Genomic DNA, 102676 nt, shown 5'->3' with positions numbered 1-102676 from the left:
TGTCAGGGACAAGTTTTGTGGACAAACAGCTACACTATTAACTGAAAAGACTTGGAAATGCCTGGTTTCCTCAACCTGGAGTACAGGGCAATACAGCAGGAGACAAGGGCGGTCAGTAACAGGCACCCACCTGCTGCCTGAGTCACATAGGAGCACAGACATTAGAGCAGAGTCTGAAAACTACTAAGTGCTTTAAAAGCAGCTGAGAGGGCACCAGACTCTGCAACTGCTTAAGCCAATGCTACTGAAATGTCTGGGACCGAAAGTTTCTCATTTTTCTATTTTACCTGATTCAAGTCAGGCAGTTTAGGGGAGGTGATAGTGGATGTAACTCTGAGAAGGCCGGCATCATCCAGCACTGCCTGGGTGGGTGCAGGGAGGGGGATTCTCCCTGGTTGTGGGCTCCGTTTAACAAGCGCATCTGGCTCTCATAGTAGTAAGCTTAACCTTTGTCGGCAATAAAGGTGACATTCTGGCTTCCAGCTGCCTATTTTACTTTTCAATTTCTTTCAGAACTCTGGTGAGGAAACTGGGAGCTATTTATTAGCCCCTGGAAAACTTTAACTGGTCAGGAACGCTGAGAAATAACAGAGAATGGACTACGTGGACCAAAGGAACTCGTGAGGTTCTGTGGGACCAGGTGCATGGACTCCAGAATGCAGCACTTCCCCTCCTTCTCTTCTTCCTTACCACTTGCTAGAGTATTGCGGAAAGTGCACAAGTACAGCCTAACAAATTTTCATGAAACCCATGTAACCAACACCAAGATCAAGAAATGTTCCGGGACCCCAGTGTCCCTTCAAGCCCCCTCCAGTTACCACTCCTTGCCTGGAATGACTGTGACTCAGACTTCTAGCTGCACCCATATGATATGGGTGGGTGTTGTGGCGTGGTGTCCTGTGGGGTATTTCTGGCTGTGCACTTGACTTTACACTTCTAGACTTGGAAGAATCTAAGGTTTACAGCACCTGCTGCTTTGACCTTGTGGGCAACAGCTACTTGGAGCTAAGAGAAGCAGGAATTTAAGTAAAGGTCAGAAGTCTCACTTGTATCTCCTTGGGCTAAAATCAAAGAATCAAAAAACAAGCAAACAAACAAAAAACAAAGAGCACAGCTGAGTTCCTTCTGGAGGCTCCAGCGGAGAATCGTTCCTCACCTTCTCCAGCTTCTGGAGGCCTGGGCGTTCCCTGGCTGTGGCCCCTTCCTCCATCATCAGAGCCAGCAGGGCTGTGTCCCTCGGATCCACTCTCTGCCTACAGCCAGGAAAGGCTCTCAGCTCTAAGAAACTGAGTGATCAGATGGGGCCACTGGCACAATGCAGGCCCTCAGTCTCTTACAGCAGAAGAGGGGACAGCTTCCCAGGTTCAGGACATCAGGGCACAGACATCTTCAGTGGTGGGGAGAGGGGAGCGCCATCCTACCTACCACAGGGGGAGTACTGAAAGAATGCCCGCCTCTTTAAATGTCTGGTACGAGTCTTAGGTGAAGCTATCTTGGCCTAAACTTTATGAGGATTTTAATTATGGATTATCTGTTACTATGAGACTTCCTATTAATTTTTGTTAAGTTATTTTTAAAATGAATTTATCATTTCTTCTGTATTTTCACATTTATTTATGACATTTTAATGTCTAACAGGATCTGTATAGTGACACTTACTTTTTTTTCATTCCCATTGTTCCTGCCTCTTTAGAGTTTTAAGAAGAAAAATCAGGCTTAGTTGAGGTCTGTGGAGTTTTTCCGCCACTCCGAGAGGTTTCCCTGTGTGCCTTTGAAGTCAGTCTGCTCCCTCCCCTTCACCAAGCCCAGGAACCACAGCTCAGTTCTGTCCTGATAGTTTTGCTCTGACAAAAATGTCACATAAATGGAGTCACACAGACATCTGAGTCTGGCTTAGCATAATACTTTTAGGTTTATTCACGTGTCTACATGTATCAGTGTGCTCCTTTTCATCGTACGATGAACCACAACTTGTTTATGCATTTACCAGTTGATGGACATTTGGGTTGTTATATGAGTTTGGCAGATTATGGGAAAAGCTGCTATGAACATTTCAGGATAGGTCTTTGTATGGATAAATGTTTTCATGTATCTTGAATACATTTTTTAGGACTGGAATTGCTGGCTTGTACGATATGGCAGGCAGACCTCAATCTGGGAGGGAGACATGCCCTCCCCCTACCGCCCCAGACCTCAATCCCTGTGAATGTTAGGTTACATGGCAAAGGGAAAAACTCAGGTTGCTAGCCAGCAGACCCATGCTGTCACCAGGGTCTCTGAAAGCTGAAGAGAGAGGAAGAAGAAGAGGTCACACTGAGGCCCTGTGAGGATTCAACTCACCACTGCTGACTCTGAAGACGGAGGAAGCTTCATGAACCAAGGAATATGGGCAGCTTCCAGAAGCAGGAAAAGGAAGAGGGTTCTCCACTAGGGCTTCCAGGAATACAGCCCTGGCCACACCTTGATTTTAGCCCTGTGAGATCCATATCAGCTTTCTGTCCTCCTAAACTGTGGTTTTTAAGCCACTAAGTTTGTGGCAATTTGTTACAGTAGCTGTAGAAAACACACACATATGGTGAGGGAACGGGAAACCGCAGACATCCCACAATGGCTGAACATTTTGCATTCCCACCAGCAATGCTCTTCACAACCTTTCTCCCTCTCTCTCTCTTTTTTGTAATGTCAGATTTGTTGTTTTTAATTTTAGCCATTCTATGCCTCTTTCTTTTCTTCTTGGTCATTCTTCCCATGGTATATCAATTTTAATCATCTTTAAAAAATATAAGAACTTTTGATTTTTTTCCTACTTTATTAATTCCTGTTTTCATCTTTATTGTTTTGTTTTGGGTTGAATTTACAATTTTTTCCCCAACTTCTTGAGATGAATTTAAACAGCACTGGTTTTCAGTCTTCTTCCTCTGCTAATACTAGCATTCAAGATTATGAATTGTGACTCTAAGAGTGGCATTAGCTGCTTCTCACAAGTTACGACGTATGGTATTTTCATTATCATTCAGCTCAAAATATTTTTCTAATTTCCTTTTTTACTTCCTCTCTGAAGTAAGTAAGTCCCATGAGGGACTTAGAAGTATATTTTTAGTTTCCAAACAGGAGAATTTCTGTTATTCTCTGTTATAATAATTTATATATATTATATTTATAATTTAATTTTAATTTAATTAAAATTATATTTATAATTTTCTGTTATTCTCTGTTATTCTGTTATAATATTCTGTTATTTAGTATACTTAGAAGTATATTTTTTAGTTTCCAAACAGGAGAATTTCTGTTATTACTGATTTCTATCTTAATTATATTATGATCAGGGAACACAGTCTACATGATATAATTCCTTTAGAAGGTACTCAGGCTCACTTTGTAGTCAAAATGTCCTAGTAAGTTTTCATAAATGTTCCCTGTGAGCCTGAAAGCAGTGTGTGTTCTGTGATTTCGGGTACACTGCTCTGTAATTGTTCACCAGGCCAATGTGCTTGAATGTTTTCTTCAAGGCTCCCATAGCTGTACCAATATTGGCCCACTTAGTCTATCATATACAAGAGGTGTCTGAAAATCTCTCAGAGTATGGATTTGCATACTTTTCCATGTATTCTCATAATTTCTGCTAAAATATGCTAAAGTTGTTACGTATGTACAAATTTGGAGTTGTTACATATCCTTGTATTTGAAGTATCTATCTCCATTTCTAACAATGCCTTTGCCTTAGAGTTTTTTTTAATATATAGAAAATACAGCTATACATTAGCTTTTGGTTAGAGTCTACATGATGTATCTTTTTCTATCTTTTGTCTATGAAGACAGAGAAAGTGTCAGACCAGTAAGATGGTTAGAGCTGATTTTTTAAAGACTTTTATCTTTAAAAAAATTACAGCATGTAATCTATGTAATTACTTATTTATTTGGATCTAAATCTACCCATATTACTAAATGCTTCCTGGTTGTCATATCTGCTTTATCTCCTTTGTTTTCTTTTGGATGAGCATATTTTGGACTAGTAGTGTTCCTTCTACTGGCTTCAGAGTCAGACACTTTACCATGTCTGTGTGCACTCCAAGCCTCATGTTACCAGGCTAACTGGGACTCTCAGTTAACACAAGAACCTGAGATTACATGATTTACCCCTCCCCAATTTATATGCCACTCTAGTTTTGTATTTTAGTTCTCTCTATATTTCCATCTCCACAAGACATTGTTTTGCAGTCACTATCCATTTAGATTTAACCATATGGTTACCACTTCCATTACCATATATACCTTTCTGCATCCGTATTTTTTTAAACACTACTTATCTATTCTACTACACACTTATTAAGAACTGCTTGTCTGGACTGCAGTCTCCCTGAGTCAGCCAGCCTGGGTCAGCTCTAGCTCCACCAGTACATCTTTCCTGCAAACCCTGGAGGAGTATTATGTGAGGCCAACTCTTTTCATGGCTCCTACTGCCTGTGACACTGGGTTTATAAAGCTCTTTCACATAGACTATGATTTCAGCTTCAGAACAACACAAAGGGAAAAAAGTGCATATGGGGGTGAATTCTTTTTTTAAATGATTTTATTTATTTGAGAGAGAGAGAGAGAGAGCAAGTGCAAGAGAAAGAGAGAGCAAGCATGGGAGGAGGCAGAGGGATGGTTCTCTCTCCCACTGAGCAGAGAACCTGATATGGGGCTTGGTCCCAGGACCCCATGATCACGGCCTGGGCTTAAGAGAGATGCCTAACTGACTGAGCCACCCAGGTACCCCTATCCCATACCTAATTCTAAAATCTCATCCTTATTTATGCCCCACAGTGCCCCTATACTCTCTACTCATAGTTAGAGATTCTCTGGATTACCCGGATTTTATAAAAAAACTGCTGTTTTGTAACCTGGATTGCTCCATTCATGTGTCTGAAATACTGCTTCCAATCTTTTAAGACCCAGTCACTTCCCAGGATGCTTTCTTGTGCTGTGTGGGTGGAGGCTGAAGCCCTTCTGAGAGCTCTATACATAAATCTACTCTCTTATCTTGTTACCACTCTGGTTGCTCCATGAGGGCATGGCTAGCCTTAACAATGTGTATCTCTATTTCCTAGCCCAGTAGGAAAATGGAGCCAATATTGAGTTCATCCTCAAAAAAGGGATAATAGTCCCTGTAACGCATTTTGCCCCTTTGTGTTCTGAAGCTGAAATCATAGTCTATGTGAAAGAGCTCTTAAAATCAGATAAGTAGGGATCCCTGGGTGGCGCAGCGGTTTAGCGCCTGTCTTTGGCCCAGGGCGCGATCCTGGAGACCCGGGATCGAATCCCACATCGGGCTCCCGGTGCATGGAGCCTGCTTCTCCCTCTGCCTGTGTCTCTGCCTCTCTCTCTCTCTCTCTGTGTGTGTGACAATCATAAAAAAAAAAAAAAAAAAAAAATTAAAAAAAAAAATCAGATAAGTATGTAGAGATTAATGGTTGGTAGTACGACAAAGTTGTTTCACATGCTTTATGCTTTATGAAAAAAAATCTAAATTAAATATGTCTAGATTTTGTTCCCAAGAAATTTATTAATTCCTGGATCATAATTACTTTGTAAACTTGTGCCTGAATAGTGAAGAATAAATCAGCTTTGTAAGGAGAATGTGAATGTTATACTTGTTCTGGAAATTTTTTTCCTTGCAGGATAACTCTTTTAAAATAAAATCTTACATGGAATCCCAAAAATATTAAGTAAATTAAAGATTCATGTTGTGACTGTGACTGAAGCACATGTGGTGAGTGTCTCTCACAGCAGAGTCACTAGTAGTACAAAATGATTACCCTTCTGGTAAGTTCAGAGTCATCTCTTCAACTAGAGAACTGAATAACTTTGTTTTAACATGCCAACAACCAATCTGGCATTTAAAAGTAACTTTATTAAAGTTGAGGATAGTTGTTGATACACAGTTTGATATAATAAATCTACAGATAACCACCATTCACATCACATAATTGAGCTTCTGAGATGACACTCTCCTCGGCTAACGCTCAGCGCTGTGGCAGTGGCTGGGCTCTGTACGACAGGCTACCTGCTCTCATGGACTCACGGGCTCTCCTGCTGCCAATTTCCAGAACTTGGACATTACTGATCCTGAGAAGAAAGTTCAGAGCTTTTTCTGTGATACTTATAACTTACTTTACTAAAGTTTTAAAAGGCTAGGAGACATTCATGAATTTCAAGTGTAAAGCTGGAATTTAAAGTGTTTGTCCAGATAAATTGTACTATGAAATGAAAGGTTTTATTTGCAACTTATACAACTTCATGAAAAACTACACTGCTCAGAATCTGACATAGGCTAAGTGAAACATTTTATTTTCTGAAAAATACTGGAAATATATATCTGTCTTAAAATAGTTCAAACACATGATTAAATGAACTAATTTTGATAAAATGTTTAAGATGACAGTTTGTAAAAAGAAAAATAATTTAACCACATATTAGTAAATATATTTTATTTGTCAAAAGTAAATGCCAAGTTTATTTAGGATATTCAAGTACAAAAAATGAAAAATTATATACCTATGACTGTTAAGAAAAAGTTAGAAGGCATTAAATTGTTATAAGAATACTACAAAGGCACTGAATTCAACTATAACTTAATATATGAATTATCTAAATTTTAATATCTTTAATGTTCAGTTGCTCACAGTTATTTTCTTAAGAAATATTTTTAATAAGATGATTCAACCTTATGATTTTTCCCCTGGAAGACAGAGTTTTAAACAACAAGTGTGTAAAACATCCTAATGAAATAGAGTGGGAATATCCCAGGCTCAAAGGTACTCATCACTAAAAAAAGGATTTATTATCCAGAAGCTTTTACTTTTAAACACATCTTTTTTTCATCACAATACATCTACCACAATAAGGCACTTCATTGTGCCTTATTGAATGCCTTATTGAATGCCTCAATGAAGTGCCTTATTGTGCCAATTTTACACAATTTGATAAAAAAAGTTTAGGATTGTGTTACCAACTGGATAATGATATCAAAAATTTTTAAAGTTTCATGAAACTATTAAGAGGTTAGAGCTTCAGATACACAGTACATTTTAAAACATATCCCCCAAATTTTACCTTTAGTATGTACAAAAAAGGAGTTCATCTTGGAATATAAATGCAATCAGATAGCCATAAAATGAATGACTTCTATATTTTCAATGGCACTGACACTTTGCTCTGTGGTACAATGCATATAAGTAATAATAACTGGGCAGCAGGAAAACAATCTAGATTCATCACAAACCAGCAACTTGGAAACTTCTAACAACAGTAAATATAAAAGTGGTATCATCCACTGTGGCTTATGTATTAACCTTATACTTAAAAATATTTTTCCATAAATGGCAGTAACTACAGCCATTTGCCAGATATAGAATAAGTGATACAGCAAATAAAAACAGCAAGAAAATCAAAGCATACTTCTAACATTTTAATAACTTTTGCTTGTGATGACCTTCTGTGATCTGGAACCTTTGTTTTACATAAAATTGGAGCTGGAAAGAGAAGAAAAAAACCTTTTGATTGATACAATTAAGAAACTATATAGGAAATAAAAATTACTAGAATCATTAGTTTTATAAAGCTTTTACAGAAAGAGTAAGTATATATCTAATATATAAAAGAATCTTTGGAAAATAAAAAACCATCAAACCCTATTTTCTTGTGTATGAATTTCTGAGCTCTCAATAAAACTATGGGCTTGGGCCTGACTTTATAAACGAGCATATGCTAATAATGGTCATGTTAAATGGAGTCAGGTGACCATTTTTACATAGCAAATGTAAACTGTCTTTCATATATGGAATAAACTTGAGGAATCCAATTTTAGTTAACACTGGATTAGGAGGAAAAGATAAGAATAGGTAAAAGGTCCCTCAGCTTTATAATTCAAAGCTTATCTTAAAGCAGTAATAAATTTTATTTATAGTTTATCTTTTAAAATTTAATGACTGAGTAAAACATAGCTATTAATAGTCATATTCATTCTTTTGACTAGTGGCTTGCCCACTACATAGCAAGCACTTTTGTAGGCTCTGGGGATAGATGCATCAATGAACAAAACAAAGATTGTAGAACTTATATTGAAAGATCATACATGAGAATTTATTCCTTCTTTCTTCCCCCAAACTATGAAATCCACAGGTCAGCTAAATCCACCAGAACCTTGTGGATTTACTTCTCCACAGTTCAAAAATGGAAAGCCGTCATGAACCAACATTATGTTTTCCTAATTATTTTGAAGTTAAATTATAGTATTCTGAAAATGCTGGGTTTGAAGGAAGATGTAATGATAAAACTGAACCAGAAATATTGCAGTGTGAGGAACAAAAGGAGAAGTGGATGCTGCCAAAGCAGAGATAGTTGGAGTAAACTAAGGCAGAGCCACCAAGAAGCACTGTCAACTGAACAAGTCAGTGATAAAGTTCAAGGACGGTCAAATAGGCAAAATGACAAGGACACTCTGAGTGGGAGAGATAAAGGACAGAAAGTATAGAAAAGGAAAAATAAAACTTATTTTCTAAAAATTTGGTAACTTTGATTTTTAACACATACCCCAAACCCTCAAGCCTCGAGATTATCATCCATATGCTACTCATGGCCGCCCCATTGTACCGAGGCCCTCTCTACCTTCCTCTGCATCTTTACGTCCACCATTGGTTTCACAAGCTCTGACATCAAAGCACAGGAGTTCGAATCGATAGCCTGGTTCCCTTATTAAAATAAAAATTCTCACAAAATTATCATCAGTAGAATTTATTTAAATAAAAGTAAACCTAAAAATTTGTTTTTTTATCAGATATTATTTTACTTCTAAGATTCCCCAACAAAGTATATAGCTTCTATTTAGACAAGAAATTCAGCATAGCTAATGGCAGGTCTGCAGTTACTAGTTATGCACTAGAAACAGGCTGGACAATGAAATAAGAGCAGTCATTTTTCCTCTCAGGTAACTGACCCTTTTTAAATTATGATGTATTTAGTTCATTCATTTATTTGCTCATTTGGCAAATATTCACTGAGCACCTAGTGTGTGCCCAGTGTTGTTCTAGATGCTGGGGAAACAGCAGTGAACAAGAGGGACAGGTCTCTGCTCTCAAGGAGCTGACATTTTAGTTGCAAGCAGCTGATAATAAACAAGGAAATAGACTGTTATAAGCACAAGATCAAACAGGGCAACAAGACAGACAGTAATGGGGAGGGGGCCACCAAAGTGGGGGCTTTGGGGGTAGCTTACTTCTTACGGTCCTTGTCTTTCCTCAGGTTGCTGCCTGATGCCATGTAGGACTGGCTTTGGTATATCTCTGAAGTAGCTTTCTTCTTTGAGAAAGCAATTATTTCTTCTTCCAAGAGTCTTCTCTTCTCTTCAAGCTTCATTCTCTCTTCTTGGTGAACTCTTTTAAGGTGCTCAAACTTGGCCTGTAGCTGTGAAACAAAGGTGCAATTCCCATCAACGACACAGTGTGGCAGCACATGCACAAGAATGTTCTCCAGTTTAGCAACCATTGCTGAGGCTAACCTACACAGTAATCTACAAATTATCTGGATGTTGCAAAAGTTCATGCTTAAAGTAAAAATGTACATATGAAATTGCCTTGGTAACGAGTTCCCATGCAAAAAGATGCATGAATAACAACAACAAAACAAACTATAGCCTCTAAAAATCTCCTTTTAAAACATTTGACCTTTTCTTAGTTTTTATTTTCTTGCTCTATATTTTCCTCACAAAGCCTCTTCAAATAAACTTTCTAAAATCCATGCTCAATAAAAGTGAGGGACACAAATACAAAATCAAGTTATCAAAAAAACACCTTATTTTTCAAATAAAGTTGCCAAGTATAGTGAAACAGTTAAAAGCTACATTGTAAACCTGGTTGGAAAGTGCCAGTTATCAATTTAAATCAAGAACCTGAAAAATCTATTAGATTTTTCCACATTCACCTTCTTGAAATCTAAACTAAATCAAGAAATCCTAAGTTAAATTTTATTCATAAAAATACTCACTGTAGTAGAATTTCACCATAGCCTGTGTCTAATGAAGTCAAAAAATAAATTTATGCGAAGTACACTCAATGCAGCCATTAAAATGAGTTTGTAAAAGGTGTTTTTTTTTTGTAAAAGGTTATAACACTATAAGATGAAATTTCCCTTTGTTGTTTGTTGTTTATTGGGGAAATAAATCTAGAGACTTGAGCAGATTCTACATGAATCAGCTGCAAGCCTTGCCTGCCAAGAACACAAACACAGCATCCAGAATCTAGATCAAAAAAGGCAACTTCTAAAATTCTCTAGTCTAGTCAGATTAACTTCAGTATTTTCAGTTCTGTGCAGCATTCATATAAAAAAACAGGACTTGGTTTCTAGAAAAGATGGCATAAAATAATTGAAGAAATACTTTGCTAAAAATTAGAGGTTGAGGGTGGAAAGTGAAGAGCTAAACTCTATCCTAATAAAAGTTAATGGTTTCAAATATGGAAGAGGTTGTCTTGTGTGCCAGTAAAGCTTGACAGATGTATTGAAATGGAGACAGAAAAGAATTGAAACAGATTAAGTAAGACCCTTCTACCCTAAGATTCTTTTATTCCTGAGGATGGAATTTCAGAGAAGTATCAGTTCCTTAGTATTTATTTCAATAATTCCTGCTTTTAAAAAAAGCTATGTGAGTGTGTATGTATGTAAAGGGTGGGGTTCATCTAGCTGTCATTCAAATCAGTGGTATAAATAAAGGGAGTCACAACTCTCTGAGTCTGTGTGCATCTCCTACAAATGTGGGAGAGGAACTGAGTAAAGCCAGGAAAGACAGGATCTAGGAGTGAATTTATATGATGTGAATGAAGACATCTCTGATTACTTAAATGGAGGCTGCATACTCTATGTGCATAGTTAAATACCTTGAAAGGTTATAGGGTACTTTATATGTCATTCATGAGGTTGGCTAAAAATTGCAGAAATACTATAAAGAGAAAAATATTTTAAAAGGGGAGGCAAGGGGCGCCTGGGTGGCTCAGTGGGTTAAGCATCTGCCTTTGGCTCAGTTCATGATCCTGGGGTCTTGATCTCCTGATGCAGCCCAGTGTTGGGCTCCCTGCTCAACGGTGAGTCTGCTTCTGCCTCTGTCCCTCTACTCTGCTTGCGCTCTCTCTCACGTTCTTTCTTTCTCTCAAATAGATAAAATCTTTAAGAGGGGAAACAGGGGTAGGTGTGACTATTATTCACATTATGTGGAGTTCACATATACATACTTGTGGTTCCATGATTCAGTATAATAGGCATTTAATTCAAACATATTTTCAAATACTCTGAAGTAATGTTTACAAAAGATACAGCAGTGTGCCATATTGTGATACTGTCTTAAGGGTGTGGTGAGAAGTTATCAACAGCACAGAGGTCTCCTGTTTTTCCGACTTTGACTCTTAAGTATTTAATGATACTGACTTTACAGTATAAAACCTGGTCATGAGGTTCCTGGTAATATTAATAAAAGAGGTCCGGAATCTACTGCCTCGAATGCTATATAACTAATATGTTTAGAACTCTTGTGAGAACTTTGGTTGTTGATGCCTCAGGCTTACATTAACTACATTTTTTGTGCTTCACAAAAAAGCACTTAACCATAAAAAAATAAAAGTCTACAAACGATCTGCTGACAAATAGTCTTTTTCTTTTTCTTTCAACCGTGTGGTCACTCTGAATTTTCTATATCCTTTTGAATACTACACATTTAAGAAAAATATTCTTATGTGGGATTTTAAAAATTAAAAACTCAACTATAAACCACTTCTACATCTTTTCTCCTCAGTGAAGAAACTAAAAATCATGATACGTGAGAGATAAACTCTTAAATAGTTTTACTCTACCATCTTAAAGATGAAATCTACTAATGAAAAAAATATCAGCAACCTTATTCCTTCTCATCACAACTCCTTCCTCAATATTCATAGAGACAAACAGAATACCCAAATGTGACATGAGAATTGCGACTGAATTCCAGTTCAAAAACGAAAACAAAATCACCAAATTAAAAACAAACAATAAAAGGCCATATTTGGACAAGTGGGAAATGTGAATGTGATCAGGCATTCCCATTAATTTTCTTAGATGTAATACTGATACAATGGTTATGGAGGAGAAGGTGCCTAAGCTTCAGAGATGCACACTGCAGGGCCTAGGGATAAAGTGTCATCATGTCTACAACCAGTTTTCAGATGACCAGGGAAAAATATATATCCTCCCCTTGGATATGTACATACACATATATATAATACAGAGGGCAAATTCCTTTTTGAGCTCATCCTTTTTGACCATCATCCTGAATGTGACCATTGACTTAAAAGTAGCCATTGTGGTTAGGTCTATAGAAAATAGCTTAACTCAATAAAAGTAAAATTATGACTTGAAGAACTAGAAGCAATCCAAAGGTCATGTGACCACCAGACTCCTCTGGAAAGCCTGACTTCAAACTCAAAGTTACTTAATTGCTTTCATAGTTAGCCACTAGGTAGCAAGCATCAATCCCAACAATCTCCAGAACTCTCAAGAAAGGCTTTATGAAGCCACAGCTAAAACATTTCTGGTTTAAACTTAAGGCATTTATTTTTAATTTTTTTAAAGATTTTATTTATTTATTCATGAGAGACACAGAGAGAGGCAAAGACATATGCAGAGGGAGAAGCAGGTTCCCTGTGGGGAGCCCAATGTGGGACTTGATTGCAGGACCCTGGGATCAAGCCCTGAGCTGAAGGCAGATGCTCAACTGCTGAGCCACCCAGGAATCCCCTAAAATTAAGGCATTTAAAACCTAGTTCACCTACCTCTGGGAAACGAACAAGGGGTGGTAGAAAGGGAGGTGGGTGGGGGATGGGGTTGACTGGGTGACGGGCACTGAGGGGGGCACTTGATGGGATGAGCACTGGGTGTTATTCTATATGTTGGCAAATTGAACACCAATAAAAAATAAATTAAAAAAAAAAAAAAAACCTAGTCCAACAAAACCTAGGTTAACTTAGTTAACCTAGTCCAATGTAAGTTGTTGGTGAACCACTTCAAATGGAAGACTAACATTTGCCAAAACGTTGACAAAAAGGCCAACGTTTTTATTTGAATTCAGATTTTTTAAAGTCTGTATGCAAAGACTGTATGTTAAAATAGCTACTTTTTAATGAACAAGTAGTCCCCAAAAGCATCTCAGCTAAATTCTTGAGATAAATCTCCCAAACAGGACACCTAAAAAACAAATGCAGATCACATTAAACCAGTGTACTTGCCTCTCTCTCAGCTTCTTTCAGTATGGCTTCTTTTTCCTTTACTCGCTGCACAAACATCTGCTTCATTTCTTCTTCCTTCCTCTGACGTTCACCATAAAATTCATGTCTTTTGGCTTCATAGGTCTCTTGAAGACTAAAAAGTTATTTGTGGTACTATCATGTTAAAAATGATGTAGGACACTTGCAAACACAAACTTCTCAGGTTAAGCCTCAGTGTTAACTATAACACCCTCTTACACAGAGCAAACATGACATTTCCATAACACAACATTTCCTACAGCACAAGACATAAAAAGCCACCAGTGCTGTAGTGCTATAATAAATAAAGAGTACTAGATTTCTGAAATCCCTGCTTTATCAAGTCCTTCACAAGAAGTATTCTCACTTTACTCCAGATAAATTCTTTCAGCCTTGGTTAATTAGCATCACTGTGTCTGGAAACCTTTGAGGTCTTGAAGTCATCCTTGACTCTTCCCTTACCTTCTCTCTGTATTTGATCACCAAGGTCTGGGAGTTCAGTTTGTGACCCTGACATCATTTTATTTTATTTTTTTAAAAGATTTTATTTATTTATGCTTGAGAGACAGAGAGAGAGAGAGAGAGGCAGAGACACAGGCAGAGGGAGAAGCAGGCTCCGCTCCATGCAGGGAGCCTGACATGGGACTCGATCCCGGGTCTCCAGGATCCCACCTTGGGCTGAAGGCGGCACTAAACCACTGAGCCACCAGGGCTGCCCTTCCCTTCCCTTCCCTTCTTTTTCTTTTCTTTTTTCTTTTCTTTTCTTTTCTTTTCTTTTCTTTTCTTTTCTTTCTTTTTTCTTTTCTTCCCTTCCTTTCCCTTCCCTTCCCTTCTTTCTTTCTTTCTTTTTTTTTTTTTTTTAGATTTTACCCTGACATCATTTTAATCCAGTCTTCTGATTTCTACAGATATCCTGATACAGCCCAATCCAATCTTCGTGATTTTCTGCCCTCACTACTACAATAATAACCTAACTCATCTCTGGGCTTTTAGTTCCTCTCTCTCTCACTCTTACTTCTTGCCACTCCAAAGATTTTCTAAAATCCCCCACAGGTCTCATTATCTTTTTTCTACTGCATTAGTTATGTTCTACAAAATAAGGTCCCACCTCCTGTAAGAAGCAATTATGAAACTTCACAATCTGGCCTAATTCTACCTTTCCAGATTCATCTCTTACCAAGCATATCCAATCCTCCTAAGGTTTCAGCCATATCAACCTATTCAGTGTTCCTAAAACTACACATTTCATGTGTTAGCTTGTGTATCTCCTGCGCTTCCAAAGCCACTGCCCACATGCCAACCCTCATTCTAACCAGCTGATCCTCTAATTCAAATGCAACTTCCTTTATAAAGCCTTCTCTGGTCTCCCCAGTTGGAACTAACTATGCCTTCTAAGTACTTTCGTGGCACTTTGTACCTCTTCTTTGGCATTTATATCCTACTTGTCTTACTCTTCTAATAGATCATTATCTTTGTAACCCAACTATCCAACAAAGCTCGCTAGCTTTTCAGGCTCTTCATAAATGTTTATTTAATGACAGAAATTCCCAGGAAATAGAGCCAGATTTAACCAAGCAGAGCAAGTACTGTCCTCAAGCACTGTGTCTAGCTGCCCTTTCTTATTTATTGCATTTCAGAGGTATAACAGACCTTATTCGGCAGAATTACCAAGCCCTTCCATTTCATCTTACTATGAGAGTATCCCAAAGATTTAACAAGGAACACAAATATACTTTCCAGCTATGTTGCAGTTAGGAATTTCTACTGCTTACAAAAGTACTTTATATTAAAATAGATACAAATGTGATGAATTAAGGAATTTTACAGTCTTAAATATTACAACTGGAGAAATAAACCTGGTAAGTATAGAATTCTAGAAGTTCACGGAGAATTAGAGTAAGAAATGTTGTGCAACAGCTATTACGGCTGATTGTGTAGGGTAGGTGTAGCAGGTTTTCTGAGGAGGAACAGATCCTAAACATTGTCTTAAGAGAAAAATGTACAAACTGCCATAGATAACCACATAAATGCCCTAAATCTCAAGGAAAAATTTCACTTTCTATCAGGCTTTGTTTTTCTGTGTTTGTTTTGATCTTAAAGAAGCCTCTATATCTATCAGGCTTTTTTCATCATTTTCAGAAACCTCACTGCATTTTGCTGGTCCTATAGTGGATTGAAAGTCTTTATAAACAAACTTGATTTAATTAAAGTTTTGAATTCATATCAAATGTAAGTTTAAAGAAGTTCTCATTATCTGTTTACATAAGCACTTGAGTTGCTTAAGAGGAAAATAAATCTAACTGGCAAAGAAAAGACCTAACATTTGTTGAATAGCTGCTACCAGCAAGGTACTTTTCTGGAATTCTTTCTCTACCCAATTCCCATAGCATCCGTGAAGAACAAGCACTAACACTCTGTTTTACAGATAAGAAAACTAAACTCAGAGAGGTAAAGTAATCAAAGTAACGTAGTTGGTAAGTAAAAAGCTGGAATTTGAATCAGGTCAGAATTTTGTTTTATCAAAATAACCTTTTGATAGAAAGATTATTTTCCATCACGTCACATTGTTTTTCAACCTTGACAACCAAAAGTCAATTGTAAGTAAAGAAATGTTTAGAAGATGTGTAAGGGAATAATTTATATAGTTAGTGTCATAAGACTAACACAACGATTGTTTACAATCATGGATTTATTCATTAAATGAAAATGAAAAATAGTTTTCTTGCTATTTTAATATAAAATTCTTGCTTTTTCTAGTATAAAAGTATCTTGTTGTCACGAATATTCAATGAAACACATTACTATACTTGCAAATATCAGTGATTTAAAGCAAAGTTGAAAATTAAAGAGGAAGAAAAAAGTTCTCAGATGCTCACATTCATCAAGAAAATCACTACAGTCCATTCACTCAGGACTTCTTTGTTTCATATACAGTTCTAAAAAGCCTGTTGAACTGTTTCCATTTCTGCTGTAGACTAAATGTAGGAAGTTATTTATTTCTTGAGAGTTCCAAAGACACAAATTTTATTTTATTTTTATTTTTTAAAGATTTTATTTATTTATTCATGAGAGACAAGAGAGAGAGGCAGAGATATAGGCAGAGGGAGAAGCAGACTCCCTGCAGGGAGACTGATGTGGGACTGGATCCTGGGATTCCAAGATCATACCCTGAGCCCAAGGCAGATGCCTGACCGCTGAGCCACCCAGGCGTCCCTAATGACACAAATTTTATGACAGAATAAAATTATGTAAAAAATGTAAGCAATTCTAAAATACTACAAAAATCTTCCTTTCAAAACTATATAGGTCCCTCAACACTTCAAATGGCAGTGATTTTGTACTCAAATGTTAAAGATGCCTAACTTGTGGGAATGAGAATGGTTATGTTAATCTAAAATAACTCGAGGATTTAAGAACATTTATAGGGGGAAGGGCAAGATGGCAGAAGAGTAGGGTCTCCAAATCACCAGTCCCAACCAAATTACCTAGAAAACCTTGAAATTATCCTGAAAATCAATGAATTCGGCCTGAGAATTAAAGAGAGACCAGCTGGAATGCTACAGTGAGAAGAGTTCGCGCTTCTATCAAGGTAGGAAGACGGGGAAAAAGAAAGACACAAAAGGCCTCCAAGGGGGAGGGGCCCCGCGAGGAGCCGGGCTGAGGCCGGGGCGAGTGTCCCCAGGTCAGGAGAGCCCCGTCCCGGAGACGCAGGAGCTGCACCGACCTTCCCGGGTGGAAAGGGGCTCGCAGGGAGTTGGAGCAGGACCCAGGAGGGCGAGGATGCCCTCGGGATCCCGGGGACACTAACAGACACCTGCGCCCCGGGAGAGTGCGCCGAGCTCCCTAAGGGCTGCAGCGCGCTCGGCGGGACCCGGAGCAGCTCGGAGGGGCTCGGGCGGCGGCTCCGCGGAGGGGGCTGCGGGCGGGAGTGCGAATCCAACAGCGCAGGCCCCGGAGCACAGGGCGCCGGACACAGCCCAGGATCCGGCCTCCCCCGGGACAGGCAGAGGCCAGGAGGGCCCAGGACAGCAAGGACGCTCCTGCCCCGAGCTGAGCAGATCAGCGGCCCCGCCCGGAGCCTCCAGGCCCTGCAGACGGAGAGCTCCGGAGTTCCTGCCGGAGCTGAATCCAAGTTTCCAGAGCTGCCCCGCCACTGGGGCTGTTCCTCCTGCGGCCTCACGGGGTAAACAACCCCCACTGAGCCCTGCACCAGGCAGGGGGCAGAGCAGCTCCCCAAGTGCTAACAGCAGGCCCCTCCCCCAGAAGACCAGCTAGACGGACAACTTCCAGAGGAAGTCAAGGGACTTAAAGTATACAGAATCAGAAGATACTCCCCTATGAGTTTTTTGTTTTTTGTTTTGTTTTGTTTTGCTTTTTGATTTGTTTGCTTCCCCCACCCTTTTTCCCCCTTTCTTTCTTTTTCTTTCTCTTTTTCTTCTTTTTTTTTTCTTCCTTTTTTTTTCTCTTTCTCTTTTCTTTCCTTCTTTCTCTCCTCTCTTTTTCTCCTTTTCTCAACACAACTTGTTTTTGGCCACTCTGCACTGAGCAAAATGACTAGAAGGAAAACCTCACCTCAAAAGAAAGAATCAGAAACAGTCCTCCCTCCCACAGAGTTACAAAATCTGGATTACAATTCAATGTCAGAAAGCCAATTCAGAAGCACTATTATACAGCTCCTGGTGGCTCTAGAAAAAAGCATAAAGGACTCAAGAGACTTCTTGACTGCAGAATTTAGAGCTAATCAGGCAGAAATTAAAAATCAATTTAATGAGATGCAATCCAAACTAGAAGTCCTAACGATGAGGGTTAACGAGGTGGAAGAACGAGTGAGTGACATAGAAGACAAGTTGATGGCAAAGAGGGAAACTGAGGAAAAAAGAGACAAACGATTAAAAGACCAGGAAGATAGATTAAGGGAAATAAACGACAGCCTGAGGAAGAAAAACCTATGTTTAATTGGGGTTCCCGAGGGTGCCGAAAGGGACAGAGGGCCTGAATATGTATTTGAACAAATTCTAGCTGAAAACTTTCCTAATCTGGGAAGGGAAACAGGCATTCAGATCCAGGAAATAGAGAGATTCCCCCCCTAAAATCAATAAAAACCGTTCAACACCTCGACATTTAATAGTGAAGCTTGCAAATTCCAAAGATAAAGAGAAGATCCTTAAAGCAGCAAGACACAAGAAATCCCTGACTTTTATGGGGAGGAGTATTAGGGTAACAGCAGACCTCTCCACAGAGACCTGGCAGGCCAGAAAGGGCTGGCAGGATATATTCAGGGTCCTAAATGAGAAGAACATGCAACCAAGAATACTTTATCCAGCAAGGCTCTCATTCAAAATGGAAGGAGAGATAAAGAGCTTCCAAGACAGGCAGGAACTGAAAGAATATGTGAGCTCCAAACCAGCTCTGCAAGAAATTTTAAGGGGGACTGTTAAAATTCCCCTTTAAGAAGAAGTTGAGTGGAACAATCCACAAAAACAAGGACTGAATAAATATCATGACACTAAACTCATATCTCTCAATAGTAACTCTGAATGTGAACGGGCTTAAGGACCCCATCAAAAGGCGCAGGGTTTCAGACTGGATAAAAAAGCAGGACCCATCTATTTGCTGTCTACAAGAGACTCATTTTAGACAGAAGGACACCTACAGCCTGAAAATAAAAGGTTGGAGAACCATTTACCATTCGAATGGTCCTCAAAAGAAAGCAGGGGTAGCCATCCTTATATCAGATAAACTAAAATTTACCCTGAAGACTGTAGTGAGAGATGAAGAGGGACACTATTTCATACTTAAAGGATCTATCCAACAAGAGGACTTAACAATCCTCAATATATATGCCCCGAATGTGGGAGCTGCCAAATATATCAATCAATTAATAACCAAAGTGAAGAAATACTTAGATAATAATACACTTATACTTGGTGACTTCAATCTAGCTCTTTCTATACTCAAAGGTCTTCTAAGCACAACATCTCCAAAGAAACGAGAGCTTTAAATGATACACTGGACCAGATGGATTTCACAGATATCTACAGAACTTTACATCCAAACTCAACTGAATACACATTCTTCTCAAGTGCACATGGAACTTTCTCCAGAATAGAGCACATACTGGGTCACAAATCAGGTCTGAACCGATACCAAAAGATTGGGATCGTCCCCTGCATATTCTCAGACCATAATGCCTTGAAATTAGAACTAAATCACAACAAGAAGTTTGGAAGGACCTCAAACACATGGAGGTTAAGGACCATCCTGCTAAAAGATGAAAGGGTCAACCAGGAAATTAAGGAAGAATTAAAAAGATTCATGGAAACTAATGAGAATGAAGATACAACCGTTCAAAATCTTTGGGATGCAGCAAAAGTCCTGAGGGGGAAATACATCGCAATACAAGCATCCATTCAAAAACTGGAAAGAACTCAAATACAAAAGCTAACCTTACACATAAAGGAGCTAGAGAAAAACCAGCAGATAGATCCTACACCCAGGAGAAGACGAGAGTTAATAAAGATTCGAGCAGAACTCAACGAAATCGAGACCAGAACTGTGGAACAGATCAACAGAACCAGGAGTTGGTTCTTTGAAAGAATTAATAAGATAGATAAACCATTAGCCAGCCTTATTAAAAAAAAGAGAGAGAAGACTCAAATTAATAAAATCATGAATGAGAAAGGAGAGATCACTACCAACACCAAGGAAATACAAACGATTTTAAAAACATATTATGAACAGCTATACGCCAATAAATTAGGCAATCTAGAAGAAATGGACGCATTCCTGGAAAGCCACAAACTACCAAAACTGGAACAGGAAGAAATAGAAAACCTGAACAGGCCAATAACCAGGGAGGAAATTGAAGCAGTCATCAAAAACCTCCCAAGACACAAGAGTCCAGGGCCAGATGGCTTCCCAGGGGAATTCTATCAAACGTTTAAAGAAGAAATCATACCTATTCTCCTAAAACTGTTTGGAAAGATAGAAAGAGATGGAGTACTTCCAAATTCCTTCTATGAGGCCAGCATCACCTTAATTCCAAAACCAGACAAAGACCCCACCAAAAAGGAGAATTATAGACCAATATCCCTAATGAACATGGATGCAAAAATTCTCAACAAGATACTAGCCAATAGGATCCAACAGCACATTAAGAAAATTATTCACCACGACCAAGTAGGATTTATCCCCGGGACACAAGGCTGGTTCAACACCCGTAAAACAATCAATGTGATTCATCGTATCAGCAAGAGTAAAACCAAGAACCATATGATCCTCTCATTAGATACAGAGAAAGCATTTGACAAAATACAGCATCCATTCCTGATCAAAACGCTTCAGAGTGTAGGGATAGAGGGAACATTCCTCAACATCTTAAAAGCCATCTACGAAAAGCCCACAGCAAATATCATTCTCAATGGGGAAGCACTGGGAGCCTTTCCCCTAAGATCAGGAACACGACAGGGATGTCCACTCTCACCACTGCTATTCAACACAGTACTGGAAGTCCTAGCCTCAGAAATCAGACAACAAAAAGACATTAAAGGCATTCAAATTGGCAAAGAAGAAGTCAAACTCTCCCTCTTCGCCGATGACATGATACTGTACATAAAAAACCCAAAAGTCTCCACCCCAAGATTGCTAGAACTCATACAGCAATTTGGTAGCGTGGCAGGATACAAAATCAATGCCCAGAAATCAGTGGCATTTCTATACACTAACAATGAGACTGAAGAAAGAGAAATTAAGGAGTCAATCCCATTTACAATGGCACCCAAAAGCATAAGATACCTAGGAATAAACCTAACCAAAGATGTAAAGGATCTATACCCTCAAAACTATAGAACACTTCTGAGAGAAATTGAGGAAGACACAAAGAGATGGAAAAATATTCCATGCTCATGGATTGGCAGAATTAATATTGTGAAAATGTCAATGTTACCCAGGGCAATATACACGTTTAATGCAATCCCTATCAAAATACCATGGACTTTCTCCAGAGAGTTAGAACAAATTATTTTAAGATTTGTGTGGAATCAGAAAAGACCCCGAATAGCCAGGGGAATTTTAAAAAAGAAAACCATAGCTGGGGGCATCACATGCCAGATTTCAGGTTGTTCTACAAAGCTGTGGTCATCAAGACAGTGTGGTACTGGCACAAAAACAGACACATAGATCAATGCAACAGAATAGAGAACCCAGAAATGGACCCTGAACTTTATGGTCAACTAATATTCGATAAAGGAGGAAAGACTATCCATTGGAAGAAAGACAGTCTCTTCAATAAATGGTGCTGGGAAAATTGGACATCCACATGCAGAAGAATGAAACTAGACCACTCTCTTTCACCATACACAAAGATAAACTCAAAATGGATGAAAGATCTAAATGTGAGACAAGATTCCATCAAAATCCTAGAGGAGAACACAGGCAACACCCTTTTTGAACTCAGCCACAGCAACTTCTTGCAAGATACATCCACGAAGGCAAAAGAAACAAAAGGAAAAATGAACTATTGGGACTTCATCAAGATAAGAAGCTTTTGCACAGCAAAGGATACAGTCAACAAAACTAAAAGACAACCTACAGAATGGGAGAAGATATTTGCAAATGACATATCAGATAAAGGGCTAGTTTCCAAGATCTATAAAGAACTTATTAAACTCAACACCAAAGAAACAAACAATCCAATCATGAAATGGGCAAAAGACATGAACAGAAATCTCACAGAGGAAAACATAGACATGGCCAACATGCACATGAGAAAATGCTCCGCATCACTTGCCATCAGGGAAATACAAATCAAAACCACAATGAGATACCACCTCACACCAGTGAGAATGGGGAAAATTAACAAGGCAGGAAACCACAAATGTTGGAGAGGATGCGGAGAAAAGGGAACCCTCTTACACTGTTGGTGGGAATGTGAACTGGTGCAGCCACTCTGGAAAACTGTGTGGAGTTCCTCAAAAAGTTAAAAATAGATCTGCCCTATGACCCAGCAATTGCCTTGTTGGGGATTTACCCCAAAGATACAGATGCAATGAAACGCCGGTACACCTGCACCCCGATGTTTATAGCAGCAATGTCCACAATAGCCAAGCTGTGGAAGGAGCCTCGGTGTCCATCGAAAGATGAATGGATAAAGAAGATGTGGTTTATGTATACAATGGAATATTACTCAGCTATTAGAAATGACAAATACCCACCATTTGCTTCAACGTGGATGGAACTGGAGGGTATTATGCTGAGTGAAGTAAGTCAATCAGAGAAGGACAAACATTATATGTTCTCATTCATTTGGGGAATATAAATAATAGTGAAAGGGAATATAAGGGAAGGGAGAAGAAATGTGTGGGAAATATCAGAAAGGGAGACAGAACGTAAAGACTGCTAACTCTGGGAAACGACCTAGGGGTGGTAGAAAGGGAGGAGGGGGGGGTGGGAGTGAATGGGTGACGGGCACTGGGGGTTATTCTGTATGTTGGTAAATTGAACACCAATAAAAAATAAATTAATAAAAAAGAACATTTATAAGCACTTCTGATCTAGCTTAAATAATTAAAGATCCATTAATTAAGACTAGAGGAGGGTATAATGCCATTTACTGGGACCTCATGACAAGCAAGTGAAAAGTGTTGAGAGATTAGGACACTATGACTCAGCTTAACTGTTCACAATAAAATATAAGTGGCAAAAAAGCTAAAGGTCTGACAATGAAAAGGACTGGGTAGTAAAAAGAAATAAAGGTCATCTTCACAGGTTCATATAACTTTTTTAAATTGATATAATATTGAGGGATAGATTTTACATGCCAACCAAATCGTAGTGACTGTTGTTAGGTATACCCCAAACTAAATGGAAAATATTGCCCAGAAAATAGAATGTAACTTCTTGAAACCGTAAAACCTTCCTAAGACATCAAGCTACAACGAACTATAGAAGCTTTATCAAATAATTTATTCACAAGTGAGAAAACACCAAGAGAAGAAACATTCTGCTATTCCTGACTCAAGAAGAAGTAAGAAATGTCTTTTCTCTGAAGGAGAGCAGCCTACGAAGGGCAGAGGACTCAGGCAGCTTACACTGAGATCTAGTTCCCCATCCTTTCCTGCTTGTTAACCTGGTGTAAACTGAAAAACCTCATTTTTCCAATTTTCCACTCTTCATTCGATCAGTGAACCAATGTTTCCTGAACTGAAGAAATGCTTAAAAAAAAAAAAAAAAAAAAAAAAAAAAGGATGTAAGGATGTTCTAAACAATCTTTGATTCTGATTGCTCACCATCTATCTATACCTCCTTTTTGTACTGTTAACCTAATTACTTTTTGGAGAGCTACCTCTTCCCCCTAGGGATATAGTCTGGTGGGACAATTAATTAGATTCATGCCCACTCTGGCCAGGACAAGGGTACATGTCCTAAGCCAGGCCTGCTGGACTAGGTTATAAACTGTCAACCAGAGAATAAAAAGGCTGGAAATGGTTTTTGAGTTCATTTGCTCCACTCCCAGCATAGAATGAAACTGGTTTCTACCTGTTCTAAGTCTTCCCTTTGAACCTGTAATTCTTGGCTGATGTAGTCTTCCAACTATTGCCCTTTTTGTTTTAGATGGAGTGGTCTTCATTATTTTCAAAGAGCTGTAAAGGAAACAACTGGATTGTATTATTACACTGCTGTACTTCTATATCGAGAACCTGATCCTCAGCTTCAACACAGCTGACCTCTTCTTTCCTGAAACTTTTTTCACTTGGTTTCCAAGACATGACACTGCTGGCTTTTCTCCTTCCTCTACCCAAGGCTTCTCAATCTCTTCTATTTGCTTCTCTGGCTGACAAACAATAGAGTGACTCAAGTCTGATTCTAAGGCACCTTTCTTTCCAGATGTACTTCTGTCTCCCGGCAATCTCATCCATATTCATACATTTAGTTAGCCAACTAAATGCTGATGACTCTTAGGTTTATTCCTTTAGCCCAGCCCTTTCTTCTGAGCTCCAGAAAAATACCAAAATGCCTATTCGACATTGTCACTTGTATGTTTCAGAGGAAACTCAAGTCAGCAGGTCCCAAACCAAGCTTATGCTCTCTATTATGCCCATCACTGCTGCTCCACAAAAAAGGCCAATCCATCCAGAGATACTTATCTCATTGAAAGGTACAACCATCTACCTAGCCAATAAAACTATAATACTAGGAAACTAGAAATCTTCTTTTTAGCAGCGTCTTCTGCTTCTTTAGAACTCGTTATACCCAGTTACTAAGTTCTTTCATTTCATCTTTTAGATATGTCTCAAACATGTCCAGTTCTATTTTCACCACTTTTACTTTAGTCCAAGCAATATTCTCCCATTGGTCTCTCCTAAGCATCTTTGCACACCCCTTTAATGCCTTCTTTGCCTTACAGCTAAAAGTGATTTTTCAAATGCAAATATATGATAACTCCTTGAATGGTTTTGCCTTTCCCCTGGGACAAAGCCCAAATCCCAACCAGGTCCTCTGCAGTTGGACTCCTGCCTACCTGTTCTCTCAATCTTATGCCCCCCAACTTGTCTACTCTCCAGCTGCACTGACCTCCTGACAGAGCCTTAGAGATGTTATTTTCTCTCTGCTTGCAGTCTTTTCATGTCTTGCTCTGATTTCCCCAAATTATTAGCTCAAAACAGTAACTGCCTCAAGAAAGTCTTCTCTAATTTTCCAGAGTAAGTGAGGAAACCCTTCCCCATTATATACTATCTCTTCTCTAGTGTACATTTCACAGCAATGATTAATTGTGCAATTTGATTTTGGCCTCCCCTATAAGAATGTAAACTCCATGAGAGCCAGGTCTATAAGATCTTACACAGTATGATATCCCCAGCACTTAGCCTAGAGCCTTGCAAATATTAGACACATTTAAAATGTTTATGATTTTTCATATTATTCACTGTTGACTCCCAAATTATTAACCCAGCCTTAACTTCTCCCTAAGTGCCAGGTTCATTTATTTAATAACCTACTGAAGCTCTTCACTGGAATATTTATTTATTTAAAAGATAGATAAATTAATTGATTTTAGAGAGAGAGAAAGAGAACACATGTGCATGCATGAGTGGGCAGAGGGGCAGAGGGAGAGAATCATCAAGCAGACTCCCCACTGAGTATGGAGCCTGATGCAGGGCTTGATACCATGACCCATGAAATCATGACCTGACTTGAAACCACACATTGGATGTTTAACCTATGAGTCACCCAGACACCCCTTCACTGCAATATTTAATAAGCAACTTAAATTTAACATGTCTAAAACCTCTCAATTATGAACCATAACCCTTAAAATCTATCCCTTCCCCAGTCTTGCTCATATCAGTAAACATCACTACCATTCAGCCATTCTTCAGGTCAAACATAGTGACTGAAGTTATCATCCTTGATTCCTCTGTCCTTTACATCCCATATCCAAACCATCAATGAGTCCTATTAACTTTACCTTTGAAGTAGATGTCCTAAATGTGCTCCTGACCACTTCTATGCTACCACCCTAATCCAAGCCTTTATGGTCTCATCAGAACTACTGTAGCAGCACCTCTGACACTATTTTCCACGAAGGGCCAGAGTGTCCTCCTCCCACCTCTACCCCAGAAATTCTGTAAGGCAGGGTTTCTGTTTAATCCACAGTGCTTACATACCACTGACTAGCACTAGGTGAGTCAGATGAGATAAAGAGTAAATATCTGCTAAATGAATGGAAATTTTAACTCAAATGCAGATTCTTAGGCTCCATCCCTGGAAATTCTGAACCTGCATTTCTTAATCTTCAACAGATGTCTGATGACTGAACTATCAAGCAACCTGAATCCCTCTTCTTGGAGTACTTCAAGGTTGTCCAACTTGCTCTTACTCAGGATCCGTGTCTTAGTAACATACACTGAGGCCTCTGAATTGACCCTCAGACTTGAAAGAATGAGAAGTGAAGCCAAATCTTCAATAGAGAAAATAATTTCATTAGAACTGGCCCATAATCAAAAGCACAGCTTGCCTAAAATGGTGAGGAGGGGTTAAGTACATATAATTCTTTATTTCCCATACTTCTAGAGTGAAAACATTAATTAAATCCATAGACTGAAAAAAATTTAAAAATTTAACCTCAGCTACCATTAAACCTTCCCGAAGTTCATAGGCAATGGCAGCACTGTTAATGTTCTCCTCCTTCTTTTTGTGTTTACTCTAGTACAAATATTAACAGTCAGGGAAACACCAAACTGCAAATAATGAAATGGAAAATAAATCCTTAGTTGCACAGCAGAGTTTTAAAAAGTGTTTTTCCTAAAGATCTCATGCTTTCTGCCACACAAAAACTGTTCTGGAATGCTACACCAAATCTAATTTGATGTAGTAGGTTAAGGATTAGTCACATATTTACATATCTTAATAAGAAAATAAGTCAGGAATGTGGCTGCATATAAAATTACCCAGCAAGTTGATAACACTGAATGCTCTAATTACTGAGCAAGGAGGTCATCAGGCTCTAAAACTCTTATAACTATCCTGTAATATTTTAAGAAACAGTCTAATCCCTGACTCCCTACAAGCACTTTCATTCTTCCTTTGTAAGACATTTTCCTAAGTTTAAGTCATTCCAAACTTTCATCAGAATTAAAACCAAGGTTTTCTCGGTTTAATATGATTCACATTCCAACTTTTTTTTTTTTTTTTTTACATTCCAACTTTCTTTTAGAAGAACAGATAAATATACTTTCATCATTTTCAGGAAAATACAAACATAAAACCAAATAATTATAGTTCTTTCCTTTAGCTTTCATTTCAGCATGTACTGAGATCATGGGCTTCTGCCATACGTTTTTTCTTAAACTTTTGAGTCAGATGAGGTGTTAGAGGCCTTTCAAAAGCAAGAAGGCCTCAAGTGATTTGAGAAGTATAATAGTTAATCATAAGCAAATGATTCTACTTCATGATTTGCCCAATTTCTAAAAAACCACATTCTCCAACAGCCTAGCTACATAACAAGGTACTATCTTCTCTAACCTCCTCTTGGTTGGCTCCTCCCAGAAATCCCCATTACCTGAGCGGCTGGTTCTCTGGGCCCAGGTCTGTAAAGCCCATTTCCTCCAGTTTACACCGTCTATAAAGTTCATAATGCCTCATGTGGGTCTGTTCACGCAGATCTTCCATGTTGGTACAAATGAGCATTTCCCGGAGCTTTACAAAGTCACAGTGGTTTTCATTTTCCACTAGCCAGAAAAATAAGAAAACAGCAACACCAATTTTTAATTCCTGGCACATAGTATTTGTTGAATGAAAGAATCTATAAAAACACATCTGAAATAACAGTGAAATGATCAGTCTAAAATCTATGATTGTTTTATACAAGTAACCAACAAAGAAACTCTTGAATTATACATGCTGAATTATAGGCAATGTAAATGAACAGATTAGGAGACTGCTTTAAATCTAGTAGGCAAGGTATAAATAGGTAAGAAATACACTATGTTACCATATGCTCCAGTTATTTCACTAATATTTTGTTTGCAGTTTACAAACCATCCTCAGGACATTTTACAAAGTGCTTAAAGAGTCTGTAACATTATTTTACTAAAACTTCAAAGTAGTAATTCTGCATACTCCAGATACCATCTGTACATGCTATAATTATCAAAATTTTTTAAACCATGCCACAGTTACAGTACTGTGTTTGACACCATTCAAATCAGTGAATAAATATATTTAGTTCTCCTTACACAGTCCTTCTTCTAGACTTATGATGACCAAAAGACTAGAAATAAATGTGTTACTATACCAATAGTTTTAAGCACGATTACTATTTTTATATTTTTTATACATTAAAAATGTTGTCAGTACTTCTTATTAACTACAAACTTGTCAATTTAAAAAAGCAGCAGCACTGGTAAACCAGTACCTAGTAGGGGTAACTCATTCCCCGTTATTTAGTACCACAAGTAAATGAACCAGACAATACTAATCACTTATTCATACAATGCTAGATAAATCTTAAAATTTTTTAATTGGTTGACTAGTTTGTTTTGGAAATAGTTGGCAATACTCTGATGACTAAAGATACTTTAATGTACAAGATGGTTTATTATGTCTAGAAGTACCTAGTATTTAGTTTATGCATCCTGTTTAAACACTAGTATTTATACTCAAATTCTGTTCAAAGTACTTGACTAGTGTTTCCTACTTTCTGATTGTCTTGTCACACCAGGCACAAAATGTGTGTAGTATAATGCAGAAAATGGGGAAGCTCTGTCCAGCCTCTATAGACTTGGCCAAAACAGAACACATTTCACTTTTCTGATGACTAAATCATAACCCAAAATAAGTATCACCTCAGAGAATGCACAGAAAGTAAACTTTCAGACTGTTAGGTGACATACATATTCCTAGGCATTATTCATGTCATTTACCTTGTACCACACCCCAAGGGTACTGGCGAGCTTTGACCATCTTATTTCCAACTTTTACCTCATCCATACTTCCTACAACAGCAAATGGCAAATGTCCCTGGAAAGGAACCATGATACCAAATCATATCTCACACCATTGTGATAAATGACTAAAAAAGTTTTATGAAAATAACAGAGAAAATTTACTAAATAACAAAGTTATTAACTGAAATGATCCGCTGTGCCTCTGATTTGTAAATTTGGCAGTGAATATGTGCCAACTGTTCTATAAGAGTACATTTTAGGCCCCATAAAGAAAATTATTTTTTGAGCATTCCCCACATGCAAGGTATTATGCTATAGGAATAAGGAAAAAAATCAGTATTATCTCCGCCCTAAAAGACAATGTTAAGGAAATTACACACATACATATACTCACAAACACAAAATAAATAACAAAACTATCTATCTATATTTAGTGTATGCATAGATATACGATATTAATACAATGTCCCAAGCCAGTGCTAAGTACAGTAAATGTTACATAAACTTGGATCACTGTGAGCAGGAAGACAACCCAAACTGGAGATGGATCAAGGACAGTAAGAACTTAGGTGAGGAAAAGATTTTGAACAAACACATAATAGTTAGCTTTAGGGCACAGTGAGTAGACCAGTCTGTCTGAAGCTGAGGATTAATACAGGACAAAAGTCTAATGTAAAACTACTAAGTATTATGTTTAGTAATTGACACTTAGTGTCTTAATTGTGCCTTTCTGAAAAATTATTCGAAGTGAGCACAAAAAATAAAATTAGATCTAAAGACAATATAACATATAGGTATTGAGATCACTTCTTTTCTATTAGTCAGCTTTATATATATTTAAATAAAGTATCTTAATGAAAAGTGAGAAAAGGAAAAGGAGAAGTGGCATGAACAGTTACTGAATGTTACTGTGTTAGGCAGTGAACAAACTATATCCTCACAATGACCCATTCGCAGGTATTAACCCAATTTTGTAGGTAAGTGAACAGTCTCAGGAAGGTTAATAACTCCCACAAGAACTATGGCTAAGTCAAAACCAATAACCCTTTAAAATATAACCAGATACTTAAGAAATTTAGTAGCCCGAAGAAAGTAACACAAAGAACTTAGCCAACTTCAATTATATTAAATGAAAGTTTATGTCAATGTTTAATACGTAAGTCTGACACTGTAAGGAAGGATGAGCTTAACTACCAGATTAGAAAGGTGTCCTTAAAGATTTTAAGATTCCAAAGCATTCCAAGGGAGAGTATAGACTTCCCATGTTTTTAAAGACAGGATAAAAAGCATCTTTCTAAGGCAATTAATAAGTACAGTACCACAAAAGGAGTATCCCAGCCTTGCCAATGTATCATGTTATTTAGCTGAAAGTAGAGGAAAGAAAATATGCTCAAAAATATATTCTCATATATTTTTTCCAACTCTAGAAGTCTTTTTGGAAGATATAAATGAAAATGTGTTAGTAGGAAAGTCACTTATAAATTACTCTTTCCACATGTAAACAGAATTAACATTCAACTAGGAGCTTACATTCATTGAAGCATTGATTTTAGCAATAGTTTCATCATCTGTTGGGAACTGATATATCTGGACACCGTTGCTAACCAATTCACTCATGAGCTTAATCTTAAACTTCTGTAATTCAGCTTTAGAAATTGCATCTGCTTTGGCAATCACTGGTATAATGTTTACCTATCAATAATAAAGAAAAACAAAATATTGTAATTGAGGATTTACTTTTTAATTCTGTAGTTTTCGCATTCAAAACCACTCAATATCTGACAAACTTCCTTAACCTAGATCAGGGGATGAACACACTATGTATGGTCTAGCTCACTGCCTGTTGATATAAAGAAAGACTTACTAGAACACAGCTAGGCCCATGCATTTACATATCACCCATCGCCACTTTCATTCTCCAATAGGAGAGATAAGTAGTTAACCTCAGAGACCATATGGCCTGTAAAGCTTAAAGTATTCACTGCTTGGTTCTTCACAGAAAAAGCTTATCAATTCCTAACCTAGATAATCACTGGCTGTCAATGTCACCACATTCTCCTACACAATCATTCCTACAGATGCGGGCCGTAATAGTAACTGCTTTTAAAAACAGAGTTCTTATAATTAATCTTACATTTGAATTTAGGGTTAGAAATCTTACATTTTCTTCTCTTTCTCAAAGTCTCTTATAATTCTATCACATACCAAATATAAGCAGGAAGCTGAGATCATCTGCTTAATTCACTAAGTATTTTTTTTAATGTCTAGTTGTTTTTTTTTAAAGGATTTTATTTATTTACTCCTGAGAGGCACAGAGAGAGAGAGAGAGTGGCAGAGACACAGGCAGAGGGAGAAGCAGGCTCTACGCAGGGAGCCTGATGTGGGACTCGATCCCAGGTCTCCAGGATGAGGCCCTGGGCTGAAGGCGGCACTAAACTGCTGAGCCACCTGGGCTGCCCTCACTAAGTATTTTTTATGTCTTAATAATCTAAGCACTAAATAATCAGGGTAATTGATCCCTCGGCAAAACTATGAAGCAAGTGAGTTTCTTCTTTGCCTCTCATTTTGGCAGATCCCCTCCCCAATGGATCCATGTAATCTGCACTCTGTTGTGAGAGACTCCTACCTAGATGTTGAAGGAAGAAAATTTTATAAATACCAACTGAAAATGCTGATGACATTCCCAGCCTTAAAGTCCTATTACTGGCCAGAGAGGAAAAAATCCGGTGTCATGAAGACTAACTTTACAACATTAGTCCCATAGAAGATTAATGTCTCCACAAATGTAGGGGTTTAAAGGCTTTTTGTTTTCTTTTTTTTTTTTTTTTAAGATTTCATTTATTTATTTGAGAGAGAGGAGGAGAATGAGCAGTGGGGAGGAGCAGAGAGAGAGGGAGAAGCAAACTCCCTGCTGAGCTGGGAGTCCGACATGGGGCTCAATCCCAGGACCCTGGAGATCATGACCCGAACCAAAGGCAGATATCTAACTGACTGAGTCACCCAAGAGCCCCTATTTAGTTGGTTTTAGTGAAAAACTTCAAGCTAACTAGTCATTGTATCATGAAAGTGAGATACCAATTTAATTTTCAGAATGAAAAGGAAAAGAAAAAAAATCAATCTTATTCTTAAATTTCTTGCTCTTCTCCAATTTCACACTGACTTACTGTGTATATTTGGATTTATTATCCTTATAAATATGCTTCACAGGAAATAAAGATTTTTTCTTTACCCATGAAGACTTACCAGCAATTGTGGGTAAACAGCTTTCATGCTAAATTAGTTAAAGTACATAAAAATTTGATGCTAAGTTCTTGGTTTCAGTATTATATACTTAGATTGTCAATAAATTATGCCAAGTTAATAACTTATAATTGATTCCACAGTGAATAGCAAAAGCACACTGTAGTTTAAGTGCCTGACATTAAGCTTTTCATTGCCAAGGTACTCACTTCAAAGACATGCATGTCGAACAAACATACTGCCAACCCTATGGCACAGCTATTATCAAAACTGAATAAGACACAAAGCCACCACCCCCCTTTTAGGAAACCAAGGTGACCTGGATAACTGAGCACTTGAGTGACCCTACTTCTTCCTCCCCATGCCCTAATCCCGCTCTTACGCTTTAAATTTGCCAATAGAGTGTATCTGTGAAACCCTAGATATTTGACCCTCAACCCTAATAAAGGCAGAGCCCAGATTCACACTTGACCTCATCGTGTGGCCCTCCAGCATGTTATGTGCCCTCCAGGACCTGTGAGTAATAGATCTTGTTCTTCAGAGTTCTCTCATTGTATCTGGCTGAGTGCATCCTTGTGTAAGAGTGTAAGAGCCACAAGGGCTGGCCCAGCCATGACACTGGCCCTGGGGAGGATGTCTGTGGGGCTTGCCATGAGTAATATGGTTGGGGGCGTACCTCTGGCATTCCTAGCCAAGAATATCACTGTAATTAGGCTGGGAGGGTACACCACAGGCTGAAAGCTACACACATGTTTATTTGTACATTGGGGGTAGGTAAAGAGATGTTTCACACTGAGGGTAACTTGTCACTGTTTGCATAAGGTAACTTTTATGTGAAGCAGTGGAACATTCTGCTTTTAGAGACAAAAGATAAGCTATCAGTTTAATTAATCCTCACATCGGCCCCTTCATTTTTTATTTTAGAGTTGAGGAAATGGAGGCTCAAGAGGCTATAAAAACTTGCTGAAGAACACAAAGCTATTAAGTGACAGAGCTGATACATAAAACCAGTCTCCACTGACACCAAATTCTATGCTGTTCATAGAGATTATATTATGTTGCTTCTGTCTAGCTAAGACAAACTCACACATGCTTGATTTTATGTTATTTTATGAATTTCCATATAATCAGACTCAACTATGAAAATACTGGATAAATGGTTATAACATCTGATCAGATGAGTAGACTATCACATAATCTTCATCAAGTTTTGGCTAAAGCCAGGGGACTATGCAACTAGTCAAAAGTCAATCAACCTACATACCACAAATTCACTAGCAGCTTTATGCTTTCCATATCGATTTCTACATAGAAAGTAGTACTTGCCAGAATGCCCTTCTTCCTGAATCCTATCTCATAAAATCATTAGCCAGGATAATGAAAGCTGCATTTCTTATACCATCAGAGGTTACGGGAAAACTGTGTGGAGTCTTTTTAGTACAAGATCATAGTCTTCAACCACCTTTTACACAGATTTTTAAATCAAGTAAGTTAATTTGTAGATATTATTTTTCATAGCTCCCTGCATTTATATATAACTCCTTGGTTCAGAAATTTAAAAATAGGCTTTCTTGGTATAGTTCAAATCAAAGCGTAATATACTATAACACATGATGAAACATTAGACCTTCCTCTTTTTCAATGAACTTCTTTTTACTTAACAGCATCATAAAGTAAGATTAGTATCAAATAAATTCTGGCATGCAATTTAATTACTAAAAAACAGGACTAAAATTTTATGTTATTGTATTCTTTTTGCAGCTCATCTTTCAAACTGAGTTTCTCTGGAATAATCGAAGATTGAAACTTATCAAATGTTTTTAAAATGCACAGAATAAAAGTTAAAATCTATTTACATGCTATAAAAATATTGTAAATAAATATTAAAGCATGATAAATTCATTCCTTTTCCAAGCCCACCTTGCTGTCAAGGCTCTTCATTGTTAAGAGATCCAGTGTCTTCAGAGAGTGACCTGTAGGTGAGATGAAATAGAGGCACACGTGGATTCGAGAATCATGGTAGTTAAAGAGAGAGCGCTTGATCTTCAGCTCCTCTTGGAGATAGGCCTCAAACTGAGCATCTATGTAGTCAACTATCGGTTGGTAGCTGAAAAAATAAACATTAAAATATTTAATCGAGCTTACTCATGCTACCTTAATAAGATATTTATGTAATTCTAAAGTGTGAGATCTATATTTTTAAGAATAAATAGCTACTATCTTTGCTAAACAGAGAACTTTAGTAATAAAACAAATTGCACAGAACATGCATGTACAAAGGTAGTATTTCAAAACCATCAGTACAACCTGTGCTTTAAATTGCTTTATAGAAACTGAATGTACATGTACTCATTCTTACATATACTGCACCCCTTACATATACTGCACCCCTTTCTGATAAAAGTTCCCATACTTGCCAGAGTGCTGAATGAGGCCAGGCACTGAACTATAACCAAAGTGGACATGACATGTTATTTAACCAACAAAAGTCATGAGTATTAATAACTGAAAAGATATTTAAGTCAAATTCTATGATTTCTTGTTTCTTAAATCAGATTCATAAGACATAAAGAACAGCAACAAAATAAAGATGAAAGAGGAATTTCATACATCAAATGAAAGTAACTAGTAATGCAGGCATGATTTTATCTTTAATTACAAAGAGAAAACACACACACTCTATGTTCTGAGTCCTTGCTTAGATCACTTCTCTCCCTGGCATGCCTTTTCCCACTAGCTACTTTATTCTGTTCATCCTCCAAGATGCGAATCACGTCACACTCCATGTGTATGGGCATTCACCTTAATTTGTGAATGTCCCACTTCATTCTGATATACTAAATCACTACCTACATAATTCAGTGTTCTACTCTTAATTATTCTCATTAAGTAAATCTGGTTTTCCAAGTGAAAATAATAGCAAACTGTTCCTCTGTCAAATTCCCTGGACACTTTTATAATTATTTTTGTAGCCCAAATGGAGCTGTGCTTTGTGCAGCTAAGGTACTCAGTACATGTGCACAGAACTGAATTCTTCCATAAATCTGCTTGATCCTTCTAGTCCTTAAGGATCCCATCACCTCTTTTACTCTCATTGACTACCATGTCCTTCCCATGCAGATGGTAAACAATGTGAGGACAGAGACAGTATCTTATACTTCTACGTTCTCCACAACACCTAGCATATGCTTTGAACATGATCAGAGAGAGTGTTAGGAACACGTGTATTCACTACCAGGAACACCATCCTTGGGAAATTTGTCTAAATATGATCCAACACAATTCCCTCCCCAAAATAATAAAACAGTTAAAATTAATCTATAAGTACATGTTTTTTTTTTTTATTTTTATTTATTTATGATAGTCACAGAGAGAGAGAGAGAGGCAGAGACACAGGCAGAGGGAGAAGCAGGCTCCATGCACCGGGAGCCCAACGTGGGATTCGATCCCAGGTCTCTGGGATCGCGCGCCCTGGGCCAAAGGCAGGCGCTAAACCACTGCGCCACCCAGGGATCCCTGTAAGTACACGTTTAACATAAAAAGTTCAAAGAGGTATTTATTAATGACTTGAAAGAGATTAGTAACATGACCCATTTTATGACCTAATGGCCATAGACAGTCCTCTACCTGACCATGCTGCATTATGCTTGTCATAAATGAAAATTGAAACATTTTCTGCTAAATAAATAGCGTACCGTTAGGAATTCTTCGACAGTAATTTGCCCTAGATTTCCATTTCCAATACACTGCAACTCAGTCTTCCAATGAAACAAAGGATAATGGCTTAAAATATAAAAATCATTGATCTTAATAGCCTATACCTTCAGGCTAAGAATGAACTAGAAATTAACCTACAATTCCTCCCCACTCCCCAGGTTCTGTAGGAAAGGTTGCCCTGGCACTAAATGAAGCAGGGAAAATAAAAGGAAAGGGAAACAAAATAGTCCTTGAGAACTTAAAGCCACAGGGTCTCCCTCACACATGTACCGCAGCCCAGGCTCACAGTGCTCTTCTTTTTTTTTTTTTTCCACAATGCCTCTTTGATGCTGAGAACCCCAAGACATGAAATGAGTTTAAGGATCCTCAGGGTTTTAATGCCAACAGGGACCTAATATAAACAAATCCAAATCTGTTCAAAGGAAGACAACTTCATCTTGGACCTCAAAGTATCTCTGCAAATAGTATTTCAAAGACCATGAGAACTACAATAAATATATAACCAAGCGTATAAGGGGAAAAAGGCACAATGAATGAGAACCAAAGGGAAAAACAAACATGGGTAAATAATTTATAATCTTATGTGCATAAGGCTGAGAATCAATGAGAAATTAGAGCAAATTAGATCAAAACCCAAAGAAATGTAAATTATAGGTGTAAGAGCAGAAATAAGTAGGAAAACAAACAATATAAAATTGAGAGGACCAATAATAAAGCCAAAATTTGTAAAAGCCAAATAGACCAATAAAGCTTTGTTGAGACCAATCAAAGGGAAAATAAGATAAGCATGAATAACTCAAATCAGAAAAGGAAATGCGGATATCATCATAGAAGATGTAAGCAATCAAAAGATATTAGGAATATATTATCAAATATTTTAAGTAAATATCTTTGAAAATTTGGATGAAATGGACAGATTCTTAGAAGAATGTAATATTACAACTGTCTCTAAATAAAACAACTCTAAATTGGCCTATAATCATTAAAGAAAATTAAATTAGTAATTAAAAATCTCAGAAAACTCCAGACTGAAATGGTTTTATTAGTGAGTCCCACCAATCACTTCAGGGAAAAACAATTGATTTTATACATAATATAAAAAGAATATAAAACTGTACAAGACTAATTTACCAATGAAAACTCAGTTACTATAATTCATCTTGTTAAAGATTAAAGAAGAAAATGTACAATCTTCTCTACAGAATGCAAAAACAAAAATATCTGATAATATTTATTCAAGATTAAAAAAAAACCTCTCACTAGTAATACAATGGAACTTCCTTAGGCCAACTTTAAGAAAAATGCAAATAAGCATTATAAATGGTAAAAATAAAACTCTCCCTTGCATTGAAACATGTCAAAGATAACCCATTAATACCACTGATTATCTAACATACTATAAGTCCTACCCACACATTCAGGTTTTAAAAATGGGAGACAGAAAAGTAAAAACTATCTTCAGCCATGATGAAGTAAACCAAGACTGGATTTACTCTCTCACTCTGAACAACTAGAAACTTGGATAAAATTTAAAAAAAAAAATGCTTTCAGACACTAGACAACAGGCAATATATAAAAGTGTTTGTTGAGAAGGGAAATAAATGAGAAAAGCTTCATGACTCCTCCAGCTTACTGCCGGAGTTTCCAGGAACAGCACATAAGAGCACAGAGCCTAGCAAACTCACTGAGTTGAAACAGAAACAGGAGTTCAGGGAGGCCAAGGCAACTAGAATTTTAGGCAAGAACACTGAATAGAAGGCAGCTGCACCAACAGAAGATCTAGATAGACGGTGGTTCCCTCCAGTCTGTGGTGAAGCACTAATTTTCACATACATGTGAGGAAAGAACCCAAGACTATGGATATTTCCTATATTATAGTCATGATGGTAGTTACAAAACTATGTATTTGTCAAAATTAACTGAATTGTACACTAAACTCTGCATTTCATTTATTCTATGTAAATGATACATCGATAAAACTTATTTTAAAACAAACTGAGAACAGAAATATAAATTCATTACTTGTAGATTATACTATTATACATACATAGAAAATCTACACAAATTTGGAGATGAAATGTTGGAATTAATCAGAGAATTTACAAAAGTCACTATCTACAAAATCAACTATTTTTCTATACACCAAAACAGAAAATGAGGTATTTCTAAAAGATATCATCTACAGGAGCATCAAATATACCAAATACCTAAGAATAAATTTAAGTAAAGCTGTCTAAGACCTCTACATATAAAAGTATAAAGAAATTATAGAGATTTATTTATTTATTTATAAAGATTTTATTTTATTTATTTATTCATGAGAGGCACAGAGAGAGGCAGAGACATAGGCAGAGGAAGAAGCATGCTCCCTGCAGGGAACCTGATGTGGAATTCGATTCTGGAACTCCAGGATCAGGCCTGAGCCAAAGGCAGATGCTCAACCACTGAGCCACCCAGGCATCCTGAAATTGTGAAGATTTAAAGTAACATGTCACAGGCTTTTGACTCTACAACTAACCTGCTTTTTCTAGAAAGTCCACATAAATGTGCTGAAAAGGCAAATATAAGTCACATTAAAGGGAGTCAATTATGCAACTCTTTCCTCTCTAAAGCAAACTTTAGGAAATTAGAAAATTAGCTCTAATAATGAAAATATTTCAAAAAGGAAAAATAAGAAGTTATTGCTTTACCCCAATCTATTTCCCTGTTTCATACTTTAAATTTCATACAGAATCTATAATCATTCTTTATAATACCACAGGAGAAATAATAACATAACATAAAATATAAACAATTTCACTATCAAACCTTTCCTGTAATGCTTAATAATAATGGACCTGGCTGATTTGCTTAGAATTCCACACACACAGAAAAATTCACGCACCATGGATTTGGCCATTATATATTTGCCGTTGTAGGTCTTGTTTGTTTTTTTCCCTCAACAAAGTTAAGTCCTGCCTCAAAATTAGTACATATCACTTATTTTTTTTTAAAGATTTTATTTATTTATTCATGAGAGACAGAGAGAGAGAGAGAGAGAGAGAGAGGCAGGTTCCATGCAGGGAGCCTGACATGGGACTCAATCCCAGGTCTCCAGAATCACACCCTGGGCTGAAGGTGGCGCTAAACCGCTGAGCCACCTGGACTGCCCCAAATCACTTATTATACACCAAATTGGCATATGAGAAAATAATTAAGACAATTTTTGCCAAAATATACATTTCTATAATGTGAAGTTAAATTATGCTAAAAAATTAAGACAACTAGATAGAAAAATGTCGATTTGTTAAGAACAAGACATTGCTGAATTATTAAAAAAGAAAAAGTAAAGTCTGGAAGGAAAGGAAGACAAATGTGTTGAAATAAGAAAAACCTGTTTTATTACAATAAGAAAATGTGTACCTCTCTTCTTTGTTTATTTGGTCACCAAATCCTACTGTATTCACGATGGTCAATTTCAATCGAACATTACTTTCATGGAGTTCATATGTCTGGGCTTTAAGTCTAACATGTGGGCAAAAATGTGAGGACTCGTGGTCTTCAAAATTAGTATTAAACAATGTGTCAATCAGAGTTGATTTTCCAATTCCAGTCTCTCCTGAAAGAAACAAAGGTACATCTTCACAGGTGCAGAGGACAAATGAGAAAAAATAGAACTCCTAGACTGGTTTCAAGGATCCCAAATATTTCAAACATTCCAAAGGCTGAGTTGTCTTTTAAAGACATACAAGTTAAGGCTCATCCACCAAGTCATTAGCAGAACATAAAGTGAGTATAGATACTAAGTTACTCAGAACTCTGAGGAAAGCACTAAAATATTCAAAGAACAAAAACGTTTAAAGCAGTACAACTAAAAAAACCAAAACTGATAGAATTTAAGTAACTGAAAAAAATCTGCAATCATGATCTCAAATTAATAGCATGAGCATCATACTGTTTCCAGGAGTGAAGAGAACACAAGGAATGTAAAGGAATAATTTCAAGGAAGAGTCTGGCACTTACCCACACAGAGAATATTAAAACAGAAGCCTTGCTGAATGGATCTGTTGACCAGCTGATCAGGCAAACTCTCAAAGCCAACATGGCCAGACATAGTTAAAGAACGAATATTTCCCTTTTTTTGCTGAAGGAAAACAAAGACAACATCAATAATTTTAAAAAAATAAAGAAAAACAAAACAAAAAAAACTTTTACTGAAATAGGATACAGCACATCTGAAAGGATAAATACAATTTACCAAAGAAACTAAGGATTTTATGATCATTAGACCTTCACCAAGATACAACTATATTAAGTAAATTTGTGAGGAACCTGTTTCCAGACCCTGAAAACACATACACATTTCTTATTCTCTTCCTACAATGGGAGTCCAGCATTATTTGTAACATTCAAATGTTTTATTTCCAAAAAATAAGAAAATACTCAGGTAAGCTATGGCATATTTACTCACAAAATGGAATGTTTATAAAGTTATTATAGATGTTTATGATAAATATTTAGTAACTTAAGTTTTGCATCAAAATATCACATGAAAAAAGTACAATACAAAATTAAACAGTTTCAGCTCCCGGTAGTGGCAGAGTAACTTATGTCACATTAATGTCCCTACTAATAACAATCTATTCTTCCAAGTCAATGCAGTGCAACCAAAGGCCAACAGACATTAGAAGGAATGATACTCTTAGGAGGAAACCATGTAAGGTGAGATGCACATTTTCTCGGTCTTTCTGAGGGCACACCCCAATCACTGCTGTGCAAAAAAAGACCTCCAGATAGAAGTGGTAGTCTTACTGAGTTGAGAAGTTGGAAGTAAGGGAAGGCAGAAGAGCTGAAAATTGAAGAAGAAAATTCCAGAAACGAGGGAGTCCAAAATCTGCAAATTTTGAGGCACTTGCCTCAAATCTCTGGCTAATCACTGAACTGCACAAATACAGTGGGAACACAAAAGAGCCTAGCAAGGTGGAAATGGAAATTGGAAGGAGCTATGTAGAGTTTTCAAGAATGCCATCCTGGGGGGCTTGAATTTTAGCTCTGTAAATTAAAGGGGCTCAATAAACACTTCAGGCTTTCCACTAAAAACCTATATGGACCACATTTTAGGAGTAAGGGTCACATCCCAGGAAATCAGAAGTGTTCCCTAGTATACAACTGAAATAGACTTGCCCAAATAAAGCATATAACCACGGCTCAACATGAACAACGTAACAAGCTAGTATTTTACTACCTGCTAGAACCAAGGTCAACACTCTTCAGAAGAAATCAGAATCCAGCACTCTGTAATGTACTATCCACAACAACTACTATACAATAAAAAATTACTACAGAAGAAGCAGAAAGATGTGATTCATAGGGAAAAAAGTCAATAGAAAGAGATCCATAAATGAACCAGATATTGAATCAGCTGATAAGAACTTTAAAATAACTATGATAAATATGCTGAAGAAGAAAAATATGCTTTTTTTCTACAGAAAAAGAGATGGGTATAATGGGTGACAAATTACAAGGGAGATATAAAAGCTTTCAACAACAAAAGTCAACAAACGGAATTCCTAGAAGGAAAAATGCAACATCTGAAATAAAAAACATATTAAACAGTATTAACAAGAGATCAAACAATGGAGAAAAGATTTGTTCAATAGTGATTATCTAAGCTAAATATCCTTATCTATCCAAACTAAAAACCTTTTGTAGAAAAAATAAAACTTTAATAAAGTCCCCTCCAAACCCCCCCAAAAAACCTATGGGACAATATCAAATGATCTTACATACTTATAACTGGAATACCATTTAGAAAAGATGGGGAGAGACTGAGGGAGGGAAGAAGGAAACATCTAATATAGTAACCAAAATTTTTCCAATTTTCTAAACATGCACTCAGAGATCCAAAAATTTTAGCAATTACATGGGGATCCCTAGGTGGCTCAGCGGTTTAGCGCCTGACTTTGGCCCAGGGCATGATCCTGGAGACCTGGGATCGAGTCCCGCATCGGGCTCCCTGCATGGAGCCTGCTTCTCCCTCTGCCTGTGTCTCTGCCTCTTTCTCCCTCTATGTCTATCATGAATAAATAAATAAAATCTTAAAAAAAAAATTTAAATAAAAAAAAAAATTTTTAGCAATTACAGACAGGTAAAATCCAGGGCAACCCACAACTAGGCACAGTAGAGCAAAATGTTTCAAAACAAAGTTAAAGAAAAACTTTACCAGCAACCAGATGTGGAAAGACATATTACACAAAAGTAAAACTTATAAAATGACTACAGGTTTCTCATAAACTACAATGCAAAGCATAAGACAAGAGAACAACATCAATAAAATGCCAAAAGAAAAAAATGACAACCTAGAACTCTATATCCAATGAAAATATCATTCACAAATGAAAGTCAAAGGAAGATATTGTCAGACAAAAGATAAATTGGAGAAAATTCACTAAGAGTAGACTTACACTATGGGAAATGCTAAAAGTTCTTAAGAGACAGGAAAATGACAATATATAGAAAGGAAAATGACACCAGATCTACAAAAAGGAATGAAAACTAGGTAGATATGTAGGTAAATATAAGAGAATTTTTTTGTTGGTTTTATTTTCTTGAACATATAATTGCTTAAAGCAACAAAAACAACAATGTATTGCAGAATTTGTGATCATGGAGAAGTAGAATGTATGACAGTGACAGCACAACAAATGGGAGAGGGAATAGAGAGCAAGCAACTGTTGTCAGGTTTCTCTATTATACATAAAGTATTATAATATTGTTTGAAGATATGTGTGGTAAATTAAAGCCTATGCCAATTACTATTTTTAAAAAACAAAAGAGCAAAGAGGTATAGATGAAGTCAATAAAGATGAAATGCAATAATAAAAATATTGACCATAAAGCACAGAAAAAGAAAAATGAAAGAATAAGTGGGACAAAGAGAAAATAGCAGCATATTGGCAAACTTAAACCTAGCCAAATCTATAATTACATTAAATGTAAGTAGTCTAAACCAGTGATGGTGGAAGTATTTGGTATCTGAGCAGTACAACAGGAAAGAGCTGATTTTTAAAATTTTATTTTACTGATTTAAATTTAAACAGCCACATGCAGCTAGTGGCTACCATACTAGAGAGTGAAAGTCTAAATGTTTCAGTTAAAAAAAGGAAATTGTCAGACTGGATAAAAAAGCAAACTCAATTCTATGCTGTTAATATAGTAACTGATAAGCTGGTTCTAAAATCTATACGGAAATGCAGATGATTAAGAATAGCTACAACAATTATGCAAAAGAATTGTGGTCTTGTAACAATCTAGTTACTTATTTGTCTACTTCATCAAAATTTAAAAAGTGATCATCAAGGAATATGTAAGTTAGAGATTGAAAGAAAATATATATTTGACACATACATGACAAAGCACTTATATTCAGAATACATACAGAATTCAAATGGTTTAATGACAATCCATTTTTTTAAGTGGGTAAAGATTCAAACAGAACTTCAGAAAGAAGATAACAAAATACCCAATAAGCAAATGAGAGAGTGCTCAACATTACTGGTTATCAGGGAAATGTGAATTAAAACTAGAGTAAAATATCACTGAACACCCACTAAAATAGCTAAAATTTTAAGAAGCTGATAATGTCAAGTATTACAGATTATGAAGTGGAACTCTGATAAATTTGCTGGTGTGAAAGCAAAATGGCACAGTCACTTTGGGTAACAGGTGGGTAGTTTCTCATAAAGTAAAATACACATTACTATACAACCAAAAAACTATACCTGAAGGTACTCAAGATAAATAAAAACACATATGAATGTTCATGGTAGCTTTTTTTTTTTTTTAAGATTTGTTTATTTATTTATTTATGATAGACATAGAGAGAGAGAGAGGCAGAGACACAGGAGGAGGGAGAAGCAGGCTCCATGCCGGAAGCCTGACGTGGGACTCAATCCCGGGACTCCAGGATCACGCCCTGGACCAAAGGCAGGCGGCAAACCGCTGAGCCACCCAGGGATCCCCTGTTCATGGTAGCTTTAATCCAAACAGCCAAAAACTAGAAACAACCCAAATATCCAACAGTTGGTGAATGGAGAAATAAAATGTAGTATATCCATACAATGGAATACTAAACTACTGATATATGCCACGATATGGTTAAGTCTCAAAAAGTCTCAAAAATTAAGTGATTTACTTACCTTGATTTGACAAAGAAAATAAAAGTATATTTTTCATATGTTCTCATATACATGAATATGGATAAAAATCTTTCAAGGATAGTGACAGACTATGCACAGTGGTTATTACTAGGGAATGGTCTTGGAGGTGGAGGTGAGAAAGATTCACTTTTTATTTATATGATGGGTAGAATTCTAATACAGTCCCTGGTGTACCCACACCTTCTGTTTTTTTTCAAACATTAAGTACTGCTATGAAGGGATTTTGCAGATGTAATTAAGGTTCCAGATCAGTTAACCTAAGAAAGGGAGATTATCCTCGGTGGGCATGAGCCCTTAAAAAGGACTGGGAACTTCCAGGTGAAAGAGATGTGAAGCCTGAAGGGGATCTGACATGGGCTTCTCCCCTGTTGTACGGACAACAGAGAGTTATATGGCAAGGATATAAGAATGCTCTTTAGGAGCTGATAGCAACCAGACAGCAAGAAACTGAATCCTGCCAACAGCCTGAAAGAGTTTGGAAGGGGAGCTTCAAATAAGAACCCAGCTAGCCAACATCCTGAGTGAGCCCTGAGCAGAGAAGCCAGCTATGCTGGCGTGGCTTTCTAACCTACAGCACTATGAGCTAATAAAGAGGTGTTATTTTAAGAAGCTAAATTCATGGCAATTTGTTATGGGGCAACAGAAAACGAGTACATTATATTCTCTTTTCTACTCTGTGAATCCCTTTTAGTCTTCTGTTTATTATTAAGAAAGTGAAGAAAAACTATGCTTCCCAGTCATGAAGGTATTCAAGAAGATTAGAGTAATACATGTCAGAGTTTTTACCTGATAAGCACATGCTTATCAGCTAAAAGCTGAACTAAACAGCATACAGAATCCCTTCTAGTTCTAAAGCTGTAAGATTTCAATATCATGGAAATAAAAAAGGCTTTTTTAAAAATGTGGTGGTGGTCACCATAATTTAATGAAGAAGAGGGGCTAGAGAAAATGAGGACTAAACGATGACCGTTCAGTGGATTACTAGTGACTGTGACAGCAGTTTCAGCAAAGCAATGTGTTAGAAGGCAGATAAAGAGTCATACCAAAGGTCTGCAAGGTGATAAAATAAAGATAGGGTAGGCTATTATTACCAATGAGAGAAAAAAGATAAAAAGGATGGTAGTTTGGTGGTCAAACTACAATTTATCAAAACACTGGGGCCCTTAGCATGTGTGAAGGAAGAGGGAAAAACAAGAGGCCTAATGGGCATAGAACTAAAGAAAATTATTTCATCTTACCAAATTACCCATGCTTATATTTGCAATTTTCTATTTAAAGAATCATCAACTCATCTTTTTCATCAAGTTAAATTCACTCCCCTTTAAAATGTAAGTTTTAACATGAGTTACCAAAACCTCCCTCCTATGCAGCCACACTTAGAAGAACCTTTAAGGGCTGATCTCACGCTCAGGAAAGCATCTGACAGCGCCATTCAGGGACTTCCTACACTCTGTCATTAAAGGAATTCTCTCCATCCACCAAGTTCTGCAAGCATGCCCAGCAAAAGCAGTGCTAGTCTTCCTACTCAATGCTGTGGGAGCAGTTAAAGTATTAATTTGCTTTATGTCCCATAGGAAAGAGACACCGTAAACACTTAATGATTATTCAATCCATTATTGATTTGTAATTTCAATCAACATCAAAGTTAATTTACATTCAAGATACAAACAGAAGTCTGTCGGGTCTCTGAATAGTTATTTTAAAATCCTAGAGGGGGGATCCCTGGGTGGCGCAGCGGTTTGGCGCCTGCCTTTGGCCCAGGGCGCGATCCTGGAGACCCAGGATCGAATCCCACGTCGGGCTCCTGGTGCATGGAGCCTGCTTCTCCCTCTGCTTGTGTCTCTGCCTCTCTCTCTCTCTCTCTCTCTCTCTGTGACTATCATAAATAAATAAAAATTAAAAAAAAAAAATCCTAGAGGGGTGTAGAGTACATTACAGATCTATTTAAAAGATATACTCACTTTCTGTTCATCATCAGATACTTGTGAGGACAGACAAGTTGTTTTTGTTGGCATGTGAGACTGAAAGAGCTGGAAAATAAAATTAAAAGATATTACTCCAAAAAACCCTATATCTAAATAATATGTCTATATTAAAAGGAATTCCAGTATTATCATTAACACCAAGTTTTGACTTGCAATCTATACAACTTACTCATGCTTAACACCATGGTTTTCTTGATGGATAAATATATGCAAAAGTAAATATAATATTCAACATATAACATATATCAATATACTTACCCACATATGCAAAAATACTGTAAAAGAGTAAACTCTCTTTTACATCCAAGAAGACAAAGAACATTACTTTTATTTAAAAGACTAAATTTACAGTGGAACCAGAAAAGACCCTGAATAGCCAAGGGAATGTTCGCAATAGTGAGGAATGAAGGAAGACAAGAACAAGAGAAGTGGTAATTTCAAAGCAATCCTGCCTCAAAAACTGATACTTTTGAGTGTAACACAAATACTAAGGAAATGTGGCATTTTTTAAAAAAGTAGTATTAGTATGGATGTAGTAAGAAAAATGTAAACAGTGCCAGTAAGAAAATAATGCAAAATAAGTTCCTTTCCTACCCTTGATTTACTAGTACCTCAGCAGACCTACATATCCTTCCAGAGTCAGATCATGCATGTATGAGTACCTGTGAGTGTGCAGGTGTCTGAATTTATACAAGTGGTAGTCGCCTCTTTCTCTGCATTGTGGTTTCTCCCCTTAATCTCTCATGGAGACTGCTTCACTATTACACAGATCTACTTCATTCCTTTGGTAGTACAGTATTCTGTTTTATATACAACAATATATGTGGATCTCTATTTTTATTTAAGCAGTCCCTAGTCTTTAATTATAATAAACTATGCTGCAATGAACAGCTTCGATCACATGTACGATGAAAGGGAGAACTTTACTACTGCATCAAAAGAAGAGTGTTTTGGCACCCTAAAGTGCCCCCAACCATACACACACATGGATTGCGATGCAGTGTCACAGATACACAGGTATGTATCATGCCTGAATTTACAGAATGCTGACAACAACCTCTCTCTGTACGTTCTGGGTAATATAATCTTTTGAAGCTGGCCTTGTGACTTAATTGCTATATATATATATATATATAGAGAGAGAGAGAGAGAGAGAGAGAGAGAGCTAACTGAACACATTGTTCCTTTTTTTTAAAAAAAAGATTTATGTATTTATTCATGAGAAACAGAGAGAGAGAGAGGCACAGACACGGGCAGAGGGAGAAGCAGGCTCCATGCAAGGAGCCCGATGTGGGACTTGATCTCGGGTCTCCAAGATCACACCCTGGGCTGCAGGCGGCGCTAAACCGCTGCACCACCGGGGCTACCCTGAACACCTTGTTCCAACATGAAATGACTCGTCAGTTGGAAGATGTCCTTAGGATTAACACTTAGGTACAGGCTGTATTTTCACAATTTAAAAAAGTGAAAAATACATAATGACACAATGTACATCAAATAGACTTAAGGTTTTGTTTTTTAACTATATGTGCTTCATCTTCCTCCCCTCAGGCAGCTCCCTTGCCCCTAGTCATTGTGCAGCATGCATGCAGTAGCTCAGGTCCCTCTCCTATGCCAGAACATCAATTGGAGGAGGACAATCATCCTCTGGTTTCACTCATATGGGTAATATAAGAAATAATGAAAGGGATTATAAGGGAAAGGAGAGAAAATGAGTGGGAAAAAATCAGAGAGGGTGACAAAACATGAGAGACTCCTAACTCTGGGAAAAGAACAAGGGGTAGTGGAAGGGGAGGTGGGTGGGAGGATGGGGTGACTGACTGGGTGATGGGCACTGAGGAGGACACTTGATGGGATGAGGACTGGGTGTTATACTATATGTTGGCAAATCGAACTTCAATAAAAAAATAAATAAATAAACCCACAAACAATAAGTCTCACCAACTAGCAGAAGTAGCTGGAAAAAAAATAAAAAAAGAAAAACAACAAAAACCAAAAAAAAAGAAAAGTGATAGCAGAGGGAAAAGAGCAGTGGTACTTACGGAGATGAAGAAAAAGAGATCATTAAAAGCCAGAACAGTTTTCAGAGAAGACAATGATATTGCAATGAGTCAGGAAAGTGGCATATATAGCAAGAGAGAAGGTGGCATTTAGGGTAGAAAAAGAAAAATCCCTGAGCCACAAGAGGGAGGTAGAATTTAGTATTTGGAAAAAGTAAATAGTGAATATGAGTTTGGTGGGGGGAGGGGGAGTTCATTGCTCTCCTGCTGCAGTAATGAATGAGGTTATGAATGAGGTAGAGAAACACATTAGGGAAAACAGATGAGTAGCTCACTGAGGAATTCTGAAGTGTCCATCTCAAGAATCTGACCTGTTGGTAAAGGCAAGTAAGTGCCACAGAAAATAACTGGGGGCCCTGTTCACAGCCTTGCCTTAGATAAACTAAGTAAGAGAGTAGAACATCTCATGCTCAGTGCTACTTTCTGATGTCAAAAAATTATGGTGAGAAAGTAGCTCCATGGTTTTTATATATAATGACTAGCATATTTTTGTTAAATACTTGCTCAGTAAGCAGTGTGGTTGATAAGTAAAATTTGCTTAAAAAACAGGATAGGTTTTATACTAGTTCATCATTAAATTTTGACTAATAAAACCTAGGTTGTATTTCTGTCATTTATGTAAGTTCATTTCAAAGATCTGCTTGCAATTGTTCATTTCATATGTTTTTGAATACCTGCCAAAAAAAAAGCTACTTAATATCTCTGTGGATAAATGTTTTGATCAGGAAGTATGAATGAGTCACATAAAAGTATTAAAAATAGGTTTTTTTGTTTTTGTTTTTTTTAATTTATGATAGTTACACAGAGAGAGAGAAAGAGAGAGAGAGGCAGAGACATAGGCAGAGGGAGAAGCAGGCCCCACGCACCGGGAGCCCGACATGGGATTCGATCCTGGGTCTCCAGGATCGCGCCCTGGGCCAAAGGCAGGCGCTAAACCGCTGCGCCACCCAGGGATCCCTAAAAATAGTTTTTAATTTTTGCACTGCTACTACCTGACTAGTTGAATTTCCAAACAAGTTTTAGAATAAAGTTTTTAACAAATTAACAAGACATTTTTGAAGGCAAAATAACAAGGGGACAATAGCTGAGCAAGTCCCTCTAGTGGCAAGCCCTAAATTAAAAAAAGACAAATTGGGGATCCCTGGGTGGCGCAGCAGTTTGGCCCCTGCCTTTGGCCCAGGGCGCGATCCTGGAGACCCAGGATCGAGTCCCATGTCGGGCTCCCGGTGCATGGAGCCTGCTTGTCCCTCTGCCTGTGTCTCTGCCTCTCTCTCTCTGTGTGACTATCATAGATAGATAGATAGATAGATAGATAGATAGATAGATAGATAGATAGATAGATAAATAAGACAAATTGGAAGTGGAATTCCAGTCTGCAGTATCAGTGATCGCTTACTATGTGCAAATCACTGTGCTGGGTAATGAGGTCTCAGGGGGCGTAAGACAGAGCCCTTTATCTTAAGAACTTATATCAGGGATCCCTGGGTGGCGCAGCGGTTTGGCGCCTGCCTTTGGCCCAGGGCGCGATCCTGGAGACCCCGGATCGAATCCCACGTCGGGCTCCCGGTGCATGGAGCCTGCTTCTCCCTCTGCCTGTGTCTCTGCCTCTCTCTCTCTCTCTCTCTCTATGTGACTATCATAAATAAATAAAATAAAAAAAAAATTTAAAAAAAAAGATTAAAAAAAAAAAGAAGAAGAACTTATATCAGAGAAATACAAACTCATTGACCACTCTCATTCCAAGGAAAACTAACAAAATCGCCACCTACACTAGATTATGTAGTTTGCTTTTTCTACGGTTTTCATTTTAAATACATATACACATCACACACAATCACATATATATTTAAATCTATACACAAACTATCTAGAAGGAAAAGTAAACAGTACCTTTAACTCCTGACAAACTCTAACACATATTATTTAACTTGTAATTTATAATGAATCATAGAATAAAAAAGTGTCAGAACATTTTGGAGTAGCTGGAGGAAGACTGGGCACTCTTACCTTCTTCAAAATTTCAGTTTGGGAGTATGTGCAATACAACAGGGGGAGCACACAGTTTGTTCTGGGATCCTATGGTAGACATATAGTAGATGACCTTTTCCCTATCAGCCAATTATGGGGAAACATTTGGTGATTCTTTCACAATAGGACCTCAGATAACAAGTTTCCTTACTTGTAAACATTCTTGAAACTGCCCCTCTCTGTAGCTATAACAATGAGCCTTAGAGAAACAGAAAAGTGACTTAGCTTTAGCATAGCTTCATTTTAACTTTTCTGTCCCACAATTTTTTTCTTTATAAAATTAACCCAAGAAATAGAACCAAAATTTTCTAATTGTTCCCTGGTGTTTCCTGGGGTTCTTTAGGGGGAAAAAAAAAAAAAGAATGAAAAGCAGAGGGTAGTCAAAATAATTACCTGGGCCTATTTCATGGGTTTCAAGAAGACAGAGTTCTTTGGTTTAAAATAGTACTTTGAAAGATTCCACAAATTCGTTATTTAAAATCATTTTATTTAAAAAAATAATAATAAAATAAAATCATTTTATTAAATCTTCAGGTTAAGGAAACTTTAAAATAAACTTAAGAGTGCTGATCTAGGGATCCCTGGGTGGCGCAGCGGTTTAGCGCCTGCCTTTGGCCCAGGGCGCAATCCTGGAGATCCTGGATCGAATCCCACGTCGGGTTCCCGGTGCATGGAGCTTGCTTCTCCCTCTGCCTGTGTCTCTGCCTCTCTCTCTCTGTGACTATCATAAATAAATAAAAATTTAAAAATTAAAAAAAAAAAGAGTGCTGATCTAGGGACGCCTGGGTGGCTCAGCAGTTGAGCGTCTGCCTTTGGCTCAAGGTGTGATCCTGGGGTCCTGGGATGGAGTCCCACATCGGGCTTCCTGTGGGGAGCCTGCTTCTCCCTCTGCCTGTGTCTCTGCCTCTTTGTGTGTCTCTCATGAATAAATAAATAAAATCTTAAAAAAACAAAACAAAACTGCTGATCTATAATTTTCCTACAAACAGGTAATAACATTACCTAATTCTAGAAGTGGATGCTTAATTAGAACCCAGGGAAAAAAGAAAGAATTCAACTGAAACCAGTAAGACTGTGCGTGTCTTGCCTGGATCTCCCCCAGTGAAGTCTCTGTTTAGTTCAGCCTGGGGTAGTCCAAGTCTCATCAAAATATCCCCTCAATGTCACCATCATCTCTAATAAATAAAAAAGAGGATAACTACAAAGTCTAATATTCAGCCTCAAAAGATCAAGACATGGAAATTCTTGATAGTGGTTCATGTAATAAAGAGTTTGGGGTATCAAGCTTAACAAAAGCTTACTGTAACGGAAGCAGGCTTCTGTTAAATGCAATCTTATTTTGAAATTATTTTCCTCCCTTTAATTAGAAATGGGAGGATTTTATGTTTATTATAGGATAAAATACCATTTCTAATTGTGTCATTTTTTTAATAACACTGCAAACAAACATCCCTTTTGTGGTATGCTACTTGGATCTCCCTTCTAGCAAGAACTTGCCCTTTGGTTACAAAGAATGCAGTTGACAGCCTTCAGCTGCAGAGCCTTCACCATCTGTACAGTATTCCACCCAAGACCACTCCTCCCTGGCAGCCCCTAGTGCAGGACTGAGCAGTGAGGGCGTCAGGGCCTCGCCCCTTCTGTGCTATGTAGGCAGCCCTAACAGGCAGTCAGAGAGCTCTCTATTGGGTTGGCCCAGGCTCTACCAGACCCGCATGGCCTCTGAGGCTCTTTCCACCAGGTTCCAGCTTCCCAGCTACTTTCCTTTCATAATTGTCTCCAACTGCATCAGAGCCTGAAGGCTTTTCCTTTCCAGTCCTGCTTCCCCCCCTCTCTTTCACAGGCATTACCTCTACTCCCTACCTATACTACCCCTAATCTACCTCTAACACTCTTAACTTCACCATCTGCTTCCTGGAGGATCCAAAGGGACATACCTGTATAAGCATTAGTCATCTCATACATTTAATAATTTCCTCATGATAAATTCCTAAAATATAGAGTCACTGGTCAAAGGTATGAACATATTGCCAAACTGCCCCTTTAAAAGGCTATATCTATATGTTGGCAAATTGAACACCAATAAAAAATAAATTTACAAAGAAAATAAATAAAATAAAAGGCTATACCTGCTTACATTTCCAAAATCAGTCTGTTCAAAAAACAAAACAAAACAAAACAAAACAAAACAAAAAAAAACAAAATGTGTATGTTCATTTCATTATATAGTCATCAATACAGGGTATTAACACTTTTTAAGTGTCAATTTGATACGCAAACACTGGCATCTTAATTTGATGTCCAGTATTTTAAACATTTTTTTCAGCATATTTTCATAAACCCATCAGTTCATGTTTTCCCCCCAACTGCCCATCAGGGTATCCTGTTTTGGCTTCTCTTAACAAAAGCTGTTGGATATAACTCTGTGCTTGTCATGGGTATTACAAATATCTTTTCCTGATTTGTCATTGGCCTTTTCAATTTTCAAATAGTCCAATCTATCAATCCTTTCCTTTCGGGTTTCTTTCATAAATGTAAAGCTTAAATTTTTTTTTCACACCCTGAAGTTTAAAAAAATGGATCTAAATTTTTTCCAAGTTCTTTTAGGATTTTATGTCTTACATATAAGTTTCTAAGCCTTCTAAAAATTACTTTCTAACACTGTGTGAGTCAAAGCAATTGGGCTTTTCCCCAACATCCTTTTAGCCTACTGCTCCATCAAGGGACAGCAAAGTATATTCAAACATCTATAGTCTGTTTTAGAGAAATGCATCCCCAAGGGAAAAATTAGAATGCATGAATGGGCTAGAGAGACCAATCTGACACAGCGAGGAGAAATTCCTGAAGGACTAAGAGTGAGTGGCTTGCTCCCCCTGGGGGTGGGGTGGGGTGCGGGATGTCAAACAGTTACACAGTCATCAACTGGGCAGCCAATTCATGCGCTGAGTGGGAAGCAAAAATAATGATCTTCTAAGGTCTCTTTCAATTTAATTTTATGACTGTGTACCTATGAGCAGGCAATGAGGAAAAAGTATGTGATGTGTTGGAGAATGAAGAATGAGTCATGGAAACTGAACGCTCAGACAAAGGGAAGTAAGGAAAGGCACAACAAAACTGCTAGTTGATGTGAAAAGGCTTCTTGGAACAAAATTTCAAGGCTTAATTTAATGAAAAGTAGACAGCTCAAATTTCTGGGAGAGGGGGTATGTTCCATGCAGACTAGGTGATAAAAAAGCCAATCATATTTCAAAAATCATTTATTTAACCCAAGAAAAGCAAATAGAAAAGGAGCTGAAGGAGGAAGGCAGAAGAAACTCATTAAAACAACTTAAAATTGGGATCCCTGGGTGGCGCAGTGGTTTAGCGCCTGCCTTTGGCCCAGGGCGCTGATCCTGGAGACCCGGGATCAAATCCCACGTCAGGCTCCCGGTGCATGGAGCCTGCTTCTCCCTCTGCCTATGTCTCTGCCTCTCTCTCTCTCTCTGTGACTATCATAAATAAATAAAAATTAAAAAAAAAATTGACAAGGAATATCTGAGGAAAAAAAGAATACTGAGGAATCAGTGTGAGGACTATCAATACAGTTTTTCATTTGTTCCACAAATACACGGAATACTTACTAAAAGGCCTTCCATTTTCAGGACAGAATAACAAACCTCAGGCACTGAGGATGATAGGTGAGTAAGTCAAGTATCTTTGCAATTTAAATTTTAGTACAGTGAAGAACAGATAGTCCTTCAACTTATAGACAGGACACAACAGTAGCTCAGGGTATAATGAACCCTGCATGGTCAGAGAAGACACTGCCAAGAGAAGGCTTGAGCAAAGACTTGAAGGAGAAATCTAAATATTCCTAGCAAATGGGAAAAGAAAGTAGAGGAACTGATGTGTGCAAAAGCATGCAAGTATACTTGGAATGACTGGAAAACTGCAGTAAGCTCATCATTTAAGCCATTAGGAGGCCTAAGGTTAAGTGTAAGGACAGAAGAGGTGAGCATAGACAGGGCAGCAGGGGGCTGGACATCCATTCTGCCTTAGAGTGAAGCCTTGCCCACTTTCAGATGTCTTGACCTAAGGTGATTTGGTGGATATTACTGTGAGGCAGGAAAGAAAATGAGATAAATCAGCACAGGTTTGATGCAATTTTGCAAATAGAGTTTAAGGTTCCCATGGGCACTCTGGATCTCTCAGGGAGAGAGAGACCTAATCACCCAAATCTTTAGTTTAAGTATATAACTAATCTTGGGTAACTTTTACATGATTATCAAAAATAAATACAGTGGTAAGTCCCATTTCTCTTGAAGTTTCCATTGATTCTCTATGACTGGAATTCATCCATTCTGGTAATTCTTCCACATTTTAGAGCACTAAAAATTTAGCCCTACTCAGCCATTTAGGCTTACTTTTTAGTCTGAATGTATTACCCATAACAGGCTCCAGTGTAGAAGGTAGTATCCTATTTTTTGTAAGTCAGAAAAGGCTGCAGTGTAGAAGGTAGTATCCTATTTTTTGTAAGTCAGAAAAAGAAATCTTTAAATAAAAAAGGAAAAAGTTGTGTATACATCTACATTGAAATACTATGGGGAATATTATTATAAAAATTGGAAGAAATTATGAAAATTAAGAGAAATAATATGTGATATTAAATGGCAAAATGAGACATTAAGACTGTACTGACACCATACTTGCAAGTTATTTATGCATATGAGCAAGCATACACAGAGTCTGATTCTTGGAAGGAAGAGAATATTACCTTTTTTTCTTGATATCAATATTATTACCTATGTGAATTTAACAAAGGCTAAAAGAAGAATATAAGTATTTTTCAAATATCTGTAAAAATGCATCTGTTCAACAGATATGTATTGAGTGACTACTATGTTCCAGGAAATGTCCTAGGTACGGGGGAAGGATAACTTAACAAAACAGAAAAAAGTCCTGGTTACCAGGAAGCTTCCATTCTAGTTAGGGGAAGACAGGCATAAAGCATATGCTGTGATAATAGAGAATAACACATGTAATAAAGAAAAACAAGGCAAGAGAAGGCAACAGGAAATGTGAAGGTGGTACAGGAGAGGAGGTGCCATTTTGGTTTTGTTTTTAAAGATTTTATTTTTTTATGTAATCTCTACACCCAACATGGGACTTGAACTCATAACCCTAAGATCAAGAGTTTCATGCTCTACTGACTGAGCCAGCCAGGTGCCCCAAGGAGTTGCCATTTTGAACAGGGTGGTTAGGGAAGGTCTAACTAGAAAGGTGATAGTCTCGACCTCAAGGAGTTAAGGGAGCAGAGCAGGAAGCATATTCCAAGCGGAGAGAATTAACCAGAGAATTAACCATTTCAAAGATCCTAAGGCAAGTGTTGCTCTTGTGTATGAGGAACAGCAAGGAGGCCAACCTGGCTGGTGGCTGGAGGGCTGGAAGGGAGATGCAGAGCAGTCACAGAGAAATGAAGTGCCAAATTATGTAAGGACTGGTTTTGAAGGGTTTTTAGCATACGAGAGATATTTCTTTTTGCATTAAAAAGTTTGCTTCAGCTATTATGTTGAAAGTAGACTGAAGAATGGCAAGACAGAAACAAATAGACTGGTTAAGATCCTAACTGTGTTAATCCAGGAAAAGAGATCATGGCAGAATACTACTGGTGGAAGAGGTAAAATGTGATTAAATTCTGGATCTACTTCAAAAGCAGAAGCAATAGGATTTGCTGAAAGTTCAATATAAGATGTGAGAAGATATGGAGAATGGTTTTAAAGTTTTTGACTGGAGCAACATTTTACTAGAACTGGGAAGACAACAGAATGAGAAGGACTGGGGAAGATCAGAGTTCTTTTTGGAACATAATAAATTGGAAATACGTTTTAGACACTTAAGTGAAGGTTCTAGGTAGGTAGCTAAATAGACAAAATGAGAGTGCAGGCATCTCTGGATCACAAATAAACATGCTGAAGTCATCAGGACATGGCTAGTAATCAATGCTGTGGGAAGAGATGAAATCACCCACAGAACAAAGGTATTTAGAAAAGAAAAAGGATCACAGAATTGACCCCTTAGGGAATTCCAACATTTAAAGGTTGGGAAAAAGAGGAGCAAGGAGTCTAAGTGATGGAGAAAGATCAGCCAAAGAGAATGAAAGAAATCCAGAAATGTGTGGAATCCTGGAAGATGTAAAGAAAGCCTTTTGGGGAGGAGAGAGTATGTCACTATCATTGTTTTATGTATTGTGTGTGGTTGTTTTCAGGCCACAACAGCAAGAACTGCAGAGTTGTGACAAAAACTATCCGGCTTAGAAAGCTGAAAATAGTTACTGTTTGACCCTTTAAAGAAAATGTTTGCCAACTCTTGATCTAGAAGAATTAGAGGGCAAATAATTTAATGAAGAAAATGCAGTACAATTTTCAGGCAGCACCAAGGCCTCCAGAGTTCAGTGGTCATGATGTTTAAGTGAGACCACTCAGCATGATTTCCCTCAATCTCATTCAGCTGTAAGGAGAGTGAAGTCTAGGGATAGTGTGTGTGGTTTTTGCCAGGGGAGAATGATGAAGCAAAGAATGGAACTGAGGCAAGGAAATGACTATACATGTTATGAGGAAGGACTTAACAGCTGGGCAAAAAGAGGAGAGGGCATGGGGGATATGAGGGAAGGGAAAAGGTAGTAAGTAGGAGCAGGAGATCCGGTCAAAGAATTGTGGGACTTGGTACCCAGGGGAGTAACCAGGCAAACTCCACAACCAAACAGGTATGGTTAGAGTAGAATGCCTGGAGGGGCTGCATTTACTGGTCATAACAAGGTCAAGGTTTTTAACCACAAGGAGAGGTGAAAGCAGGGGACTGAACATAAGATCATTGAAGAAGAGGCCAAAAACTGAAAGGCAAGGTACTGAAAGGATAATCTATGTGGAAACTGAAGTCACCATAATTACCAGACGTTTAATACTGGAGATCACATGGAGCCAGTAGGTACACCATCAGGCATAGAGGGAGATGAAGGTAACAAAGACAGGTGTGAGCACACCTGAGGACAGCTGAGAGTCAAAATGGAGACTATTTAGGGAGGGGAGAATGATCTGGATGTGTCAAGAGGACTACTGGAGGAGTAAAATGCTCAACTATGACACCTCCAAGTTTCATACTACAAAGGGTGTCCATTAATGACAGGAAGCCTTGAAACACAGTTTCCACAGATCCCCTCTGGGAGAAGTTTGATCACATGTAAAATTTTAAAATATTATTACATTTTGACTAAAATAACAAATCCTAAGGAAGGCTTCATCCATCTTAACCCAAGAAGAGCAGTGGGTGGAACTCTCTAGGGAGCTGTGGAACAAGACAAAGGCAATAAATAAAAGAAATTTGTATTATTTTTTTTTTTATCCACACTGATAAAGAGGAGTATCATATGTGAGGATGCCCTTTCTTCTCTAGGGTAATCCTTCTGCCCCGGGCCATACTCTCCTTTGGTACTGTGGCCTCTCTCTGGCCCTGCAGGATTTGACCACCATCTATCCCTCTCTCCAGCTTCATCTTGATTTTGATGCCCTCCCTTTGGACATGTTTTCAGACATGCCAAAGCTCCACCCCCTCAGGCACTTTACAACTATCATTCCCTCTGCCTGGATACCCTTTCCATCCTCAGTCCCATAAAAAATAAGTTCCTCCTTTCTAAGAGCTTAGTGGAGAGGAGGCAGCTAAAGAAAGAAAGCTGAGTGTGGTCAATGTTTTGAAAGAACAGAGCGATGTGATCCAGAGCAGTCAAAGGGGCAATGGGGGGAGGAGGGAGGGGTAGAGTTCCAACAAGGTGCAAATGCAATTAAATGGAGAAAAGAGTCTTTTTAAAGAATGGTGCTGGAACAACTGGACTCTCATATGGAAAAAAAAAAAAAAAAGGAACCTTGTACCATACACAAAAATTAACTCAAAATAGATTGTAGACCTAAAACCTTGTGGCCTTAGCTTAGACAAAAATTTCTTAGCTACAACACCAAAAGTGTGATCCATAAAAGAAAAAATGATAAATTGAAATTAAAAAGCTTCTGCTCTTCAAAACACTATCAAGAGAACAAAAATACAAGACACATACTTTTTTTTTAAGATTTTATTTATTCATGAGAGACACACAGAGAGAGAGGCAGAGACACAGGCAGAGGGAGAAGCAGGCTCCCTGCAGGAAGCCTGATGCAAAACTCGATCCCAGGACCCCAGGATCACGCCCTGAGCCAAAGGCAGACACTCAACAACTGAGCTACCCAGGCACCCCACAAGACACATACTTTGATGAAACATTTGTAAGTCATTTACTCATAAAGGACTTATATGAGAAATATACATATACTTAAAACTTATACAACTCAATAATTACATAATTTAAAAAATGGGAAAAGTTTTGAACATATATTTCACCAGGAATATAAGGATGGCAAATAAGCACATGACAAGATGCTCAGTATCATCAGTCATTAGGTAAAGCCAAATAAATCACAAGATATCCCTACATACCTATCAAAATGACTTTTAAAAAAACTGACAACACCTGTAAAGATGCAAAGCAACAAGGGCTCTCAGTCACTACTGGTAGTAATGCAAATTGGTACAAACATTTGTTTGTTTCTTAAATTAAATACACATCTACCATTCTACTCAGCAATCTTACTCCTAGGTAACAACCCAGATGAAAAGAAAAAATATATTGACATATAACCCTGTATGTGAATATAACCAGTAACTTCATTCAAAACTGTTAAAACTAGAAACAGCCCAAATGTTCCTCAGATGGAGAAAGAATGAACAAACTCAATTATGACACATCTATACAATGGAACAGTACTCAGCAATAAAAAGGATCATGCAACATGGACAAATCTCAAAGATATTCCATTCAGTGAAAGAAGCCAGCTCAAAGGCTATGATAACTCCATACATAGGACACTCTGGTAAAAACAAAATAATAAGGGCAGAAAACTGACCAGTGATTGTCAGAGATAAGGAAGAGGACTACAAAGAAGCACAAAGGAATATGGGGTTGGATGGTGATAGAACTATTCTACATCTTTGTGGTTGTGGTTACACAACTGTTTGTGTTCATCAAAACTCTCAAAACTTTATACTACAAAAGTGCAAATTTCACTATACTAAATTATACCTTAACAAAAAAACATAATTCACAAAGATATAAAAAAATTTTCTAACTAAACGTAAGTAATCAATACATGGGAAAGTAGTAGCTAACAAAAACTTAGAACATCTGAGGATAGGATGATTATGACAACATATTAGTAAGCAGCAATAAAAAGTAAGTATACACCAAAACAAGCAAATGCGAAAGGAGATTAAAATATTTTCTCCAAGTTACAATTCAGCATTAGGTTCTTTTGGCTCTCAGAGTTATATAGAAATGATAGATTATATTTCTTTTCTATGCAACAGAATCTCTGTTATTATATGACAAACAGTCTATCTTCTCCCAAAACAGCCCTAGAAATGATCTCAAAGGCCCATGTCACAGTAGAGAAGAGCTAACATGACATCAGCATAAATGTATGGCTTAAGAAGGCTGTTCAAATTAAGTGCTTATGGTGGCAACAGATGCAAACTGCTGGCACACTAAGTAACTGCCAAAGCCCTGTACAGGGGCCTGGGACAAGGAGGTACAACGACAACATGAACAAAATGAGAAATCTGTGTCTCTCATGAATAAATAAATAAATCTTAAAAAAAAGATAAAATAAAATAATAAAATAAAATAAAAAATAAAATAAATAAAATAAAATAAAATAAAATAAAATAATAAAATAAAATAAAATAAAATAAAATAAAATAAAATAAAATAAAATAAAATAAAATAAAATAAAATAGTAGGAGATCCCTGGGTGGCTCAGCAGTTTAGCGCCTGCCTTCAGCCCAGGGTGTGATTCTGGGGTCCTGGGATTGAGTCTTGTGTTGAGCTCCCCGTATGGAGCCTGCTTCTCCCTCTGCCTGTGTCTCTGCCTCTCTGTGTATGTGTGTGTGCGTGTGTGTCTCTCATGAATGAATAAATAAATAATCTTAAAAAAAAAAGTCTGACTTCATTTCAGCTCAGGTCATGATCAGAGTGGTGAAATAAAGCCCCACAGCAAGCTCAGTGGGGAGTCTGCTTGTGACTCTTTCCCTCTCTCAGCCCCTCCCTCTGTTCACACTCTCTAAAATAAATAAAACCTTTTTTTTTTTTAATGGGTCATAAACTATAAACTATAAAACTATTAGGAAAAAACCTAGACTTATGCAGAGTTCTTAGACTTCAAACCAAAAGTATAATCCATAGGGAGGAAAACTGCTAAAACAGATTTTGTCAAAATTAAAAACTTTTGCTCTGCAAGAGTCTTTTAAGAGGATGGAGGGGAAAAAAAAACAGACTGAGAGAAAACATTTGCAAACTACATATCAAGAAAGGACTGGCATTCAGACATATTTTTTAAAAAGAATAAGAAACCCTCGGGAAACCTGGGTGGCTCAGCGGTTGAGCATGTGCCTTTGGCTCAAGGTGTGATCTCAGAGTTCAGGGATCGAGTCCCACATCGGGGTCCCTGCATGGAGCCTGCTTCTCCCTCTGCCTGTGTCTCTGCCTCACTCTCTGTGTCTCTCATGAATAAAATATTTTTAAAAACTATTTTAAAAACCCTCTAAAATCAACAATAAAAAATTCCAATTAGTAAATGGGCTAAAGAAATGAAGAGAAATTTCGATGAAGAGAATATGCAGATGACAAGTCCATAAAATGATCCTTAGCATCATTAATCATAATGGAAATGCAAATTAAAACCACTATACTGGTCACACATACATACCTATCTGAATGTCTAAATAAAAAATAGGAACACTAAATGCTCATGAGGATATGGGGAGACTGATCCCATCTACATCGCTGACGGGAATGTAAAATGGTACAGAAACTCTGGAAAATAGTTTTTAAGTTTCTCATCAAAACTAAACATGTAACTGCCATGTGACCCAGCAACTTATCTCCTAGGCATTTATCCCAGAAAAAGGAAGACTTGTGTTACATTCCATGTAGCTGTACTGGAATGTTTATAGCAATGTTATTCATAGTAGCCCAACAATGGAGACAACTAGGTGTCTTTTTTTTTTTTTTTTTTAACTAGGTGTCTTTGAAACAAAGTGTGGTACATCTATCTCATGGAAAACTATTCAGCAACTAAAAGGAGCAAACTAATGACACATGCAACCACCTGGATGAAATTCTTCAGAGAATTTTGCTCCGTGAAAAAAAATCCAATCCCCAAAGGTTATGTGATTATTAAATAACATTCTTGAAATGAGAAAATTATAGAATGAAAAACAGATTAGTGGTTATCAGGGGTTAAGGAGGATGTCGGGTAAAAATGAAGTGAATGTGGTTTAAGTGGCCACCTGAGGAACTCTGTGGTGATGGAAACTTCTCTCTCCTCCACGGTATCAATGGCAAAGTCTTGGTTGTGCTCTTGTAGTGCAGTTTTGCAGGGTGCTGTTACTGAAGAAAACTGGATAAAGGTTACAGGGGATGCCTGTTATTTACCAACTGCACCACTGCATCTGAATCCTCAATTACCCCAAAATAAAAAGGTTACAATTAAAGGTAGCCGTGCTATTGCAAAATGAGCACAGCGCTTAACAAGAAGGTCCAACACCAATTAGATGAAGTACTCTGCCCAGGTCTAATTCTGCAGATTACTCTGAATCCGTGTATGAATCACATTTTCCTCTCCTACACACACGCAAAAGAAGTGTAACACAGTTCAGACACAAGCACTCGGATTTCTCCAAACACGGATTTCTCCAAACTCTGCATAAGTCTAGGTTTTTTCCTAATAGTTTTATAGTTTATGTTTTACATCTAAGCTTATGACCCATTAAAAAAAAATATAAGGTTTTATTTATTTTAGAGAGTGTGAACAGAGGGAGGGGCTGAGAGAGCCAAAAGTAGAAAGTGACCTGGCCTGAATCAGGAGGAAAAACCCTGGTCCTGGCTCTACCGAGGAGGAAACCAACTGCGCTGACTTCCACAGGTCCTCTCACCTCTCAGGCTGCAGTCCCAGCTCCATCCTGCAGGCCAAACTAATCTAGGAAGACTGCTTACAGCAAGAGTGCCCAATCCTTGTGGTCTCAGGCCCCACAGAGCTCCCGCTAACCTGGAGTGGAACCAGCAATATTTACAGCATTAGTAAGTGAAGGACACACATCAGCCCTCCGAGAAGCGAGGTCCTTCCACATCGTGCAGTCCCTGGAGAGCTCCACGTCTACTTAGAAAGAGGACGAAAAGGGCAAGTACCTGGCTGCTATTGTCATGAAAATAGTTGTGACCACAGTTTGAGAACCGATGGAATCTATGCATGTGAGCGGTTGTACAAGTATGAAACACTGAACACATCACTCCCATACGTTCTGTTAACGTCAGGGCGCCAAGGACACACACACACCGCGAATCCCACCGGCGGACACGCTGGACCCCGCAAGCGCGGTCCGGGAGAGCGTACGACTGCGCTCAAGGGCTCCGCGCGGCCAGGGCCGTTACCAGGAGGGACCACGCTCCCTGAGGAGCGGGGGAAGCCGTGCCGACCCCTCCGGGGACTGCAGACCGAGCCCCGGCTCCCGGCGGCCACCGACCGCCACGCTGCTGCGGGAGGAGGGGGAGGAGGAGGGGGGCCCCGCTCCCCGAGGGGTCCGCTCGGGCAGGGGCGCTCACCGGGCCGCGCTGCAGCCGGACGGGGGGGGAGGAGGAGGAGGAGGAGGAGGAGGAGGAGGGACCCCGCGGGGTCCGCCGGGTTGGGGGGGCCCGGGAGGGACTGGGCAGCGCCAGGCCGCGGGGCAGAGCAGGGGCAGCCGAGCGCGGGCAAGCAGGGGCGCGGCCCGAGCCTCGGCGGAGGAAGCGAAGTCGGGCTCGGCCGGGCCGGCGGGGCGGGGCGGGGCGCTGGGGGAGGGGCAGGGGCAGGGGCAGGGGCAGGCGGGGCGCGGAGGGGCGTGAGGGGTCGGCGGGGACTCACCGGGTGCCGCGCCACCTCAGAGGCCATGGTCCCGAGCGGGAGGGCTCAGCCCCGGGCCCGCGCGCCGAGCGTCCCGACCACGGAGGGAGCAGAGGGGGGCCGGGGAGGGTGGGACCCGCGGGGCGGAGGCCGGTGGGGCGGGCGGGGCGGGCCTCCGCCGGGGGGAGAGGCGGCGCGGAATGTCCGGGGAAAGGGGAGGAGCCAAGCCCCGCGGCCTCCGAGACGCGGGGGCGCAGAGCCGGGGGGCGGCGGCCCCGCCGGGCAGGGCGCGCGCCGATAACCGCGCCGAGTCGCCGCGCGCGCGCCGCGAGCCTCCCCCGGGAGCGCCCGCCGACGTCTCAGAGAGCAGCAACCCCACGGCCGGCGCGGGGCCGCCGGAGGAAGCAAATCTCAGCCAGCGGGCAGCGGCGAGCGGGACCGGAAGGGGGCGGGGCGGGCGCGGGGCGTGAGGCGGCGGGCGGCCCGCGCGGGGACCGGAAGTGGGCGGGGCGGGGCGGGCGGGGGCGTGTCCGGCCGGGGTGCGGCCCCAGTCGGGCGGCGGCGGCGGCGCGTCCCGCCGCGGACGTCCGGGCGCGGAGCCTTAGGGCCCGGCGGATTGGACGGTGGGTGGGTGAGCCGCCCACGGAGATGGGGCCGGGTTGAGCCTCCGCCGCCGGACGAGCAGGGTGGCCAGGGATGGAGGGGCCCGCGGAGCTGAGCGTCGAAGCGGTGCTGCGCTTCCTCCGGGAGCGCGGGGGGCGGGCCCCGCACGCCGAGCTGGTGCAGCGCTTCAGGGGTGCCCTGGGCGGGGACCCCGAGCAACGCGCCCGCGCCCGCGCCCGCTTCAAGGAGCTGGTGAACGCCGTGGCCACGGTGCGCACCGACCCTGCCGACGGCTCCAAGTTCGTGCACCTCAAGAAGAGGTTCTTGGAGGGGGCCCCGCCGGACCTGCCCCGCGCCGCGGGGACCGCAGAGCCCGCAGAGCCCGCAGAGCCCGCAGAGCCCGAGGCCAGCCGCGGCGCCCCGCCGGAGGTCCCGGACGGCGGCCAGCGCTCCGAGGCGGCGTCCCCCGAGGCGTCCCCGCGTCCGGGCGGCGGGCCGGGCGATGGGGGGCCCCCGGGCGTGGACCGCGAGAGCGGCAGCGGGCCACCCCTGAGCGCCGGGGCCCGGCCCAGGCACCCGCGGCGGGACGCGCAGCCTCACCCCCGGGGGCCGGGCCCCGGGCCCAGCGAGGACCCCGCGCCCCCGCCCCCGCCCCCGCCCCACGGCTGCGCGGAGACGGACGCGGGAACCGCCCCCGGGGGAGTCGGCACCCCGAGGCCGCCCCGCCAGAGCCTCCGAGACCTCGTGATGGGCAGCTCCCCGCAGCTGAAGAGGAGCGTCTGTGCGGGGGGAAGCAGCCCCGGGAGCTCCTCTGGCGGAGGACGCGGCAAGGGCGGGGGCGACTCGGACAGCGCATCTGTCGCTTCTTCGTCTGCGGAGGAGGAGAGCGGCGGGGGCTCGGTGACGCTGGACCCTCTGGAACACGCCTGGATGCTTTCAGCCTCGGACGGCAAGTGGGACAGCCTCGAAGGCCTGCTCACTTGCGAGCCCGGCCTGCTGGCCAAGCGGGACTTCATCACCGGCTTCACCTGCCTGCACTGGGCCGCCAAACATGGCAGGCAGGAGCTGCTGGCCATGCTGGTCAACTTCGCCAACAAACACCAGCTGCCAGTGAACATAAACGCCAGGACGAGCGGAGGCTACACGGCCCTGCACCTAGCTGCCATGCACGGGCACGTGGAGGTGGTCAAGTTGCTGGTGGGGGCTTACGACGCAGACGTGGACATCAGGGACTACAGTGGGAGAAAGGCCTCCCAGTATCTGAGCCCCAGCATCGCGGAGGAAATCAAGAACCTCGTGGGAGCCCTGGACGAGGACGATGGAGACTGTGCCGCAGGCGGCGGGGGTGGGCGCTGGAGGCTATCCAAGGTGCTCCCTTCACACCTCATCACCTACAAACTCTCACACGTCCTGGAGGATGGAGGAGACCACCACCACCACCACCACCACCACCACCACCACTTGACCGACGGATGGGCTGGAGGCAAAGTGAAGGATCCAGGTCGCAAGGCCCCTGGCAGCTCTAGTGGACGAATAAAACCCAGACTCAATAAAATACGCTTTCGGACTCAGATCATCCACACTACACCCTCTTTTAGAGACCCGGAGCAGCCACTGGAGGAGGAAGGAGAGGAGGAAGAGGAGGATCGGGCTCTTAAAGGACACTCATCCTCCTTCAAATTGAGGCCGAAGTCCAATGTATTTGGGTAAAAATAGTTTCTTTCAGAAAATACTAGGTTTATTGGTCTTCGGAAATATAATACCAAGTGTACAAGAAACTGAGACTAGAAAAGAAGGTAAATTCTGCATTCTCACTTGGGGCGTTTGAATGGGTGGGAAGAATTCCTTGAACAGCGTTCTGGGTTGTAGTAGGTTTACAGGTGGTTTCATCAAACCTTGCCCTAGGCCCCTTTTCCCCAGGCCACCCCTCTGCCCTGGAGTCCCTGTTTCTGAGGACTGAAAATGTATTTAAATTGGGTGTACAGAATGCATGATTGAGGGTTCCTTTGATTTTACCAATACTGGCTGCCATGCAAAATAAGGAATATTGCACTTTTATATTTCTATTTTTAAAAGTGGTTACTCTTCCAAGAGCAACAAAAAAATGCAAGTTGTAGTGAAATTATACATGTGAACAAAACTACATACTGCCCTGATTTTTGGTTTTTTACTTACTGCATTTACCTGCTAAAATACTACTGAAGGTCAAGTCAAAGTTGAAAAGCAAAAATACTATTTAGAAAATAATGTGAATGAAAATAGTATCCTGTTTGTATCGTAAATAGTGCTCAACTATTTTTTTAAAGGAAATTTCAACTTTAATCACTGAACTAAAGAAATAGGCAACATTCTTCATTTTTGAGGTAATCTGTACTGTGGTTTCCTCTTAACTATCTAGTATCAGTGCACTCAGTATTAAGGTACCTTATTAATAGCTACACACGTTTTTATTTAAAGAGAACACTTAACAATCTATGGTACTTCTACTTAAACATTGCCTCTGGTTCTGATTCTCACTAATTTGTTTTGCTATTCTAAAAGGCCAGTTTTAATTCTAGGAATCATATAACCATTGGTTCTATTTGACATTACCCTATTTGATGATGCTTAGATGTGAATTGCCTACAGAAGCTGTCTCTGGTTTAGATGATTAGCAAAAAGTGGCATAAATGTTAATGAGCCTATGCTTCTGTGAAGTAATTATTAAATCAATGATTCTTACATAAGGTACACTTTTATTTTACTAATAAAATACACTCATAGTCTGTGCTTTGTAGCAATTTTGCAAATGTTTCTAATACTAAAGACTTTCCATTTTCCAATGTTTCCTTGAATCTGTTAGAGATGTACAGTGAAGTTATTAAAAGGCTGGATAATAAATCTACCCAGTTAAAAATAGCACTTTATAAAAGGGGAAAAGAGAAGAGATGGGACCATTTCTTTATTTAAATGCTGCTGGCTATTGAATTATTTTGTATATAAATGAAAAAATACCTTTCATTAAAATTACAGAGTTTAAATGTAGTTCTTAATTATATTTCATTCAAATTTGTTAGGGTAAATGTTTATATAATTATTGTAGAATTTAACTCACAAGCATATTAAGTTGACTTGTAACAGATTCAAAACAACATTGTGGGAGATTAATTCTAACAAATCCTTCTCCCTTAGTCTTTTTGGTCTCCTAACTGCTGAAACCTAAGAATCTGCAGCCCATAAAGGTTAAAGAGTGAGTTAACAGCTTGCAGAGTGAATGAACCAATATATAAATCACACAGAACTGCAGAGTTTAGAGAGTTCTAGATCTTTACTTTCCCAAGTGGGAGAAATTTGTACGAAGTTTGTCACACCTTTCTAGAAAGCAATTGAATTTGTTTAAAGACATATCAAAAATATTCACATAAAATATGTAAACTATTATCCATTTGTGTGCCTTTTTGTTTTAGGATTATGGAAATGGGCTATGTACATTTGAGAAGCACCTTTATCCATACATGTGGGTAAGAACAGTCCAATTTTGTATAAACAGAGGTTCCTTGAAGGTGAAAAACGGTCGCTTGTTTGGAATCCTATACACTACCTGTATCTAGTACAGAACAAGCTATATAACTTCTCACTGAGGAATCTTACGTTTCATTGACATATAAAGCTAAAGAGAACTATAAAAAATAGGTACTTCAGAACCTTCTAAATGTTCTAATGGAGTCAATATTAATCTCAGAACATGTGTATTAGTAATAATTGCACAAAATCTATAATTTACTAGATCTTTAGAGATTGAGTCAATACTTCATTTAACCTGCTTTTCACACTAAAGATTTTTAACTTTTCCAATAAAATCTAAGTTTTCAAAAATCATTCCTGAGGGAAACTACTTCTAGCATTATTTGTCATGATGCGCTCGTGTGCAATAAGTATAGCATTTTTTTCTACTTAAACTCTACATTCTTCTTATTTTTCAATTTCCAAATTGAGATGATTAAAAGCAAAGGATTTGTGTAACTTGATTTTGTGGAGTTGTGTCTGCTGTTAATGGAAATATATATGTCAGTTACTTAGATGTTTGTTGATATGAAAATGTGTCGGGTAGAAAACCCAAGTATGTCCACATGTTTCTTATAGGTACACTTGAAACTATTGAATGTTTGGTCACAGTTCTCTTCACCTTTATGGTATATAAAATGCAGCTAGTTTATACAATGAAAATCTGGTACTATTTTATTCATGACTGAAATCTTAGGAGTCTAGGATGCTAGTCTTATTTTTTAAACAAGTGAAACTTTGGTAGTTTTAGAGTGTATAATTTGTAAAAGTTTGTTTTGTCAAAATAAAAGATTCACACTACATTTTTTTCTCTGAATTGTCTAAATAATTGTAGTCCTTTATGCTTCTTAGCTGTGGTGTTTTGTAGTTCACACAGTGCTTTTTGAAGTTTCCATTTATTTGATCCCTTTCCTGTCCCTTAAAGTTAATAAAGGAATGAAGTTCAATGGCTGTTCAGGGTCATGAAGTAAATGGCAGTTAGTAAGATTTTAAGATTTAGTGCTTTTCCACAATATATTTTCTGCACTTCAAATTGCCAGATTTTGGCAAAACTACTGTAGTTTGGCTTCAGTGATGGAAGAATCAACTTGGACACCACTACCTTTAAAAAAACAAAACAAAACAAAACAAAAAAAACCCTATCGTTCACTCACATACCAGCTAACTGAACCCTTCCTACCCAGACCAGATCTTAAGAAAGATATGGGAATGGAATGTGTTTTTCTATTCAATATCTATTAAGCTTTGGTCATTAAGGAGCTTTGGTTTCCTCACCAAACAACAACAACAACAAAACCACAAAAACTTTTATCTTTATTTTAATGAAATTCACCTCTATTCATATGGTAAGGGAATGTGTGGGAAGCCTTGATGCTCTCCTGGGAAGATCCAATTATTGCTGCTGGGGATTTTTGTTGTCACTCTTGCTTTATGACAACTTACAATATATTTTTCTGTACAACTGAAGGATTGAAGTCTAGTTTCTGTTTCTAGAATGACTTCAAAGTACGTATCTTAAAAGGATTAACTGAACAGTCCACTTGAAGGTATCTTTGTAATTTGTCCTAGTGAAAAACTATATTTTGCTAAATAAATGGCAATTATTTGGAGTTTCCTGGAAACTAAATCCTAAACAATTTTCCTTAATCCTAAAAAATAAATACTCTGGGAACTTGCTGCAAACCATTGTTCCTTTGGTGATGAGTCAGATTTTCATGAAATAATGTTAGAAGTTAGGTTGGAAAATGAAGAAATAAAATGACACTTTGTGAACTCCTTTATCAAGATTCAGCAGTAGAGTTGTTCGGGTCATCATATCCGATTATTTTACTCTATACTCTTCTCCCTAATCTCTTTAAATCTCAGTTTCATTTTAGGAGTGGCTTCCCCATTTAGTTAAAAAGAATTGTCTATTTTTCCACATTTAAATTGATGAGAAATATGGGACAAGTTGCCAGTCTCGCACAATGCCTGGCATGTTGACGATCGTTAAGTGGGTTTGGGTTTTGGGGGGGTTTTTTTAGTGGACAACACTAAAATATTTCATGTTGTTCCATCATATGGATAATTTGAATGGTACACATTTTTGCCAAATGAATAAGGTAAGTAATTTTCATAGGATCTGGTTCCTAAGTCCTGGCCAACCACTTCATTTACAGACCAGCCAAAAGAACAATCTTCCAACCAGGAGGTAAAATCAGCTTTAATAGGATTTTACTTTGGAGCAACTTAAAAGATTTTCATGAGTAAATTTGATTATCAGAAAGTTTTACCTTACAAGTTGAGATTCAAGTACATAATCCCTGAGAGAATCTACTTTCACTGGCTTTAAATATTCTAAGTATTAGCATGTATACAAATGACCACTTTGTGAAAACCCCAAAACCAAAAGAATAGAGAGGTGAAGTTTAGCTTAGAGAACTTTCTAATAAACATTTTAAACATACCATGGACTTCTCAGGAGACACATCACAGCCCTTGAAGATAATTGATCGAGGTTATATGAGCACCTGAGTAGTTAAAGCAGATCTACACACATTTGTGACTGATCCTGTCTTTTTTTTTTTTTTAAGATTTATTTTTTTATTCATAAGAGACACAGAAAGAGAGAGAGAGAGAGGCAGAGACATAGGCAGAGGGAGAAGCAGGCTCCATGCAGGGAGCTGAAAGCGGGACTCAATACTGGATCCTGGGATCACACCCTGAGCCAAAGGCAGACGCTCAACCACTGAGCCACCCAGGCGTCCTGTGACTGATTCTGTCTTAATAAACATTGCTCTAGAATGTTAGAATCCTATTCATTCTGTCCAAAGGTTTAGTAAAACTGGCCTGACTTTGAAATAAGTTATCCAGTGAAGTAGCATTATACAATTTTTTAGCCCTAATTTATGCTGTTCTGATGAAAGAACCTGGAAGCAGGTGTTAGGATACTCATGGGTTTCTCAGAAGTTTTTTTTTTTTTTCTCAGAAGTTTTGAATTTAATTTCTATAAATATAATTGAGCTTTCCTGAGATTCATCCAGAAGTTTCAATATTGGTGTGATCCTTAAGTTTTGTCTCAGTCCATCTGGGCTGCTATAACAGAATACCATAGACTGAATAGTTTATAAACAGAAATTTATTTTTCACAATTATGGAGGCTAGGAAGTTCAAGACCCAGGTGCTGGCAGAGCCCGTGTCTGGTAAGAATCTGCTTCCTGCTTCATGGACAGTGGTCTAGGGGTCTCTTTTACAAAGGCACTAATCCCATTCATGAGGGCTTCATCACCAAATCACTTCATCACCAAATCACCTCCCAAAGGCCTTACCTCCTAAAATCCTGGGGAGGCGGGGGAGGCGGGGGGGGGGGACAACATGAATTTTGGGAAGACACAAACATTCAGTCCATAAAAAGTACGTATTCAAGGGGCAATGGTCTGGCTGTGGTCAGCAGTTCAATCCTATGGCTGCATGCAGAGTCTGCACTGAGGAGATTCTAAACCCAGCTAAGAGTTTTCTTTGGCTGTGTGAAACAGTTATTATTTCCAGGAAGCTTACTGTGCAGGCCAGGCAAGGCTTTAAGCACTTTATAAAAAGTGAGCCGTTTTATTCTCCCTGCTCTGTCCCTCCTCATTAGATTCTAGTGTCTCCATTTTATTGATGGAAACACTGAGGTGCAGAAACTGACTATTTGTCCAAGTCTACAAAAGTAGCTGGGAGTAAAGCCTGGCCTTAACCTCAGGCGACTTGGTTCTAGGGCTTGTGGTAAGCACTAGACTCTGCCACTTCTCTGGGAACATAAATTATAGTCAACTGGCCATAAGCTTACAAGACTGCAACCTCATCATGCAGAAAAAAATTCACAGTTCCTGTATAAGAGACCAAACAAAACCACAAGCCCTGATGATTGAGGTGAATACTGACTTTCATATCTGATACTGCTGCACAACAATAAGATGGAAAGTAGATTTTTAGGTGTTTAGTTTTTTCTGTTTTACCTAGGATAAAATTCAGTTGGGTTGAGAAAGATCCTTTTCTTAGCTCAGGATGATAGAGTTGCTAAAATGTATATAGGGTATGGTTAGGTTTCTTTGTTTAGGCTCACCTCCCCTCTCCCCAGCCTCTCCTCCCACTTTGAGCACTAGGCTTTAATGGAAGGGCTCACCGCTTCCACAAAATCATAACATTAAAGGTCAGCCTGAAAGAAAACCAACACATCATCCATTTTCCTTGCCATAAAATTACCAATTTTTAAACAAATGAATCTGAATTTTGAGAACTCATCTTGGAATAGTCATAAACTTGTCTTTGCTATATTATAAAGGGTGATATTTAAATGTTTTAAAGAACGATCTTTAGGGATATTTGCCCTTTGTTTGTAAACTGCTTTTAAAAATGAGTCACTTGGGACGCCTGGGTGGCTCAGTGGTTGAGCACCTGCCTTGGGCTCAGAGCCTAATGCTAGGGTCCTAGGATCGAGTCCCGCATTGGGCTCCCTGCATGGAGCCTGCTTCTCTCTCTGCCTGTGTCTCTGCCTCTCTCTGCGTCTCTCATGAATAAATAAGTAAATAATAAAATCTTTAAAAAAAAATGAGTCACCTCCTACAACTTTGACACCCAGTTAACTACATATGTACTTCAAATGAATAAAAATACCTTGCTTTAATTTATTTCTAAACAAGATTTTATTCATTTATTTAAACAGAGACAGAGAGGGCACAAGCATGGGGAGTGTCAGGCAGAAGCAGAGAGAGAAGCAGGCTCCCTGCTGAGCCAAGAGTCCCCTAAGATGAGAGGCTCCATCCCAGAACCCTAGAATCATGACCTGAGCTGAAGGCAGATATTTAAATGACTGAGCAACCTAGACACCCCATAATTTATTAACTATTTTTATATAAAAATGTAATGTATGCTCATGGATTTAAACAAATGACAGAATAGAACTAGGTAAGGTAAAAAGTAAAAACTACTCATTTCTTCCCATTTGTATTACCCAGTGTTAACTCCAACTTAATGGTTCCTTCTATGCTTTCGAGTATTTGACTTTATACTAGCCTCTCTCCTTGGTCTAAAATAGTTCATTCAGTTTTCACTAGATTATATCTAATACAGATATTGAAAAAGTGAAAAAAAAGCTAGTAAACTTTTTTTTCACTCTTAGACTGTTCCTTCAGGTTTCCATCTGAAATCATCTGCAGGTTGCCTGAGAAATGTTACTTGAGATCTCTTCTTTTCCTTTCCTGTTGGGTTGGAGGGGAGTTAGTGTAGTCTAGCCACATTAATTCTCATATTGACTGCTCAGATTCGCTCTTTCCTTATGTCCTTTCATACGTTGCTATCTCTTCTGTTTACACAGAAAATCTTTTTTAAAAAAAAAGATTTTATTTATTTATGAGAGTGTGTGTGCACACGTGCTCTCACATGAGCAGAAGGGAGGGGCAGAAGGAAAGGCAGGAGCAGACCCCCCACTGAGCAGGGAGCCCAATGTAGGGCTTGATCCCAGGCCCCGGATTGTTACCTGAGCCAGAGGCAGAGGTTCAACTGACTTAGCCACCAAAGCACCCCTATATAAGGAAAATCTGTTCAAATTTGGGCTGCATTGAAATTATGCTCTTAACTATGAAGAGATAGTGATTATGAAGTGATAATTATAAAGTGATATTTCGGTAAGTAAATGAAGAGAATAAGGAGTATTTAAGGGAAATGTTGGTAGGTGAAGACTGTAAACCACCGCCACATGTCTTTCATTTAAGGCTAATACTACTATTAGTGTAGGATATTGAAGAGAGAATTCCTGAACTAAGTGGAAAGGTGGACAGGATAAACTTTGAAGTCATTTTAACAAGAAAATTCTGTAATACAGATGCTTTTTCTCAAGCTCCAGCCTAGCTACAGGTCATTCCAGGCATTCATTAATACTGGGACCTATGTTGAAGCAGAAATTTGTTAGCCTAATTTGAGTTTATAAATGGAAATGGATTATATTTGTAACATCTTATAATTCAGATTTTTCTTCAGTTCATGTTATCTGAATGAAAATAGTCAATCACTCAAATCAAACTAGAAATATAGTAAACTTAAAGATGGTGATAAGAAATTATACAAAAACAATATAGTAACTTTACAATAACAACTCGAGAAATAATATTAAATAATGTTTTAAGGGAAAAAGACTTAAAATAGAACATATTTTTAATTTATTTTTTTAAAGATTTTATGTATTTATTCATGAGAGACACACTGAGAGAGAGGCAGAGATACAGGCAGAGGGAGAAGCAGGCTCCAGGCAGGAAACCCGATGTGGGTGAGACTCCATCCTGGGACCCCAGGATCACACCCTGAACCCAAGTCAGATGCTCAGCCACTGAACCACCCAGGCATCCCTAGAAAAAATTTTTTTAAGATTTTACTTATTATTTTGAGGGAGGGAGGGAGAGAAAGAAAGAGAGAGCATGAGCAGGGGGAAGAGCAGACGGAGAAGGAGAAGCAGACTCCCCACTGAGCAGGGAGCCTGACCTGAGGCCTGATCCCAGGACCCTGAACCCATAACCTGGGTTCAAGGCAGATGCTTAACCAACTGAGCTCCCTAGGCACTCCCCAAAATAGAAAATCTTCAAAAACCAAGTAACTATTCAAGAAATTGAGTTGTTAATAAAAAATTATCCTTTCCCTAAAACACCATAATCTCTCAAAATAAACAAAATGTACACAGACACTTCCTAACATATACTGTTTCAGAGAATATAAAAAGAAACACTCACTTTATGAATTTAATGCAATCTTGATACCAAAATCAAACTGGTAAAGTACAAGAAAAGAAAACTGTAGGCTGGTTTCACTTATTAGAGTGAAAAATCCTTAATAATTGCTTAACAAATTCAGCAAATTCAAATAAGGTCCTTCTCTCAGCAGTGAAAGGTTGGTTCAAAATCTGAAAATCTGTTTGATATGATATACCACAATCTGGTATGGAGAAAAACTGTATAGTCATCTAAACAACTTAAATTCTTATAAAATCAAGTGTTAGTAAAAATGTAGAGTAAAGGGAACCGTCATATGCAGAGAGGGTATAAAGTAGAACCACTGTGCAGAGTAATTTGGAAAAGTGTTATGAAGTTGAAGATACCTATACTCTTTAAGGCAACCATTCCACTTCTTAATACATACTCTACTTAAGAGGTAGCCTCTATTTTTTTTTTTTTGAGATTTATTTATTTATTTGAGAGAGAGGGAAAGAGAGAGAGAATGAGAGAAAGAACACAAGCACAGGGAGGGGCAGAGGGAGAAAGAGTGTGGTTTGATCTCATGATCAAGACCTGAGCCAAAATTAAGATTTGGAAGCTTAATTCACTGCACCCCTGGTATCCCTGCAGGCTGTCATTACACCAACAGCATCACCATCACTTTGGAACTTATTAGAACTCCAGAATCTCAGGCCCCACCTAGACTTCCTGAATCAGAATTTGCATTTCAACAAGATCCTGGGAATTGGCTAGCATTGGCTGTAAGGAACTCAAACAAGGGTACTTGTATGTTGTCTGCAGCATTGTTTCTAATAACAACCCAAGAGGGAAAAACCCAAATTTCCAACACAATGAGAACAGATACATTGTAGTACTACCATACAATGACATATTATAAAGCAGTTAAAAGTAAATGAAGTAAAGCCGTATGTACCAACATGGATTAAATTCCAAATTGTAGGGATTCCTGGGTGGCGCAGCGGTTTAGCGCCTTCCTTTGGTCCAGGGCGTGATCCTGGAGACCCGGGATCGAATCCCACGTCAGGCTCCTGGTGCATGGAGCCTGCTTCTCCCTCTGCCTATGTCTCTGCCTCTCTCTCTGTGTGACTATCATAAATAAATAAAAATTTAAAAAAAAAAAAGGGAAAAAAAATCCAAATTGTAGTGTTAAGTGAAGAAAGCAAATTTCAGACTGAAATGTAGAGTATGATACAGTTTATATGATTTGAAAATAAAACAATATTCTGTTTCATTTGGGGTTACAAACATATGTCACACAAAAGACTACAAAGAAGGCATGGGGGATCCCTGGGTGGCGCAGCGGTTTAGCGCCTGCCTTTGGCCCAGGGCGTGATCCTGGAGACCCCGGATCGAATTCCACATCGGGCTCCCGGTGCATGGAGCCTGCTTCTCCCTCTGCCTGTGTCTCTGCCTCTCTCTCTCTCTCTGTGTGACTATCATAAATTTAAAAAAATAAATAATAAATAAATAAATAAATAAATAAATAAAAAGAAGGCATGGGTGTTATGTACCAAATTTAATACAGTTGTTACCTCTGCAGAGGAAGGAGAATGGAGAAATAACTATATCTGTGGTGTTCTGTTTCTTAAAAAAGAAAATCAGAATCAAACATAGCAAGATGATTAAATATGGTACAGCTAGGTGACAGGTATATATTTTTTTATCATTTTAAAAATATGTTTGAAATATTGCAAGAGAAGAAAAGAAGTACAAAAAAAAAAAAAAAAAAAAAAAGATAGGCATACTTTGATCTCCTGTCATGACTTTTCCATTCTTCCTTGTTTGCTGTTTATCTGAACTCATTCTCAGTAAAATCTAAACAGTAGAATATAGTCCCTGAGAAGGCTACAGCATCAAGCTATTAACAGATGAGGCAGTATTAAACTAAAGAGGCAAGTACCAAGGACATCAGCTAGTGGATGGGAAAGTGAGTTTGATCTGCAGACCCATCACACAACTCCATCCCAACCCCCTGTCCTGTGCTTTGCTCTGGAAACTGGAATATTTCAGAATTGCAGGTATACCTCTAAGACCCTCAAATTTGAGAAATTTTATTTAACCTGACTTCCATCAAATTACTGCTCTGCAGCTTAGGAAGGTCAGGTGAGATGCAGGGTCTTCTGACCCTGTCATTCCACAGTCAAGTTGGGGATGGAGATCTTTCCAGGGGCGTGGTCCAGGGGTCCTTAGATTCATCAAAGTCCAGAGCAGTGTGCAGGCAGCCAGTCTGCTCCTGTGGACTGGAGCTAGGACAGTGAGGGCCTAGATTCACAGTTGAGGCAGTGACTTAAAAAAATTTTTGTGGGAGTATATAAAATACTCCATAGATTAATTTTGACTATCTTTGTATGTTATATGGATGGAATTATACAATATAAACTCCTTTTGTCTGTCTTTTTTTGCTGAACAGTGTTTATAAGATTCATCCATAGTATTGATTGCAGATTGGTTCTTTATTCTCATTGCTATATAGTTGTGTGACTGTAACACAATTTATGTATTTTGATGATCAATTGAGTAGTCTCATTCTGGGGGCTATTATGAGTGTGCTATCCTGATGAAAGGCTTTTGGGTGAGCATATGCTGGGCGTCAGGGCATGCATATCTCTAACTCTGGTCCATCTAGGACAGTGACTGCTTGATTCTCCGTTTTCCAGACAGTAACAGGTGGCAGCTCCAGTGGTCTTCTGTGGTGGTATTCTGGGAGGGTCTTAGAAGCTCAGCCTAGCCTTCTCTCTAACACAAAGATCTTCCAGACACCTAAAAGACTGCAATAAATATCCCTTTCCTGATTCCTGTTTCAAACAACTGATCATGAGCCATTAAAGAATATATTTCCTGTTATTCCCATGATAGCCACATTTGGTTTACTGGGGTGATCTCTCTCCTTCATATGCTTATTTATGTTCTCATGTTTTCTAGGTGGGTGCATTTTTCTGCTCCCAATGCTGTCTGCTTGTTTTATATCTTTTAAAATCTATCCACATTTCATTTCAAGATATTTCACCAATATGACATGCTACATTTTCAAAGCAACACATCTCAGGTAATACATTTAATTTACTATTAAATGACAAATTTTATTAACCTTACAAAAGTACCTAAAGAGTTCTGGTTGCTGTGCCTTTTCTTCTTAAAAAATCTCATGTTTTTGGCAAGCAAGCTGGCAATCATTTAATCAGAAGTATCTGACTAAACACAAAATACTTCCGAATGTTTAAATACTACTGAATAGCCACCAGCAAGTACAAATATTACTTGGCCTAAAGTAGTTTTCTCAAAATAAATTATATGGATCTTTCATTTTTCTGGGCCTCATTTTCACAAACTTGAAAAATGATAAATTTCTACCTTAATATAAAAATTAATTTTATATATGTTTACTAAATTGAGAATTGATTTTTAAATCTCAATACCATATTATAATGATAGAAAGTTTCTAAGATAAAAGCCTGAAAATTACATATTAACAATATTCTAAGAGTGATAGTTATTCGAAGCTTAAATGCATGATGCCCTCATTGTATGAACTGGCTGTTGACTTGTGGCAGGCGTAGGGTGGCAGATATGATCATGTCCTGCTCTTGGTTGTATACAGAGTAGAAGAGATAAGGCAAGAGTAACATTGTGGCTGAGCTAGGACTTGGATCTAAGCCCACAGAGTCCCAGCTCAGTACTATTGCCACCACTTAAACTATTTTTATAGTTTGGGTGAATTATACTTTCTTATCATAGGATATTTTGAAAAGAAGTCTTGTTCATAGTCCCAAATCTTTTTGGAAAGTGAGCTAAGTATGTAGATATCAATTCATAAGTTTAAAGGACAACATCTGGGATCCCTGGGTGGTGCAGCGGTTTAGCGCCTGCCTTTGGCCCAGGGCCCGATCCTGGAGACCCGGGATCGAATCCCACGTCGGGCTCCCGGTGCATGGAGCCTGCTTCTCCCTCTGCCTGTCTCTCTCTCTCTCTCTCTCTCTCTCTGTGTGTGTGTGTGTGACTATCATAAATAAATAAAAAAATAAATAAATAAAAAATAAAGGACAACATCTGTCATAACTTGCCAAATCCTTAATTTAGGAAAGCCTGGTTGCAAATAACATCCGAATTTAAGTTGTATGCTGATTTGTGTCCTAAGTCACTTCCCACTACTAATGTGACTTTTGAAAATCTTGTGCTCTGGGAGAAGCTACAAGTTCATTAAGCCATCTCATGATCACTGTTGTATAATAAAGAATGTTTTTGGTCTCTGTCTTGGCTTCCTGACACAGCAGAGTCTCTAAAATGTCTAAATTTCCTAAATGATAGGAGTGTCTTTGTTATACTAATGAGGTGACTCAGAATAGGTCCCTACATAGCTTTAGGATGGGGGCTGCTCACTAAACAAAAAGCCAACCAAGTAATTAGAGGGCTGGGACTTAGAGCCACACCTTTGGGGAGGAGAATGGACCTGGAAATGATTAACCATGTCCATGTGATGAAATTCCAATAGTGTCCCGCCCTGATTTCACAAGGAGAGGGCACAGAAACAGTGCATTTGGGACCCTCCCAGGTCTTGCCTTATGTATATCCTTCACAGTAAACTTATACTCATAAGTATAGTGCTTTCTGGAGTTCTGTTAGTTGTTCCAGTGAGGCATCAAACCCCACTGGGCAGGGAGGAGCCTGCTTCTCCCTCTGCCTGTGTCTCTGTCTCTGTCTCTCTCTCTGTATGACTATCACAAAAAAAAAAAAAAGTTCCAGCTGAACATGCCTTATATTTCTCCAGCTGAACATGCCTTATATTTCTCATCAGAACCCTGCCTAATACAATTCCTCAAAATCCTTTTCTGTAGAGCATGAGTGTAGCAAAAATGGAGTAACAACGCTGATGGTACCATATCAGATTTGAGAGCCAGAAAGGAATTCAAAAGGAAAGAACTCTACATGATAATTGTGTATTTCATCTTGGACATCAAGTCTTGAATAGATAAGATGGTATTGTTTCCACCAAAACTGGTCCAATACCAGTTGGGTACACTGTAATTCAATTCCAACGCTAGCCCCCTGCAGTTCTAGCGTAGGCCCCACCCACAGGTTGAGGACACAACTCTCCACAGGCTGCCCTCATGTTAGAGGAGAGCTGAGAGTCTCAGGGGGTCCCCCTGGGGACCCAGGGATCCCCTCAGCTGGAAATTTTAAAAAGGCTTTTGAATGAAGGTACTCTCAACAAAAATTCCTGGAATGCAAAGATTAGTTATAGGGAAGGAGAAAGCTTTATCGCCCTGCAGTTTACAAACTGGGGAGACACAGCCTCTGTTGAAAAACCAAAAACAGGGATCCTTGGGTGGCGCAGCGGTTTGACGCCTGCCTTCGCCCCAGGGCGCGATCCTGGAGACCCGGGATCGAATCCCACGTCGGGCTCCCGGTGCATGGAGCCTGCTTCTCCCTTTGCCTGTGTCCCTGCCTCTCTCTCTGTGTGACTATCATAAATAAACTTTAAAAAAAAAAAAAAAGAAAAGAAAAACCAAAAACATACCCCGAAATTGATCAGACTCAGGTGCCAAACTACAAACTTCAGGAGCAGAGTGACCAGCAGAGTACAGCCTGCCACTTCTGGTAACAGTTTCAGGATGTGGCAGCAGTCGCTGAAGAGCATGATAAGATATGTTTGCAGGGATCTTTCTGCAAATTTTGATGAATTTTGTGCAAACTTGTTATCTTGGTGCTGACTGGTTTTGTTCCTCATGGTCATTCAGCCTGAGTAAAATTTTATTTTTTTCCCCCTTGACATGAAGGAATGTTGTGCCCAAGATTGCGAATCCGAGAAACCACCAAGGAGCCGACACCGATGCAAACACACGAGGGTTTATTTGCAAGCTCGAGCTTGGGTCCAAGTGTACCCGACACAACGGAGCAGGGACTTGGACCCCGAGGTGGGTTTCAGCTTAGTTTTTTATAGGCTGGTCTAGGGATTTTCTGAAGGGGTGGAGGAATTTCTCAAGTTCTGTTTACGTTTTGATATGGGGCTTTCAAGGGCATTGAGCTCTGTTCTCATTCTAATAGGGGCTTCCTGCCCTTGGCTTGGGCTCTGTTCTTATTCTAATATGGGGCTTTCTAGGACATCAAGCTGTAGGCTGTTTTCTTCCTGTAAGTGAAGTAAGGTAAAGTTCAGCTCTTATTCACAGGGGCCTGGGATGGCTGCACTTGTGCTAACGGTAAACTTGAGGTGGAATGGCCTTAATTTTCTCGGCCTCCACAGGAACGCATCTTGTCTGTTAACTCTTGCTAATTATTGGGGTGTATTGTTTTCAGAACAATTTAAAAAAGAGTAGATAGGATTAAGGAACCAGCAGGGAAGGCTGAGGCACCCAGGGAAGCTGTTACTACCTTCCTGCCTGAGATATTACCAGTGCCTGTTGAGAGCTGGAGAAAGGGGCTGTCTAGCAAGTCCTTCAGCCCAGAAGGATGCATCCACTGCAGAACCATAGCCTGGGCAAGAAGCAGGCCGGCCTCCCTCCTGCTATGCTCCTCAGAAATTGACTGGAACTGAAGCAAAATAAAACCCAGATGATCTGTCCCCCAAGTAGAGAATGAATCTGGGGGTGAATGGAGGATATCTAAGCACAGAGAATGACCATAGGACTCAAAATAAGAAACTGCGGGATTCCAAAACTATCACAGATTGGTTCATTTTCAAAAAGTCAGTGGATATTTGTTTTCTCCTATAACACAGTGTTGATACTATAATTCTGTTAAAAACTAATTTGTGCAACAGCTGGTGTCATTTGAATGCTACTACTCAAGAGAAATATGGATTAACTGGTAACTTCACTTGCATTTTGTAGCTAATCATTTTCTTCAGGAAGCCTTTGATGAGTTTGCTACATTTATTTGTAGGTTGTGCTCCCTGTTGCATTTTCCCCCATGCTGCTGTAATTTAATTTTCTACCTGATTATTTTCTGTACTACATAGTGAGCTTTTTCTGGGCATAGAGTTTTTCATATTCCTTTCTGAACACTCAGTACAAAAATGTGAGCAACTAACGAGAGACTATATATTGAATAAGCTTATTTGAAAAAAATTAAAACTTTTATAAATAAAATGTATAGCAATTGAAATTTAAAATGAACAAACCTAATGGACAGTCTGCCTTACACCAGATTAGACATTTCAGAAGAAGAAGAAAAAAATCAACTAGAAGATACATTTGAAGAAATTACCCAAGTGCAGCTCAGAGAGAGATATTTTTTTTATGTAAAAAAGAAGGCAAAACACATAAAGGATAGGATGAGATGTAACATACGTGCATTTAGGATTCCAGTAGGAGATAAAGAAATAATGGTGGAATTTCCTCAAATGATGAAAAATACCAATCATTGATTAGGCAGTCCAACAAATCACAAGCAGAATACATGAGTACAAAACTAATACCTAGGTATATTCACTTAGAGTGAAGTACAAAGACAGAACATTAAAATAAGCCAGAGAGAAAAGGCACATTATCTCCCAAAAATGGACAGCTAGGCTGAGAGCTTAACTCTTCACAGCAATAAGAGCCTTGAGGCCACGGGGATGATGGCTTTAAAGATTTTATTTATTTATTCATGAGAGACACACAGAGAGGCACAGACACAGGCAGAGGGAGAAGCAGGCTCCCCACAGGGAGCCCAATGTGAGACCCAGTCCCAGCCAGGGATCATACCCTGAGCCGAAGGCAGATGCTCAACCACTGAGCCACCCAGGTGCCCCAGGCGATGATAGCTTTAATGCACTGACAAAAATAACAGTCATAACATAATTGAAGATGAAGCGAAGAGCCTTTCAAGACTGACAGCACAATAAGGTTGTTTGCGGATAGGTAAAAATTGAGAGAATTTTACTGTTGTTCTTAAAGAACCATACTGAGAAAAAACCACAATAATGAAAGTTCTGAGACATATGTGGTTCGGTGTGTGTTAATGTGCATATGTTGGCAGATCAAAAGATTATTGACTGCATAATACAGTAATAACAATCACTTATGATGTTAAAAATTAGAACTCACATAGAAAGGAGTTCTATACAAAACAAAAAAAGATCAATGTTCACTATAATACAATTTTCAAGTAATATAAAGTCAAACTAAAAAGGAGTATCTATGAAGACAATGTCTTCAAAAATATCATCAAAGATAAAAAGGGTCTGAAGAACTGTTTCAGATTAAAAGAGATTAGAGAAATGTGACAACTACATGCAACACATGATCCAGACTTTCTTCTGCTATAAAGGACATTATTAAAATAATTGGCAAAATCTGAATAAGGTCTGTAGATTATAATGGTATTGTTTTGATGCTAATTTTCTGATTTTATTATTGTCATTGTGTAAAAGGATGTCTTTCCTCCCCGGAAATACACACTAACTATCCGGGCTAAGGAGCATCATGTCTGCAACTTACTCTCAAATGGTTCAAGAAGAAAAATAGTGAGAGAGAAAGTTAAAGTAAATGTGGCAAAATATTAACATTTGGGGAATCACAATAAAACACATGGGAATTCTATGTGTTCTTAAGGCAACTTACATTAAAAATTAGGTAAAAGAACAAAACTCTCATGCAAGAGTCAAGAGGTAAGATGTAGCACTCACTAGAAGATTAAGTTCATTCAAAGATGGAGTAAACACTAGGTTTGCTCTCAGAAAGTAGTTTCCATATCAGATTTAACCCTTTTCCCTGAAACTTTCATTTTATGTTCCATAAAAGCAAACCCAAGTTCCAAGTTCCCCACCAGATGTGCACGTTACATGTTTGGACTGGTGTGTGTGGTTCTTATTTGTCCTGTACCTAGTTTTGAAAACGATGTTGAAGAGTGGCACTGAGCCATCTGCAAAAAGGTAATCATGATCTAATTGCTGGTCTTTTGTGTGACCTCTTTCCATTGACCAACTTAAAAACCAATCCAGTTCAATTTAGCTTTCACACATATGTTAAGAAAATCAATTTCTGGTTCCCCATCTAATGTCTTAGTAATACACAGTAATACAAAGAGTAGGTGTGCACAGTAATAAAAAATTTAAATGGAGCCTCAGCAACAGGGCTCCCATTATTCAATTTTTAAAAAAAATATTTTAAAATACGTTTTATTAATTAATTTTTTAAAGATTTTATTTATTCACGAGAGACACACAGAGAGAGAGAAAGAGAGAGAGTCAGAGACACAGGTAGAGAGCCACCCAGGTGTCCCAGTTTTATTTATTTTTAATTGAAAATTTTGGGGGGCACCCTGGGGGGCTCAGCGGGGCAACCTGGGTGGCTCAGCGGTTTAGCGCCGCCTTCAGCCCAGGGTGTGATCCTGGAGACCTGGGATCGAGTCCCACATCAGGCTCCCTGCATGGAGCCTGCTTCTCCCTCTGCCTGTGTCTCTGCCTCTCTCTCAGTCTCTCTCTCTCTCTCTCTCTCTGTCTCTCATGAATAAATAAATAAAATCTTAAAAAAAAAAACCACTAAACTGTTAAAAAAATCACTGTTAAAAACTAGTTTCAAATGCCTAAGAAGTAGCATTGTTGAAATGATGCTCTTGTAAGATTCCCTTGTTCTTCCGCCAATACTCTGAGATGATGTTTCTTGAAATAGGGGCTGGATACTTTCTACCTCCAGAAGAGTTCTGGCCATGCTCCAAAACAGAGCCTGGATCCAGCAGATGTTGCTACTGGCCAAACCCCTTTATGGCAAATGTGGGAGCAGTTTAAAAGAGGTGTCACCTGGCTTTTCTAGCCAATAATCTTGGAAAGAAGGAGCTGGTTTGCCTAATGCTTAGAATGGTTTTTATGGTCAGACCTTTCACATGTTAAAGTAGTTTTAATCTGCCGCACCTCCTCATTTGCAAAGATTCACTGAGATTTTTTTTCATAATGCTTTTATTCTCTACTTTTTGAATTGAGGAATTAATCGTAGTGATGGATTTAAGCATTAGGTGAAATTTATGCTACAAAAATAAAGCAGCTGTTTCTCCATCTCACTGGACATTGTGGTAAAGAGAATCCCTCCTGAATCTTCGGCAGGTTTTAATTAAGTAGTTATTGAACTCTAGGGGATCCCTGAGTGGCTCAGCAGTTTGGCGCCTGCCTTCGGCCCAGGGTGTAATCTTGGAGACCTGGGATCGAGTCCCACATCGGGCTCCCTGCATGGAGCCTGCTTCTCTCTCTGCCTGTGTCTCTGCCTGCCTCTCTCTCTCTCTCATGAATATATAAATAAAAATATCTCAAAAAAAAAAAGTAGTTATTTTACTCTAGAAATCACGTGAGGAAATGGATTGTCAGGTAGAGGCTTAAAGGAGCCTTTTACAAAAGGTTACTACAGGTCACTCCTGTTTTCTAACAGTACTGGATTAGAAAAGAATCCACAGAACTTTCTGGTCAGAAAGGGCTGGGGATTTCCTCTCTTTCTTCATTCTGCTATTTTTTCCTGAAGGAGTGCATTAACCATAGTGGGGCACTCACAGGAATACTTAGAAATTATATGATTTCTTTTTTTTCCAAGCCTGAATCTCTTGTATTTTTTTAAAAGATTTTATTTATTTGAGAGACAAAGTATGAGAGCACACACGAGCAGGGAGAGGGGCAGAGGGAGAGGGAGAAGCAGACTTGCCCTAAGTAGGGAGCCTGGACTTGGGACCCAGGGCCCTGGGGTCATGACCTGAGCCCAAGGCAGATGGCAGACACTTAACCAAGGAGCCACCCAGGCGCCCCTAAATCTCTTTTAATATTTAATCTTTCCTCACAATGGCTCTGAACAGTAAACATGTTTTACAAGATCCCTTTTCTAAAAGCTGGTAAAGTCAAGCCAGGGAAGGGCAGAGTGGATTAGTCACTGAGGGCCTTCGTGATGCTGCATTAGCACAGTATGTCACTGCAGCCCTTAACTCTGGGTGGCCAGCCTCCCGCTCCTGTGAATCACAGCCACACTCAGCCATTTTTCAAGCAGAGGCTCACATTCCTGGGCTCTGTTTTTACCCTGTCCTACTGCTGTTTACTGAACAGTCATTCCAAATCCTCAAGCCTGGAGACTGAAGCATCTGTTATTCTAAATCAGGCCCAGGTGAAGCAGGAAGGACTGAATCAGATGGCTCAGCACCCATCCATACTTGCCTGGCTCCTGTTTCCAAAACAACTCCAACAATCTTCTGACATTTAGAGACTGTTGCTTTTTATATGGGGCTTACCAAAAGCTAGAGATTGAGGATAAATCCTCTAGAATAACTGAAAAAATAAGAGAAGGGAGAAGGGAAATATTCCTTAGGATGCCTAAGAAGTATAACTGCAAACAGTTTGCTTCCAAACATGGATTGGGCTGGGTATACATGCAAAAGAATTGAAAAATAGGAACTTGAACAGATATTTCTACACCAATGTTCATAGTGTCATTATTCACAATAGTTAAAAGGTTCAAATACCCCAAATGGCGTTGGTAAATGAATGGGTAAACAACATGTAATATATTCAAACAATGGACTATTATTCAACCTAAAAAGGAGTGAGATTCTGACATACATTATAACCTAGATTAACCTTGAAGACACTATGCTAAGTGAAATAAGCCAGGCACAGAGAAATATTGTAAAATTCCACTTATGTGAGGTGCCTAGAGTAGTCAAGTTCACAGAGACAGCAAGTAGAATGGTGGCTGCCAGGAGGTTAAGGGTTAGAGAATGGGGTGTAATGAATGGGTAATAGAGTGTCTGTTTTGCAAAATGAAGAAGTTCTAGAGATGAATGGTAGTGATAGTTGCACAGCAATGGAATGTACTTAATGCCACTGAACTGATCTAAAAATGACTAAAATAGTAAATTTTATGTTTTTGTGTATTTGCCGCGTTACAAAAAATGAATTAGAGAACAAAGGGATAGTATATCCTAGCCAGTCATATAAATGGCAGAGGCGGGCTTTCTGTTTCTCATATAATCTTTCTTTATTTTCCTTTGGCTATTTGAGATACATTTTAGAAAGAAATTAGGATTAATAAAAGGAACTGAGTAATGTCCATTTAATGAGTGGTTCAGGGTGTTTTAGCCAGATTGTATACTTTGGCAGACAGAAGTGTTATGCTGTAAGCAGGAAATAAAAGTCCCTTGTGTGTGCATAAAATGATACTTTACTTAGAGCCCTAGGGGAAATCTGCTAAGATTATCTCTAAGGGCAAAAGACAAATCTTCCCACGCTAAGCTCAAAGTATTCAGAAGGCCGTCACCAGGTAAATTTTTTCCTCTTCTGGGCAGATTGCCTCACTTCTTGCTTTTCTTTTTCCTAACTTTGCTTTCAGATATCACCATCTTTTTCCTTTCAAAGGCTCTACCTCTAGCATCTGAGCCATTACAGCTATTTAACTAAGTCATATTTATTTTTAATCACTTACTATGGACCATAGTGCTAAGTCTTCGGTGTATACCAAAAGTACAAGACAAGGTTTTGGGCTCAGGGACTTATATCCTAGATATGGAGGAAAGTCACATGTATACAGAAAGGTAACTAACACTGTCAGTGCTAAAGGTGAGATACACATATTAATGTGTTACTGATGTTACCAGAAGAAAAAGTGTATTGTAAAATGGGAAGCATTAGAGGAGACAGACTGTGGAACCATGTACACGGTTGGGTCGGTTCCAGCAACAGGACAATATAATGCATGTCCTCAAAGTCTGGGGTCTGTGCCTAACATTGGGAGACAATGAATAGCCCGCTTTGCTTAGAAAAAAGCATACTTCTGAGAAGTAGAAGATAAGGCAGGAAATAGGAATTGCTGTCAAAATACTGTATGTCCTAAGAACCAAGAATACTATAACCCATCCTGGTTAACTCTTGTTATTATTCCTAACTTTTCATTTTGGAACATGTAAAAAATATGGAAAAGTATATAAGCCCCAATGAACCCACAAGCCAAGCTCCATAGTTATCAGCCTTTGTGTCAAATCCTCTTTCATTTATTTTCCTACCACTTTCCCTTGTCTCATGTTATTTTGAGGCAAATCTCATATGTCAGAAAAAGTAGAGTTCATGAGCATTATTGAAATTGCTTAAAACTGCTGATGGTAATTTAGGAATACAAATTTTGAAATCTAAAAGGCTGTTTTCTACTAACTGTAAAAATAGAGACACAGTGCTGCCAAGTTGCATGTCATCAGGGTGTGTCTCAGTGAGGTATGTGGACGTATTATTATTTCTTTAAAATTTTTATTTATTTATGATAGTCACACAGAGAGAGAGAGAGAGAGAGGCAGAGACATAGGCAGAGGGAGAAGCAGGCCCCATGCACCGGGAGCCTAACGTGGGATTCGATCCCGGGTCTCCAGGATCACGCCCTGGGCTAAAGGCAGGCGCTAAACCGCTGCGCCACTCAGGGATCCCTATGTGGACGTATTAAATGCAGAAGGGTGTAGTGCCCAGGAAGCCTTCTCAGTCTTCTACGAAATATTTAGATATGTTTAAAGATTTATTTATTTATTTTAGAGAGAGAGAAAGCTTGACCAGGAGGGGGCAGGGGGAGAGGGAGAGAGAATCCTTAAGCAGACTCCCCGCTGAATGTGGAGCTGGATGTGGGGCTTGGTCCCAGGACCCCTGAGATCATGCATGACCTGAGCTGACATCAAACGTTGAATGTTTGGTTAAGTAATCTTTAAGTTATCTTAACCAACTGAGCTATCCAGGTGCCCCAAAATATTTAGATTTTTAAATTCTTAATAAAACTTAAAATTAAAGAAAAGCTTCTTTGTGTCCCTAAAAGGTAAATGTGTGTATGTGTACACACACACACACACACACACACACAATCACATAGTCACAATATCATTATCACATCTAAGTATCAGCAATCATTCCTTAATATCATCAAATATTCAGAGTGTTCAAATTTCCCTCTTTTTCTCTGATTTCTAAATAGTTTGTTTTTTCAAAACAGAGTCCTAATTAGGGTCATGAATTTCAATTGGTCAATATGTGTTAAGTCTCTTAATTGATAAGTTTCTCTCCCAATTACTGCATCAAAAAAAATTTTTTTTTATAGCTTCTATTTGTTTGCTGAAGAAATTGGGCTATTTTTCCTGTAGAGTTCCTACTGTAAAGATCTTGCCACCTGCATCCCAGTGGTGTCATTTATTTCCTGTCTCCTTATTTTCTGGAAAGTGGTATTCATATTGACAGTCTTGGTTATATTCAAGTTCCATTTTACTGAGAACACTTCATAAGCTGTATTCTCTACTTTTATCAGGAAATATAACATAATATAATCTATTATCTGTACCTATAAGTGTGCAGTTTCCAGGTATTGAAGATGCATGCCCAGATCTGCTATTTCATTAAGTGTTGCCAAATGATTATCTTCTAATTCTATCATTCCTTCTTCAATTATTAGCTGGAATACTTCAGCAAAGAGAAATTTCTTCTCAATAACTATTCAGTTACACTGAAATGTAATTTATATAAGAAAAGAAGGATGGGCTTTATCCCTTTATTTGCCAGTTTTTCCAAACAAAATAGTTTCCTAGAATCTTCCAAAAGTGCCCAGGGAATAGAATTTTAATGATATCTTCATGAATTGTGAACTGTGAGCTTTCACAGTTTCACTGTGGGTTTCACAGGTTTATGAACCTCCCTAATTATTTTTTGATGCTCTAACTTTCATAGCCATCTTGAGAGGGTCCTTCTGACTCTCAAGTTGGCTAACAAACTCACTTTAACAAACCTCTAGTAGTCCCCTGTTGCTTCTGACCTTTGTTTGGCTCTCAAGTTGGCTAACCACTCACTTTAACACACCTCTAGTAGTCCCCTGTTGCTTCTTTGCTTTCTAATATGACAATATGTTCAAATTCTTTTGTTCATTTCCTTCCCCACACCTGGAATTGGACACTTCTCTAGAAACCTCATTTTTGTTTTGTTTTGTTTTTAGTGAGAAACGCCATAGAGACATCTAGGTTCCACACAGCTATTGGGTCTATCATTGTTTCTAGGCCTTTCAGAGGACAGCGCTACAATATCCATTTAAAAAACTAAAACATATTACTAGCGTGAGACTTAAATCAGTTTGATTCACTTCTCTGAGCTCATCAGCAAAATAAAGATGAATAATATCTGCCATCTCATAGGTTTGTTATGGGAATTCAACAAGGTAGTATGTGCTAAGTTTAACTTGATGTCTTTCTGCACAACTTGTAATGCAATTTATAGGTCCACTTAATCTTAGGGCAATTATATGCTATTGGGAGTTGGCAGCCTCGAGGTTTAGTCTATTCCCTTCCAAAGTACTATCCCTTCCTCTTGATACTCATAGATTATCCCTTATTATATGGGGGTCATTAGGGAATGTATCTTTGACCTTATCCTCTTTTCGGGTATGACCTGCAGTGAATGGATGGGTTGGGTTGTTAAGAAGACACTAAAGCTAAAAAGACTTAACTCTAGTATCTGCCTCTTCCTAAGAGCCTAGAACTGTCAGCTCCCCTTCATCCTCAACTTCTTGATGACTAACATTCTTTTGACCAATTTTTCTTAAACTCTCAGTACTCAAAACATCTTGTTTCATCATTCTTCTAAAGCATTCAAGAGATGACTGGCCCACTCTTAACGAGACTGAGTTTTTTAGTACTGACTATCCTGTGACGTAGCTGGCATTTTCTCTGTAAAGTAGAATGTAAAAGTCACTGTAACATCAGCAAAATCCCCTTTCTGGCAAAGTGCCCTGCTCCCCCAGTCTAGACATAACAGAGGGCTGGTACAGTAGGGGTGAGGGTCATACCCAGGAGAAAGAAAAGGATTCATGCCAAGGTCAGGAGCCCGTCTCAAGATGGCATCCATTCAGTATCTGACCCCAGTGGTGAGGCAGGTGGCCTGTGATTTTTGAATGCCTTGTTGCTATGTCCTTATCCCTATCCCTTATCTTCAACCAGTCACAACTAATCACGTTGCTTCGCTCTTCCCACTTACTGTGTAGACTCTGGGTTTGGATCACCAAATAGGATTCTCACCGAATTTTAAAAATTATAGCATCATTCCATTAATTTCGTTTTGAAGGCATTCTGAATTATAGCTTATATAAAAATAAATCAGACACTTGAACCTACAGTTCAATCATAGATGCACTAAAACTGGAACTATGGACATTATACCCCCTGGCATATGCAGAAAGAAGTTTTCAGCACCACTTATGTAGTATTCTGGCTGTAAAAATATAACCTAAACTTAATAAAACCTGTAGAACTAGCTACCATCTTTCCTGTAGGAAATAGCAGGAACAGTGAGACAATTTCAATGACATCATGAGGATGTCATCAATCAATTCAGAATGTGGAAAATTTCACGGGACAAATGACTAGGGGACCCCCCCATATTAATGGCATAAAAAGGGATGGGAGATGATTATTAAAAAGATTTAAGGAACAAATTAGCCAAATGCAATATGTAGAATTTGTTTAGATCTTGATTTCACCAAAATATTTGTAAAAATAGGTTTTTAAGATAATACATACAGTATGAAAGGAGTATGGCTAATTTTGCTAGATATGATAGTACTATGGTAATTGTTTCTTAATTTTACAGATGCATACTAAAGTATTTACAGAAAAAAAAGTGGCATGATAGGAGAGATTTGCTTTTAAGTGTTCTGAAATAAAACAAAATACTGGTGTTTGTGTAAAAAAAAAATAAAAATAATATGAGCAAAATGCTGATATTTTGAAGCTGGGTGATGGGTTTATGGAGGTTTATTATGTTATTCTCTCTACTTCTTAGATGTCTAAAATTTTCCATAGTAAAGAGGGTTTTTTTTAAAATTTTTTTTAAAATTTATTTATGATAGTCACAGAGAGAGAGAGAGAGAGAGGCAGAGAGAGAAGCAGGCTCCATGCACCGGGAGCCCGACGTGGGATTCGATTCGATCCCGGGTCTCCAGGATCGCGACCTGGGCCAAAGGCAGGCACCAAACCGCTGCGCCACCCAGGGATCCCCAGTAAAGAGTTTTAAACATAAAAAAGAGTAAAAATAAGTGAGAGAGAAGGAGGGAGGAAAGCTTTCACAATATGTTAATTTAGGTGAGAAGTGAAGGTGCCTTGCACTCTGGTTCTGTCAGTGAGTTAGTGAGAACTGAATGATCAGAATATATTTTGGAGGAGTAGAGAATTGTTTTCTAGTGGTATTAGAAAAAAAACAATTATGATTCCTAGGTTTTTGGCTTTGAGCAACTGGGAGGATGGCTATGAACCTGTTGAGAAGAAAACTGGGAGAGGTGCTCTCAGAAGTTGAGATTTGGCCATACTGAGGTTTGAGGTGGTGCTTAGAAGTGTCAATCCACAGTTGGACATTCATTTCTGGAGCTCAGAGGAGATGATGGAGCTGGGAGTACACAGTAGGATTCATCAGCCAAAGGATGGTATTTAAGACCACAGGATTGGGGATCCCTGGGTGGCGCAGCAGTTTAGCGCCTGCCTTTGGCCCAGGGCGCTATCCTGGAGACCCGGGATCGAATCTCACGTCGGGCTCCTGGTGCATGGAGCCTGCTTCTCCCTCTGCCTGTCTCTGCCTCTCTCTCTCTCTCTCTGTGTGTGTGACTATCATAAATAAATAAAAATTAAAAAAAAATTTAAGACCACAGGATCAAATAAGGTCACTAGGGGAGAGAGCATGGTTGAAGGAAGGTAGTCTATATTAAGTTAGAATGTTCCAGAATCTAAGATGGGTACTAAGAAATCATCTGCAAAATTTCTGTAAGGCAGAAAAAGAAAATCAGGCTTTTGCAGTAACCATATTCAAACGACAGGAGCTTTGGATTGGTTCCAGTGTTTACCCCAAGAACATTGCTGGGAAAGTTGCAGCAATGCTGCCTCATTGCAACCTTGGACTGGAATTTAAAGCTGAGGCCAGCACTCCACTTTCCAAAGAAGTGGAACTGTTATCCAAACCTGGACTCTGTTTCCTGCCCTGTTTCCTCAGCTGCTTGTCAATATTTGATTTCTAGATCACAGGACCCTATCCACTGCCAAGGTCTGAACCTGTCACTTAGAATAAAGAGAAGAGGAAGTCAGTAGAAACCACTCTGTGCACACTGTCTACTTTTAGGGACTTTTCCCTGGGTGGTTTGTTCGTATTCTTTCCCACCCCCAGGAATAGCAATGCAAGGCTAACTCTGGGTAGCTTTTGTTCACTTCCCGGACTGTGTGGCCCCAAACGACAATGCCTTGATTCAAAAGCCAGTGGGATCCTAAATGTCAGAGTGAATGCTAGTGGCGAAGTTACTGTTCAGTCCACTGGCAAAATTCTTCCACAGGCCTTTGATTTGTACTGCATGCCTTCATGGGCTCAGGGCATTTAATTCCCTGCACACTGTTTTTAAGCCTCCCTTACCAAGTGAGTGCAGGGGTAATCTTGCAAAGTAAAGGAGTTTAGAGACAGATAGGAAGAATGCAGTGGGAGTGGGGCTGGCATTGCAAATCCTTCACCTGAGCCCCACTAGCCTGACGTGGGACTTGATCTGGGGTCTCCAGGATCATGCCCTGGGCTGAAGGCGGCGCTAAACCACTGAGCCACCCAGGCTGCCCCTATATTCATGTTTTTATGTATTTTTAAATGGCTAACAATTTTGATAAAATATTATTAAAGAGATTATTTCTATCAAAGCCTGGAAAGGAAAATGATAATTCTGCTTTGAGTATAAGTAAAATACTGATTTTTTAAAGATTTTATTTATTTATTCATGAGAAACACAGAGAGGGAGAGAGAGAGGCAGAGACACAGGCAGAGGGAGAAGCAGGCTCCATGCAGGGAGCCCGACTTGGGACTCGATCCTGGGTCTCCAGGATCACACCCTGGGCTGAAGGCGGCGCTAAACTGCTGAGCCACTGGGGCTGCCCTAAGTAAAATATTTAAACTTAAAATAACATTGGGAGTTTTAACAAACCTGTTTCAAAATTTTCAATATTTTTTTTTAACTACTTTAATATTCTGGGGAAAAAGTCCTTACAAAATGCATAAAAACCTGAAGGGGGCACCAACCTTTTCAACTCTTTGCCTCAGGCTCCATTATGGCTGCTCAGCAGGGCCCCGGGCTTGCCTTCCATGCCTTGTGATCTTCGAATATGTGTGTGCATGCGCCTGTGGAGGTGTCAGCCCAACCAAAGGCTCTCCTTACTTAAACACCATTCCTCCACCCCAGCAGCGATCCCTGCAGGTCACAGCTGTCCCAAGTGACCCCCACAAGCACACATCTGAACACACAGCCCACACTGCACCGAGCACAGTAGATATTGCCTGAGTCTCTGCTGGCCACTGCCCAGGGGATATGCCAGCGTGGAGACAGGGGATGGCTGTGGCTGTGTATGCAGAAAGAGTTAGGGGTCCTCAGAAAAAGAAAGATGAGACTCAGCTCTTGTGACAGAAGAGAAGCCCTTTTAAGTCCCTGGCTGTTTTCCATGATCTATCTGCCCTACCTATCTGCTCTACTGGCCCTAGCTGATTCTTGGGGAACTTCCTAGGAGGTGTCAGAGTTACAAAGAAATGCAAAAATCTCAATAGTTAAGGATTTTAAGGGAACAGAGGGAGTGCAAAAACTAACAGCTTCTATGAGGCTTGACACTCACTTGGTAAGGGAGGCTTAAAAACAGTGTGCAGGGAATTAAATGCCCTGAGCCCATGAAGGCACGAAGTACAAATCAAATGAACATGAGTTCACACCTTGGTAAGTTAGAGGTAGAGACTACACCAGGTGGAATTGTCACACAATAGGAACTTTATTTGCAGCAAATAAGGAGATTACAGGGAGTAACGTCCCAACTGTGACTCACCCTTTGAACAGGGGTGAGCAGGTTCTTTTTATTTAGGATTTAGGATGCATATTCAGAGGAGCTTTGTCATCACATGTAAAGGCAGGCGTAAAGTTGCACAGGAGTACTTAGAAAACCCATGCATACATATGTCAATGAAGGTAGTGCTCCTTAGAGGAGCACTAGGGGGTGGTGACTAACACTATAATGAAGTAGGGGTAAGCAGGCAAGGGGCAGGGGCTATGGGCATGCTCCCAGAGCTGGTATAAACTGGATGGGGTCTTGGGCTCCTTATCTCTGTAAGGAATGCAGGGCATTCGGAGTTTCACTACTGATTTATCATCTCTGATATTCTTAAGCTATTTCCTGGTCTGATAAAGCTGTTAGTTTTTGCACTCCCTCTGTTCCCTTAAAGTCCTTAACTATTGAGATTTTTGCATTTCTTTGTAACTCTGACACCTCCTAGGAAGTTCCCCAAGAATCAGCTAGGGCCAGTAGACCAGATAGGTAGTGCAGATAGATCATGGAAAACAGCCAGGGACCTAAAAGGGCTTCTCTTCTGTCACAAGAGCTAAGTCTCATCTTTCTTTTTCTGAGGACCCCTAACTCTTTCTGCATACACAGCCACAGCCATCCCCTGTCTCCACGCTGGCATATCCCCTGGGCAGTGGCCAGCAGAGACTCAGGCAATATCTACTGTGCTCGGTGCAGTGTGGGCTGTGTGTTCAGATGTGTGCTTGTGGGGGTCACTTGGGACAGCTGTGACCTGCAGGGATCGCTGCTGGGGTGGAGGAATGGTGTTTAAGTAAGGAGAGCCTTTGGTTGGGCTGACACCTCCACAGGCGCATGCACACACATATTCGAAGATCACAAGGCATGGAAGGCAAGCCCGGGGCCCTGCTGAGCAGCCATAATGGAACCTGAGGCAAAGAGTTGAAAAGGTTGGTGCCCCCTTATAGGTCAACAGTTTGCAAAGACACAAAATGGGCCATGTACTGATGGAAATGGGACAAGGCAGACCATGTGGCTGGGAGCAGTACTTGGAAACAGCTTTCTAGGTTCTGGATATTTCCCCATGAAGCTGTGGTGAGTTTCATGATCTACAATGCACATCCTTATCACTCAGTCCTCTTTTATCCCTTTTGCTAGGGTAGGTGGTTTTCCATCCCTTAGAATAAAAAAAAATACTCCGAGGCAAATTAGTAAGGCAAATAGGATAGCGGAGCCCTAATAACACGGCTTCACTTTGTACAGCTATCAGGAACAATGACCACAGATTCATGAAGACAATATATAAGGAAGGTCAGAGAGGGAAAACTATTAACAAACCAGTTAGCAGGTGGAAAGTCATACAGAGCAGTTCCAGGAGTGGCTACTTTGAGCCACTGCAGAAAGCCTGACTGGCTAACTATCACCTCTTCAGAGAATATTTCCCTGATTTCCTAGACTGAGATGGATCTGTCTAAAATTACAGAATCAAGTATTTGTGGGAATGTTTTATTGTCTGTCTCCTCTGCTGGAATGTAAACTCCCTGGGGGGGTGGGGGTGGGTGTCTACATCAGTTTAGTCACTATTCTGTCTCCAGTACCTAATACAGTTGGTGACTATGCCAGGTGCTTACTACTAGTTTATTAATGTAAACAAGCACATGCATTGGGTAAAACAGTATCTTACTGTGATATCATGACTCAAGAGGAACCCTTGAACTTTCAAATGCTTGTTACAAGAGACTCCCATTCTTCACAAGTAAATATTTGTTCTTAGAATGAATACTCACAACCAGTACTAAGTAGTACTTCTGTACCAGTGCTATTAGCAGCACTTACCTGAGTTACCATTTTGATCCTGACAGTTTTAAGTGGCAGTTCAGGGGAGGGGTGGGCTTTGAATCAGCCCTCTAGCCTCAGGACTACCCTCTTGGATGGAGTGAATGAACTGGATGAATGAATTCTGAAACAGAAATGATTCCATTTCAGTGTCATTAGTAACTCATATCTTATGAATAGAACACCTGGGAAAATACAACAGGGAGACCAGAAGAGGATTAGCAGGCCTTGGCACCTGGAGGGGGGAGGAACAGAAATATGGAAGTCACTTATACAACTCACCAGGTTTGCAGTGCTAAAGCCTAAGAACAAAACAAGACTTGCTTTTATGCCCTTCCCTCTCAGAAGACTTTGGAGCATAGGTGTGACTCAGACTTTGAAAACAAGTATCATTCCACAAACCCTCCTTGGTCATCTTACTGCACTCCGTTTCCCATGCAAAGCCCTGTGGCCATGACAAGGGACCCCTGTCCCTGCCCTGGAGTTGCTTACAGTCTGTTAGGGGAGGCAGACAATAAGCAATAAGTGGGCAAATAAGCAAGAATCACACATCAGAGGAATCTAGGGAAGGAAGCAGAGAAGATAAAATAATAGACTGACCAGGGTTGACTTCTGAGGGAAGGCTGACAGGAATCTGTGGATAAATATTTTCCATGCAGTGGAAAGCCTCTGGAAGATTTTAAGTAGCAAAATGACATCATCTTACTTACATCTTTTAAAAGCATTTTTGTGGAGAATGGACCCATGGGTTGGAGGACAAGAGGCAGAGGTAAGACACCAGGTAGCAATCCCAGCAACAATGGAGTCCTGGACCAGGAGAAGGTGTAGAGGCCAAGAGCAAGGCCCAAGCTGGAGATTCATTTTGGGGTTAGCATCCTCAGGCTTACTGATGAAGTGGATGGAGGATGCTAGGGAACACAGTCAGGAATGAATCCCTATTACATTTTCAAAGAGTTCCTATTTTTTAGACATAAACACTAGAATATATTTAGATGAAATGGTAGTATGTCTGGCTGGGCAGGGGAAGCAGATAGAAGTCTCGATGAAAAAAAGCCCAGCCCTGTGTTGATAATCACTGAAGCCTGGTTTTGGATGTGTGGGATTCAGTATGCCATACCTTCTTCTTTTGAATATGAATGAAATTTTTCATAGAGAATTTTTTTTTTAAAAAAAGAGTGAGCTAATGTTGTATGTCCTGCCAGACACCATTCTGAATGTACAGTATTGCATTTGAATGCTGTATTTATAATCACCATGCCCGTTTTACAGATCAGGAAGCTAAGATCCAATTTAAAACTTAATAGCAGAACCAGGGTTCAAATTCAGGCCACCTGGCAAAAGAGCCACCACAGTGCCTCAATTTCTGTCCTGTCTGAAGGATTATGTTCCAAGTCATTTCACATGACATGCTAATATTTTTGGGACAATCAATAATAGAAATATTAATATGTAACAATCTCAAAAAATATTAAAATAAAGTTTAAAAATAACATATACAAGTAGGTTCAACATTTAAAAATCTAAGAGTAACATATAAATATAAGATACTATCAATACCAATAAGTTTCAGGATGCCTGGGTGGCTCAGAGGTTTAGCACCTCCCTTCTGCCTAGGGCATGATCCTAGAGTCCGGGGATCCAGTCCCACATCGGGCTCCCTGCATGGAGCCTGCTTCTCCCTCTGCCTATGTTTCTGCCTCTCTCTGTGTGTATCTCAAGAATAATAAATAAAATCTTTAAAAAAAAGAAACCAATATGTTTCAAACAAGGCAAATATCCTTGGTCTTGTCTGCTCCTCTGACAGGAGAGTAGGGGGTGAGCTACTGCTGCTCAATGAATCATTGCAATGTGAACACACCGGATGATCACTGTCCACACCAAGAAAGAAAACCTCACCAGGTCCCAGAGCCCCTCTGTGCCCCTCCCAAGCCCTGCCCCATCCACCCCCTCAGCAAGAGCCATGGCTTGCTTTCCAACATCACCAGTTAATTTTGTCTGGTTTGCTTCATGGAGTATGTTAACAAACAAATGATCCCCAGCTTTTTACTCGAACAACTTGTCTTTATGGAGATGATCAGGTAGGAGAAACAAGTTTTATGGGAGAAACCAAGGATTATATTTTAGGATGGGTTAAGTTTGAGATGCTTATCCAAATAGAAAGGTGAGGTAGCCAGTTGGAAATTAAAGCCTAGGGAGGGGTCTGGGTCCGGCCTGAGTGCTCATAGATGACCTGAAAAGCCAGTTTGAGTTCACCTGGCTGGAGTGCAGTCACTGGGTCAGACCACACCCTCCAGCCCTCTGGTAGACGTAATCTGGGGAGGCGGGCAGTGGTGTAGCCGTGAAAGCATGTCCTTTGTTCTCACTGGCAGTAACTGCATGTCACCTGCAAATGCTTGGAGGAGTCAGGCTCTCATGTGTCACCATTTCCTGGGGTCAGGATGGGTGTGTTACAAACGCAATCCTCTCAAAAGCTCAGAGAGATATATGATCCAACTGCTGTAGGGAGGTTGCTGTCCTAACTAGAACACCCTCTTCATCTCTGAGCGAATATCAGAAGATGGACGAATGAGTGCTCCCTCCCTCTGCTAACCCCCAAACACACTAGCAGGTAAGTAGAGGTTGTGACCATGTGCATTGACAAATAACATACAGATGCAAGACAATGTTGATAACCTGGCCACAGGGCAAAACCGTTGCTTTTTCAGTGTGAGTAGCATGGCTAGTCTGTTATTAGGAGGACTTCAGACTCTCATCAGCTTTAAGTTACCAAAAATTCCCAACCAAGTTTTCTTAGGAAGAGTATTTATTATCTCTTATCACATGACTTTCCAGAGGTGTGATGGTCATTTAGTGATGTCACCAGGGATCCAGGTTCATTCTATCACTGCACTCTGCCATCCTTAGACTGCTATGTTCAGATGGATCTCCTCTAGGACTGCAGGTGTGGGCACAGACACTGAAACTGCCTGTGGTAGGAGACCCAGTTTCTCCCTGGAGCTTCCTTTCAAGAGGGAGGAGATTTTTCCTCTGGCCCCTACACCATCCCTACATGCCTCACCAGAAGTGGATCAGTGAGCCCTGGTTTGGGAAAGGGCCTTTATGGTGGCTGTATTTAATAGTCACCTTGAGTCCCTGGTAAGAGAGGGCACACGAGGATAGCTTCTGATCTCAACCACAGAGTACACCAGGCCTGTTGTGCCCTCAAGCCTTCTCTGTTGAGGCTGGCTGCGTCAATTAGAGGGCAATGCTCTTCAGCCATCTGAGGGAGCTCCATCAGGTTGAGTCTGTTTTTCTGCCTATTGTTCTTCTTACTGGGGCCATGAGAAATAATCGTGCAGAACAAAAAGTGCTTCTCCAATGTGCTTGAGGAAGCAAACACGAATTTCCACAGCCTGGTTTTCCTGCACCCATGCCTAGGAATGCCTCCAACAAACTACTGGCCTGTGGTCTTTGGGGGCAGAGGGCAAAACCGGAGAAGAGGAAATAGAAACATTTCTTATGCCCCTCCACATCCTTACCCCTCGAAGCCTCTGGGAAAGAGGAATAACTGGTTTCTGGTCCTGTGGACTTGGGGAATGATAATTACCTCAACCAGAATGATGCAAACTGCTTCCTCTGGACTCTGGTCGGGCAGGAAATGTTTCCTGAGGCTCCCACCTCCCCAGAAAGCAGCAGACAGGTAGGCTACGGGCCCTGAGAGTGCACAGCTGGGGTAAGATGGGGCCCTGGATTCCCCCTACTCCTCTGCTTCTCATCCCTGCCCCTTTCAGCTGGCCTGGAAGACCCCCCGTGCACCCTGACATCAGAGTGCTTTACCTCTGCTAGCAGGTATGTGGCTGCCTTCCCATGTGCAGAGCCACTTCTTCCCAGTTATGCTCAGGAATCCACTCTTTGGAAAGGTGACCTTTCCCTGGTGGAGAAATCTTGGTCTGTCTTAGCCTGTTGTTGTGCTTATTGCCTCACCAGGCAAGTTCTGCAAGGGCCAGCAACTGATCCCAGCTAATGGGCTATACTGAGGAGGCTGCTGGAGACCTCTGGGGAAGGGTCCCCCCTTCTTTAAGGAAGGAGCACACAGGCCTTCAGCTGACCAGGGTCTCCCTACAGCTGAGGTTATGGTTGCCTCCTGGGGTGGTGCCTTGTTGGAAAGGAAGCAGGAGGGAATGGGTGTCTGTGCTGGTATTTCTGGTTTCTGAAGGACCGTGGTGGTCTCTGTGCTTACAGGGTTTGGGGGGAAGAGGAGACACCCTGATTCAAAATAAGCTGTGTGCCCTCCCTATGCAGCTGCTCTCCCAGGTCTGCATGGGGCCCACAGCACCAGAACTCCCTTCTGCTCTTCCATTAGAGCCATGACCTGCCCAAGACAGTCAGTGCTGGAATCCAGACTCAAACCTCAACAGTCTGAATGCTTAGCCATGACCATTGTCACGTTTTTAAATTGCTCTAGTAAAAACCTCTCTACCACAGAACCATGCTTCTCCAGACTTGAAGGCAAATGTGAACCAACTGGATGGAAACTATGTTGAAATTCAAATCCCTGGCTCGGTGGGTCTGAGTTTTTTTTAAGCTAATTTCTAGAACACAATTTTCCTTTAAGGAAGATTCTCCTTCCTGTGTGTTTAAGGGAAAAGAATGGCTACTTCAGCAGAGATCAACTTGGAAAAGCCACCACACTGATAATTAGCTCCTTGGAGGCCATGACCCCTCCCTCATTAGCATGTCATACTAGACATGATTAAAGGACAATTCTAGAATGCAGCCATTTGTTACAAGACAGTTGTGATCTTTTGTTTGGGCAAGCCTGCAATAGTCCTAAAGCTTCCCAAAGCAAGCTTGGTTCTGGATGTTCTTCGCAGGGCGCTGATGTGTGTGAATTTGATTTTTTTTTTAACCAGTTTACAAATGCATGTACTCATTTGGATTTTGTGGGAAACAAAAGTCAAACAGATGATAGAAATTCACAAGACTTAACACAGTACATTCTAGTGATGTGACAGCACACATAGGCTTGGCAAAGAGCCTAAATCACACAGATCAACAGGGAGAATTTAATCTGGGGAATTAGGAGCAACGGGTTAGGGAGCTGATAGAGCAGAGTGAAGGGCGACGTATCCCAGACATTAGTAATTTCAGGAAGCACTACTTCCCTAGGGCAGAAAGGACAAAGAAACAACAAGAAGCCTGATCTCCAAAAGCCAGGACCACCTGTATGTGCGGAACTGAGATTATGGGGGAGAAGCCACCTAATTAGAATTTAGGAGGAGACACTTCAGGAGCAAGGAAAATGGAGAAGAAGTACCCTGATTCTCTCCTTTTCCTTCCTGCCAATCTCTGGCCAGTTCCCATGGGCCAATCCTAACTGGAGGTCTGCAAGGGAGTCTGGGAAATGAAGTCTCATAGAGTGGACCCCGCTGGAGGCTGGGAAGGTATGAAAGCAGATGAAAAATTACTGACACAACCACTCCTCCTGTGGCTCACTCTATTCTCATATATCTAGACATATTTAACTCCCATTCAATAATGTCATTAAATGCAACCACCAGGATCAGGCTCTCCTTAAGATATTTTCTCCCTTCAAAGAGAGAGACACAAAGCCCCAGCGATCTCTGGATCCATCTCAATGTGCATATATAGTTCCATTGGTCAGATCCAGATATGGCTTCAGAGGGGCTCGATGAACTATACAGGCTAAGTACCACCAATTCTCCTTGTCTAAAATAATAGGCAACAGATAAAGTGGACTTGTGTGTATATATAATTTAAAACTTATTTGTGTATGTTTTTATTTGTATTTACAACATTTTCATTGCATTTTATTATTTAAGACTATTATAGTTCTCATCTCTGTAACTGTCACGAGGTCCATGTTATCACTTTCTTTTTTTACCTTCCTTTCCAAATTCCCTTTGCCATCATGTGGTTGGCATTCTTTACCTGTTAGAATGACATAAGCCTTTCTTTCTGAGTCCCCTGAGTCCTCAGTGGTCCTACCTTTAATGGACAGCTGCAGTTTTCTATTAGATTTAATTTTGGACATAGAAGTACTAAGAAGAGCCCACTAAATCCTCTGGGTGCCAAACCTGGTCCTCTCTTATCCCTACTATACAGCACCAACCTAACATCCCCTTGGAATTCAGAATACATTACTCAGACAGCTCATGAAGTTCCCTTTTGTATCTGCCTATTGTTATGAGGCAGTGGTATAAGGAGGCCCCAAATTGCCACATTTCAGCCTGCATACAGTTGGAATATTGTGTATCCCCTGGTAAAGCATTCCCTCCTCTCTCCCCCCGCCTGACAACGCAAAACTCTAAACCTTCAGAGCAAGTTTTCAAGGATGGTGATAGAATATCAGGTAATGGTGAGAGGGTTCTTTAACATTTTCAACCATTGATCCCTGGACCTGTGAATTCCTGCTGTGGAAAAAAAAATAGCCCCATATATCTCTCCCCAGATGAGAGTGTTTTGTAGGATAGCTCCTCTCTTCCAATTTTGTTTTCCACCTCGTCTAATATATATGTATGTATATATATATGACTGGGCTTAAGCAGATTGAGAAGGCACAGTGTCTCATGATGCCTACTTTTGCTGCACTGCTGCCCCTTCCTCCCTGCAAACTTAAGCCTCATAGAAACACCTTATGACCATATGAGAGGGACACAAAAACTTAGATCTGGTTTACAGATATATCCACAGAACTTGGTGGCACCAACAAGAAATTGACTGCTGATGCATTCAGCCCCTTTCAAGGTGGGCCTGGAGGACAGAGTGGTAAAGAGAAGTCTTCCCAATGGACAGGATTTTTAGCTCTTTGCTGGACAGGAGAGATAGCCAGAGGTAAGGATCGTTAGACAGTGGCTAATGCTTTGGCTGGTTGACTGGGGACTTAGAACAAAATTGGAAGATTTTTGACAAGGAGATCTAGAGAAGAGGTCTGATCTCTCCGAATGGATGGAACATGATGATGTTTGTGTCTCGTTTGATAACTTCTCAATGGCATCTATTGCAGAGGAGACTTTGAAAAGTCAGCTAGACGTAATGATATTAATATGTGTATATTAGCTTTCTCCTCAGCTTGTTCACCGGTCCAGGTACAAAATGGCCATAGCAACAGGGATGATGGCCCAACAAAGAGGACTATCCTTTACCAAGGTTGATCTGCCTACTGCCACTGCTGAGTGTCCAATCTGCTGATGGGAGAAGTCAACACTTCTTCTCCAATAGAGCACCATTTCCAAGAG

The 102676-nt window shown here is 39.7% G+C and overlaps 2 protein-coding genes across 18 annotated transcripts; one reads left to right on the top strand and one right to left on the bottom strand.

Annotated features, from left to right (window-relative positions):
• Positions 1-5873: 5873 nt before the first annotated feature.
• On the bottom strand, positions 5874-63145 carry SEPTIN10 (septin 10). Of its 17 annotated transcripts, XM_025462489.3 has the most exons (14): positions 62989-63127; positions 62024-62136; positions 45864-45932; positions 39707-39827; positions 39107-39302; positions 33908-34094; positions 30278-30439; positions 28724-28820; positions 27361-27529; positions 13284-13416; positions 9257-9444; positions 8650-8732; positions 7448-7514; positions 5874-6108 (listed from the first exon to the last, which is right to left on the bottom strand). In XM_025462489.3, the coding sequence occupies exons 3-14, from the start codon at positions 45915-45917 to the stop codon at positions 6006-6008; spliced, it is 1560 nt and encodes a 519-aa protein (XP_025318274.2). In that variant the 5' UTR covers positions 45918-45932; positions 62024-62136; positions 62989-63127; the 3' UTR covers positions 5874-6005. The 17 variants fall into 17 exon arrangements, 15 of the variants coding, with proteins under 15 accessions (XP_025318274.2, XP_025318240.2, XP_048971320.1 ...); XM_025462455.3 differs by lacking the exon at positions 62024-62136 and having other exon boundaries at positions 62989-63145; XM_049115363.1 differs by lacking the exons at positions 62024-62136; positions 62989-63127 and adding an exon at positions 62277-62300.
• Positions 63146-63486: 341 nt separating this feature from the next.
• SOWAHC (sosondowah ankyrin repeat domain family member C) lies at positions 63487-67916 on the top strand. Its single transcript, XM_025462453.3, has one exon. It carries the CDS (start codon positions 63664-63666, stop codon positions 65278-65280), a length of 1617 nt encoding a protein of 538 aa, XP_025318238.3. The 5' UTR covers positions 63487-63663; the 3' UTR covers positions 65281-67916.
• Positions 67917-102676: the final 34760 nt, after the last annotated feature.

This window comes from Canis lupus, chromosome 10 (genome assembly GCF_003254725.2).
Source record: "Canis lupus dingo isolate Sandy chromosome 10, ASM325472v2, whole genome shotgun sequence".
NCBI lineage: Eukaryota > Metazoa > Chordata > Mammalia > Carnivora > Canidae > Canis > Canis lupus.
This window is presented reverse-complemented; position numbering and strand designations above follow the sequence as displayed.

Coding starts and splice junctions, on each gene's coding strand:
- SEPTIN10 (XM_025462455.3), bottom strand. CDS start 63,015: ATGGCCTCTGAGGTGGCGCGGCACCCG. Junction 45,933..62,988: donor CTGAGGTGGCGCGGCACCCG/GTGAGTCCCCGC, acceptor TTTATTTTCCAG/CTCTTTCAGTCTCACATGCC. Junction 39,828..45,863: donor TATCTGATGATGAACAGAAA/GTGAGTATATCT, acceptor GTTTTCCTTCAG/CAAAAAAAGGGAAATATTCG.
- SOWAHC (XM_025462453.3), top strand. CDS start 63,664: ATGGAGGGGCCCGCGGAGCTGAGCGTCGAAGCGGTGCTGCGCTTCCTC.